General features: G+C 40.5%; 1 protein-coding gene across 1 annotated transcript; it reads right to left on the reverse strand.

Annotated features, from left to right (window-relative positions):
- Positions 1-14,380: 14,380 nt before the first annotated feature.
- LOC103723925 (protein disulfide isomerase-like 5-4) lies at positions 14,381-90,028 on the reverse strand. Its single transcript, XM_008815023.4, has 15 exons — positions 89,885-90,028; positions 83,119-83,209; positions 82,791-82,885; positions 75,995-76,052; positions 65,732-65,916; positions 43,759-43,816; positions 37,232-37,272; positions 37,047-37,121; positions 31,340-31,396; positions 30,491-30,557; positions 30,173-30,319; positions 17,884-18,105; positions 14,899-15,060; positions 14,743-14,820; positions 14,381-14,628 (listed from the first exon to the last, which is right to left on the reverse strand). Exons 1-15 carry the CDS (start codon positions 89,923-89,925, stop codon positions 14,551-14,553), a joined length of 1,455 nt encoding a protein of 484 aa, XP_008813245.1. The 5' UTR covers positions 89,926-90,028; the 3' UTR covers positions 14,381-14,550.
- Positions 90,029-144,179: the final 54,151 nt, after the last annotated feature.

The following is a 144,179-nucleotide window of genomic DNA, read 5'->3' on the forward strand; positions in this document are numbered from 1 at the left end:
GGTAATCAACCACAATCAATGGTACAAACAATCATCAAATGGCACATAATTGAAGATAAGATGTCTACTCATTGTATTGATATGAATTGAAGTAGATTTGAGCATACAATAAGTAAAGTAAAACAATACAAAACAGAACTCAAACACATCTATGTCCTCCTCGAGGATGAAGCTCCCCCTCTCGAGGATGCATCTCCTCCTCTGGAGGATGTGGCTCCTCCTCTCGAGGATGTGGCTCCTCCTCTCAATCGGCTCTGCTCCATGAGGAGGGTGACTGCATCTGTGACATGGCCAAGCTGTGTGATGATAGACGTGGTGGCTCTGCTATGTGTAGTGGAGAGCTCTGTCACCGACGCCTGAAGCCCAGTCACCGATGTCTGAAGTGCGTCCAGCTTGTCGATGAGTACATTCGCCAAGCGCTCGGCCCCCTCGGTGGTGGTGTGCATGTCACGACCTATCTCCTCTCGCATCTGTCGAGTGGAGCTCGTGACCTCACTCATGCTGTGGAACTGGGCCTGGACCAAACTCCGGACATTGTAGATCTCTTCCCGTACATGAGCCGTCATGTCAGTCACGGCCGTCAAGGAAGGGACCAACTGAGAAGATACGGGTGCAGGAGTGGGAGCAGGCACCGCACCTCGGAGCTCCCGAAGCAGCTCATCCCTCACCTCTCTGACTATCTCCTGTCGCAGCTCCCGGAGCTGCTCAGGATCAATCCGGACCGCCATAGAGGGTGGTGCCGAGGAGGAAGGTCCGGCGGAGGTGGTAGGAGCAGGAGGAGTGGATGGGAGGCCTGGATGGTCTGGAAGGTCTGGGTAGTCTGAATCGGGCTCAGGACTAGGTGAAGGTCTGGTGGTCTGAGCGGTGAGGGTAGACTTCCTAACCCAGATCCCTTCTCTCTTCCGAAACTCCATCCTGTGCATGGTCCCCGTACACAAGCGATCTGTCCATCGCAATGCACGAGAGGGTTCCCTCTCAGGAATGGGAATCTCGTACTCCCTAAAGAGAAGAGTAAAAATCATGCCGTATGGGAGGGTGAGCCTAGGTCTATCTAGGGGCTCACACATATACCTATAGACGAGTTTGGGGAAGTTGACCGGGGTGTCCTGAAGAATGTAAGACATAACAGCTAGGTCCCTCTCATTTACAAAATCAAATCTTCCTGTCTTAGGGAAGATGGATCTGGACAGAATACTCAAAAGGATTCTCACTTCAATAGGAAGTGAGCTAGCAGATACCTCGTCTAGGGGGGACTGAGGTGGATGCCCTAAGACGACCGTAAGGGCCTCAACTCTATCCTCAGGGTGTGCGGGAGCCATCCCAATCACTCCACAAGTGCTGTCCCATTCTGGAGTCGACTCGGCCAAACTTGGAGTCGACTCGCCAATATTCGGAGACGACTCTGCCTTCTGGTGACGACTCATTTTCAGGGATCAAAAGATCTTTCTTTCGGGTTTACTTCCTCGAGTCGACTCGGATTCTCTTGGAGTCGACTCGGCTCTCAGGGCCTGAAAACTGGTCTTCTGTCTTTGGAGTTGAACTGCCTCGGAGTCGACTCGGACTTTGCGGGAGTCGACTCGGCTCTCAGAGACCAAAAAACTGCTCTTCTGTCATTGGTGTTGAACTGCCTCGGAGTCGACTCGGAATTTGCGGGAGTCGACTCGGCTCTCAGAGACCGAAGTTGGCTCTCTGACTTTTAGTCTTGCATTCCTCTGAGAGTCGACTCTTGCTTTCTTTGGATCGACTCGCCAACCGTTGGAGTCGACTTGAGTTCTTCTGGAGTCGACTCGGTTCTCAGAGTCCAAAACAACTTCTCTGTCTTTCTGTCTGTTACTCCATGGAGTCGACTCGTACTTTGTTGGAGTCGACTCGGCAAGCATCGGAGTCGACTCTAATTCTTCAGGAGTCGACTCGGTGACAGGGTCTGAGATTCATCTTTCTGTCCTGCTGTCTGTTCTCAGTCGGAGTCGACTCGCAATGTGTCGGAGTCGACTCGAGCTTGTGCCAGTGCTTCTAATACACTTGGAGTCGACTCGTAATCTTCCGGAGTCGACTCGAGCTTCAGACTTTAGTTCAAATTGATTTCCATACTTAGCCAAAATGTATTGAACCAAAGCTAGAGACACTTAAACATAAATTCACAAATATTTGGCTGAAATACTAGATTGAATTCATTAGTATAAGATATACTCAAATGCTTTGAGCTCATCAAAATCAAATAGGGTTATAATCAATCACTCCACACAAATTCTCCACCATATCATTTGTCACAACGTTTTCACAGCTTCCTCTATCGATAATAACTTTCCAAACTTTGTCATGAGAAGTACATCTCGTGTAAAAAATGTTGATGCGGAGCCACTCATCTTCATCTTTATGGTCAACGCTCAAACTTCGCTGAACAATAAGTGTGAGACCCTGGAACTGGGCCCGGTCCATTTGACCAGCCCAGTCCCAAACCTTGGCCTCACGTGCAACGCACGTGAGGCAACGGGATGGAATTCCTTCCATCCCGAAGAAGAAGAAAGCCTTGTTTTTAGGGCTTCCTCTCCTTCTTTCCGCGGAGGCCACCGAGGAGAGCCGCCACACCAAGAAGAGGGAGAAGGGGGGATTCTTCTTCGTGTTGCCCAAGAGAGAGAGAGACACAGAGAGAGAGAGAGAGCCGAGAAGCCACGGCACGGGTCTTCCTCTTTCTCCATTGCCGCCGGAAAGGAGCCGCCGAATCTTCGCCAGGGCTGAGGTAAGGGTTTCTACCCTTCATTTCTCTATTAAACTATTTGGAAAGAAAGAAAGAAAGAAAGAAAGAAAGAAGAAGAGAGGGAAGAGGGGACTTATCCGTGTGCGGCCGCGAGCACCGCCGATGCTGCGGGTCCCCGCCGCGGGCTCTTCCTCTCTTGAGCTCTCTTTCTCCTCCATGGGAAGAAGGAGAGAGCCAGCGGACGTCTCCCGAGCTCGCCGACCTCCCTTCGTGGGATAAGAAAGAAGAAGAGAGAAAGGGGGGGGGGAGGAGAAGAAGTCGGGAGAAGAGGAGGAGAAAGAAAAAGAAAGAAGAAAGAAAGGGGAGAAGGAAGAAAAGAGTCAGAGGAAGCTTCGGAAGAAGATGGAGAAAAGAAAAAGAAAAGGGAAGGGAAGGAAAGAAAAGAAAAGAAAAGCAAGAAAAAGAAAAGAAAAAAAAAATAAATAAATAAATAAAGGGAGAGGGTGGTTTACGGGTATGAACCCGAAACCGAACCCGACCCGAACTCGGGGCGCTAGACACTTCTGCAGGGTCGGCCCTGGGAGAATGTTAAAATTTAAGTTTTATAAATATATATTGTGATGAATTTTAAAAGAAAAATATGATTTTTGGATATTAGGTTCTGCGAAAAAATTGTGAGATTAATTGGATTTACTGTGGATCGCGTTCAAAGTAAGTAATGAACTGCCTTCTCTAGACTCTTCATTTATATAATATTATTTTTACATCGAGTAAATTGTTAATGAATTTATATATGATTTATGAATTTTACGAGATGATGCTTTGAATGAAAAATAGATATGTGAATTGGAATAATATTTTTTCGGACTATTGTTATATTACTGTTCTTGCATCGTATATGCATATTTAGATCGGATTATGATATATCTATTATGTTACAAAAGAATTTTGATGTGCATCAGATTTAGAACTCTCAACCTGGCTATGTTCTGGACCCTGCCAATAGGAGGTTATGCATTGGCAATTCTGGCCCCACCACATGGTATAAGTGTGGTATTCTGGCCCACTCCACATGGTATAAGTACGGTATTCTAGCCCACTCCGCAGGGTATAAGTGCGGTTCTGTTTCTGGCCTAGCCATAGGGTATAAGTGTTGTCGTAGCTAAAGGCTGATGAGATGAATGTGATTTGTTTCGAATCAGATTTATGATTATGTATGTGGATATTTGAAAGATACGGATTTCAATGAATTTGTGCTTGAAAAGGAATTGATTATGTTATTATGTTGATTCATCGTAATTTGTATTTATATTTTATGTTATTATATGAATTGACTGTTGGGAACCCGCCCATGCCGCTGAAATTCAAAAATTTCAGATGCAGCGGAAGTGGCATGTGCGGGATCAACCGTTCATCGCATGAACGTTATTTAAAAACCGTTCGTAGATAGATAAGGATTAAAAATTTTTAAATAACATTAGAAGATCAGATCTTCACCTTTGTGCGGGTAGATGATCACCGCAAACTGATGATCGTGGTCTAGGATGAAGGTTCGCTTGAAGCCGTTCAAGTGCCCGGCCTCTACGGGTATCCACACGAAGCAGAAAACCGATCCAAGCTTTCTATCTCCCCGGGGTGCTAGCTCCCTTGCAGAGATAACTTTGATGGCTGATATCCTCCCTTTCAATCAATCCTTGATTGTGCTTGGGAGGAGGAAGAAGAAGGATGAAGAGAAGAAGAGGAACGAAGCCCTACAGCCTTCTTTTTCTTCCTTGCGTTGGAACCAAACGGTGGAGGAAGAAGGAGGCCACCAAGATCCTTTTCTTCCCTTTGTTGTTGGTGGCTGAAAAGAGAGGAGAGGAGGGTGGCCACGTGATGGAGAGGAGGAGGGCTTCACTTATCATTAGGGCACCTCCTTTCAAAGCCTTATAAAGGCATCTAGGGCTCCTATTTGGTTTAGTCCAAATTATGAATCAATTGGGTTCAATCTATGCTAGTCCTAATCCAATTAGAACTTGAATGAACCATGACTCAATTGAACTCTTCAATCCTAATCCAATTAGGAGTCATGTTGATTCATTAGATTAATAATTAATTAGGACTTAAGAAATCCTAATCCAATTAGGACTTGTTTAATTCTATTCCTAATCCAATTAGGATTCTAATTTGAATTCGAAGTCCTAATCCAATTAGGACTCTAGGAATCCTACTCCAAGTAGGAATCCAAATTTAATTCAAAACTCCTAATCTAATTAGGATTGTAGGAATCCTACTCCAAGTAGGAATCCCAGTCCTACTCCAAATAGGATTTCCAGTCCAAGTAGGAATCCCAGTCCAAGTAGGAATCTCAGTCCAAGTAGGATTCCTAATCCTAATCTAATTAGGACTCTAGGAATCCTACTCCAAGTAGGACTCTTGTTTTAAGTCCAATTAATTAATTCTCTTTGTTCCTTCTTCAGCTTATTATCAATCGAATTGATTACTTGTGATTCCTAATCACGATTCAACCATCGGATCGGTCAATGCCTCTAGTGTGTGTGACCCCATAGGTTCTACTCTGACTGGTAGTGAGATATATTGTGATCTCTATCACAATATTATTGAAAACTCCTTTCAATGGGTCGGAACGATTCCAACTCTACTCATTAGGGCTTATCGATCATCGAGATAATCCCTATGAGTCCCACCATCCACCAGTGACACTTAGCAGCATGTAGTGGCTACCCAGCAGAATAGAATGATGAACCTCTAGGTACAGTTATCATGTGATACAGTCCTTCTATCGTGGATCCCTACAGGACGGAGGTCATGGATAACTCGTCAACCCCTTCGTCTGTCATATGTCAAGATTTATTTGACTCGAGTTCGATAGTGGAAAACTCTTTCTCCACTTTATATTACTGCCCTGGCCAAGGTCTTAGAACTCAGTCTAACAAATCACATAGGATCACTCCTCTTCTATCAAGGTCGATAGATTCCATGTAAGTGCATACCCTACTCCTACAGTGAACTTACTGCAGCCAATCTACACTACAAGGACCCATATGACTAGAGACCATGTATACGTGTAGTCAAACTACAATAACCTCACTGTGAGTAGCCGAAGCACCGCAGGTCAAAGGACCAGTCATACTACTGCAACATCAAGCAAGTCACTGACGAGTGGATAGACATCCAAGTAACTTCTTGTCTTGGTCACGCTTAGTACCCTTGTTCTCTAACAAGCACCTGCACTATCACTTCAGTGTCCCTACACTGTGGACTCAAGTCTCGTCCATCCAGAAGGAAAGTGATCTGTGCACTGATCGGATCGATCACCGTCCTCGTGATGATCCATTGATCAGGAGCATTTAGAAATTAATCACCAATGATACATGGCTCAAATTCTCAACTCTTGAGAATATGCATCATCATCTTATTAATTTTTTGGACGATTCATAGACACATAAATAATATGAATGAAAAGATGCCTTTTATTTATTCAATAATAAATAGTCAAGTACAAAATTATGTCCCTAGAATTAACAATGTGTCAGCCAGATTGGCTTCTAGGGCATACATCTAACATTGACTAGTTAAGGTGTTTATTACTTACTGGGCTGTCTAGCTCATTATACGATTTCTTACTGTTTTTACAGATCCGAAGAATTAGCTCGATCCGAGGTTTTACAATATGGGAGAGCGAATACAAGAATTATGACACAAGTTATCTTAGATTAGGTTTTATTTAAGTTAATGTTCTATCTTTATTGTTTCGCTGCGCATTGAGAACTGTGAAACTTTATAATTTGTGTCAGTCAATGAATTATTTTAGTTATATATTTGAGATATTTGGTTTAGATGCCTTGCATGCTCGTAGGGAGAGTTCCCTACGGGTGTGCGGCGGTTGGCGCGACCCCCGGCTCGCAATCTTGGGCCGGGGGCATGACAACTTTTATGGTATCAGAGCATGAATGGATAAATTCTAAGATAAGAAAATCTGACATGACATGAGTGTAGGTGGGTAGACACTAGGGACATTGGAACGTTAGTTTATGATGATTGTAACAACCATTCTATGTACTTGTAATGAACTGATAAGCTTATTATTGGTATGCTGCTATCTGATAGACATAGATCAAGATGCCTCCACGTCGGACGAGAAAGACTACTCGCAGAGCTACTAATAAGGCACCCAACCCGCAAAATGACAGCACACCCCAACAAGTTGGTAACACCCCTCAGCAGGAGAGAGTCGTCAATCCTGCTAGTGATACTCAGACAGGACAACAAGAGCCGGGCCTAGGCCAGGTTATGCAGACCATAGTGGGCCTTATGCAGATGCAACAGCAGTTGCTCCAACAACAAGCGCAGTTGCCCCAGACACAACCACAGCAAGGACGAGAGGAACAGTGTGAACAGCGTGGTAGTATAGCTGAATTTAAGAGGCTGGCTGCTCCAGCTTTCAAGGGGACTACAGAACCGTTGGAAGCAGACAATTGGCTTACAGAGATGGAAAAAGCATTTGCTGTCTTGAGATGCCAGGATGATGAAAAGATTTTGTTTGCATCATACATGATGCAAGGTGAGGCATTCAACTGGTGGCGGATGTTGGAACATAAATATGAGCAGGATAGGGAGCCACTCACTTGGGAAAAATTTCGAGGAGCATTTTATGATAAGTATTTTCCTCGGAGTGTAAGGACGCAGAAAGAGCAGGAGTTTATTCATCTAAAGCAAAGAAATATGACTATTGCAGAATATGAAGCTAAATTTACCAAGCTAGCCAAATTTGTTCCAAAGTTAGTCGAAGATGAACTAGATCGAACGCTTAAATTTGAGATGGGACTAAAGTCTGAAATTAGAAAATAAGTGGTACCTTATGAATTGATTACCTATGCAGCTGTGGTAAATAAGGCTTTAATAATTGAAAGGGAAGTTAATGATGAACGGTTGGAAAGGGAAAGAAATCAAAAGAAGAGGAACAGATCGAATGAATTTCAGGGGCAGAGCAATGAAAACGCCGAAAGTTCAAACAAAAAATCAACGAGTGACAACCCTAAGCAGATGAATATCAATAAATGTTCTAGATGTGGTAAGGCTCATGCTGACAAGGATTGCCATTGGAACACCGGTGCCTGGTTTAGATGCGGTAAGATAGGTCATAAAATTGCAGACTGCCCACAAAGAAACGAGAATAGATCTACTCAGGCAATGGAAGAAAACCAGGGGCCAAAGACTCAAGGAAGAGTATTTGCACTTATACAGCAAGATGCACAGGCTTCTGATGTGTTGACGACAGGTATTAATCTAGTCTCAATATTTATTTCTATTTATTGTTTTGCCATGCCCACTGCTCTTCGTTAGACAACTCATTATGCCGCTAGAAAAGATTAAATGGTTACATAACATTTTTTTTGATTTATTGTCAAAAGAAGAATATAAACTTTTAAATTTCGAAAGTGTTCATACGGATTAAGACATAATAATGAATGTACCAATAAGTAAGTAATACTAGAAAAAAAAAATGTAGACTTGACACGGGTATGTTGAGGTTTAAATCAAAGTGTGCAGAGGAAGTGTGGTGAATGTTATAACATCGATCGGACAAGACGACTTTGATTTGAAGAGTGTTATGACTTAATTTGGAAGAAGTATTCTCTACTCTTGAATCTGCATGTATGAAAATTTCGTGGACGAAATTTTTTTTAGGAGGGGAGAATGTGAGACCTTGGAACTGGGCCCGGTCCATTTGACCGGCCCAGTCCCAAACCTTGGCCTCACGTGCAACGCACGTGAGGCAACGGGATGGAATTCCTTCCACCCCGAAGAAGAAGGAAGCCCTATTTTTAGGGCTTCCTCTCCTTCTTTCCGCGGAGGCCACCGAGGAGAGCCGCCACACCAAGAAGAGGGAGAAGGGGGGGATTCTTCTTTGTGTTGCCCAAGAGAGAGAGAGACACACACAGAGAGAGAGAAAGCCGAGAAGCCACGGCACAAGTCTTCCTCTTTCTCCGTTGCCGCTGGAAAGGAGCCGCCGGATCTTCGCCGGGGCTGAGGTAAGGGTTTCTACCCTTCATTTCTCTGTTAAACTATTTGAAAAAGAAAGAAAGAAAGAAAGAAAGAAAGAAAGAAGAAGAGAGGGAAGAGGGGACTTACCCGTGTGCGGCCGCGAGCACCGCCGATGCTGCGGGTCCCCGCCGCAGGCTCTTCCTCTCTTAAGCTCTCTTTCTCCTCCATGAGAAGAAGGAGAGAGCCAGCGGACGTCTCCCGAGCTCGCCGACCTCCCTTCGTGGGAGAAGAAAGAAGAAGAGAGAAAGGGGGGGGAGGAGAAGAAGTCGGGAGAAGAGGAGGAGAAAGAAAAAAAAGAAGAAAGAAAGGGGAGAAGGAAGAAAAGAGTCGGAGGAAGCTTCGGGAGAAGAAGGAGAAAAGAAAAAGAAAAGGGAAGGGAAGGAAAGAAAAGAAAAGAAAAAAAAAAGCAAGAAAAAAAAAATAAATAAATAAATAAAGGGAGAGGGTGGTTTACGGGTATGAACCCGAAACCGAACCCGACCCGAACCCGGAGCGCTAGACACTTCTGCAGGGTCGGCCCTGGGAGAATGTTAAAATTTAAGTTTTATAAATATATATTGTGATGAATTTTAAAAGAAAAATATGATTTTTGGATATAAGGTTCTGCGAGAAATTTGTGAGATTAATTGGATTTACTGTGGATCGCGTTCAAAGTAAGTAATGAACTGCCTTATCTAGACTCTTCATTTATATAATATTATTTTTGCATCGAGTAAATTGTTAATGAATTTATATATGATGTATGAATTTTACGAGATGATGCTTTGAATGAAAAATAGATATGTGAATTGGAATAATATTTTTTCGGACTATTGTTATATTACTGTTCTTGCATCGTATATGCATATTTAGATCGGATTATGATATATCTATTATGTTACAAAAGAATTTTGATGTGCATCAGATTTAGAACTCTCAGCCTGGCTATGTTCTGGACCCTGCCAATAGGAGGTTATGCATTGGCAATTCTGGCCCCACCACAGGGTATAAGTGTGGTATTCTAGCCCACTCCGCAGGGTATAAGTATGATATTCTGGCCCACTCCGCAGGGTATAAGTGCGGTTCTGTTTCTGGCCTAGCCACAGGGTATAAGTGTGGTCGTAGCTAAAGGCTGATTAGATGAATGTGATTTGTTTCGAATCAGATTTATGATTATGTATGTGTATATTTGAAAGATACGGATTTCAATGAATTTGTGCTTGAAAAGGAATGATTATGTTATTATGTTGATTCATCGTAATTTGTATTTATATTTTATGTTATTATATGAATTGACTAGTTAAGGTGTTTATTACTTACTGGGCTGTCTAGCTCATTATACGATTTCTTACTAGTTTTACAGATCCGAAGAATTAGCTCGATCCGGGGGTTTTACAATATGGGAGAGCGAATACAAGAATTATGACACAAGTTATCTTAGATTAGGTTTTATTTAAGTTAATGTTCTATCTTTATTGTTCCGCTGCGCATTGAGAACTGTGAAACTTTATAATTTGTGTCAATCAATGGAATAAGATTGCATTTATTTCAGCTGAATTATTTTAGTTATATATTTGAGATATTTGGTTTAGATGCCTTGCATGCTCGTAGGGAGAGTTCCCTACGGGTGTGCGGCGGTTGGCGCGACCCCCGGCTCGCGATCTCGGGCCGGGAGCGTGACAATAAGTGATTCTCTATTATCAGCGTAAGTGACTCCTTTCTTTTCTTCAACAATAGTCACAATTCTGCAATTTGGACGATCAGAGGCAATATGGCCAATTTTTTGGCACTTGAAACATTTGCGAGCATCGGCAATTGGACGATTTGAACTAGTTCCCACTCCTTTCTTTCAGAACTTAGAATTTCTAGCCTTACCTCTAGAAATTTGTTTAGAGGTTGCAGAACTCCCTCAGTTGGAAGTTCCCTCTTTCGTCATAAACTGTTGGCTTCTTCCACAAGCCTCCTTAAGTTGCTTCTCCACCTTTAGTGCTAACTTGACAACATCAGCATAAGTCCAATATGGTTGTAGTTGGACAACATTCTCGATTTTCGTTCGCAATCGACCAAGATAGTGAGCGATTGTCTACTCCTCTAGCTCGGCAACATCACATTTCATCATTAGATGATCAAACTCTATGGTGTACTCCTCCACATAACTCTCTTTTTGCTTAAAATTGTAGAACTTAAGGAAAACATCTTGTCGGTAGTCTTTTAGCAGAAATTTTCTCTTAAGCTCTTTCCTCATCTTCTCCCATGTAACAATACAACTTCTACCTTCGCGAGCTTGCTGCTTCTTCAAATTCTCCAACCATAAAGAAGCATACTTCTTCAATTTGATGGAAACTAGCTTCACATTGCGATTATCCCAACATCCTTATAATCAAAGATCCGATCAACCGAGTAAAGCCAATCGATGAACTCCTTGGGTTACATTCTTCCTTCAAACTCTGGAATATCAACTTTCACATCAAGTTGATCTTGCTAAAATCTTTGTTTTAGTGGAGCGCGTCGACGAGGAATAAACTCATTTGAACATGCTTCACTTCTAGAATGATAGCACGGATTTTCTTCTTTGTCTCTCCCTAAAGAATCTCCATCTGAATCATGATGAGGACCATCACGATCAAAAGGTTCATATCGCTTAAGACGCTGTTGCAGTTGTTCTACTTGTTTCCTCAACTCATCTACTTCAGCATCACATAGATTTCTTTTATGGGTAGGAGGTGATTCAACATTTGGTTCACGACAATGACCAGCCGTAACAACCAAAAGCACTGATACCAACTGATACTGGGTAACAAAGTAATTGGGTAGGAATAATACTTAGCAACAATGATACCAAGATAATACCGAGCGAGAAAAGTAAATAAAAGGATAGAGAAAAAGGACTCTAATGGGATACAGCTATCATCACCCAAAAAAAAATAAGCTCACCAACCGAGTAAGAATGCTAAAGGGATACAGAAATTACCACCCAAAGAAATCTCACAAGGGATACAGAGTAAGATCTGGCCATCTATCGGAATCTACCGAAGGATAAGAGTTTAAGAAGAAGATCTTTTTCACAAGCCAAAGGTTCAATTTGATAATCAACTCGAGTCTAAAAATTCCATTAGCATGAAGGGGTTTAAATAGGGAAACTTGGAACAACCCTCCAAGCATGGGTAATTAAAATTTGGAATAGAGCAGCGGCAGGGTCCTTTGGACCCAAAAGTCTACCTGTCATCGGACTCCCACAGGGAGTCAAAGAAGAAGATGACTCCCATCAGGAGTTCATCTCCTCTTCATGTGCGGTGCACATGTGTAGAGCATGTGCCAAGATTAAATATTTCTATTTGTTTTCTATTTCTAAGCCAAGTAGATTTGTTTCTTTGGCTATTTTGGGTTGATTCATATATACTAGGCCGATTTTGGGTCTTTTTCGGCTGATCGAAACTCTCTAGACCGGTGTAATGAACCAAACATGTAATCAAGCTAGACCGGCCTATGGGCCAGGTCTTAAATACTCTCTCTCTTTAAAATATTTCATCCTCAAAATTTCTTTCATGCACTTTCAAAAAGTTGGGGTATATAGTACTGATCTCATCCTCAAGCTTCTAAGTATCCTACTTATCGATGTGTTGATTCAAAGGATTGATTTTGATGATCATAAAATATTTGAGTATGATACTAATGATTATGTATTTTGGAGAAGTTAGATTTAATTCTAGAGGAAGCCTGCATCACTTAGATGTATGGAGTAGCATAGAGAAGCATAGAAAAGCATGGAGAAACAAATTTCAAAGTTTGGAGATGCTTTTGAAGTGTTTCAATAGTTTGGAGAGAAAACCCACACGCATACGCACCCACATGCACACGCACATGCACATGCACGTGCACACGCACGCACCCACGCGCGTGCACGCAGGCAAAGAGAGAGAGAGAGAGAGAGAGAGAGAGAGAGAGAGAGAATTTAAATATTTTGAATGAGCCAGTGCTAGTGATCATAAAATTGCTACCAAGTAGATAATGCCATGGCACAATTAATGAAGACATTAACCATATCAAAACTAATCAAAGCCACTCTGATTTGTCACGCTTTCTTATATGTTGCAGTGTTTGTGTACCTACCTGACCAAGATTTTGTTGTCCAAGTTGACAAAGCTGCCTATGAGACGTGCAACACAACAATGTACATGCAAAAGTTTGATGATGGGAACACCATGTTCATGTTCAACCGATCAGGTGCATTCTACTTCATTAGTAGAAAGGAAGCCAATTGCCTAAAGAACGAGTCATTGGTGGTCATCGTCTTGGCTGGCTGGAGCAACGGAAACTCGAGTGCAAACCAGCCGATCTTGCCACCTTCGCCTTCTCCAATCTCTTCATCGTCTCCTCCTTCGCCGTCTCCTCCTTCGCCACCTCCATCCCCAGCTTCCTCCGCTCTTCCTTCGCCACCTCTATCCCGAGCTCCTTCCTCTCCTCCTGCGCCACCTTCTCCGAGCTCGACAGAAATGGTCCCCTCAACGGCCCCAGCTGGAGCCCCCTCCTCCGAACGGGATTTCTTCGAAGGTGATCGGTTTTATGGGCTCATTTGGAGCTCTCCTTGGGTGGGTCCTCTTCATGTTGTAAGCTGTTGAGAAAGGGGTTGTGGTGTGTTTTGTTTGGTTTGAGTGTTAATCTGGGGTATAACCTTGATGGGTCCATGAGAAGTCTTGTTTTAACATGACTTTCTTTTATTCTTCCTTATTTCCATTTTGTTCTGTACAATAATTGATTTCCAAAAGTGTAAGACCACAGGCACATAGCTGGAGCTACTGTGACTTTTGAATTATTTTTGGACTTTGGGCAAATAATTATGAAATAAATGGGAGATGGTTGTGAAGCTTAATTTGCTGTTACTTTGTCTAATAGCTATAATCCCAGAGAGAAAGAGAATATCAATACATTTGTAATTGAATGGGTATAGATTTGATGCTTCATGAGTTCAGATACAAATTCTATTTTATTTTATTTTAGATTTAAAAATATAGACATTTAGTATAATTAATTATTTTGAAAAAAATATAAATCTAATGATGGTGATCGAGGTGATGGTAATAGCAAGAAGACAATATGACAGATGTGACTGCTTAACTGTTTCTTCTTTCCTCTATGAGTGTGCACTCTGTTTCTTCTTTTCCTCACTGTTTGCTGTCAAACCTTAAGGCAGCATCTGGTCAACTGTTTTTTTATCTTGCTCCTTTTAATAAAAGCCGGGGGGGGTGGTTTAATACTCCTTTTAACTAAAAAAAAAGAAAAAAGACGGGTGACCAAGATGGCAAGTGTACTGTCGTGGAGGAAGGGGACGGGGGAAGGATGATGGTGGCAGGGTGTGGCTATGCGGTGAAGATTGCAATGATAGTGGTAGGGATGCATGCAGATGCAACAATAGTGATGGTGGGTGCGCCCGTCAATATGATACGCACAATAATGACAGGGATGGTAATGATAAAAAGTAGTGCTGGAAATAGTAGTAGCAGCGATGGTGACGGCAGAGATGATAAATCTCTACCAAATATGATAGTATTGGAGGTGACAATGGTGGTGATGGAGATGGTGTTGATAGTAGTGATACAACATAAGTTTCCAGAAGCAATGAAAGTTATTATTGCAAAATAGAAAATAAGAACAATAGTACCAAAAATATTATTTAACGCTATTTCTTTGATTTTATTTTAAAAAATAGAAGGTATGAAATAAAAGCAATGCCAAAAATGTTCATGATTTGCACTATCCAGCATGATCTCTGACCACAGGAACAAGAAAAATTCGGACTGCCAAAATCTTATTCGTGCCTAAGCTCATCAATTTTGTTTGCCTAATTCAACCTTTCTAATAAACTGGATTGTGTTGTCCAAAATTGAGTGTAGTAGCCCCGCAACCTGAAGAAAATTAGTAACTAAATTCAAATGAAAAATATAAAAAAAAACACAACCAGAACATAAAACAGCAAAACAATCATGACCGGGAAGTTCTAAGCAGAGGCAAGTGCCAACCGTGAAAACACCTCCAATGATGGCACAAATATTTGTGATGAAATGTGAAAGGGATTTTGGAAGTTCAGTTACTAAGACCTGCAATTCAGAATGACAACAGAAAAATACTCAAAAATTTTGAATATTCACATTGGAACCTAATTGTCAGAAACAAACCTGCATTGGAGATGGCACATAATGAAAGTTGGCAACAGGAATGTGTAAACTGTGCGCCAAACTGCTGTGTGCTGTGTACTCATACTCCACCAGCAATTTAGGTTCCCAAGAATACCTTCTTGATATTAGCTCAGTCTTTACTATTTGAAGGTAATGTTCAATCTACACATTCAAGATAGAATTTAATCATGTACAGTTTTTATTTTGTCCAGCAGACAGTTGAGAAACAAAAGATTTTGGAAATATAATCAGCTTATAATTGACACCTACAGCCAGTCTATTTTTGATGGAAACATGTAATGAATATAGCATAGGCATGACAGAATGACTAATGTTAAGTAGTCCAGTAAGCACAATTTTAATCCTTTCTGCTGCACCGTGATAGATGAGCAGGAGAAGAATGACAATGTCACGAAATAAAACAGCACGTGATGGTCTATTTTCCTCATCTGCAATGGTTACTGGTTAGCGGATGTTTGACCATGTAATATTTCGCTACTTAAGACCATGAAACCATTAATATCCCCCTCAATCATCCATAATTCTTGAGCTATTAGAAAGATCTCTATCCATAAAAGTTTGGCAGTTTCAACTACAACAAATGGTTGATATATACCCTGGAAACGACCACAGCCGACATGGTAAACCAACTAATAGGGGTTCGCCACAAGGCCGACTGCTCAAAATTTGCCAATGTGGCCGACTCAGAGGGCATGCAGAGAGTCCTTTACATTTTAAACTCTCCCCCCAAGCTGGCAACAGCTCAACCGTCGTCGCAAATTGTTTCCAAACAAGCGTGATGTGCAAACAATCCATGCAGCCAAGAAGTGTGGAAGCATGATTCATGGGCAAGATACATAGGTTATTACCATAATGGCCAGCGCATGCACCCGAATTGCTCGGCCATGGGCTCTGGCCCTCGCCTATATATTGCATTCCCAAGGGCCCTCCAGGTAACTGTTCTTTCAACTCTTCTATGCTGCCACTCTTAACACTCTCAGGATACCCTCTGTGTTCCGAGACTTGTGTTTGACTTGGGCATCAAAGAGTTTCCTGTCTGACACTCTGGTTGGTGCACATCCTTGTCTTTGCTGTTTTAGGTCCAATCCAGTGTCGGAGCAACAGTCCAAGCATAGGCCTCCACCATCCATCACCACCTCGGGGACGCGCGACATCGGAGCAATCGCCGGCCGAGCACACTAGCCGGACCGACATCACGGATGACTCCTAGCCAACCATCCCAATCTAGATGGCAGACGAGTCAAAAACTCAGTGACCTAATCAGCTCGGCACCTTGGTCGGGCCAATTTCTAGCGATAATATTGGTCATTCAATTTAGATACTCTATGCCAAAAATAGAAAAACAGCTATATGCCAAAAATAGAAAAACAAAAAAGAGTCCATTCTTCTTTCAAAATGTTAGTACATTGGATCACTTCATGAATGCATTTTAGTATGGAGAGTAAAATTCGCTGAACCGACCGTACCGACGTACCGGTGAGCACCGGTACCGGTATGGTACCAGTTCGGTACCGGTTGGAATCGGTACTGAACCGAAGACGCGCGTGCGGACGTGACCTCGTGCGGACGTCAAAAATAAAAAGCAAAAAAAAAAAAAAACAATGCGTCCGCGGACACGTTAAATGCCACTCTGTGGCTTTAAATGGCCTACGCGGGCTGGCAGCCCGCGTGGGTGCGCTGCCCCGCGCGGGGAACCGCATGCGGGCGCGATTCTCTGTTGGGGAATCAGCCATGGGCGTGGTTCCTGCGCGGGGAATCGTGTGCGGGCGCACGATTCTTCGCTCGCGCGCGATTCCCAAAAAAAATCACTAAGCATCAGCGTGCGTCCGTTAACACGCGCGGACGCGTTAAATGCCATTCTGTGGCATTAAGTGGCTCATGCGGGTTGAGGGCGATCTTCCCCGCGCGTGGGCGCACGGAAAAAATACGTTTGGGCCGGTGCGAACCGGGCCGGTTCGCACCGGTCGGTTCAGCATACCTTGATGGAGACATTATCATGGTAATGCAGATACTTAGCAATACTCTTGCTGATACTTTGTACACTTGTACCCCCTTTAAAGAGTGGAGCATCTTACAAAGTCATTATCAAAAGTACAAGACTGCCAATGCCAAACTGTGCGCTGATTCATGTACTTTAATAAAATACCGTAAGTTCGTTTTCTTATAGATTCCAACTACTTCCCCTCCTTTGGCCTGATTTGGAAAATTTCAGAAATTTCTGCCCTTGGCCCCAGGACAAACTCCAGCCACTCCATGTGAAAATATGAATATCCAGCACTTCACAACTATGTGCACCCAATACTAGAATTATGTGCGTTCAGTCTAAAAAATATGAGCATTCACTATAAGAAATATGCATTTACTATAGAACATATGTTAATTTAAGTCCATTTAGACATGCAACTGGAGTGTATCAGCTAGGCCAGGATCAAAAGCATCTGAAAATTTTAAAATTGGGCCATTTCTACAAAAAATAGAAGTGGCTTGGATCTGCAAACCATAACCATAACCATAATGATCAAGCCTTATCCCAACTGTTTGGGTTGGTTTTATGAATCCTCATTCACCAAGAATTCTTATCATTTACCATAGATGTAATTTTGAATTCTTCCATATTTTTCTTACAATCTCCATCCATGTTACCTTAGATCTGTCCCTCTTACATCTTTCAACATAATTTAAAGTACCTCTTCTTATTGGGGCCTCCTTAAATCATTAAAGTCCATACCTATACATCTCAATGTTTCCATCACTTCGTTCTTTATTTTTCTTTTCGCTCCAACGACTCTGATATACTTATTTCTCAATTCATATTTTCTACTTTTAACATGGATCCATCTTAACATTCTTATTTCTACTTCAATCAAATTTTTTTGGTTTGAAGGAAAATAAAGCTGGTTGGTTTGGCAAAATTCACAATAAAATGGAAATGATGTAGTTTACCTAGAAAGTTCTAAAACTTACAGTAACATTTGCATTATCATGATGGTTGATGATGTATGATCGGCCTGTCAATGGATCATGACTTCCACCAAGGTATGGTACTAGCTTCTTTACTGCCGCCAGTATGCTTGGTGAGAGACTTTTTCCGAAAGAAAAATGTGAAATGACATGTGACACATTAATTAGAGATGCATCAAAAGAATGTGCTCCTGAACGAGCTGAAATGATAAGTGTTCCTGGAACCTGTAGAAGGAAAGCTCAAATATTAAAAACCACAGAAAATTAACAAGATTAGCATGTATTTCAACTTACGCTAAAGTTTTAACAGATAGTTTGACAGAAAAATTATCCAAAAAACTTTTATCCTTCTGTAGGACCAGCTTTTGAAAATCCCACATCATCAGTAACTCCTACACTTCAAGATACTTTCATTAATATTTTACTGCCATGACATGCATCCTCAATTCTTGCATCCAGGACCATCTAGATTCTCCTCCTTCCAATAACCTTTTACTTAATTTTTCCTACCACACAAAAATAACATATGCCAGAAGAATCTCATTTGTTTCTCAACTGACAATGTTAAAATAAAGCAGATTCCAAATTACAAGATGTTTATGCATATTCTTTTTGAAATGGGATTGGAAGTGCTACATAAAGTTGCTATGCCTTGCATGTATCTTAAAAGGGCCTAGGATCTCATGTAGCTTTGAGCAATGTTCAACTTTGAATTATTTAGCTCATAAAAAAACAACATTGAATTATTTAAAGGTGGTCTTCTTCCCCTCTCTTTTCTTCCCCGCAAGGTGCTCGGAAGGAAGAAAGAGGCCCGGTAACGTAAGAGAGGTCTTCTTCCCCTCTCTTCTCCTCTCTTTCCCCCTTCTTTTCCGCGAGTACCAGTGCGAACTGGTGCGGACTGACTTCTATGGCTCTACCGTATCGGTGGAGGCCGGTACCGGTATGGTACAGGTTGAACGGTCGGTTCCGACCGATTCAGCAGACCTTGCTCTACCCTAACTAGACTGGGTACCGTGCTTAACTCTTCTTAGCATCTCTCGATCAAATTGCTGGAAGTCAAGGGACATGGAACCCTACGATGATCAACTCTCCTTAACCCATATGGCTAGTCAGCTAGATATAAGCATGACATATGTCATTACGCCTGCTGTTCTGCATCCATCCTAGCCTCCATGGCTATGAAACTAGCTCTAGCTACTGCAGGTGGTTGTTGAGCCAACAAATTATCGGATCCTTATCATTATACACAAAGTCATTATTAAGTGGATCATTATACTTTAACTCCACTACCTCTTCGATACACTTCAAACTTAGACACAGAACGTAATGGACGTATACGAGATCATTCAGGAACTTATGCATGAGTAGTATGAGACTGCTCAACCATTTACTGTGGATGAGGGCGAAGGTAGACAAGTTGTAGTCGCAATCACTAGAGGAGATTGTTTGTGATACGATTCAGATTGCGAGCCGCTCAAAGCTCCTAGATGGCCCGCCAAAGTACAACCATCATTCAGCTGCAAATGCATTCAAGAAAATTACATACGGATACTACTAATCACAAACATCCAAGGCAAGGTTCGCCGTCTCGATACCGGATCCCGTATATATTTATTAGATGATAAAATATGACAAAAGTTGTACCAAGAATTGGTTCTACGTATCTTACTCATGAAACTTAATATTTGAAATTCAACAGAACCCTTGTTTTTTTCTTTTTTTTCTTGTGAAATAATTGAGATGAATGAATTTTTGAACTTATTGTCAGCTTCTTTCAGATATGAATCTATCTGATTTAGAAAGGAAGAACTTGTATCAGTATCTCAGTTTCAATTCAAACATGGGTTTGATTCACACTCCATAGTGTCGGTATAGTATGGTACGAAATTTTTTCGGTTTCGGCGTACCAAGTATCAGTATGCCACTGGTACCGCATCGGTACAGTACGGTATGCTCCGTACCATCCGATTTGGACCGATATGGCATACCTTGATCGAAGGAGTAGTTGTAGTTGATATCTCAAAACTTGCTCACCGCAGCTAGCCTCTCACCAAAGTTGTGGATCCCTCCCCAAATATTTTTGTCTATAGAAAAGATATAGAAAATGATGTCAATTTGGCATTTTCAATGATTTACACGGGCTGACAAAGTAATGATCCCGCATGCTACTCAAGTTAACTTACCTCTTCTAAGTACTAGGTAGTAACTTCCATATCAGGCTCCATCTTACAAATGACATTGTGCAAGCAGACCAGAAATTCCTTATCCATACCTATTCTATGGACATCGTATTGTATCTTCAGGTTCAGGTGGGTCGACCCCCGGTATGATCTCGAACCGGTGCGAACCGAGCCGGTTCGCACCGGTTCGGTGCTGAAATTGGATTGCCAGCGCTGTGGCACTTTGAAAGTGCCACAGCGCTGGCCAGAGGCACTTTCAAAGTGTCACACTCAAAGTGCCACAGTGTGGCACTTTCCAAGTGCCCCTTTGTGCGGCACTTCGAAGGTGCCGGTGCGGCACTTCGAAGGTGCCGGTGCGGCTCTTTGTGCGGCACTTCGAAGTGCCGTGCTGTGGCAAAATCCGAAGTGCACAGTGGCTCAACGGTTGGCTACAAAAGCCGACCGAATGCTAAAAACAAATCCATCAGCTTAGGTGAAGGAAAGGCAGAGAGAGAGGAGAAAAAGAAGAGAAAGGCAAAGACAAAGGCGTAAAAAAAATTAGAAGAGTCAAAAACTAAATAAGGTAAAATTTCTTTCCCTTACATTGGTTTTTTAATATTTCATTTAAATTGCTTAAAAAAATTAAGTCAAAAATTGCCAAAAAATAGAAAATGATTCAATGATTCCATTTCGTCTTGAATTTTTTATATGTTGTCGATATATGGACAATGTTAATGGTGACTTTAACTTTTATTTTTACAGAATTTTTATAATTCATAATTTATTAAAAAATTTTAAAAATAATTTTTAATTACAAAAAATAGAAATTGCAAAAAATTAATGTGGTCGTAGGAATGGAGCCATCAAGGAGAGGGCAACCCCAAGAGCGTAATATTGGTTGGGAGCATGGGAAGATGCTCGGTGAACGGCACCAGTTTCAGTGCAATTATTGCCACAAGTGCTTCAAAGGAGGAGGGGTAACCAGATTAAAGCAGCACTTAGCCGGTAATTCTCATGAGATATCTGCATGCTCGAAGTGCCCACCGAGCACCCGTCAGCTGATGAGGAAAAACCTCGCTGAGATTAAAGCAGCCAAGGAGAGGGCTGCCAAGCAGAAAGCGGAGGTGGAACGCCAAGCTGCAGAAGCACCTTCCTATCACTTGATGGAGTCACAAGAGGTCGAGGATCCAGATGAGGAGGAAGCACAGATCCAGGCTGCCATGCGGGCGAGTCTGGATGATCGGTGGCAGCAGGAGGAGGTGGCGAGGCATCGGGCTCGATTTGGGCCCTCGTTTTTCGAGTCGGGCGCCGGTTCTGGTGGAAGCAGACAAGATCCAGAGTTTCAAAGGACAACCTTAGTCAGGGAGGGCGACGGCAGAGGACGTAGCCGGATTGCATCTATCCTGGGTGGTTTTAGTGGCCGAAAGAAGTCTTCCGGAGGGATTCCACCAGGTGCGTCAATCCATGATGTAGATCTGCATGCCTTCCCAGGAGAGATTCGAATCAGCAAAGGGTAGACATAATGTGGAAGGAGAAGAAGAAGGATATGTGGCGAGCTATTGGATCCTGGTTCCACTTCAGCCACATTCCAGCGAATGCTGCAGATAATACATACTACAAGTCTGCCATTTCTGCCATACAGTCTGCCGGTCCCGGTGTCGATCCTCCAGGCCCGAGGGACATCTACGGTGAGCTTCTTGACAACAATAAGGAGCTAGAGAATTGGATTGGCTCATATAAGAGAAAGTGGCCCACATATGGGCTCACTCTGATATGTGATGGTTGGACCGGTCCGACAAAGTGGGCCATCATCAACTTTCTGACATACTGTGATACGAAGACCTTCCACAAGTCAGTTGATGCTTCGGATAAAGTGCACAACACCAATTACATCCTCAGACTTATGGAGGTGATTGATCAGATTGGAGAGGAGAATATCGTGCAGGTCGTCACTGATAACGGGCCGCAATATAAGTTGGCCGGGCAGGTCTTGATGGAGCAGCGACCACAAATTTTCTGGACCCCATGTGCTGCACATTGCATCGACCTCATCCTGATGGACATTGGAAAGATCCGTAGGGTGCAACATACGGTGGAGATAGCCCAACGCATCACCAGGTATATTTATAGCCATACTTGGGTTCTTTCATTAATGAGAAAGTATGCAGGGGGAGAAATTCTTAGACCAGGAGTCACACGGTTTGCTACGAATTACATTGCACTTGATAGCCTTATCGAGAAGAAAGGAGCCCTACGTCAGATGTTTGTCAGTCCCGAGTGGCAGGAAAGTAGATATGCCCAGGCCGACACTGAAGGAAGCAGAATGGAAGACTTGGTAAACAGGCAGTCATTCTGGCAGCGGGCCAATGCGATAGTCAAGGCTATCAAACCATTATATCAAGTACTGCGGGCCGTGAATAGCGAGAGGTACCCCTAGATGGGCTTTTTGTATCACATGATGGAGAAGGCAAAGGCTCAGATCATGGAGGCAGATGTAGCCCATGCCCAGGAGTACATCGACATCATTGAGCAGCGGTGGGGAGGCCAAATGGGTAGAGAATTGCATCTAGCAGATAAGCGATAATATTGATAATTATACTGATTGATATATTTGTATAATTATACTAAGATGGTGTCATCTATGTGCAGCATACTATCTGAATCCCCGGTTTCAGTACGAGAGTGGAATTGGTATGGATGATGAACTTCTTCATGCTCTGCGTATTGTTATTTATAAGATGAAGCCTGATCCAGAAGTCGCCGCGTCATGTATAGAAGAGGTAACTATGATTTAGTAACATATGTAAATATATCGGATCTTATATTATTGACATACTACAACAAGCTTCTTTCCACAGACCAAATTATTTAGAGAGGGCAGCCATAGCTTTGGACAGCGACCAGCTGTCGTGAGCAAGACAACTATGAATCCAGGTACAATACAAATCTGCAAGACACCTCTGCATCTGAATTATCTTCAACAATGAGGCCATCATATATGTAAAATGTAATTATATTCAATATTTTTGCAGCTGAATGGTGGATTCATTTTGGTGGATCCGCAAAAAATCTTAAGCGGATAGCTATCCGGATCCTCTCCCAAACGGTCTCCTCGAGTGGCTGTGAGCGTAACTGGTCCACCTTCGGCCTCATCCACAGCAAACAGAGGAACCGTTTGATACAAAAGCGCCTCAACGACCTAGTTTATGTGCACTACAATCTGCGGTTGAGGCTAAAATGCATTCAGAAGGAAGTGGAGCTCAAGTATGCAGATCCCATTTATAGAACTTTTACAAATGATGATGATAATCCTATGCTTGACTGGCTTGCGGCCCAACAGCACGAGCCCGAGCTTGATGAGCCAGGATCGCCTCGACGACTAGCCAGCATCATAGCCACCGAGGCTATGGTCGATCTACAGCAATGGGCTGAGCGCAACATTCTCCGCACTCCTACAGCTGATATGACGTGGCTAGAGGAGAGCCAATCACCGCATGACTGGTATGATGCTCCCGTTCAAAGAGATGATCCTCTCATGCGAGGACGAGGACGCTCTAGTACCCAGTCGACTCGATCAGGAGGGCGTCAATCCCAGCAAAGAAGAAAAGGAAAGGAAAGGGCCCCAATGGAGAGTGTCGAGGAGGAGACTTGGACCAGCAGCGATGAAGGTTCTAGTGGTGATGGATCTACTAGCCATGGAGGAAGTGGAGGACAGTATGGTACTACTTATAAGACAGCCGGAGGGAGGTTTTCGATACACCGGTGAGTCTCAGTTTATGCATACTACACAAGATACGGAACACGGTAGGCAGTCTGATATAGGCCGGTCGAATACCATTGCATATCGAAGAAGAGCTCCTCGAGGTCGTTCAAGAGGCCAGGATGCAGCTGCAGATGACCTCCCATGTGGAGTCGGATCCATTGATGTATCAAGTTTCGAGTCTTCCTATTATCCGCGGCCTCAGCCAGCCTATGGATATGGTGCATCGGAGTCATCTTCCGGTGGGTACTACCCTGCGCAGCCCGAAGGGCCTTACAGGTCGGATTTTGGTGCCGGCATATTCGGATGGGCCTCTTATCAAGACACCTCTCAGAGCCAGAGCTTCAGCGAGAGATCCGAAAGTTCTTATGACCCGACACGCATTCCTCGAGGATTGAGCATACAAGACTACAATGCCGCTTGGTTAGAGGGATGGGTTGATCTGCCTCCATATTATGCTGATGATCCAGATATTGACGAGAAGCATCGCCACTCGATCCGATTTCAGATATCCGAGAGTGCTTTAAATGTATGTAATAATTGATTGTATCTTAATTTGAAAATATTTTATGTTCTTCATCTCATTATTTGAATCATTTGGAAGTAATAAGTTGCATCATCTAGTTTTAACCTTAAACCTAAACATAAAAACATCAAAAAATATCCAAAAGTGAAAGAACTCCAAAAAAAAAAAAAACCGACGATGGGGTCGAAACCAGGCCGAATGTGCCCTATCGGTACGGTATCGGTTCAGCTCGGTTCGGCACCGGTACCGTACCGTTACCGAAGCCGACTGGTACGTCGGTACCATTGGTACCGCGAACCTTGGGTGGTAGGCTATCAATACATTTTGAAATTGATTTAGTGCAACATTTATACAAGTATATGATTAACAAGTATATGGATGAACATTACCTGCTAGATGTAAATTTCTACCCATCTGATAATCTCACCTTTGCTCAATGATGTCAATAGACTCCCATTCATGCTTCGAGTTTGCATGCCTAATTTGGATCTTAGTAGTAGAGGAAGCCCATATGGGGGTATCTCTTGTTATCCACAGCTATCTACACTCTATACAATGGTTTGATAGCCTTCACAATTCTCTCGAGCCACTGCCAAATTACTAGCTTGTGACCAAGCCCTCCATGTGACTTCTTTCGGCACTGACCCGGCATTGACGAGAATCTGATGCAAGTTGGCTTTCTACTCAATGATGCTATCAAATTCAAAGTAATTCATAGCAAAATGAGTGATTGCTAGCCTCAATATCTAACTGCTTATGTACTTTCGCATCATCTAACTGCTGGTTGTATATGAATCTGGTCATTGATTGGGTTGTCTCAATGACCTGCTTTACTCTACAAATCTTTCCGATGTCCACCAACATAAGATCAATGCAGTATGCAGCACATGAGATCCGAAAAATGTGGCTGCACGTCCATAAGAATCTCCCCGGTGGCCCTATAATGTGGCCAATTATCTGTAATTGCTTGCATGACATTCTGCTCCTCTATTTGGTTTGTAACCTCCTCTGTCAATTTAAGGACATAATGAGCATCGTGTACCTAATCGAAAGCATCCATTAACTTATGGAAAAATATCCTTATGTCATAGTATGTTAGAAAATTGATGATGTTTCGCCTATTGGGACCCGATCAACCATCATATATCAGAGTCAAACTATAGATGTCTCACTTACTCCGGTAGGAGGCTATCCACCTTTTTTACTTTGTATTATCTAGGTAGTTCACCATATATATTTTTTGACCCTAGAGATTCTATACCTTGACCAACATCTAGATGGTGGAAATGGTAGACAAATAGTATATGTTGTCCGCCATAGATGCAGGGATATGACTGAAGTGGAACTATGATGCAATAGCTCTTCACGTGTCTTTCATCCTATCCTTGACCATCATAGTGTCAATTCTTTACTGTTTCGAAGCTCTGCTAGAAAAGCCACTGGATATATATCATGATTTGTGGCTCGTCAATATATCATTGAACTTCTTCCATTTCTTGCTGTCAAAGGCTCCAAGCATAGAAGCTATATGGCTATTGACAATGCTAACAATTTCATTGACCAAGGAGATCCTCCTGAAGCTTCGATCTATCAGAGCCTGACTGATACTATGAGGGTCCAAACCATGATACGCCGAACCGCTATTGGTAGGCGTACTGGTGGCCTACCGAACCAGTTCGTACCGATGTTGAACCAGTCTGAGCTGCCCACAGCATGCGCGGGCGGGCTGCCGCACGGTTCCCAGCGCGTGCGGGCTCGCTTCCTCGTGGTTTCTAGCATGCATGGGCGCACTTCCCAACAGCCGGACCGGTACGGTACGGGTGGCAGCATACCATGGTCCAAAGTCCAAACTATATCTTGTGCCTAGCAAGCTTGTCCATTTGCCACTGGTCATTCAGTATTGCCTAGGTGGCAGCATGAAGTTGCACCTCCTCATCATCTAGATCGAATAACTCAAAGCCTTACGAATCCCTAGGATAGCATGATGGAGGCTCGGCTGCCCGACATTCAACCTCTGCCCCAAGGTCTAACGAACTGGCCCAGCCTGTAACCGATACGGGCCGGTTCTGTGCCAGAGATGAAGAAGATGAAGAGAAAGAAAGTGCAGGGAAGAGAGGGAGGGAAGAGACCTGTGGCCGCTATCGGAGAGCTGCGGAGGGGCGTTGGAGGACGGGAGGCGGCGGAGCCCGCGGGGGGCGGGAGAACCCGCGGGGGCACGGTGGAGGCCGAGGCCGCATCCCCTATTTCTTTCGAAATAGAGGACCTAGCCGCGGATTTTTAATTTGAGAATTTTCAGTGAAGTCGGCAAATCGGGTACCGACTTCACTTAAAATCCTCCAATTTTAATTTGGAGGTTCCCCCATCCCCCCGCGGGTTCCGCCGCCCTTCCGACCTCCGGCGCCCCTCCGCGGCTCTCCGATAGCGGCCACAGGTCTCCTCCCTCCGTCCCTGCGCTCTCTCTCATTCTCTTCTTCTCCGACTCCAGCGGGGAAGAGCTGGCCGGTTTGTACCGGCCGGTTCTTGTACGAATCGGAACCATACCGGTCTAGTAAGCGACCGGTACACCTATCGGACCTGGTACGGCGAACCTTGCTCTGCCCTCTTCTCAATTGTTCTTTATTTGGCCGTCTTGAAATCAAAAAAAGTGCTTCATAAGTTGCCAAACCTCCTGTGAGCATTTTCGGCAGAAAAATACATTGAGGTAAGCACTAGGCAGATGTTGCTTTTATCGAGTTAGCCCTCCCTCTTGAATTGTCACACCATTTGCACCACCAGTGGTGCTAATATGAGAGCGACCCCATGATGGCAACCAATGTCATACTCTAGCTTCTACCTTACAGCATTCATTCTTGCAAGTTTACTTAATTAATTATTTAAAAATTAGAGAAATTATATTATAATTAAAAAATGATCAAATTTGTCCAAAAAATAATTCCATATTATCTATATGTAATACACATTTTAATAATTCTTAGACTTCATTAAATATATTTAATTAATTGTATATAACAAATTGATATTTAATTAGAAAATATCAAAAAAAATTTAATTAAAAATAATATAGAACTCTAACAGGGATGCTAGATATAATTTCATCACATATTATCGTTATTTAAAAATAATGAATTTTCATTATAATGCAAAAAAATTAGTTTTCCACTTTAAATATACTTCTGAATTTTATACGTACCTAGTACTAATTTTTCATATTTAAATTATATTTAAATATATAAATAGCACTAGGTATGCAAAAAATTAGTACTAGGTAATTTTATTTAAATATATTTAAATATAATATATTTTCAATATTTTTAATTAAAAATAATATTTAAATATAAAATATCGGAAAATTTGTGTTCAGATTTGTGGAGCATCCTGTCAAGCAAAGTTTGCTATACCGATCGGTACCATACCTTATCCAATGTACCATATTGTACTAGTATCGAACTGGTATGCATTCTCATACCGTATCGACACTTACTATGCCTCGCCGTCTCGTACCGTACCACACATCGATAATGTAATAGAATGGTACCGGTATGGAATCTGCTGCTAAGATGGTGAACCTTGCTATTAGAAATGCAATATATATTTTTCTTAGTCCGTGATATTCACAAAAGGCTACTTATTTTTCAACTTTATTTAAATTTGGACTTATATCTTCTCATGCATGATTATGCCCAAACTTAAATCAATTGATACCAAATTTTGATAGAGAGTAGCATGCACAGCCTTAAACATGCTACTAATTTTGCATAATTTTTTGATCATTATTTATTTTTTATAAATTTTAAACCAAAAACATATTTTTAATTTTAAAAATTATAAAGTTCATGAAAAATTATGATTTCGGTGGCATTGCATAGATCACCATAGATCTACAGCATATCATGAAATCATGCCAAAGTCTAAAATTTTGATATGATGTCCGCCCATTTTTTTCTATTTTTTGCCAATTTTCAGTGTTAAAAAAATGAAAGATAGGAAAAGGGCCCTTATTGATTTCTATGGTTGATTTGGGCTGAGATCCGCAAAAAGTCAGCATTTCTTGATTTTCTGCATCTAAAGAAAAATAGAGAGTTGACACTAAGAAGGCATGGGGAGGCCTTCTCAGCCTCCCACCTCTATTATTAAAGGGGGAAACTAGCTCAAAATGGCCGAATCGAGACGAACCACTTGGCTCAAATTGGATTGGGACTGAACTGAGCAGTTCAGCCTATTTTTCGAGCTGACAGGCTGAACTGTTTCGGTATCCCATTAGTTTAGTTTGGTGCGCCCCAAACCTGGAAGTTTAGGGTGGTATGGCCAACCATGATCTACACCATTGATCATGATTTAAGATGCCTAAATTTGCTAAAACAAAAAGCCATGCATTTTGAGTGTTTTATGCATGCATCAAATCAATAAAGGAAAAATTGTATCATGTCTTGGTTTGATCTATAGTCTACATGTATCCAGATTAACCAAAATTTGATCTAAATATGTTTTAGATCAAGCTCAATGGTTTATATTTTCAAATTATAGTTTATAATTTCAAGAAAAGGGAAGAGAGAGAGAGACAGAAACTTAAAAATCATTCTCTCATAATTATGTGGGGCCTACTCTATATTTATGTAGGGCCATTGCTTTTTGGGATTCTAGTTTCAATATGTCCCAACTTGAGAGTTTTCCCTATATGCATGCAATTATGCATTCATATAAGCACACATGTACATAAATATGTATGTATATATGTATGTGTGTACGTATATGGATGGATGGATGGATACAAAGTGAAACAAAGTTTGAAGAGGTGGTGTTATGGGCACTAGAAAATGAGACAAAATGGAACAAAGTTTGAAGGAGTAGGAGTGGAGAGGGCTTAGAGCAAGGATCGCCGAACCGGTACCGGTAGGCATACCGGTCGGCCACCGGACCGGTTCGGTACCGGTTCAGGCCAGTACAAACTGGTACCAAACCGGTACCACTAGTTTGGCCTGGTTCACGTATCCAAAAGCCCAAAAAAATTTGGAACCGGTACGGTCTAGTTCGGGCCGATACCATCTAGTACCGTTTTTTAATGCTGAACCGGATCGGTCAGAGACTAGACCGGTTTGATACGGGCCGGTTCAGCATTCTTTGGCTTGGAGTGTTACGGAGACCACAATTAAGGGTCCGTTTGGGAGAATCCTGCCAAATCTGCCTAGATACAGCAGGATGGGCTGGAGAGAGGGAAAGAAGGAAGAGAGCCAGAGAGCAGCAGGACAGTAGTAAGTGGTTGCAAGGATTGATCCTCACGTTCTCTCCTAGTCTCTCTTCATTCTCCAACTCTTCTTCCCCCTCTCCTGCTCTTACCTTCTTCTCCAGCACCATGTTGCCAAATCCTACCGGATCCAGCGGGATATTCCCAAACAGGCCCAAAATCAGATAGAAAACAAGAGGACTCGCTTAGGCGAATGTAACTAGAAAAATGCAAAAAAGCAAAAGTTAGTTGCTTGAAAGGCTGGCATGAGGGAGAGAATTCAGAAAAAAAAGTCCTACCCTAATATGAGTCTGGCTACAAAATGGTATTTCTGTTACAAAAATAAAATTCTGAATTCTGATCATGGGAAGCTCCTCCCACTAAAATAGTGGAGATGATTAAAAAGAGAGAGCGATCATGAAGATGATGGGATAAAAATTGAAGAGTAACCAATGAAACATCTCAAGTCAAGAGCTGTGATGATAATGAATTAATGATAATAGTTACATGTTGAATTCATAAAAGATTCTTAGTTCTTCAATCCCATGCAACCAATTCCTTTCCTTGCACTGGAATGGTCATTTGAGATTGTAAAACTGGAATAGTAAAAGTGAGAATTGATTTACCTTCTTAACATGCACATAACCTTCAATCCTGCAGCCACCAGTTAATGGTGCAGGGAGCTTAGTTATATCCATCGGCAGAACAGATTTATGTTCCAATGCTGGCATAAGAGACTCTCTTGGAACAGGTGCAACCAAAGCTTCCATTGCCTAGAAAGGGAAGTCCAATTTACACAGCTTGTTCAAGCTTTATGATTAGCCAAGATGACTAGAATACAAAAGCCTAAAATTAGGGTACATGTAAAATGACTATAGGCATCAGTTCCAAATATCAAAGAAGAACGAGCTTTCTGCTAATGCAAATATTAACTACAAACATACCGCAACCAAACTTTCTGTATCACGCTCGCCATAGTAAGTTACATGGTCATGGTGTCCATGGTTGTCCCTGTGTCAGATGCTGTTGTAATGGCATCTAATTGAAACTAAACAAATAGCAAAGAAGTCAACTAAAATGCAGTGAAGTTCAGTTTGTGAATAGGCAACTTTGGAGACAAAAAAAAAAACTAAAATCATTGGGGTTGCTGGTGATCAGACTTTTTCAACCTACAGGAAATTCTGGTGGCAGAAGAATTATACACAACTTGTCATATTTACGGACAATGTTTAGGTCATAATAAAATACTTAAAGAGTTTAGATCATATACCCAAAGAAATGTCACAATTATGCAACAGATGTTAGCCAATGATGTTACATAGTGAGCTCTAATCACTCAGGACAAAACGTGCAAATTACAGCAGCAAATAGCTTATATAAGTGCCTTGATTCTTGGTTCTCATTAATGATTCCTTTAATAAATTCAATGTCTATAACTATTAGTAGCAATAGAATAAAACTATGGAAATAAGAGAAGTGAGATCTCCTCAATGATGTATAGCAAAATATAATTTTGGTTCCCAACATATTTTTTGCTGTGTAATCTTTCAAAGTTTACATGTTACTACTTGGGGAAGTATGTAGTGCACAAAAAAGGCCTATCAAAATGAAAAACAGTGAGAAAAATGCCTATCATAGTTTTAGTCTTTTAGATGGCATGTTAGAAAGTTTAAAACGAGAGACATCTAAATGTACAGTATAGGTTTCACCAACTAGTGGACCATACAAGGAAAAAATAATGGTGTTAAGATTCAACTTATAAAGGGGGAGAAATAGTAAAGCATGGTTCTTACATAATATCGGTCCCTTTGCGAAAAATGCGGATAGAAGGGTAGCCTTGGATATGATGCCTGTACAAATGTAATATCAAATAAGATGTTTAACCTTCAAAACACAAAGTAGTATAACCATTAAAAGCAGACAATTAATAAACTATGGGGAAAAGTAAACATGTCAATCAGGCTTCAATTTTTAATATACATTAGTGGCCTTGCGAACTGTAAATTATCAATTAAGATATGAAATATACAAGATTAGGACATGTAGTATGTAAAAGGTCATTCAAGGGCTCACCGACTACCTTAATTGACAAATCCTTGACATATAACCACTAAATTTACAATCACCAGAGGAATAAGATAACATACCAATTAGGCTTCAAATTTGAATCTACATATACTGCCATGCAAATTATGTAATTGTCAATTGGGAAAAGAACTACATGAGTAGAACACCAAGTTCATTCAAGGGTTTTCGCACTATTTACATGACCAATCATTGAGATATAGCTTAACATGTTGTATTGGGTGTAGAGATGCAAATTGGTTGTGTAAGACCCAGCTCGTAAGCTGGCCTAACCTCACAAAACCCTGGTCCATTAACCGGCTTTGAGGTGCTTGGACATGGCCCACCTACAGAAAAGAAAAAAATGGGGCAAAGCAAGGTTCACCATCTTGGTACCGGACCCCATATAAGTACCATCATATTACTATGTCGATACGATCAGTATGGAAGCTAGTTCAGTGTATCGACACTTAGTATGCTCCCCATACTATATACCAATTTAGTACCGGTATAATACGGTACGGTCAGTATGTACTGATACTGATCGGTATGGCAAACCATGAGTCAAATCCCTTTTCGAGTTTAAGGATGCGGACTCCTCCTCAAACACCAACGAGGCTAGAAAATATAGCCTTCATCATTAAAACCACCCTCACCATCCTATGAGAGGCACCACACCATCAGTCGCTCTTCCTCCTCTTCCTCTTCTCCTCCTTGTTCTTCTTTGGATTTCTGTGAGGACCCGTGCGGGCGTGTTTAGTCCCACATCGGTTATTCGCTGGGTAGATCTTGGGTACTTAATATAGGATCAAGGAACCCAAATAATACATTCCGGTTAGTCATTTTGGGTGAGGTCCTGGGTTGTTACAAATGGTATCAGAGCGGACCCGACCCATAACCTATGTGAACTAGGGGACACTGCAGCACGGATCCATTGGGGCTGACCACGGGCCGATCGTGGTATTTGTGATTAGATTTGAATAGATTTGAACCCTTAGCCTGATGAGGACGTCAGGACTTAAATGGGGGGAGTATGTGAGGACCCGTACGGGCGTGTGTTTAGTCCCACATCGGTTATTTGCTGGATAGATCTTGGGTACTTATATAGGATCAAGGATCCAAATAATACCTTCCGGCTAGCCATTTTGGGTGAGGTCCTGGGTTATTACAGTTTCCACCACAATCCGCCATCATTGTTGTCGCCACGGCAAATCCTTGCCAAAGATGAGGTGAGAAGCCACCAACCCTACCTATTCTTCTTCCCCTTCTAGATTGAGCCTTCATCAGCTGGATTCCCTTGAGGAACTATAGGGAATCACCTAAGAAAGACACCTTGTGACATCCCATGTTCCGCCTGTTTTCTTTTGTTTTCTCTCTTTTCTTGCCACCTGTGCCACCACCTCTAGTTGGTAAACCTTCGGCTGAATCTCTTGGGCCTTCTGCATGACCACCCGATGGAACGATGACCGTTGGTGAGCAGGCAAGCACCTGAACTAAAGCTGAGATTATCCCTTGTTTTACTCTGTTCTTGTTCTTTTCTTCGCCAGCCGTTGTCATTGTCGGTTGCTTGCTGCCGCCAGTAGTTGCCACAAACCGTGGCCCTCTAGCCGCCACCACCCACTAGTCGAAAGTCCTCCCCTATTCCCTTGTTTTGAGGAGGCCATGAAGCTCCTCTTTCCATTTGAAAAAAGAGGGAGGAATCCCCTATTTCTCTCTCCACTTTCTTGCTCTCTCTTATCTTACTTTCTATCTCTCTACATGAATCTATGGACTCATTTTATACCCTAGTAAAAAGATCTTGAACCACCTTGGTGGCCATGCCGCATGTCCAACCCCACCTCGGTACTTGCTAGGCACCCTTGGACTCCATCATCAACAATCCTTGTGTTAAATGTTCCCCAGCTTAACTATTGTTCTGTGATTTAACTAGTTAGATTGAAGCAACCTGAGGCACTGTCGCTCCATCTTTTTTCACCCATGCCTTGGTTTCGATCATAATATTCTCTAATTATTGAGCTTGAATTCTTGATCTTCTATAGAGGTGCTGAGACTTGGGGTTTTTATTTTAAAGTTATTTATGGTTAAATTTTGATGCGATATAATTTTGGATAGGAGAATTTCAGAATTAGTTGGATTTACGTGCTAGTTGTTCTCATAAGGTATGTGATGATCCACCTTCTCTAGTTTTTCCAATTAAAAAAATAAGTGTTTAACATTAAACAAATTATAAGTTGATTATATGTGTTTATAAATTTTATGGATCCATGTTTTGAATAAGAAATTTGTATTTATGATTTGAAAGCAACGTTCTATACCAAATATTTTGCATGTCGCTTATAAATAATTATGAATGTTTTCTATTCTATACGTCTTATATGGAATAAGCATATTTTGATCGAAATATGACTTATATTCTTGTGCAAAAAAAAAACTTTGATAAAATTTAGATTTGGGCTTACAGCCGAACTATATTTTGATACCTTGGCAATAAGGGTTACATGTTGACACTTCGTTACCTTGCCAATGAGGGTTACATCTTGACACTACGATACCCTTTCCGTGGAGGTTTTATGTTGGCACTTTAATACCCTGCTAGTAGAGCTTGTATGTTGGTACTTGGATACCCTACCAAAGAAGATTAATTATTGGCACTTTAATACCCTGCCAGTGGAGATTATACGTTGGTATTTCGATACCCTACCAGTGAGAGTTATGCATTGGCAATGTGACTATTTCTAAGCTCACTATTCTAGCTCAGTCATAGGCAAGGTCCGTCGGACTGACTGAACTGACATAGGTACCGGTACGATACCGCATGCCCGCGCGTGCGGACGCGAAAAAAAACGCATCCGTGCGTGGATGCATTAAATGCCACAGAGTAGCATTAAATGGCCCACATGAGCTGCCAACTCGCGCGTGGGAAAGTACACCGGTCAAGGTTCGTTGTACCGACCGTACCGACGTAACAGTGGGCACCGGTATCGGTACCATACCGAACCGAACCGGTACCGTACTAGTTCGGCTGGTTCGGGCCAAAAGTCAAAAAAATTGAGATCAATACGGGCTGGTCGGTACGGGCCGGTACCGGTTCGGTACGAGTCGGTACCAGCCAGTACCGACCGGTATGGGTTGCAAATAGTCGGAACCGAAAAATATAGTTGTACCGTACCGGTTCCATCCGGTATCGGTACGTACCAGCCCGTACCGACCTGTACCAATCGGTACGGCAGACTATGACACCAGTACACAGCGAAAAATGGCCGGTTCTAGCCTCTACAGTGTTGGAACCATTTTTAGCAGCCGAACCGTACCAGTTGGGGCCGGTACCGGTATGGTACGCGCTGAACAGATCGGTTCGAACCGGTTTAGTAGACCTTGGTCATAGGATACAAGTGTAGTCATAGAAAGGCTATTGAATTGGATTATAATATTTTTTGAATTATTTTATGGATAAGAATATGAATATGGACATGATATTTTAAATTGTTTTTATGAGAATGAATTGAGTATTTGAGAAATTGAGGGTACACTTATTTTGTCTTATTTAATTGTATATTGAATTTGTCTGTATACCTATTATATAAGAAAAATTATTGAATTATTTTGTTGAAGTGCTCATTACTTACTAGGTTGTTGAGTTCATTATTTACTCTCTTCTTTCTTTACAAATTAATAGAATTAGTCTTGGATGAGGGAACTGCCATGGGAATGAGAATAAAAGTGAGATCTGACCATACTAACGTAGTTTAGATTTAGTATTACTATTATAAACTTTCTATAGGCCTATTATTAAATTAATATTTGAAATATAACCGATGTAAGACTCTTGGATATTGATTACTATTTGTTAGTTTGGATATATTAATTATTAAATTTTGAATTTTAATTATTTAAATTTATTCCACTGCATTGCATGTGATATCATGATGGAATGCCTTGCATGCTTCTTGGAAGAGTTCCATGAGTATACAACGGTTGCCACACCTCTGGTTCACGATTTTAGGTCGAAGGCATGACAAGTTGGGCTCAACTTCAACAACCAGGTTAGTCTTGAGATTAAAAGTCCTAAGCAACCAGGTTTGGTTCGGTTAGGTTTAAGTTCAAGCTCAACCCAAAAATAACCTTGCAACACCTTCCACAATTCAACTTGAACCCATGCCAAGGTACGCTTGTATTTACTGAATGCTTATTTTTGATGGTGCCAACCAGTTGAGTTGGTAAAGTCTCTTGCATTGACCCATGAGACTTGGTTCAAACTTGCCCTCACCCTAGCATTCGCATGGCTTCCACACTACTAGTTCTCATAAACATATATATATATATATAATATTTATATTTATGCTTATTTTTATGAATTAATATATTTGTGCTTATGTTTATGTGTAATGCATATCTTTGTTTTCAAACAATACAAGAAAGAGACTATCTGAAATCAAGCCCACCAAGGCCTGGTTTCATGTATATGATAATTTAACAGTGATTATCATGATGACCATTTTCTTGTTTTGTGAAAAGAGGGTGTAAGTCAAGTTAGAATGATATATCTATAGTTATTTTTTTCTTTTGGCAATTGGGAGAGCATGGAGGGTCCATAGCTTGGCATGAGTTTGGCTGGCATTGGTATCACTCTAAATGTGTATGGTGACCATAATATAGTGCCGATTTTCTTAGTTTCTAGAGTAGTTATTTCATATCACTACTTGGGTATGCAATAACAGATTAGCTCATTGATCTAAGAGCGTACATGGTTGAGAACCATGCTATCATGATAGATTTATTCTCATTAATCTTCTCATATCCATACTTAAGGAATGTATCTACACTAGTCTGAGTCATCGATACTATGATGATCGTACTAAGTAGACCAAGTAACAGGTTCACATTTAATGGTCCATTGATCTACATGTTTGTTATTGACATATATATGCAAGACTTTGATTAGAGAGAGTGATTGATTCATTTCTTTTGCAATACCTTCTTTTACACTCATATTGATTATGATCACTGTCATATCTCTATACAAAACATCTCTAATTTAACTCAATTAACCTGATTAGGACAAACCAAGCCAAGCCAAATTGTCATCTGGAACCATCAAAACCTCCCTATCTGGTTGGATTGGTTTGTGTTGGATCACTATTTGCTAAAGAATTCCCCAGCACAATGTTGATTTGTGTTGGATGATATAGATGTTGGGTTGTCCTAGGGTTGGTATCGAGTAAAGACCAGCCCTTCCAAATCACAACCCTAACTAGGTGGATATAGGATGAGTAGAAACAACATTAATAGTAGCTAAAGGAGAAAAAAAAGACTTTTTTTAGAAACAACTAAAGATTGCACATCATTACAAGCTGAAAAGCAAATAAAAAATGATATATCATGTATGGTTCCATTTACAAAATCCATATCAAGGAGTAACTACAGACATGGAGATACCTCTTGCATAGTTCATTTTGTTCTTTGCAATCAACCTTTCCTAGGAGAATTCGTCCATCCATTTCAGGATCATATCTAGAGAACAGAAAGGATGGAAAAGGAAAAGAATAATTATCTAAGTATGGACCAATAAACTTCATTTTAAACAGCAAAATATGAGTGCAAGAGTGAAAATTCTGATGTACCTTTTCTTAATTATTCTGGCTGCCTTTTCCCATGATGGTTTCTAATGTCAAAACATACACGCTTAATATTGAAAATAAATACTATATTGGCAAATGTTCAATTTCAAAAAGATATTTCAAGCCAACAATTTAGTTTATCAGGACGAACGAGACAAAAAGCAACAACCCTCGGGATGAACACGATTTAGTTATGCCTTGGGTAATGAGTTCGAAGTAATGCACCTAAATAATGTTAACTTATTAAATTTCAATGAGTATTATTAAACTTGAATCAAATTGATTTCTACTTTAAAAGGAAGATGGGGATGTAGATAAATGTTCCATTCATACTGACACAAGGTTGTAAGTCCTAAGCTATTGGACATGCTGTGTTGTGCCAGGCTGGTGTTAGTATAGGTCATGCATGCTTGCTAAAGTGTCTACATATCATAGGTTATCAACCCATGTTGGTGTGCATCAACTTATTTTGATTTGCAAAAGTAGATGAGGCCTGATATTGCTAGAACCAATGCAAGGGTCGTCTTATAATTTTAAACTTAACATGGCACAGCAAGTTCAGACATAGCATGTGGTAGCTATTGGTTGGCAAACACCACTGCATGCAACAATTAAATTATGTGCAGTCCAAAAATGGACAACCAAAACAGTTTTATGAAGTAATGCCTCATGTCAGGGTGATTGTGACTTGTGACCTATATCAACTACAGGTTTTTTTTCCAAGAAAGGGCTTCAACAAAGTTATCATGTTTTTAACCATTATTTGAGCCGTAAGAATATATGTGCTAGAATACTATTTGCAAGGAGCAGATATTACTAAAAAGTTATCTTGATAACTATGAAACTTCAAGCAAGGAACTTTGAAAGAGAGAAGAAGAAGAAGAAAAGGAAAGAAGAAAGAAAAGGAAAGAAAGAAAGGAACGAGTAGAAGAAAAGGAAAGGAAAGAAGGAAGAAAGAAAGGAAAGAAAGAAAAAGAAAAAGGGAAGAAAGGAAAGAATGAAGACAGAAAGAATAAAAGGAAACAAATACAGAGAGAGAGAAAGAAAGGAAAGGAAAGAAGAATGGAAGAGAGCAGTCGCAGGGATGGGGGGGGTGGGACATTGATGCATCCCACGAGGCTTACAACCTTTGCTTTGAGGACATATGTGAGCTAATTGGGCAAACTATATTATTTTTTATATGACTAACTTTAGATAGTGTAATAATCATTGATCCTATAAATTCAATGGTTTGACTACAAGAGAGCTATTTCTCCTCAATGTTGGCAGAACTTTACTATGAACACTAAGAGCTAAAGATTCGATCGGGACGAAGGAATAATTTCCTCAACTTACTCAACATGAATCTCCCGAAAGAAATTTAGAATAAAAATAGAAAAAATGGTAAAAGTAGGGTTAACGTCTCCTTTTCTTTCATTGATGATGGATATAAACGGCGATATATAGCCTCTATTTATAATGGTTAATGGTGAGGTCCACCCTGACACAATTTAGGTTGGATTTCTCTTCTAGTTTGAATAAAACTAGCTTTCCAAAAATAAACAGGACTAGTATAAATAAACACCAAAAAACTAAAATTCTATAGGAGGTAGATCTCGACACCTATATTGACTTTACCTTCTATCGCTTTGCCTAATTCTTCTCGAATTGGGAGATACACCCAGTCAAAGTCTTCCCCAAAAAGAAAATTCTCGATTTGAGTGACCCTCAAGACCCAAATAATCAAATTTTGGCCTATTCAAACCTCCTGGAGGGTTGGTGCTACATCATTGATCTTGAAAAGTAATCCAATTTGAAAAACAAAAAGTTCATCTCAAGCGGATGTTGTATGACCAAGTTAGGCCTCTGAAAGTTTGGCATGAGATTCGACTTTCCAATGCGGCTGATCTCACTCTTGGACCCTATCCAGTCCTATTCGTAGTGGTTAAAGTGATCCACATCAAGTTTGGTGATCCTTCTGGATTAGGGATCCTCCTATTTAGGAGATTTAATTCCTACTAAATCAGAACTGAAGATAGAAAAATGATTGCTTCCCTCCCTCATGGCTGAACCATCTGACTTTGCTTATAAATGGTTTCTGACCTTGGCCTTCCATGCTAAATGGTCGATCCTCATCTCCAGATATTGGAGACAGCTCCGTATCAAGGCGTCGCCAAACACAATCTCGGTGGGTTGAGCAATATTGTCCTCTAGTTGTGTGATACGTTCCTCCCTCTCATCATTCATCAAGATAAATTAGCAGCCATACTCACCTTTGTCCTCCAATATACTTCAAGTATGGATAGCCCTTCTCCTGTCTGCTTGTATTAGTTGCACGTCTGGACCATAAACTAAGACCCCTATAGATGTAGAGGACCAAAGCTCTAATACGAACTAAGGCCCCCACTGGTATCCCTTTAACTTAGCTTGCATATGAGGGAATTGCTGGAGCCTCATACATATTTTGGGCAGAGGAACCAAGCTCTTTGCTACAGGAAGGCTCTGCTTAGCTCGGGTTGGAGGCTGAGCTAAATGGTTGCTAGGCCGAGATGATAGACCTCAACTTTGGAGGTCAACTACTTTTGGTCTGCTCATCCTAGTCTTTTAAGATGACTCAGGGTTCCGACTAGAATGTCTTGGATAATTTCTAAGCGTGTCTGGGTCGTCTCATATGTCATAAGTGTGAGGACCCGTGTGGGCGTGTGTTTAGTCCCACATCGGTTATTCGCTGGGTAGATCTTGGGTACTTATACAGGATCAAGAAATCCAAATAATACCTTCCAGCTAGCCATTTTGGATGAGGTCCTAGGTTGTTACAAATGGTATCAGAGCCAGGTTTCGATCCTGGGACCTATGGGTTATGGGCCCACCATGCTTCCGCAGCACCACTCTGATCAATATTCTCCAAATTTCTTAATGATCCCAAATCCTCATCATTTTTTTTATAAAATCCAAAAAAAAAATTTATTCTTACTTCCCAAGCATACTAGAACACGATTAACCCTCGAGATAATTGCCATATTTGCACCAAGTATGATCAAGTAATCATATTCTAGATCCAATTTGAGCTTAAACAACTCTAGATTCCCTTGACAATTCCATTATACAATTTGATATTTATTTTTCTTTTAAGAATATTAATTCAAGTAGATGATTCCAAGTCAACTACTACAAGTAAAAACATCCAGGAGAATTTTCTTATTGCTCCACCAAATTAAAAGACCTTAAATCAACACAAATGAGTAAAACCCACTCAATCATCTCTCCTAGAGTTTTCTTCACCGAGATCTTTAACATTTATCAAAAATCTTCCATCATAACTATGTATGTCTCTAAAATTCAAATTCTTCATGCAAATCTAGATTTCATCAGCAACCTCAACAATATTGAACAAAAACCCTAGATCAACTTATAAATCCAAACTTTGAATTGAAGTTTCATATACATCACATAATCTCCGATAGACATGAATAAGATCTATTATTTGGATCCAAGGATGATAATTAAAATTATTAATTCCACCCAGATGAATATTTTACAATCTCCAATAAAATCAATTTTCAAGATTGATATTTATTCTTGAATTCTTTCAAAAGCATAAACTACAAATCTAAGAGAAAAGAGATCTATACTAAAACATTTCAAATATAAGATCAGCTAATGCAGAAACCATTAATCCTACACTTAAGATGCCAGATTTCTCTCTCTCTCTCTCTTTTTCTTTTTTTGCACAGCAGATAGAAGAACCTACTAATGACACCATGATATCTATATCAGTCAAAATCAAAAACACTAAACTAATCTTTGACAACAAAATTCTCCTTAACAAGGAAAAACTATTAGAAAATATTTCTAAATCAAAGAGTTAATCATCGACCAGCTTAAAATAATTTAAACCTACATTATTCTCAAAATTTTACTAAATGATTTCCAATCAAAAGAGCAATCTGCATTGTAAATTGAAAAGATCTAAAATTTCAAATTCTAGGTAAAGACAGAAATTCTAGAGTCTCATCCCAAATATATTTTTCTTCTACATAAGAGTTCCATGCATAATCCACATAAGGATTTCAATCCTCGAAAAATATTTTAAAATCTTTCCTAGTTCAAACATTAGACAACTTCTTATGAACAAATCTTAACTAGCCATCAAAATAATTAACTTCAAACTAGAAGTAACATCACAGTACCCCATATAAAATTGAACTTCCAAATTCACTTATATAACAAATAAGCTAATAATTTACAATGCACGATAATATTCCATGGTTAATACTCCACTTAATTTTAGTCAAAATCCTATTTAATCATAACCTGAAATACAAATTACTCCATCAAGAAAACTCCCAGAATAGTTTATTCACACTTTGGCTATGAGCACAGTTAACTAGCATTCTGTTTTTAATATGCATCTCAAATAAAATTCAGATAAAATAACAAAAATTTATCAATATCAAAAGCAAACAAAAATTTGTCTCTTTGCCTAATTTCTACCCATCTCTCAAACTTTCTAACGAATCCTAAGGATCCTAAAACTTAGGCTCAATTATGACTATTTCAATTACAATCCCTAGTGACCTAAGCTCTGATACTATATGTGAGGATCCGTGTGAGCGTTTGTTTAGTCCCACATTGGTTATTCGCTGGGTAGATCTTGGGTACTTATACAGGAACAAGGAACCCAAATCATACCTTCCGGCTAGCCATTTTGGGTGAGATCCTGAGGTGTTACAAATGGTATCAGAGCGGACTCAGCCCATAACTTATGTGGACTAGGGGACACTGCAGCACGGATCCATTAGGGTTGACCACGGGCTGATCATGGTATTTGTGATTAGATTTAAATGGATTTGAACCCTTAGCCTGACGAGGACGTCAAGGCTTGTGTTTAGTTCCACATCGATTATTCGTTGGATAGATCTTGGATACTCATACAGAATCAAAGAACCCAAATAATACCTTTCGGCAAGCCTTTTTGGGTGAGATCCTGCGTTGTTACAATAAGCTAGACAAATCTAATTGCTCCAAATCTCCTTGGTTATTTATTGCCACAAGATTTGCCCTCCCATTTCCGACTTCTGAGTCTAAAGTGTCTTACTTAGTTCGGGCAAAAAAAGTGGCCCTTTTCATCAAACTCACACCATTTTGAGGGAATTAACATGTAGGTGATCCCTGGGAGGACGAGTCCTGACTCTTGGTCTCCCGAGGGGATGTTAACTATCTGAAATGAGGATGATGCGGTAAGGATTTGCTGATCTGGTTGGAAGGATTGATGCATACCATCCAAAATTCTACAAAAAGAGGGAGATAGAATCTGGAAATCCACTACTTCTGGAGGGGCTCTAAGCATCCTTTCTGTCGCTCTAAGAGATACCTGCAGAACCAGCTCGCTAAATCATTTTGAATCGTCCTTGGTTGGTGGTTCTGTAGCTTCTCCTTCCTTTCTTCTAGGGGGATTAGCCCCTTTTGCTGATATTGTTTTCTCATATTTGCAAGATGGACTCTCCATGGGAAAGACGTCTTTAGCATTACATCGAGATGCTTTAGTTGGCCTTGCAAGAGGCCAAGGAAAAGGCAGCCAAGGCAGAGGCCAAACTAGAATCCCTCAAGAGTGGGCTAGCAGTCAAGAAGGATCGGACTAGAACGGACTTGCTCCGGGCAGGTGCAACAAAGAAAGAACTGAAGGTCGCCAAGTTCAGGGTCACCCAAGCTCAGAAGAGCATGATATGTCATACCGTATCGTACCGGACGGTATCAGACATATCGTACAATACCAGTTCGGTACCAATACCGGTATCGATGACGTTCCGACACTCGGTAGGCCAAAAAAATTCCGTATCGTACTATAACTACCGGCACTATGCTAGTGTGGCACCGAAAAGTATGCTGTACCGGTAACGAGGTACAAACTTTTAAGGTACAAAACTTTTAATCCAAATCTTTATTATTATTATTCTTATAATTGTAGGTTAAGTTCTAATCAAGCTCTTTTAGATTTAGTAGAACAATATCATTTGGTTTGAAAATTTCAAAGTCCTCAGCAATGATACAGCAGAATCTCACAGTCGAGAGCCAGATTTGTCAAGTAATCCGATTGACCAATTAATAAAGATAGTTACTCATTGACTATCACTAGTTCACTAAATTAGAAAATTGAAGTAACAACTTAATGCATGAGACCTATTTTAACCAACATCCTTTGTTTACAAAGTGTGCTAGTGTGATTCTAGGATAAGCGTAGGTTGATGTGTTTGAGTGGCTCAGATGGATAACACTAAGGCCTAAATTGATACCCTTTGGATCAGTTTGGAGTGTCAAGAATCCCTCACTCAGATTACGTTCTATAATTATGACATGCAAGGATAAATTCTGGTCCACTCCAACCAATACTAATATCAAGAATAAGTAACAAATTAACATTAAGTATGTTGTTAATACATTCATTTAGTGAAACAGTGAAAGTGCACAAACCTCATGGTAACATATCATAAAGGTGCTTAATGATGATAATAAATGTATTTCACATGCATAAGAAAAGATTGAAATGTTACCAATCGATTGCTCCAGCAACACCATGGTGCATAAAAATTGACAACAAAAATGGCATGCCTATAATGAAGATGTATTTGAGAATGTTAGAGGAAATATTGAATTGACAATCATCCTGTAAGTATTGCAATTTGCAAGACATCTGTTTATGAATGTCTGATCCAAGCAACAAATATGCAAAAAATATGATGAACAAATTTACATCTTTAATAGTGTGCAACTACATGATGCAGGAAGAAGTATCTAATATATATGATGCAGAAAGAAGTATCTAATATATACGTTTCTTATTATTTGTAAAGTATCTAATTAGTTAAAAAAATCAATAAATGAGTAAGCAATAAATGATCTTTTGTCAATAAGGGTATCTAGGCCACATCAGTTATCAATAAGAGAATCCATATTGCATCTTATTTAAAAAAAAATAGAATGTGATGCAGAGAAAATTAAGATCATGAGGTTTGTATAAGCTGAACAAATACTAGTCAGAGAAAAGGTACCTAATGTAATCTCTCAAAACAACAGAACTTTAGGATAAACGAAAAACATATAATACACAATTGAATCAATAAAGAATAGCGGAAGTAAGAATCAATCGAATCATGTGCATGATTCTTTATAAAGGCATCCTAGTGCATAAGGCTCCCACCACTGTACGGTCTAGAAGGGTCGCATATACGCAGCCTTAGCCTCGCACAAGGCGAGGCTATTTTCATGTTTCAAATTTATGATACTTAGGTCACAATGGAGCAAGCTTTCGTAGTTCGCCATATTGCCCCAAACTACTCAATTCGGGGTGTACCGAGCCGTACCAAGGGTGGATCAGCACAATTTCACCCCTCGGTTTGAGAAACCAGCAAGGGAGGGGAGAGAGGGAGAAGAGTGGGAAGAGGAGAAGAAGAGGAAATAGGGAAGAATGTGGGCAAAAGGCTTAGGAATTTTCATTAGCATTTTATGGTAGGTGATCTTTCCATATTCTTCTAAATTTAAGTAATATTCTATGAGCTGTTAATCTCTTTTCAGTCTAGATGTGTTCCAATATTGTCAAGTTCTTGATTTTAGGGTTTCTTTTAAGTGATATAATCTTTAAGTCAAGCTATATTTTGTCCTTGTAATCTTGTATTCTATTTCATAGAAACCTGGATTTCCCTTTGAAACCCTAAAGCTCGGCAAATTTTGAAAAGCTTCCCAGAAATCCTAGAGACCAAGTATCTTTTTGCCTAAGAACATAGAGAAGGATTATGTTTTGCATGTTTTGAACTAAATGTTATCTTGAAATACTAAAACATCAGAAAATTTTAAAGGTTAAGGTTTCTTTTCATTGTTGCAGTCTGGAATTTGTTGGACTTTCAAGTTATTCTACATTCTAAACTTACGATTAGAAGTTTGATACTTGATCTGAAATTTTGATTTGGTCCTCCAAATTAATGTTTTTTTTTAACTCATATCTGTGCTTATGGAATTGAGAATATGTTTTCCCTTCTAAATTTGTGGCTTTTGCTTGGAACTTTGGGAAAAATATTCTATGTCATATTGTTAAATCCTTTCCAGAACTGAATATTAATATCAAGCATGAAAAATAAGGAGGAAGATCCCTTTCTAGGAGTATTTCAGCGCCATTTGAATCTTTAGACCCCTGGTTACGGGGTATATGTGTTCTTATTCATGTTCTGGATAAGGATCTATATGGACCCTTGGCCAAGTGGTATATGTGGACCTCGAGGATTACGTGGCCTCACTTAGAATAGCAGTTCACCAGTGAGGATTTATGTGGCCTCATCTAGTTTACTAATGAGGATTTTGAGTGAACTATTTTACAATAGTAAGGAGGGTTTGTGTTGCCTGGAGGTTAAAAAGAATAAAATATGCTTCCCTTATAAGAAAATGTGATTTATGGGAACCAAGTTAAGGTCCTCCTTTAATGCCTTTTGATCACTTTCCAATAAATGAATCTTTATTCAGAAGACCTTATTTTCAATACGTTGTTTTAATGGTTTCATGGAACCTCTACCTGAACAATTTTCTACAAATGGTCTATGGGGTACATGCTAAATATTATTTGATTTCCATTTAGACTTAAATTCCTTATGCTATGGTGAAGGTACTTATTGAGTTGTGCTGCTCACACCCATCTTTATCATTAGAACTTTTCAGAGTGATTGAGAGTGGACTAGATTTGGAATAAAGAGGAACTGAATTTGGAATAAAGAGGGATCAACAAAAAAATAGTTTTGGGAGGTGCATTTTGGGGATCCGGTAATCTTTAAAGTAGCACAAACTAAGGAATGCCAAACCAGGCCATATCGCCCGGTTCAGGCCAAACCGAGCCAACTCAGTCTCAGACCGGTCGGTTCACTATAAAAAAATGGTTCCAGCCCCATAATTGCCAAAACCGGTAATTTTTTGCTGGAACCAACCGGAACCCCAATAATACGGGCCGGAACTAGCCGGAACCGGCCGAAATCGGCCCGTAAACCAGCTCGGACTTGGTGCGAACCAATCGGCTATTGCCATAGCGGGCGCTGTGGCAATAATTGCCATGCCACAGCGTCCGCTGTAGCTGTGGCCCAGCATTCGGCTTTTTTTGATTTGGGCTTAATTTTTTTCTATGTTGTAGATCTAGAGACGATGTATATGCTGGAATAAATTTTTTTAATTTTTGAATTATATATAGTTTTTAAAAATTATAAATATATTTTTGGATAAAAAATAATTTTTTAAAAAATAAAAAAATGTAAAATCAGAAACGTATTTAGGAGCATGCAGGATACTCTATATAAAAATTTGGTGTTCATTCATTCAAGTTTTGATGCGATCATGCGCACAGTAGCCTAGCCTAATTTGAAAAAAATAGAGAAATAAATAACCTTTTATGGATATTCGAAGGCCTAGAAAAATATATGTAGCATCTATTATTGAGTTCTACATCGGTCTGAATTGAAATTAATTTTTTAAAATATTATTATTTAAAAATTATTTTCAAATATAAAAAGTAATTTAAAATATATAATTAATGCCCAAAATTATGAAAAATTAGTAGTATATATTACATAATTCAGAAGTAATTTCTGAGGTAGAGATCATATTTTTTTGAATTTATGATATATAAACATTTTTTTAAACTAGAAATTATTAAAAATATGTAAATAATTAAAAAAGTAAGAAAAAGGGTTATATATTAGATAAGCCAAATGTATTTTTTGAGATAAAAAAATTATCATCCTCGTATTAATAATTTGCTAATTTTAAATAACTGATAAACTGGCATCATGCTTTGCTCGTCGTGGGAAAATTGGAACGTGCTTCTGAGTTCCAAGCTTTGTAAAATGCATGAGAGGTTTTCGAGCAGTATGAGACTCTGAACCCGTACTGTTGGAAAAACAAAGAATAAGCCCATGAACTAAGCTTCCTCCCTCTTCCCACTCAGCGACGACGCTGATGCATCAATAGAGAAAATAGCTAAGTCTTTCCTCTCAGGGACAAGCCAAAGGCCGAGCCATCATCCAAAAAAAAACGAGGGCACGTCCTGATAAAGAAGGCTGTCTCGGGGCGTGACCCGACCAAGATGAAGGCGGGGCAGCTAGAAAGAGGGACGAAAGTCAATTTTGGGGTCCCGCACCCGTCCCACATGCCGTGATCTCACTGAAACGAGATGGGACAGCTGGGACGGCACCCATCCCACCAAGACTTCAATCCTTCTTTCAAATTTTGAATTGAAATCGACACATCCTTTACCACCTTTAGTTCAAAATCAGAAAATTAAAAAAGGCCAAAATGCCCCCATCATGGTACAGCACGAATCAATACCGTAATGTACCAATCGCCAACTGGCACAGGTCTCGGTACCAATTCCAGAAATCTTGCCAAGTACTCACATGGAGGCAGTAAGTACCATGCCAATGCTAATTGCTGATAAGGCACTGGCATTGTTCATATCATGTTCTGCCAACCAGAACTCAAATCCTTACACAAAAAAGATCATCTATGATAAGGTACCTTATATGTTAGAGTAGAACTCTAAAAGTTAATTACAATAATGCCTATAAATACTCTTGTTGATAATTAGATTAAATTCCCATGACCTAAATAAAATCTTCCTCTACTCTAATTTAGCATCTATAACCAGAAAAGTTGTGTAAAATCCATTCAGATACAAAACTGTAGCTTCTTTCCATGAAAAATCCATCTTGGTGAAGTAATCAACATTGCAAAAGGGGCATAAGTTCAGATTTAATTTTTATCTAGGTGTTTTTTATTAAATTTTCTTAAATTAAAATGATTTTAGAGAAGCTATATTTTCTATTTAAATTAGTGTTACAATCATAAAGCAATTAAAAGTAATCAGATCCACAATGTAAAATATTATTATTCTTAAATTAGGATCCATAGAATTGTTAGGAGGAGAGCAGAAGTCAGATTGGATTATCTAAATTTTATCAGAATTTGTCTTAATGAATCAAACAAGTCCTCGTCACAGCCAAAGGTTTTTTAAGATGAGTGCTGTCACCCATCTGATTATGTTGATTAAATTTTCCCTGAAACTATAAGTGCAAGCTTCTCTTCTTATTTTTCCACTTCTTTTAATGCACAAGTCCACCATTCGCTCTAATTGGCAGGATGAACTTGAGCAATCTGCTTAATCATCTACATCAGTTTATTTAAAGTACTAAAGCATCTTATTCTGAGGCTGCTCCAATAGAACACTTTGTTTTCCATGGTTCCTTTCATCTGAAACCCCAAACCCTTGATCTAATAGCCTCCCTAAAATCCATGGCTTCCTACTTCTTCCTATCAAACTACATCAATTTACCAGAACAACCTGAAAACAGATCTAAAAGACAGATCATCATTCTTTTCTTCAGGCCCTATTACAATACAACTTATGATCACATCAGTTTGTCAGTAGAGCCAAGAATCACTCATATTCATTACGTCATTGCTTCCAGGATACATGCCAAAAGAGCAATAATGGATGTCCGCAACATCTTGGAGTACTCACAAGTTTGAGGGCTGTTGAACCAAGGCAAGGCAGGTCTGCAATGCGTCAACAATCTACTATTGATATACTTGGAGATCCATCAAACCAAGGAAAGAAAGTTTACAGGCCCAATCAAATTATCTTGGATCCGACAGCTAAGGACTGGAGTCACTGGACTGTTCATACTCAACCAACGAGTGTCAGGCCATTCAAGATCTACAAGAGTAGCAAAAAGATCAACATAGTGATATATCTCACCGTTGAAGAGTAAAATGATCAATGGTAATGATGGCCTACCAACTGTTGATATATCCATGAAGTGCCTGGCAACGTCATCATTCTTCATAGAACAGCTAATGAAACACATCAAGATCAATAAGAAGAGTCACTGAAGCCAATCTGATGGATTCATTACAAGATGAAGCTGACAGGACAAGCTTCAACTTTAAGGGATACCATGGCGAAATTTAAATCTTGAATTTTGATCAAGCTCAAATAGATATAAACTCAGCTTAAGCGATATGGTACGATCATAATGTTAAACAAGCATAGATTTAGATTCTTTTATTTAGCTGCTTTTAGCAAGTCTTGTTAAATTGATACATTTTTCTGAGAAGACTATATCCTTCACAAAGTAAGAACAGAATAGATGCAACCTTTAAGATTCCAAATCAGGCTAGAGGTCCTATGCTGTGTGATAATCCTCTTAGATGGTCTGTTATGAACCTACACAATGTTAAACACTAGTCTCAGCCAAATTTGTTTTTAGACATTTTTCCTGTACCTTGTACTAATGAGACCACCAAGAAATTTATATATAACTGAAATTGTGAAATTTGTTTCCGATATTTGGACAACGAGAAGCCATAATTTGGCAACTTCACCAGCCACCATGAAATTCTGATTTTCATCATACCTTCCATCTTAAACCCTTACATGTTCACACCTTGAAACCCAAATTCATCAACCTACTCCTATCAAATAGAGAAAAATCACCCAACAATTCTCCTGAAATACAGATTTTGACAGCAAGTTTTTCCATTAAGACCACACTAATAATCTGTTCTTCGATCACATGATCTGGCTTCTCTGCCACATTCATCAACCTCAGAAACCTTGGTTTTTCATTTTTACTTTCAATCTATTTTTTAATTCATTTTTCAAATTCTAATGAGATTGTATTCATCAAAGTTGGCAGTACGATATCATAATCCGAGCCAGTTAGATACCAGGTTAGCATGATACCAAATCAAGACACAGTACACAGCACCATGCCGGTAACCCCAAATGCTTCATACTAACTGGCTCCACCTTGGACATCGATATCCCCATCAAATCCTTGGAGCCAATGGAGATTGAGACATCGATATCCCCATCAAAACCTTGGAGCCCCACCTTGACCTTGAAATACAAGGCTGCTAGTGGCAATTAAGGGGTAGATGCAAGCAGCAACTAGGTAGGGGACACCGATGGAGATGGTGGCGGCAAAGGTGTAAGGATCGAGGATGTCCTTGGGGGAAGAAGTTGATCCTAGAAAGAGGCTTAAGGGTCTAAGAGTTTCTAGAGTCGAAGACATCAAGGGTAAGGAGGAGCAACAATCGAGGGAGAGAGGGAGGGCACGGTGCTTGGTCAAGGAAGATTGGTTAGGGAAGTCGAGGAAGATTGAATAAAGAGAGAGAGAAATGCGAGATAGAAGAGAAATTGGGATCAAGAATGAGGGTTGGAGAATGGCGGGTTTTTCTTATAAGAAGGGTCAGTTCAACCCAAGCAAACCTGGTTAATACTGCCTATACCTGAGAAGAATAGGTTGGTTCAACCTAGCTTAGGCCTTGCCCCATTTTGGGGGCCTAAACCATTCAGTTCTAGGCCAATTTGATCATGAGTTGCCGATTGGGGACAGCTTGCCAATCCTTGGAAGTTGGAACTAATAATTCTCAAGCAAGCTAAGGCCCTATTTGGATTGCAGTTAATAATAGATCTTTTGTCAGTAGAGCTTTTTTTTCTTAATAGAGCTTTTTTTAGAAGTAGAGCTTTGCTAATAGAGCTTTTAACAATAAACTATTTACCATTTGATAACTATATTTCTAAAGTGCTTTGAAACTTTACATCTGTTTAATAACCAAACTAAGAAAGTGCTTTTAGTATGAGAAGATGACATAAAGGACATTACATAGCGCTTCCAATTTTTTAATTCTTTGTACTATCAAAAACTATTATTATAAAGTATTCTTAATTCATAAATTATTTATTTTGAATAGTATAATATTATGATAGTATAATATTATAGGAATATAATGATGCTATACTATTGTAATTGACTATTATGATATAATATAATATACTATAATATAATATGATATGATACGGTATAGTATGATATAATGTAATGTATCTATTTTTAGTTAATAATTATAATACAATATTTTGATATAAAGTATTACAACTATTATTATTATTAAATATTAACATATTATTACACAGTATAATATTATTGTTATATATGAATGAAATATTATGATATTAGTATAATATTATAATAGTATTAAACTATAATATTATTTTCATATTAATATAATATAGTGTAAAGTACTATTAACCTAAAATTTTTATATTATATTTCAATCTAAAATATTATAATAAACTATGTAATAACTATAAAGTTTAGGGGTAATTTGATCACAAAACAACTTCCCAGTGGGCTTCAGAAAGCCTTTTTGGGGAAAAGATCCAAATTGGAGCTTTTGCCAATTAGAGATTTTTTAGCTTCTGGGAAGACTAGAAAGCTATTTCAATTTTCAAGTTTTATACGAGACACCTATATATCAGTCAGAAGTGCTTTTGGCTCCAAAAAATGTTTTTGACCCCTCTAAAAGCAATCCCAAATAGGGCCTATGTTTAAAGCACTGCGATAAAATTTCCAATACTTAGTTATAGGTTTGAACAAGCACAATCTAAGATCCCTTAATCTAAGAACATTGACATTTCTTTCACTGTCTAGGTTTGTTTGGAGTTTTTATTCAAAATTTTGCTTTGTTTGATTCTAGGTTTGTTCTATATCTCCATTACAAAGTCAATTAAACTATATTGTCCTACAAAGTTCAACCTAACTCTCCACAAGTCTCTACTATATATAGGCTCATATACTCAATGATTTTAGACTATAATTGGTCGACCCAGTCCACATGCCCAATATGTCACCACCAACAAATTCAGGTTGTCACGTTTAGGACCTGAAGCAGAAAAAGAAAGCATCTGAACCATGACTTGGATGGTTAAATTATTTAAGCTGCTTGGGCTAGCAACTTGTTTCAACTGGCCCAATACTGAAGTGAAAAAGAAAAAGAAGAAGAAATAGTAAGTTTCCAACCTAGAAAGCATGAGCTTCTTACCATGCCACCAAATCCTAGAAATTGTTGCTGGAGGGTGAGGCAGCGATTTTTGAGGTATTTTCAGTTCCGGATTTTCAAAAAAAATAAGGCCCCGTTCCGTACTTCGAAATGAAATAGGGGCAACCCCCTGCCAATAGGATGAGGGCTTTTGAGCCTTCTCTCTCACTCTCAGCCTCTCTCCCCCTCCCTCTCCCTCTCTCCCCCTCACTTCCTCTCCCTCTCCCCTCTCTATCTCTTTTCCTCTCTCTCCCTCTCCCTCTCCCTCTGCTGACCCAAAGATTGATTTTGATGATCACAAAATCTTGAAGTATATTTACTAATGTTTGTGTTGCAAGAAAAAAGATAATTTGTTTTGCAAGGAACATAGCAAGTTGGAAAAATACAAGAAGGCCTCAAAAGCTCTCAAGAAAAGTTGGAGGAAAGCCACACCTCATTGGCCCACGGTTCAAGTTCAAAGGATTCAAGTTGAAGAAGCAAACTCCAAGAAAAATTCAAAAGAACAGTCCTCGAGTCGACTCCTGGAAGTTTAGAGTCGACTCTGGCACTTTAGAATTTCAAGGAACAATGCTCGAGTCGACTCCTACTGTTCACGAGCCAACTCCCGCAGAGAACAGACAGAAAGACAGAACGATGGATTTTAGACCCTGTTAGCGAGTCGACTCCAAAAAGTTGCGAGTCGACTCCGATGCTTGGTGAGTCGACTCCAGATGGTCCTGAGTCGACTCCAAAGGGAAGTAGACAAAAAGACAGAATCAGTTTCGGAAATTCTGTGAACGAGTCGACTCCAAGTGTTCCAGAGTCGACCCCCCTAGTTAGCCAAGTCAACTCCATCAAGGCCCGAGTCGACTCCGAGACAGATCAGTTCAAAAGACAGAGAATCAGTTTTTCGGTCTCTGAGAGCGAGATGTCTCTCAAAGATCTCGAGTCGCCTCTCAAGTCATCCGAGTCGACTCCAAGTAAATCCGAGTCGACTCGAGGAAGAAAAATAGAAACTTGGATTTTTAGAACCCTGAGAACAAGCCGACCCCTAAGTGCCCGAGTCGTCTCCAGTTGTTGGCGAGTCGACTCCAGTTTGGTCCGAGTCGACCCCAGGACGAGACATGCACTTTAATTCAAATCTGGAACAGTGGGCGAGTCGTCTCCAGTAAAGCGCGAGTCGACTCCAGTAACAGCCGAGTCGACTCCAGATCGCGCGAGTCACTCCGATCCCAACGGATACATTGTCAGAATATGCAACGGGTTATAACGGCTCTATTTTTGTCTCTAACGGCTAGATCTTTGTTCCCACGCCATCCAAAGCTATAAAATCAAGGAAAGAGCTAGGGGAGAAGTTAAGGAAGTGGAAGAGAACACATAGGGAAGAGATTTCAAAGAGATTTCAAGAGAAACCTCCCAAAAGCACAAAAGGGCCATTCAAAGTAAAAGAGAGAGAAGAAGAGCATCCGAGTGAATCCCAAAGCTTCCTCTCCAACTGAGTGCTGCCTCAGTGATCCTCTACCTCGTGCGAAATCAGAAGAGGGTCAAGTAAAGAAGAAGCCGAGTTCCTTCATCTACAAAACTTGTTTGAGGGCTTCTTCTCTTTACACTATTTGTTTATATTGTTATATCTGCTTGTTTAAGAAGCTTGTATTTGTTTTAAACTCTTGTTCTAATATCTTGTAACTTGATTCAATCAAGGAATTGAATCAAGGGGTTAAGGTTTGTTGGTGAGCCAAAGGAAAAACCATCGGTGTAAGGTTGTGGTTGGTGAGCCGAAAAAAACCAACTGGTTTTGATTGTGAACCCGGAAAAACAATCGAGTGGTTCTAGTCGGTGAGCCTGTGAAAACCGACCGAGTTCGTTGTGATCTCGTGAAAACAACAAGTTAGGTTGTGAGCTTGTAAAACAACCGACTGTAATCTGAGGAATTATAGTGAAATTCCCAAGAGGTCTTGGAGAGTGGATGTAGGTGCTGGGGTGCACCGAACCACTATATGTTTGTTGTGTTTGTGATGCTTTCTTTCATTATTTAATTACCTCACTTACTTAGATAAATACCTAATTGAATTGCTTGCTTAGCTCTTATCCGCGCATCCTTTAGTTGCAAGTATATTCAAATTGTTTAATCAAGTTTCATTTAATAAAACTGCATTAAGATACATTGTATTGAAATGCTTGCTTGGGAAATCTAGACTAATTGTTTATTGAGTCCGCTGCTTAATAGTTTCAATTTTGATCAGACTAGAATCAAACTGTTGCTAAGTTTAAATTCCACTGTGCATCCATACAACTTAGCTTAATTAATTGAAAAGTTTAGAAGTAGTTGAAAAGTTTTTAAAAGGCCCAATTCACCCCCCCTCTTGGGCTGTATCTACTGGGCAACAAGTGGTATCAGAGCGGGTGCTCTAAGGTTAATTGCTGATCTCACGATCAGGAGCCAAAGATCATGACAACTCAAATAGATAGTTTTCTAAGATAGGGACAATTAATTGATAGACCTCCACTATTTAATGGCATAAACTACACACATTGGAAAGCACGCATGCGCATTTTCATTCAAGCACATAACTATGATTTATGGAGTATTATAGTCAATGGGCCACACACAAGCACTAATTATGATAAGAAAATGGCTCAACAAAATTCAAAAGCCATGAAACTGTTATATTGTGCATTAGATGAGAATGAGTTTAATTGCATATCTTCTTGCACGACTGCTAAAGACATATGGAATATGCTAGAAGCTAAATATGAAAGCACTAACATTTTTAGTGAATCTAAAACTAGTTCTGAAGAAGAAGAACAGCAAACTGAAATTGAAAATCTTTGCTTTGTGGGACATGAAGATGAGGTATGTACTAGAACTCAAGTGATTACTCATTCAAAGATGAAGTACATGCCGAAACTCAATCTGATTTTACATTTGATGAACTTCATGATGCCTTTTCTGATTTGTATTTAGAATATAAGAAACTTATTTATAAGAACAAGAACTTGAATGAAAATCAAATCTTAATAGATGAAAAACTGAAACTAACTAATAAAACTGAAATCTTAATCGAGAAAAATAAAGAACTAAATCAGAAAAGCCAACTTTTCACTGAAAGCCATGATGAACTTAAGAAAAACAATGAATTGCTTTCAGAAGATAACAGAAGATTAACTAAAGAAGTTGACAAATTAAAATATGTTATTGAAAGATTTACCTTGAGCTCTGAAAAGTTGAACCTAATGATAAATAATCAAAGAGCTGAATTTGATAAAGTTGGATTGGGATATCAACCTTGGTACACCCAAAAATCTTTCAAGAATATGTTTGTTAAAACAGTTTCTAATTATTTTAAAATAGATTCTTATAATGCTGATCAACAGGAACAAAAGTTATGCAAAATCTCTTCTGTTGTTCCTAAATCTGTACATTACAAATTTGATAAACTTAAAAGGCAAAAATAGAAAACTGAAGGTTTATCTACTACTCATGTTAAATCTATATTTGTTAAATTTAATAAGAAGATGCAGAAATACATGCCTTGTAATCCTAAAATCTGCAAGCCTATGGACAAAATAGCTATTAAGAAAATATGGGTTCCAAAAGGAACAATAATAGCTAACCTGCAAGAACCCAAAAGATCTTGGGTTCTTAAGTTGAAAACCTGAATATTTTCTGCAGGTATGTCTAGCACTCAAGGCTCCAACAAAAGATGTTAATTTGGACATTGGATGCTCTAGACATATATTAAAGAATGAAACTTAAAATATACTTAAGAAAAGTAATTGAAATGAAAAGAATAATGAAATTAGTAATCCTTGCATCTCATCATTCTCTTTGCCTTAGTATCTGATTAAAACATGAATTGCAGGTATTAATCAATTTTGTGATATAGGTAATATTTTTAAAAATATAATCAAATCACTTCATTTTATAGTATGATTTACTTACTGATTGTATAAGTTGCTAAATGATTAATCAATTTATTAAGAATAACTCAATGAATTCTCTATATGCTTGATTGAGAGTTTTTATCCATGGCATTATCTTTTATTGGTCATGGACATGAGAATGTATACTTGGTATGCCTTTGAATATATGCACTATGAATACCAAGACTAAAAAAACCACTTTTGGCATATAAAATCAACTCATGCTAGTATGTACTTAACCTCAAAAGACCTTGTCATTGGCTTACTTAGATTAATTTCTATAAGGTCAAAGTTTGCTATGCATGTCATCTAGAGAAACAAACTAGAATCATTTCTAAATCTGAAAAACATTATTTCCACCTCATAGCCCTTGAAAATTCTCCACAAGAACTTATTTCTTGATTTTGTAATTGTGGATGATTTCTCAAAGCTAACGTTGGTTTTATTCTTGGCACTTAAATTGAAATATTTTCTGCTTTGGCACAAACTTACAAAAGGTTTCAAATGAAAAAGGTTTGCAAACTGTGAAAATTCATGGCACAGCTTTGAAAACCAATTTGTTGATAAGTTTTGTACAAAAAATGGTATTGAATACAATTATTCTTGCACCAAAAACACCATTGAATATAGGAGTTATAAAAACATAAAAATAGAACCCTTAAAAAATTTGTGTAATAACAATGCTTTGTGATAGTAACTTGCTTAATTGATTTTAATTAATGCTATCATCACAGCTTGTCATATTATAAGGTTTCTATTAGATCTATTTTTGAAGAAAACCCCTTATGAACTCAAAAAAGAAAAAAATCAAATGTTGCACACTTTCATGTTTTTTAGTTGTACATATTATGTTCTCAACAATAAAAGATATGCCAAATCTGATAAAACAAGTGTTTTCTTTGAAACATGTTTTATCAATAACAAATTGATATTAATAACTTGGAATATGTTTTGACTTTGCATACAAGTCTTTGCTTCACTCTTGCCTTAAAATAACTTGTATTCCAAAGCTTAATGAAAATTATTTTCAGGTGCATTTGAATTCATCTTGTGTTCTTCTGATCAAAATTTTCTTCATTAAATCAGTTCCAATGCTTGAATGTTTGAAATACTACATAAAATTTTGATAAGTAATATTAAAAAGAAATTTCAGATTTATCGTTCACAATTGTCTTTGAAATCTGAAAGTTAAATAGATTTATAAAAATGAGAAGAGATGGATATTTCTATTTAGGCAAAATGAATTGATCTTGATCTATCTTTCTACTTGCCTAACTTTGGTACATAATGTCATAATACTTGTTAAAATATCCTCCATCTTGTACCGAAACTCAATATTAAATACAAAGATTCTGAATGTGCTCTAATGTATTTGAAATATGTCTTTTCAATCGTAATGATTTAAGATGAGCTACAATGTGGAAGATATATATCTCAATTTATAATTTTGAAAGCCTTCTTGAAAATTTTTATGAAATTCAGAGTGTGATTTTGCATAAAAGCTTAAACTTAATTTAAAAATGCTTATATCGTTACATCTTTGTAACCTTAGTTATATGCTTCAATGATCGCATCATTTAGGATAATAACTCAATATGATTCCTAAATGAAAATTTTAACTTAAGAAAAATAGAATTAATTTGGATGCCTTGGTTGATTGCTCCGATACGCATCTGAAACATATCATTTCTTATCTTTAACGTGTACTAAAATTGGCCTAAATGATGTATTTTTCAATGATCTTGATTGCGAACAAATGTTTCTAAATATATGATTTTATTTTGATATTAAAAAGATTCATTGTGTTTCATGTATACATTGCTGTGAATCTGTGAGTAAGAAATTAAATTCTATAAACATTCACTTGAATGATCTTCTATATTCCTTTTTGCATGATTGTTTACCTCCATCACTAAAAGAAAAAGCTATCTTTAAAAGAGAGTGAATGCTCCTAAAGCTAGAAATATTTTAACTCACTCAAATGACTCTTAAAAGAAAGAAAATGTAATTGCTTTCGAAAGAAATTGAGCTTCAAAAGAAGTATTTTCTGGTTAATATTTCAGTACATTTTCTCAAAGATTAAGAGGAAGCATAACTTGTTCTTGAAAGATGAAAAAAAGTGATTGCTATAAATTTTGAAAAACTCTAGATCACTTTACATTCTTGATATCATAGAATTTCAGTTTTATTCACGCTTATTATTAAAATCTGAAATTCAACAAAAAGAAAAGAATGATTAAAGAAGAATGCATCTTTTGAGGAGGAGCTTTAGACATATCAATCTCTCTAGATTTTGCATCTTATTCAAAGTCACCATCATATCATGCATACCTTGAATATTTTATGAATTGATTTTGATGAACCTCTTTGTGTTGCCATTATTTATCTTAGTTATATATAGCCTATACTTTGAGTTTAATTCTAATAGGGCGTTTATTATCTCAAATGAATATGATTTGATACTTACAAATATGCTCTCAATAGGTTAAGATTGAAAATATGCTAAAATTTGTAGAAAACATATTTCAAGATTAACAATTTGAATGTTTTATTGAAAATTATCTTCAAATTCTAAACTCTTAAATAGAATGCTCAATTAAGGGGGAGAAAGAAAATTTCAGGAGGAGAGATCATATGGAACTTAATCGCATAAATTCATAACTAAAGGAGAGAGAACGAATACTAAATGAGAAGTGATCCTAATACTCTCCAATATGTATCATCTGAAATTTAAATCTGAAAATCTTTATGATATACCTTGAGGCTTGTTATTTGGTTAGTATATCTTATGCATCAACCATGAACCAAATTGCAACTCAAACAGTTGATCTTAAGTGCCTCTAATTTAATAAAAAAGGGGGAGAAAAATAAAAGTAAAAAAAAAAAACAGCTTGGTATCAATTTAAGCAGATTTTTGGTATCAAACTTTGTGCTTCATTGAATATCTTTTCAAGTTGAATTTTCATCTGTACTTAATTGGTAAATCATTTGTTGTGAAGGATTTCACCTGTCTTAGTACCAGAAATTTCCATTAGAATCTACTAATGAGTTCTTATTGGCTTGCACTGTAGAGTTTTAATCCCGTGCCAATTCATTTTAATTGATTTTGATGGTATTCTCTTTAACGGAGTAAAAGAAAGTCTTTAAAAGAGCTCCAAAAGAACCTTCAAAGCTTTGAATTTTATGTATGCTCTAAGATATATCATAAATTGCATGAATTCATATTTTGGTACTTGTGCCCCAATGCTTTTATTATCATAAAGGAACTTTGGAGTTATTAAGAATTGATGATCCAACATGATGGTATATTTTTCAAGTATATAAGTTTTGATCTTATACTCTGAAAATTAATTAGATTGCACTCATATTGTTAAATACTTAATATATTGGGCAAAAGATCTTAAATGACCAAACTTTCATACTTGTTATTAAAGATCTTTCAAAAAAAAAGGGTTAGATTTCCATTCGTGCTTTCTTTGAAGATCATTCTTGATACTCCTTGAATTAACTTAAAAAAAAAGTTCCATCTACACTTGATTTGAAAACTATCTTTGGAATCACATTCGATGTGCTTTCATTATAATTTGCTCTGAAATCATCTTAATTGGCTCTGATCTATGCTCATTAATCTTATTCTGACATTACTGCCTTGAGTTATATGATTCATATTCTTGCAATAATTCGACATGCATTGACTGAAAATCAGAGTATAATAAGGAAAAGGAATATTTGAGTATCATTTGCTGCTTCGTGCTTAATGTTTCATTATCTTGCAACCTTTTTGATGTTGTCAAAAAGGGGGAGAAATATCTGAGTATATGCTCATAATGTTTTATGTGTTGATTATGTTAAGTTGATTAAATCTAAAATATTATCATGAAGGATGTTTTAAATATGCATGTTTTCTACTTCATGCAACTTAGCTATGCATTAGTTCTAGAACACAATCTATTTTATATTACATATACTCCAAGTTTTGTCATTATTAAAAAGGGAGAGATTGCTGACCCAAAGATTGATTTTGATGATCACAAAATCTTGAAGTATAGAAAAAAGATAATTTGTTTTGCAATGAACATAGCAAGTTGGAAAAATACAAGAAGGCCTCAAAAGCTCTCAAGAAAAGTTGGAGGAAAGCCACACCTCATTGGCCCACGGTTCAAGTTCAAAGGATTCAAGTTGAAGAAGCAAACTCCAAAAAAAATTCAAAAGAACAGTCCTCGAGTCGACTCCTGAAAGTTTAGAGTCGACTCTGGCACTTTAGAATTTCAAGGAACAATGCTCGAGTCGACTCCTACTGTTCACGAGCCAACTCCTGCAGAGAACAGACAGAAAGACAGAACGATGGATTTTAGACCCTGTTAGCGAGTCGACTCCAAAAAGTTACGAGTCGACTCCGATGCTTGGCGAGTCGACTCCAGATGGTCCTGAGTCGACTCCAAAAGGAAGCAGACAAAAAGACAGAATCAGTTTCGGAAATTCTGTGAACGAGTCGACTCCAAGTGTTCCAGAGTCGACCCCCCTAGTTAGCCGAGTCGACTCCATCAAGGCCCGAGTCGACTCCGAGACAGATCAGTTCAAAAGACAGAGAATCAGTTTTTCGGTCTCTGAAAGCGAGACGTCTCTCAAAGATCTCGAGTCACCTCTCAAGTCATCCGAGTCGACTCTATGTAAATCCGAGTCGACTCGAGGAAGAAAAACAGAAAGTTGGATTTCTGGAACCCTGAGAATGAGCCGACCCCTAAGTGCCCGAGTCGTCTCCAGCTATTGGCGAGTTAACACCAGTTTGGTCCGAGTCGACCCCAGGACGAGGCATGCACTTTAATTCAAATCTGGAACAGTGGGCGAGTCGTCACCAGTAAAGCGCGAGTCGACTCCAGTAACAGCCGAGTCAACTCCAGATCGCGCGAGTCGACTTCGGTCCCAACAGATACATTATCAGAATGTGCAGACTGGTCATAACGGCTCTATTTTTGTTTCTAACGGCTAGATCTTTATTTCCACGCCATCCAAAGCTATAAAATCAAGGAGAGAGCTAGGGGAGAAGTTAAGGAAGTGGGAGAGAACACATAGGAAAGAGATTTCAAAGAGATTTCAAGAGAAACCTCTTAAAAGCACAAAAGGACCATTCAAAGCAAAAGAGAGAGAAGAAGAGCATCCGAGTGAATCCCAAAGCTTCCTCTCCAACTGAGTGCTGCCTCAGTGATCCTCTACCTCGTGCGAAATCAGAAGAGGGTCAAGTAAAGAAGAAGCCAAGTTCCTTCATCTACAAAACTTGTTTGAGGGCTTCTTCTCTTTACTCTATTTGTTTATATTGTTATATCTGCTTGTTTAAGAAGCTTGTATTTGTTTTAAACTCTTGTTCTAATATCTTGTAACCTAATTCAATCAAGGGATTGAATCAATTTGTTGGTGAGCCAAAGGAAAAACCAACTGTGTAAGGTTGTGGTTGGTAAGCCGGGAAAAACCAACTGGATTTGATTGTGAACCCGAAAAAACAATCAAGTGGTTCTAGTCGGTGAGCCTGTGAAAACCGACCGAGTTCGTTGTGATCTCGTGAAAACAACAAGTTAGATTGTGAGCTTGTAAAACAACCGACTGTAATCTGAGAGATTATAGTGAAATTTTCAAGAGATCTTGGGGAGTGGATGTAGGTGCTGGGGTGCACCGAACCACTATATGTTTGTTGTGTTTGTGATGCTTTCTTTCATTGTTTAATTACCTCACTTACTTAGATAAATACCTAATTGAATTGCTTGCTTAGCTCTTATCCGCGCATCCTTTAGTTGCAAGTATATTCAAATTGTTTAATCAAGCTTCATTTAATAAAACTGCATTAAGATACATTGTATTGAAATGCTTGCTTGGGAAATCTAGACTAATTGTTTATTGAGTCCGCTGCTTAATAGTTTCAATTTTGATCAAACTAGAATCAAACTGTTGCTAAGTTTAAATTCCACTGTGCATCCATACAACTTAGCTTAATTAATTGAAAAGTTTAGAAGTAGTTGAAAAGTTTTTAAAAGACCCAATTCACCCCCCCTCTTGGGCTGTATCTACTGGGCAACACCCTCTCCCTCCGTTTCGAACCAATTTACTGAACTATACCAGTAAGTGGCCGGTCTGGTCAGTACGCCCCGAACCTAGTTCAGTAAACCTTGTTTACATGGTCTGCCATACCGAACCAGACCATACTTATAACCTGGCGCGCGTTCCTTCTGATTGGGTTGATCTGCCTCCTCCTGACTATACTTATGATCCGGATATCTACAAGAGCCATCGGTACTCGTCCTAATTTTAGATATCCGAGAGTGCTTCAAATGTATGTAAATGATTGTATCTTAATTTGAAGATATTTTGTGTCATTTTATTATTTGGAACGGAAGTAATAACATGCATCATCTATGTTTCAACCCTAAATTTAAACATAGAAACATCAAAAATCATGAAAAAAACAATAAAAAAACATCAAACTTTACTTAATTTAAGATCCAATAGAGACAACACTTAAAAAAAGAATGGAACCCAAAACCCAGCTCACCGTACCGGTCGGTACGGTACCGGTACCGGCCGGTACGGCGAACCTTGCCTTGTTATATGCATACATTGACCATTATTCAAGTTTAATTATGCCTAAGGCTTAAATTGTGTTTTCTTCAGGGATTTGAAAAACTTATCATTATCTCAAATTTAAACCAAAACTATCCCCAATCACATGCGGGAGAACAAGATTAAAAGGAGAAAAGGAGATGGTTGCAGCAGTGTTCTGCAGTAATCCTTTATGCTTCTAATTCAACACCTTCAACCTGCCACCAACTGTTGGTTCCCTCTCCAATAATCTTCAAATTATTATGAAATACAAATGCAAACTCAATGCCAACAAGTAGTGCACCATCATCTATCTTTCTTCCCCGTCTTCCCTGTTTTGTCAAATATTCTTAGAACTATGGTGGGAGATTTTGTTATAGGATTACTCATTCTTTCTTCTGCCAACGTATTAGAATAGGATTATCTTGTGAAACTAAAACTTGTTTTGTATGACATATATCCCTCAATTATATTGATTTAGTATTTTTTGTAAATTTAATTGGGTACTATAATAGAGGCCTCATTTGGTTCGTGGGAAGAATTTTTCCTTACTGGACTGGGTGAGTATATGATGCTTGGAAAAGTGGTTTTTGCATGTTTGGTTGACCATGGAAAAGTAGCACATTCCAAAGTGGCTTATGTTTGATTGAGCATCTATTTTCCTGCGAAAATTGTGTAAAATATCTGTTATGCCCTTAATAAAGAGAAAGACCTTAACCCATTATATCTAAAAGCTTAAAGGCACTTTTGGAAAAAAAATTATCCCAATTCCTAAAAGGTGGGGATTAGAAACCATGTCCCATATGGATTTTTTTTTCTATGAAATATGGGAATCTTATTCCCATGGGAAAGCTACTTTTCCATCTCTCTTTTTTGAAAACTCCAACCAAACATGAAACATTTCTCCATTTTCCTATTGTCCCCACTTCCCCCCTCCTTTTCCCACAAACCAAATGAGTCCAGATTGCTAGTCATTATCATCAAGGATTTAGGTCTTGGCAAGACGGTGGGACATCTACTATCCCAAATGGCGGAAAGTACACATCCTTTTCCATGCGAAAATCATGGTTGTCCTACAAGATTTGAAATTTGAATCATTGATAATTCGCCCTCTTAGTTAAAATCCAAGATCTGCAACTACCCGTGAAAAAGATTAGATGGAACTTTAAGCTTGAAACTAGAAACCCCACCAATATAGCCATGAAGAAGGAGAGACCAAGACATTATTGATTGTCAACCATCATAATACCAAATAATAAGAGGCCCCTCCAACTTAGCTAAAATACAAGACAACCATTAGCCACAAGGATAGCGACCCTTCTACACCTCCCATCACTAAGTGGTGAAGAGGTCAAAGGATAATGAGTTGGTTCAAGGTTTGATAAAGAGGAGGATTCTAGAGAAAGGAGTTAGTGTGATTTTAGATGCATTTTTAAGGACAACATAAGCCATTCAGTCTATGGTTGAACCGAGAACCCATAACCACCACAGTTGTTTGGTTTGGGTCACCTAGTTCACAACATTACTAATACTGAAATATCAACACTAACAACCTAAACTACAACTTTGGGAGACATTAACCTTGTACATGTTATAGCATCCTTAATTTGCAACATTGTACTCCCATATATACCTCAACACGAGCATCTATCAGCCTATAGTTCCATCTGAAACATGGTTTGCCATACCGGCCTAGACCGAGCAGTACCGAGCATACCATACCACACCAGTTCGGTACCGGTACCCAGAATGGGTGGCATACCAACACTCGGTATGCCAAAAAAATTTCATACCGTACTGACAGTGCTAATGTGGCACCGATACGAGGTCCACTACCAAGAAGGCGAACCTTGATCTGAAAGGTCCACTAAGTCATTTAGACAATTGCTTGAGGCTTTCAATCAGAGTTGGAAAATCACGTGATCAACATCTACTAGGAGAGCTACACCATCATCATTGATTGTTCCAAAAACAGCACTGAAATGACCCTCATCTTTGATGCCTCACTTTAAGATTCATTTGAGATCATCCAACAGATCTAGTACCTAATTTATTCTTAAATATGTTTTGCTAATAGCCTAATATGTTCCGTGTTATACTATCAATACTAAAAAATTTCTATTGCTCATATGTTCTGTTTTATGCTATCTATTATAAAAAATTTCCATGACGAAGTACTATGGTTCAATGCACCTTGAATTAGGGAACATGTATTATTGACAATTGATCTCATTTACCTATCCAGTTGTATATGCATTTACTACATATATGTTCGTTAGTGTGTTATCACCATATCAATTTTGTCAGCCTTTGTAAATTTGTATGATCATCCAATTTCTATATTCGAAACTGTACACTCATTTGAACATTTTCCCAAATTTCAGAAAGCTTACCATTGCAACTCAATTTAGCTGTTCTTTTCCTCTAGTTTTCCAATATTAAAACAACTGCTCCTTTACCATGTTTATCCTGAAAAAAATCCTGATGACGATTGGAGAATATTATACACACGCGTGCGCACACACACACAAATACATACATACATGCACACATTTTCATGTATATATATATATCAAGGAATACTGAACTGGCCCATACCGGCCGGTTCAGTACGGCTTTAACCGGTCCAGTTCGGTGTTAAAAATTAGTACCGGCCCATACCGGTCGGTACCGGCTAACCGTACCATCCCGTACTAGTTCCAAATTTTTTTGGAGCTTTTGGATGCGTGAACCAAACCAAACCAAATCTTAACATCTATGTTTTACAATTTATCAAAAAGAAATCTCTAATAAGAAAAAATGGTTTCCTATTCTTGAGCCAGTGAAGGTAGTTCCACATGGTATTTCTGCAGCAATGACATTAGCATCCAGTAAAAATTAATGATCAGTTACTTATAAACCATGAAGCACATGATGCCTCCAAAACCAACATTAGTTGAGGATATGTAGGAGTCAGATGAGAAAAATGAAAAATCCTATAACCACATGTAACATTCCAAAGTATCTAAGAGTTAAGAGGCAATAACAACAGCCATAGCATTAGAGAAACTGAAATGTCACCCAAATCAAGAGCAGGAACAGTGAAGTTTCAACAGTCAGGAGCTGAACCTGCCAACTTACTTGAGGGAATGTGTCTCAAAATTGTCTATAGTCAGTGGAATAGCACCATCACCATGTTCTTCTTCAATTTCATCTCCATGATTTTTCAGATTTGGAATAGGGCCTGAGTAGACCTCATATCCAGTAGGCTTTAAATTTGAATCTATTGAAAACTTTCGGACAGTTTTTGTTATGTTCAACCTGTACTGGAAATTACAAAATGTTGAATTGTATTACCAATTTACCATTCATGCTAAAGAGTGAAAATATCCAGACAAAGGACATTAAAATTTATAATATATGGAAATAATTGATAAGAATGAACAAACATGTTTTATGCATTTTGATGATCAAGTTTGTAATTTCAAAATAAAGACTTACCAGCAAGGCTCGCCGTCTTGGTACCGGACCCTGTACTAGTGCCACACTAGCACAGTGTCAGTACAGTATGGTATAGAGTTTTTCGGCATACCGAGTGTCGGTACGCCATCCATACCGGGTACCGATATTGAACTATGCTTATCAGTGCACAACATTAAATTATAACTTTAGAACAACAATTTTTAAAAGTCATCCGCTAGCTTATTGGTGGATCTTAAAATACCACTTCGTTCACAGACGGTCACACTTGCAACATCCATAAGCCTAAGCAATGAAAACACAAGGATCACCTCCCATGGTGATGTACAAGTAACATATTTTTCATTTTCAACATCCAAGAACAATTTTATTGATGAACCGTAGCATGGCTTCAAGAAGAAAATGAAAACCGAGTTTAGAAAACAAGCATATGAGGGCATAGACCAAGGAATGCTAACCTGACCCGTACAGGCCGGTTCAGCCCGTACTCTGACCGGTCCAATTTGGCGTTAAAAAACGGTATCGACCCGTACTGATCTGAACCGGCCCCCGCACCAGTCTGTACCAGCCCATACCAGCTAGGCCAAATTTTTTTTGGACTTTTGGAGGCCAAAATAGTGGTATCGGTTTGGTACCAGTTCGAACTAATCCGAACCAGTACCGAATCGGTCCGATGGCCAATCTATATACCTACCGGTACCAATTTAGCGATCCTTGGCATGGACACAAATGGAATCGACACTATATAGTGGTGAAACCAAGGTCTGCTATGCTAGAACTGGGGGTCGGACCAGTTGCCCAATGGCACGGGTCAATACTGTGAGATACGGGCTGAAGTCGGCAGCCCCAGCCGACTTCAGCCCCGTTCTTTTCGAGAAGAGCCGGAATAGAGGATCGCGAACGCGATCCTCTCGGCTCCTTCGGGGGCAATCGGGGCGACGGCGTCGCGGGCATCCCGCGGCACCCCTTCCTCCAGCTAATCCGCAGCCAATCTGGCTGCGGATTTCGTTCGACCGCCGTGATTCACGTGGCGGAGAGCCGTTATCGTAGGGCTATAAAGCCCTTTTCTTTTCCCCTCCTCCCAGATCACCTCTGAGCCTCCTCCTCTCCCTCTCCTTCCTATCCTCTCCCTCTCCTTCCTCTGCTTCCGCTTCCCAAGTGGCCGGCGAGTCGCTTCGGCCAACCACCATCACCACCCGAGCCTCCCCTATTTTGAGATCTTCTTCATCTTCGGAAAGCACTGCCGCCGCCGCTGCTTGACCACCGGATCGAGCCGCTCCTCTGCTGAGATTCCTCCTCTCCACCGCCTCCACGGTGAGCCTCCCTTCCCTCTGTTCTTCTAACTTTAACTAAACCAAAGCCAATCCCTTTCTTTGTTCTGGACACAACCGAGATCTCTCGGTTTTCCTTTGACGTCGGCCGCCGCAGCGGCCGGCTGGCCGTCGACCGGGAGATGGCCCCCGGCCATCCAGGCCGGCCACCCCGCCAGCGCCCTTCCTCTCCCGTCTTTCCTTCTTCCCCTGTCCGTGGGGGTTTGGGGAAGGAGGCCCATCACGGGCCAAACCGGGTCCGTTGGGCCCTGTCCATTTTAGGCCCAACTTGGGACCAGTGTAGTCTGGTTGGGCCCAGTTGGGCAGTACACTTGTGGGCCCAACTTGGGCCCAGTGCAGATCCCGGAACCCGGAACCCGAAACCCGAAATCCGAAACCCGAACCCGGAACCCGGAACCCGAAACCCGAAACCCAGTTCAACTCCAAACTCGAACCCGAAACCCGAACCCGAACCCGAGCCCATTTGGCCAGTAAAGGAAAATTTTGCAGAAAAGCCCTTGATAGTAATTATTTCATAAAAGAGTCTTCTGCAATTTAGGTTTGATCCCTCTAAGAAAGTTGTATTACATAAAGATCCTCAAATATGTTATTTAGTCCCTTTACTCAAGTTTTATTATAGAACAGTACCCTGTAATTAAGTATTAGTCCTTGCAATGAATTTTATTGCATAAATAATCCATTAGAGACCAACTTTGGGGGCCTTATTGGGCTGGATCTATGCGGGCCCATTGGGTCGTGTCCGATGTGGGCCCTATCGAGTCATGCCCATTATAGGCCAACTTTGAGCCCTGTTGGACTGTGTCCAATAGTATTATTTTTGGTTTTGCTTAGCTCTAAAATTAACACAGAGATTAATTAAATTTAAACAGGTGAACTTGATCCGCTTATCTGAAGTAGGAGTTAAGCGAGAAGAAGTAACTTAATACTTCAAGTGTGATTTCCAAATTATTTGATAAACTGATTAAGTTTTGACATATATTTTGTATTCAGTAAAATGGATCAGGCATGTTAAAATTTTATTTGAAAATCATGTTATATGCTCTGAAATCCGTAAAATATGACTGGACAGTTTATGAAATCTATTTTTGTATATATGCAATCTCAGCATGGCTATGACCTGTCCTGTTCTGTTCCAGCCCCGCCAATGGGGATTATATGTTGGACCTGTCGACTTGTAATCTGCGAGGAACCGGTTTCGACACCGCGCCACCGATGATTAGAATAGTGGTTTTTGGATACCGTTGCCACCGGTGACTAACAATAGTGGTTTCTGGCACTCCGTGCAACCCATGCCACTGGGTTACGTGGCCGTAGTCTTTTATGTTGAGATTCTGGTATCAAAGTTTTTGGAAAAAGGATAATAAATTTTGAAAACAGTAAAACGATGTTATTTATGATTTATTCCAGACATTATCATGTATTTCGATCTGATATGCTCTGACCCCACTATAGGGTATTTTGTTGCTTACTGGGCTAGTGTAGCTCATTATTCTTTTTTCTATTTTTCAGGTCCAGAGACTTGATCGTACGGGATTGGGGGAGTGCGTTAGATTTTCCGATGATTCCTTCAGTTATTGGCATTTTAGTTAGATTAGCTTGGACATTTGAATTATGTTGGCATATGCTATTTTGAAATTTTGTAAGACTGCTTTTGACTGACTTAAATAATTACGTCATTTTAAGCATTTGTATTTGCTTTGATATGATCTGCTGCCTGTGCGGTCCACCGTGCGGGCGTGCGGCGTCTGCCGCGCCTCGGGCTCGGGGCGTGACAAATACTCCCCCATACCGTTCCATGCCAGGCCCCTACCGTTTCATGCCACCAACACAGTAAAGGAGGTTGGGGAGAGAGAACGGCAGAGAGGAAAAGAGGGAGAGAAGGGAGAAAGAGGGAGGGAGAGAGGAGGGTGGCGGAGGCCGACGGAGGGCTAGCGGTGCCCCTCCTCCGCCTCCTCTGCGCGTTGTCATGCCCCGGATCCGGATCCGTGACACGGCCGTGCTACTGCCGACTACCGCCTAGAATAGCACGAAGCCTCATACATGGGTAACAGGTAGCCAAAACAATTAAACTTTCATATATTAAAGTATTTTCGGTACAACCTGCTGATTAATACAAAATACAGAGCTTCTACACAGTTTATGTATACAAAAGTATATTTGTTTAATTCCAAAAGAAAGAAGCCCTGATATAAAAGAAAAATGTCTCTAACTGCGATCACTGGTGAAAATCTGAAAGAAAATATAAATGAACGGGTAGAGCTACACGGCTCAGTAAGTAATCCTGCATAATCTTATCGGATCAACTATAATGCAAAACATGTTTAAACAGGATTTGAGAAGCTGACATGTACATTACCTAACAATTCATCATGATAAAACATTTATACTGAGTAAACAAATCCATGTTTTATATCAACAAAAATTTTCATAAAAATACATATATCGTAAAAATCGTACCCTCGGCATACCATGGTTTATACTTTATACTCTCGGATGCTACTGCGAAGTCATTATCGGCCACTGGCGGGGCCCCCTCAGTTTTTTATCAGCCACTGGCGGGGCCGGCTCAGTCATTCTCGGCCACTGGCAAGGCCGGCTCAGTTGCATTCGGTCAGTAGCATCTAAGAGCCCATTAACAGTACCTCTTGCAAGTAGTACCTCTTGGATGCTACGGCGAATTCATTAACGGTCACTAGCGGGACCAGCTTAGTTTTTTATCAGCCACTGGCGGGGCCAGCCCAGTTTTTTATCAGCCACTGGCGGGGCCGGCCCAGTTGCATTCAGCCCATAGCATCAAGAGCCTATAGTACCTCTTGCAAGCAGTACACTTAGCTAGATGCAATTGCTATATCAACTTGCATGCATGATACTTTAATATCAGCATAAACATGATGCATGCATCGCCATAAATTATGAAATCACGCATGTTACTTTTTCATAGTATGCTATACATGAAGTATGTATATGAACAATACTTAGAAAATCTTAATCAACATGATGCTCACATGATCCTTATTAAGATTAAAGAATAAGCTACTTGCATACACATAACTTATACATTGATAATTCATGTAACATAACATGATCCATAAAAGATTAAGGCAAGTTACTTACATACGTGATCCATAGAAGATAGGATAGGTTACTTACAGTAGTTCGTTATCCGAATTTCTTAAGTCCAGATGATAGATCTTTAATCATCTAAAACCACATCATAAGAGTCATATTGTTCTCTATTTATTTATTATAGAATTTAGTTCATCTTACTATGGACTTGCTTGGATCCCATCCAAGGATCTTAGCCCAATCCAATTTACCCAATTTGAAGCCTTTGGGGTTCAATTAAAGCCAAATTGGGTCCTCATGGATTAATTGGGCTTTTAATAAAAGGGTTGGGCCTGATTTATGATTAAGTTCAGCCTTTTCTAGCCAATTTGGCCTTTTAATTTGGTCAATAGACTTAGTCCCAAGCTTAATTGGGCTTAAATTTTGGTTTAGGGTCAATGTGGCTCATTTGGGCCTGAGTCTGGGTCAGCCCGAGATCAATTTGGCCTTCTGTTAGTTTAATTGGACTTGAACTGGGCCTAATTTCAAATTAATTGGGTCTGTCAGTTCAATTGGGCTTGATTGGGTTCGGATTTAACCCAATTTGCTCAATTAGGTTCGTTTAGACTCAGTTAGGTTCAGACCCGACATCATTTGGGCTTGAATTTAACCCATTTTATTCAATTGGGTTCAGTTCAATTCTTATTGGGTTTACTAAACCCGTTTTTCTTTATTTGGGCCTAACGGTTTTTGGACCCGAACCTGGATCCGACCCGTTAGGCAGACCCGCTTAAGGGGTCTTTCTCGGGTCTTCCAGAGGCTTCGCCTCTTCGTCTCCCGCTCCCCTCTCTCTTCCGGTCTCTCCCTCTCTCTCCGTCTCTCTCTCTCTCCCTCGTCTCCACCGAAACCCTAGCCACTCCGACCGAAACCTTCAGCCTTCTCCTCCTCCGGCCTCTTCCTCTTCCCCACTGCCCTCCGTCTCCTCCCCTTCCTCTTGCTAGCAACCTGGGGAGGGGTGAGACTCCCTCGACCCACCAGCCGAGGCGGTGCTTCCACCTCGGAGCAGTAGCGGGCGGGAGGCCGGCCCTTCCTCTTCTCCGAAGTGATGCCGGAGAAGAGGAGGGCCGGGAGGTGGGGCCGAGGCCCGATCTCCTCCAGGAGGTCCTCACCTGCTCCGACTACGGCAAGGTAAAGCCGCCGACCGAGGATGAAGCCTCAAGGGTCCAGTAAGCCCCCCCTTTTTTTTGTTTGTTTGTTTATTTACCTTCTTCCTCTTCCTTTTCCCTTTTTCCATTTTTTTTTTATAACGGCGCCACCACCTCTTCACCGGAGAAGAGGTGGGGGCTCGGCTGGGGCTGGCGGCCTTGTGGCCGCGTCTGATGCCGGCTCGGCCAGACCTGGCGGCCCGTGGCCGCCCCTGTGCCCTAGGGCAGCCGCAGCTAAGGCTGCGGTGCCCTATTCACAAGCAGGCCGAGTCCAGTTGGGCTCGGCCCAGATGCACACCGAGCCTAGGCCTGGGCCGGACCTGGGTCATTCTCAGGCCGGCCCGCGGCCTGTAAGTCCAGCCCGTGGTGGAGTCCGGCGGTCTTTCCCCTGTGCCAGGGTCTTCTCCTCTCTGTTTCACTGTTGACACCGGGGGGAGAAGTACTTCACAGAGCAATGCCCACCCCTCTTACCTCATTTGAACCCTATCTACTTAAGGGAAATACATCTTACCTTGCTTCGGTTGGTTGCAGCCGAGCAGTATCACCTTCACGCAACCCCTCCTTCCTCTCCTAGGGCTTTAGAGCTCCTTTAGCCTCCAACTCCAAAGGTCCGGCTTCTCTGGTGCAGTACTCCAGAGGGCTAGAGGTTAAGAGGGTATAGTAAAACGTGGGTTAGCAAGCTGAGGGTTTATATAATATAGCCTAAAAAATGACCCCTTGGAGAGGTGGCATCCTCTCCTTCCCCCTTGCTCCGGGAGCCTCCAGCTGCCCACCTTCCTTAGGCCAGCTAAGTCCTCCATTAACCGAGGATGAGAGGTGGGGGGCTCCTAATTTGCATGGTTAAGGGCCAATAGCTGGCCTTCTCTCTACTGGCCAGTTGGGGCCTGTCATTTCTGCCCTCAGGCGTGAGGTGGCAGCCATTCATGGGCTGCCATCCATGGGTCCAATACGGCCCACAATACCTGGCCCAAATACCCTCAAACTGGGCCTCAAAAGTATTGGGCCCAGTTAGTATTGGGCCCGGACATTACATTCTTCTCCCCTTAAATAAATTTCGTCCTCGAAATTAAACATACCTCAATTCTCGAAGAGCTGGGGGTAACTCTGACGCATCTCTTCTTCCAGTTCCCAGGTAGCTTCCCTTTCAGTGTGATTGGTCCACTGGACTTTAACGTAGGAAATGGTGTGCCTTCGGAGAATCTGTTCTTTTCTATCAACGATGCATAGGGGAACCTCTTCATATGTCAAATCTTCATTTATTTGCAGAGGTTCATATGGCACCACATGGCTAGGATCCGGAATGTACCTTCATAGCAGAGAGACATGAAAGACATCGTGTGTGCCTGATAGCTCTGGAAGCAAGGCCAACTTGTAGGCAACCTTGCCTACTCTGGAAATAACCTCGAATGAACCGATATAGCGAGGACTTAACTTGCCGTGTCTCCCAAATCGAGTAACACCCTTCGACGGAGAAATTTTTAGGAAGACAAAGTTCCCCTCCAAAAATTCCAATGCCCTTCTCCATTTGTCAGCCCCTCTTTTCTGTCTGTCCTGGGCAGCCTGAAGCCTTCGCTTAATTAGAAGCACTTTATCTCTAGTATGCTGAACCAGTTCAGGACCCAGTAACTTCCGCTCCCCGACACCATCCCAATGTAGAGAAGATCGGCATTTTCTTCCATAGAGCTCTTCATATGGAGCCATCTAAATGCTGGAATGGTAACTATTGTTGTAAGCAAACTCTACTAGAGGTATATGATTATCGCAGTTTCCACCTAGATCCATAGTACAAGCTCTCAACATGTCCTCCAGAGTTTGGATTATCCCAGTTTCCACCTAGATCCACAGTAGCCCAGGAATCAACTTTTGGGAAGAAGGAACCCACGGACAGGGAAGGCACGGGAAGGAAGAGGCTTCTTTCCGTAACCTACTCTGGTACCAAAGCTGATATCGGATAGCAGGGAAAGAAGGAAAGAAAGGAGAGAGGAGGGAGGAAGAGGAAGAACTAAGTTTCGCACCTAGCCCCGCTCGGTTTCAAACGCCAGAGCTAAAGAAAGGAATTCAGAATTTTTTTATTCATAGCATAATCCTAAACGATGTACGGTCCAAGATATTTATAAGATCCAGAAAATGCAAAAGACCCTTAAAAGGAAACCAATCTCACAAAAGATCTTCAAAATAACGAAATACCAAAATAAGTCCTAAAGGTTGTCAAATAACAAAATACCCTAATAAGCCTAAATAAAATAAAATCACTCCAACCATAACAAAACTGGCTGAACCATTCTCCTGCGGCGACTGTAGACTCGAGTGAGGGACGATCTGGCACTGGTGTCCGTACCAAAAAGGCTGACCAAACATCACTAAAAACATTGATTGTTGTGATCTTCAAACCTGTAAAGTGTATTTAATTATGTGAAAATTAGAGATTTGACGCATGCTGGTTTCATGGTGAAAAGCTGGATGTGAACTTAAAGCATGTCCTCATATCAGTGTTCCTTTTCTCTTTCACACATTAACCAATTCTTTTTCCCAACATCCTTCGATGAGCTCATTATTCATTTGTGTGTTTGTAAGGCTTTTTCCAATTAATTAATTGAGGTCTTCTCCCTTTTCCATGGCCTGGATAATGCAAGTTAGGAAATAAAAGGCAAATACCCATTATTTGGCTATTTATATTTCATATCTTCATCCATTACAAAGCATACAAGGAATGCATAAACTAATCGAGCCAATAGTCAAGCGAGCTGGAACCAAGTTCATAAGGTAGAACATAATTGTTAATAGTAGGAGAATGTAATTCCTTAGGACCTGTTTGGATGATTGGGCTGAAAATCCCATTAGATTCTTAGATTAGGCCAGTACAACCAGCAAAATCATCCAAACAGGCCCCTAGTTGAGCAGCACCCCACTTCTTAACTATTCACCTCTATTTAAAGGTCATAGGTCACAAATCCAACATATTCTGGTAAACATAATCTTTGCAAGTTAATATGAAGAACAGAAAAGAATGCTCATCAATGAATGTGACAGTGTGGACTGCAGAGATTTACAATTTTGATGTCCGTTGGTCATTTAGTTTATCTAGCATAACCAAAGATGCTTACATTTCTAACTAAACTTTCTACATAACTAAGAGCTAACATCATCCAGTTATAACAAAGAATCACATTTGACATTTACAATTGAGAAATAAAATAAAATAGATAGTAATATGGAAAAATAATCAATGAATTTAAGGGAAAAGCATGCAAATAATATGATATGAAATGCAACACAATATAACATAACAAAACATCATGTAATATGTTAAATTGTATGTAATATCACATATATAAAAACAGGGAGATGTGAGCTAATAATTAAACCAAAACCTATCAGTGCAAGAAAAATATATGTTTAATGATCTATAACTAAGAATCCACACCAATAGTCATGATCTAGTTATGATGACAAGAATTATAGTTTCCTACTTTCCTCTATTTATGGTTTAACGATAAAATATCCAATCTGTACTTGTGGCTTTTAAAATCAGTAGAATATGATGAAATGTGTGGCTATGAACTTGCATGACCAATATGACCTCCAACATGGTGGACCATAATGATCTCATACATTTCCACGAATATATTAGGCCTTTTAACTAGCAGCACAAAACGCAAGGTCTGCCATAATGATCTGCAACATTTTCAAATGCCTAACAACAGAATTCTATGACTCATTCACGAGTTCTCTGATTATTACCAATGTTTTCATCAAAGTTTATGATAGAATTAATATTGAAATCATGTTGTTATGAACCCCTAGTACTTCTGCAAACAATTTAATATTTTTGTGTGAATGTGTCAAATATTATTCAAAAAGCTTTTAGTCATTGAAATTAAAATTTTATCCTCTGAGATAATATGAAATTCAAGAATGGGATAATAATTTTTATCCTTGGAAAAGTTATCCCAGATCCCAAATTTTTAAGTTTGATTAAGTGCGTGAAGCTAAAAATCAGTCATTTTGGAAGTCCTATTGCAATGGATCGAGTGGACATAAAATACATAGTATCGTAGGGATAGGATGTGAAATTGCACAGTGGGCCACAAAAATAAAGAAAAAGGTGGGTCGTCTGATATCAGATTTATGGATATTTATTACCTACATAGTGGTATAAATATGATGACAATAGTCCAATAAAATAAAATATGCATTCAATAAAATAAGATATTGTACTATACCACACTAATACAAAAATTCAGTTGTTACTTATGATCCTGCCGGACAATTCAACTAGAGAACAAGAGACAGGATAGAAAAGGAAGCAGCAACAAACACAAAAACAAATCACAAAAACTTACTGTTCCCAATACATCGCTCACATCAACTGATGCAAATTCACATGATAATGAAGGAAAACTACAATAAACATTGAAAAAAATCAGATATTAAAACAGCAAAGTCATAAAATGTACAAGGGATATTTATATAACTTACTACAGAAGCAAAAAATGTGCACAATTAGGTTACGTCAATCAAAGTATAGTGATCTGCAGATTAACTCTAACTAGCAACCTAATTTAAAATATGTCAAAAAAAAAAACAGAACTCATGCACATGAATGCTAGCACACAAGCAGGCACAAGCACAAAATTAAAGTTTAAAACTGTAAATCATGAAAATAGTAACCCATGGACCGCAACTGTTTTGTGCATGTTCTGAAGACAGAACAAGTAACCCTGCAATCAAAAAATGCCTCGAGTACCTTTATTGACCGTGATTGACCACGGTCAATAAAGGTACTCGAGGCGTCAAATGATCTCTAAAACCAGTACTGAAACCAGGCAACCCAAACCTGCAACATATTTAGAGTCACTAAGTTCATATGACTGATTTGGCAGCTGATCTGAATATGCACCATTAGAGGGGCCTGATTTTGGTTGGCTAAGTCAATATCATAACAGATAGCATGTACAGAATGTTAGTATTATTAGCCACTTATTATAGATGTTACGATGAAATTGTGAGGACTTATGCGTACGGGCGGCAAATGATCTGAACAGCTCGAACTAGGCCCAGTTTCAGCTCAGAAAAGCTTGGTTTAGGCTTGATTCCAAAATAAACAAACCAAGCTTGAACCAGCAAACTAAGCTCAAAAGTATTTTCAAGCCCACGGCCAAAAATAGACCGAGCTCCATTAGGATTGGCTCAAGTAGGCTCGAAAATATATGATATATAATACAAGGTCTTAAAAATAGGTACCAAATCCCATATCATTTTTCCATCAGAACAATATGGTACCAGTATGGTACCTATACCAATGGTACGTACTCAAACTAACAAATTCAAAAAAATGGAAAATACCGATATGCACCAGTATCATACCACTTGGATGCATTGGTACGGACCGATGCATACTAGCATCAAAGGTTTCGACATCTCGGCACCCATACTTCCTCCCTCTCCCTCCCTCCCTCCCTCTCTCTTCCTCTATCCCCTTCTCCCTCTCCCCTGCCCTCACCGGTTTCTCGGATCAAGGGGTAGAATCGTGCCAATTAGCCCCAGTATGGCTCAATACGCTCCGAACCAGATGGTTTGGTATGCCCAGAACCAGATGGTTCAAGATAGTGCAATACAGTGAACCTTGGGCAATAGTTTCGCCGATCACCTTTGAAATTAAATTTGGATTAAGGGCTAGATTATCAGCTACTCAAGCCATGAATGCTATATGACGTTATCTAAGCTGGTAATACCCAATCCACCATTAGCCTTGTGTTCACACACAATATCCCAAGACAGCAAGTGAAGCTTCCTTTGATTAGTTGTATGACCCCATAAAAAGGATCGAATTATCTTTTCCATCTTTTTCTAAGGATTGAAGAGGTACAGCTAAATTAGAAAGAACATTGAGAGGTGTGGAGCAGGGGATAGACTTGAACAAAGTATTCCTACCAGCAAAGGATAGTTCATGACATTTCTCTCTCTCCAGTCCGAAACAGCATTCTGAAGTTGTCGAGGGAGCATTTCAAATCACAAGATAAACATATAGGGGAGAGTGGGCATCCTTGTTGAAGCCCAAGAAAAGATGTAAGAATCACCATAAACAATGACAGAGAAGCTATGATTTATAATTCATCCCAATATCCTTTTAATAAATTGACTAAAATTTTTAACTGATGCAAGAATCACCATAATCGGTTTTAACTGATTGACTAAAATTTTTGCTACCAATTTATAGGCCATGTTGCACAAACTTATCGGTCTATAGTCCTTTGGCTCCCAAGGGTTGCTTATTATAGGGATCAAGGTGATAAAGGTAAATTTCCAAGTCTTTGTCATTTGACCCAAAGTGAAAACTTTCTTGATAGCAGCAACCACATCAGCTTTGACAATATCCCAGAAACTCTTAAAGAAAAGAGGCTGGAAACCATCGAGACATGGAGCCCTCTCAAAAGGGAATTCTCTCAGTGTTCTCAATCTCTCCTTCTGTAATTGGAGCAATCAATGAGTTATTCTCCTTTGCAGTAAGCACATTTAGGATTGATGGGAGCTCTAACTGCACCAGAGACATTGAAGATTCCATTTTTCCAAGAATGGGTTCACAGAATATCCCTGATTTCAGAATCAACTTCACAAACCACACCATCAGTCCAAGCCAGTCAGGTGAATTGTCTCCTCCTTATGATAGTAGACCTGTGGAAAAAACTAGTATCCACATCCCTTCTCTGAGCCCTCTAATTCAAGATTACTGTCTCCATAAAACTTCTAGCTGACGAAGCACTTTATGATAATCCGGCAGAGTCTCGACTCTCGAGCATACATTGGTTCATTCTGGAGTAGACCACCATCCAAAAGTTCCTTAGTTTAAAGATGAAGCAAGTGTTGTTCTAATTGCTCAGTTTTCCTGAATATATTTCCAGTAATAGTGCTGTTCCACCTCCTTAGAGCTTTCTTGGTCATTCGAAGAATATAAACCTTAACAGCATTAGAGTGGTGACATTGATAGTGCCACACTTGCCTTACAACGTCCCAAATACCCTCACAAGACAACCAAAATTTTTCAAAATGAAAAGGATTAGGCCTTCGAGTTATGATAGAAATTGTTTTATTTAAAATAGCACAATGGTTAGAACTAGCTCTAAGGGAATGACAGACCTATGCCTCAAGATATAGGTTGATCCAGCAAGTTGTGGCAATGGCACAATCAAGCCATTTCCAAACTCTGGCCGGGCCATGACGATTGTTACACCATGCAAAGACAGGCCCTGGATGTCCAAGATCAACTAATCCATTGTTGCATAATGACTCTTGAAATTCCCTAATGTTCTCAATCCTCCTCGCCCCCCCCCCCCCCCCCCCCCCAACCCCTCTTCTCAGTGCTACCCAGGATACAATTGAAGTCTCCAACTATTAATATAGGCAAGCCCAGGGACATGACACCTTCAGACATCTGCCATACAGCTCTACATTCAGTCTTGTTAGTCCTAGAATATGTCTTTCCAAATATCCACAACTAGGAGTTAAGTAAAGAAATCATACCATAAGCTTCTTTCTTATTGCTACTAGAAAACAATCTCAATAAGATTGCTTCCAGACTACAAGACTACCACCTGAAAGGCCTTCCAAGGAAATTGCAAACATTTCCCATTGATTTCCTAGAAATCTACAAACTCTAAGGATAGAATCCCCTGAAATTCTAGTTTTAACATATATCTAGATCATGGTTCCTAATTAACTGCTTAACTAAATTAAAAAAGCAAGGTTTGGTCATGGCTCTAGTCAAGGTTAGCCGAACAGTGCCGAATTGGCTGGTTCTAAGCGTGCTAAACCGGAACAGTCAATTAGCGGCACAGTTCATGGCTTCGGTTTGGTTTATCAAAGCTCGCCTCAGTCCCTACTTCGCTTCGCCCCTTTCAACACTCCCTTATGTCAAAACTGTAACAACCCAAGACCTCACCCAAAATGGCTAGCCGAAAGATATTATTTGGATTTTTTGATCCTATATAAGTACTCAAGATCTACCCAGCGAATAACCGATGTAGGACTAAACACACGCCCGCACGAGTCCTCACATACTCCCACCATTCAAACCCTAACGTCCTCGTCGGGCTAGGGGTTCAAATCCATTCAAATCTAATCACAAACACTGCGATCGGCCCGTGGTCAGCCCCAATGGATCCGTGTTGTAGTGCCCCCTAGTCTACATAGGTTATGGGCTAGGTCCGCTCTGATACCATTTGTAACAACCTAGGACCTCACTCAAAATGGCTAGCCGGAAGGTATTATTTGAGTTTTTTGATCCTATATATGTACCCAAGATCTACCCAACGAATAACCGATGTGCGACTAAACACGCACCCGCACGGATCCTTACACTCTCCCCATTCAAGCTCTGATGTCCTTGTTAGGCTAAAGGTTCAAATTCATTCATAATCTAATCACAAACACCACGATCGGTCCGTGGTCAGCTCCAATTGATCAGTGCTGCAGTGTCCCCTAGCCCACATAGGTTATGGGTCGGATCTGCTTTAATACCATTTGTAACTCAGGACCTCACCCAAAATGGCTAGCCGGAAGGTATTATTTGGATTTCTTAATTCTGTATAAGTACCCAAGATCTGCCCAGCAAATAACTGATGTGCGACTAAACACACGCCCGCATGGATACTCACATACTTTTTTCGTTTAAGCCCTGACGTACTCGTCAGGCTAAGAGTTCAAATCAATTCAAATTTAATCACAAACACCACGATCGGCTCGTGGTCAGCTCCAATAGATTCGTACTGCAGTGTCTCCTAGTCCACATAGGCCATAGGCCGGATCCGCTCTGATACCATTTGTAACAACTCAGGACCTCACCCAAAATGGCTAACCAGAAGGTATTATTTGGGTTTCTTGATCCTATATAAGTACCCAAGATCTACCCAGCGAATAACCGATGTGAGACTAAACACACACCCGCATGGGTCCTAATCCTGAAGCCCTCTGTCCCCAACTAGTTCAACGACGATGTCGTACAATAATGAAAATGATGTACAACAATGATGATGACAAGGTCCCCGGCCAAGTAAGTCTCTCGCTCCCTCTCTCTCTCCCTCTCTTTCCCTTAATCGATGATGACGATGATGGTTGTTCAAGCTCTCCCTCTCTCTCAACCTCTCTCTCGCCCATTCCTTCATCCCTCTCTCTCCCTCTCCCTCTCTCCCCTTCTCTCCCCCCTCAACGATGACGACAAGAGCTATTCAAGCCCCCTCTCTTTCTTGGACACTCTCCCTCTCCCTCTCCCTCTTTCTTCCTCTCTCTCTCTCTTCCTCTCCCCCTCCCTCTCTAACTCTCCCTATTTCGATACACTCCGGTACAAACCCATACCGTACCAAATCAGTCACTGGCTAGTACGACTTTGGTACCTGTTCGGCAAACCTTGGTTCTAAGATCTCAAAATATAGCTTTTAGTTAACCTTTTTGGGTAAAAGTCCTAGGTCATTACAAAGTCTTGATTCCACGTTGCCGTAGACAAAACAACCCTTTTTCTTTTCCCTACATTTTTTATCCTTCTCTCTTATTTCTCATATCTTCCTTTTGTTGAAGATTGATACCTTGACAATTGATATGGTGTCAGGGCATGTTTGAAGGAATCATGCGTTCAAAGAATAATCTCTGGATCCCCAATTTATTTAGTGCTTCCTAGGAAAAGAAATTCTGTTGTGCCCAAACAAAACTCGTCTTTTGTATTATGTGGGATCTCTATGAGTCCCACTAAAGGTCATTTGTGTTTCCGATAACCCTCTTTCTTGATGGAAGAACATGATGATCTCAAGAGAGTGCTACTTGGTGAATTGATGATTGTTGTTCGTCGGACCTTATATGTGAGATGAAGCTAATGAAGCTAGTTGTCTTTGAACTATAGGATAATTAGATTGATTCATCTGTTACTACAGATGTGGTGGAAATATTCTAGCCGTTGTCTTTTTACTGTAGAAATAAGCAACTAATGTGTTCTTTTGGTTAGTTTTTCATTATTATCCCTAGTGAAATATTTTCTTGCAAATATCTTGCTGCATTTTATAATTTCTATTGGATGTTGCTATCATGGAAGAAAGATCATCCCACGATTCCAGCAATGATAACAATTTGAGCAATGATGCATCTAGTGGCCAAGGAGATAGTTGTGGATATGGCATGACGGTTTATGACTCAACCCCAAGGAAATCTTTGATTCACTGTTGAGTCCTAATTCATTCATGTTACATAGGATAGGGACCAACTAGTATGAGTCTCAGTACCGGTTCGACGAATCTTGATTGAATATATATTCATATATAAATACTATAATTTTTCTACAATTCAATTTAGTTATCAAAAAGACATCAAAACAATGTCAAACTTACAAATTAAACAACCAAAATCATCAAAATCATAGCTTGGAATAAAAAAAAAAAGAGGACAAAAAATTGAAAAAAATAAAGAAAATGATATACCAGTCATCTGACCAATATGCCAGTCTGTACCGTATGTTAGTACGATACCGAACTGTACCCTATCAATAGCCGATCGATATGAGTCACAGTACCGGTTCAACAAACCTTGATTATGGGAATTATAAAGAAGACTAACCACCTTGAAATACACAAGGAGTTGCAATAATTTATGGAATCCCAAAATTTAGTGTAACACATAAAGCCATCCTAAAGACCAAAAATAGGAGAAAAAACTGCTCGAAATCATTAACTTTTGTGCAACATGGAATTACGGTATGGACAAAGAATTAATAATTAAAATAACTGAAGAATATATGCAGATAAAATAAAAGCTAGAACTTGATTTAGAATGTAAAAGGAAAGGAAGATGATAAAACAAATCTGATAAGACGAAAACTAGCAGTGTTTGCTTTATAAGAACCACCAAATGTTTCTCAACTTCACAGACAAAAAGGTTACAACACTAGATGAAGGCAACAAAGGGAATGCTTGCATCAATATCCCAGAACTCAAAACATGTCCCATCTTGGAAAATACATTGACATTGGAGACCAGGAATGTCCATCGAGAATAGGGTATCGCATAGAACCATGAGGCAGAAACTAGAAAGTTACAAAACATGAAATATTATGTAAGTAATAAGACATACTTTAATTGCAATTTTCAGATATGTTTCTACCTTATATTAAAATCAATACGTAATAATTCCCCATCTGCACTCTTGTCAACGACAACAGATGTTGATGTGTTCACTGATAAATAATTGCTCATCGCCTGAAAATCAAAAATTCCATAAGTCCCTCTGAAACTCGTCATAGCAAGATCAATTATATTGTTGAAGGAATTTCCAGTTGAGTTTAAAAAAATAATGAAAATAGTTATAATATATATTGCAACCAATATGCATTAACTACGAGAAGAATCATAAGCAAAATTACACTACATTAATATCCTAATTATCTAAAAGGAAGAAAAAAAAAAGGAAGAAAGGAAGGAAAATGACCCACCATTCCAAATAGAAACATCATAGAGAATGCTGCTATGATAGATAATCCTGCACCAGCAAGTGATGCCTCTGTCAAATCTCTAGGTATTTTCCTGTAGTTAACAAATGGATGTGAATGTTTTTGCAAATTTGCATAGAAAACAAAGAATCAGCTGCAGGGGATATAACTTCATATAACTGCAACACATAAGCTTATAGAATATAGCATTATATATCATTTTTTGAAATAATACGATATTGAACAAAGATATAAAAAGTATGTGTTTATACACATATAGATGCAAGCACATGGGCATGCAGGCACAGACATAAAGATGTATGTGTGTACATATCAATACAGATACAAACACATGCACATATATGCATACAGGCACACTTATTGATGCACAAGCATACATCTATATGTATGTATGTTTCTATATTCTGCAGAATTATGATCCATCATATCTGGAATCGCATCCAACTTTGCATGCTAAAAAAAACTTAAGCATCTGCTTATCTGCAAGTTGGCAAGCAGAAGAGAAGCGTAAGCATTTGCTATGCCTGATGGGAGAAAAACTACAAGCAGAAAGACTTTGAACGAAAATTCGCATGTTTAGATCTGATGGACATCGCTTACTGTTCTATCAGTTATTTTTTCAACTTATGATTAAATGATAATATTCCAATTAAAATTTATTTAAAGACCTGTTTTATGTTAGAATAATATAATATTTTTGTGTGACCATTTCATATGATATAAGCACTAGGCATCAAATTGTACAAATTGCACCTTCTGTCTTTATAAAAACTTTATGATTTTCCATATATCATGTTGTGTCTTTATTTTAATTGTTGGACTTGACAAACCTTTACATCGTTTTCTTACAGAAAGCAATCTCATTCTATTATATAAACTTATAAAGAAAGAACACATAGTTAGAAAGCCCAAAATTGGGGTTGATCAGCATGATGTGTAAGGTCCCTTGAACTTTGAAATTCCACATTGTAACTTAGCCAGAAATTTTTCATAGCTTGTCCGTTATGCTGCACCTTGAACACCAGCCAAGCAATCCTTGAGACAACTCAAGGTGCCTAAACTCCTAGATATGCCTTCAGCCCTTTTCGGAGCCCAATATATGCTTAATAATCACATCAAACAAGCCTTCCTTTCTCCATCAAGACAAGGTTTGCTATAGAGCACGTATCTAACTCAAGCAAGCTCCACAAAAGCATTGAGCATAAATTCATAATAAGTTATCAACCAAATGTCAGTAATATGTGAACAAATATCAAATTCCTGGTGAAGGCAATAGGTAACAGAGTTTCCTCCAAGAAACAAACATCGTTTATTGGTTATCCAAGAGGTTGGAAGTCTCGAACAATAAGGAGGTGGCTTTGTTCTTTGTAGAATATTTTAGAATATCTTTGGTACATGTGACAATACTTCAATAGATGTTATTTAGGAGGATAGTTATGATAATTTGATTTGCAACATCCTTTTCTCTTGATTCCAGGATTCAATGTTATGTGGCAAGGTTGGATACTTTCTTTGATCTACTCAAACAAAGAGATTGTTCTTCTTAAGAAGAAAACTGAAAATTGGATTCCTTTTTTATGAGATCTTGCAAGGTGATCCACTCTCTCCTTGTCTCATATCTGGGCTATCGACCACCTAAACAGGATTTCAGATCTTGCAACTATGAGAATTCAACTAAAAGTTTAGAAGGCCATTTAGGTGGAATTATAAAACCTCAGTGTCAATGATAATTTACTGTTCTGCTCAAAGGAACAGGCTCAAGACAAAATTTCAAGTTTGTCTGATGTGGCTTTGAGATCCAATCTAGTCTCGAGATAAACTTATGTAAAGGCTTGATTATTTATTTCCAAAATAATGAAAAGTAAGGATATTTCGTTTTCAATCTGCTCCATTATATATGGGAATCTTTGTCGACCACATGTCTAAGACTTTCACACTCCATCTAATTTGTAGAGTGGATAGGAGACCTCTTATCAACAAAATTGACACTTAGCTCAAGGATTGGAAGGATGAGTTGTTAAATTTTGAAGGAAGACTCTTTTTGTCAACACTATGTTGCAAGCACTCCTCACCTGTCCTCTCAGTTTTTACCATCCCCAATTGATATTGCGAAGTATAAAGATACTACGTAATATTCCTTTGGAAAGAAGATTTCTGCCTCCAAATTCATGTCTTGTCAACAAGAAAGTTGTCCCTAAGACCAAGAAAGAAGGGGAACTAGGAGTAAGGAATCTTAATGATTTCGGCTAGGCATTGCCCACTGTATGGAGTTGGAGACTTGTACTTACCTAGAAGGCCAGAAGCTTGTAGTTCTTTGACATTACTACAGAAGACAAGGTTTGTTAGAGTCCTACAAGGGTGGGAGGCTCGAGCATCACTAATCTGTTGTGGAATTGTAAAAGCTACAGTCACACACCATTCTAGTCGAGGATAAGAAGAATATCAGTGTCAATGATAATTTACTGTTCTGCTCAAAGGAACAGGCTCAAGACAAAATTTAAAGTTTGTCTGATGTGGCTTTGAGATCCAATCTAGTCTCAAGATAAACTTATGTAAAGGCTTGATTATTTATTTCCAAAATAATGAAAAGTAAGGATATTTCGTTTTCAATCTGCTCCATTATATATGGGAATCTTTGTCGACCACATGTCTAAGACTTTCACACTCCATCTAATTTGTAGAGTGGATAGGAGACCTCTTATCAACAAAATTGACACTTAGCTCAAGGATTGGAAGGATGAGTTGTTATATTTTGAAGGAAGATTCTTTTTGTCAACACTATGTTGCAAGCACTCCTCACCTGTCCTCTCAATTTTTACCATCCCCAATTGATATTGCGAAGTATATAGATACTACGTAATATTCCTTTGGAAAGAAGATTTCTGCCTCCAAATTCATGTCTTGTCAACAAGAAAGTTGTCCCTAAGACCAAGAAAGAAGGGGAACTAGGAGTAAGGAATCTTAAGGATTTCGGCTAGGCATTGCCCACTGTATGGAGTTGGAGACTTGTACTTACCTAGAAGGCCAGAAGCTTGTAGTTCTTTGACATTACTACAGAAGACAAGGTTTGTTAGAGTCCTACAAGGGTGGGAGGCTCGAGCATCACTAATCTGTTGTGGAATTGTAAAAGCTACAGTCACACACCATTCTAGTCGAGGATAAGAAGAATATCAAATAATCTCAAAAGAGTGGAGAGATGCCACTTCCCCCTTGGGATTGTTCGCTAGTTCTGCCAACACAAAGGTGACTCTACTGCAATGAATAGGACACCCTGTCTAATGAATAGAAAATGAGGAGTTCTCTTCCTTCTAATGGACATCTTGCCTCAGAGCTTCTATCGTCCTCCAATACGCTTCAGAATATTTTCTTGTATTCCTTGCATGATCATCCAAAGTAGAGACAAGATGCCCCTAGAGACTTCTCCTTAAACTATTTTACAAGCACCTAAATGGTGGTAGACTAGTCTATCCCGTAGTCCCTACCACCCAAAGGTGTTCAATCCCATATATTTGCTCACCGATATCAGTAAGAAAAAGTTTAATAGTGGAAGGTTTTGAGCAAGGAGGTTTCAGTTTAATAGTGGAAGGTTTTGAGCAAGGAGGTTTCTCATGTTACCCCTTAAGCCCTTCCCCATAAAACTCATTGATCATACTCTTTGTACTGTTGCTTCACTCATCAAATTTGGAAGTGAATACTTAAAGATATCTTGGTTGCAAAGTGAATTGGAAATGTTATACCGATATGGATGGATTAGAGGATAAGAAAAATCTCAAATAATCTTGGAGGACCTAGAACTACTTGGCCAGAAACTTGGGTAACTTGAAAATGCCAAAACTCCAGAACCTTCACCAAGAAGTCTAGTTTCTTTCTTTAGTTCTTCCTCATGATTTAGTGTTAATCATTAACAGGGAGGTGCTAGTCTCGAAGAAAAGAATGGATGTTAACACCTAACTAAAGGCAATGTTCTTTAATCACTTGCCTTTTGTTATTTTTTTATTTCTTTTTCTTCTTCTTTCCTTCCTTCATCTCTAATCCCTACAGGGATCTCTTTCTATTCGTTTTTTTATTTATTATCTTAACAAATTGCATAGGTTCCCCCTCTTTCTTCAAATTATTTAGGGGAAAAAAAAGAAAACTTCTTGGTCATAGTTTAAACTCATGAAATCAAGTAACAACCCTCAAAAATACCTCTAAACCAACACCTTTTAGCTTAACCACACTACTTCAAGGTCCAATCATAAATATTGGCTCCTGAAGCCAGTAAGCAATATACCTCTTGGATGCCTAATCTACTATTTAGGACTACACACTACATCAAATACTTCATTTTACCAACCATCACTTCATGACATCATTACACTTACACACACCATTTGCTCGTGCTTAGTAAATCTTATAACCAATCTTTGCCTATAAAGTCACCCTCTTATACACCCATCCTCCACATCATTCCATGTATACAACTCTTATCAAGCGCATGATAGATGTAAAAAGATTATGTTAGTCCTTTGACTCTTACATGTTCCATTTGCCCTAACAATCTGATTTCCACTAAATAGCAATTTTGTTCCTTTCCAAAATCTTTTAATCCCTCACATCTACCAGCAGGCTCAAAGAACTTACAGTTCTAGGGAAAAAGTTTCTAGCCTTTAATGAACGAATCTCTGCACCACAGTTCCAGCTCACCCAAGGAAATCTTTGATATTTAAACTCATCTAGTTAAAGCACTACAAGTGGCTACATAGGAACCATTGAAGATCAACAATGCTCTTCCTCAGCACCTGGACCAATATGTGGTCAAATCTCTACATATCTGAATCATTTTTCCGAGAAAAACCAACTCATAGCCATTAGTTAAACCCATTATAAAGGATTCCAAGATAATTTTGGTCAAGTTGACATTATAAACTGAACCATGTCTTTGTACAAGAGAAAAAAAAGGTGGTCTTTCTAACATCTTCATCCATAATCATGAAAATAAACCTATTGAATGTGCAAATCCAAGGCAACCTTCAGACCTTAAAAGACTAATACTCAACTTAAAGACCTTTCCTATCTAAACCTATTATAACATCATAATTAACTATAATCATCAACCCATCTTTTACCTTTATTGTTAGGACAATACCTTAAGCTAAACCTCCTTTAAATCCACAACAAGGCCAGTGAAGCAACATAAGCTTTAACCTGACGTTCTAGAAGATTTACCATTTTACCACTTGTTCTACAAAACAAATTTCTCTCAATGCTATTTGGAAAAGAACACAGAAACCACATTCGAGCACTCTGCATCTCCCTCCGAACAATGTACAAGGTCCTATTGCTTTTCTTCTTTGGCTAGAAATTTACCTTTGCCACTCCAGCTTTGAACTGTTAGTTTATCAGAAATCATTAGCTTAAATCATAAGTCCACATAGAAATACCAGGAAAAAGCAGAAAAATTATAAACAAAAATACTACAAGTTCACTAAAATACATTATCAACAGAAAGAATTACAAATTCGTACCAAAAAATTTTTGTAAAATACCCACTCAAAATCATAGTTCTCTGAGACTCATCAAACCAAGCAGGTCAAGAAAAACCGAACATTATACTTTTTTTTATTCTCTAGAATGTTTAAGAAGTATGTGTTTAATCTGGTGAGTACACTGATTACTTCATCACTAACAACATTCTACATAGTGGATTTTCAAAAGTCAGGCATGCCCACAGTTTCCTTCCTTGAACGGATGGATGTCAATTCAGCATCATACAGAAAGACTTGAACATCAATGTAATATTGAAATCATGTTCCCCTCACCTTTGACAAAGAACATGAAGAAAGTTTCTAGCAGAAAACTGTTAAACAAACACATAATATTAATGCTATATATCTAAAGAAAGTTTATTTTTATTCTTTCATTCTGTTTCCATAGTTATGGAAGGTACAACCATTGCCACAGAATTTGTGCATGCGAAATATCTTGAGTTTGAAATTTACAACTATCGTACAACTGTTGGATGAAGTCATGAATTACCTTCTTAGTTCTTTCAGGAGAACATTTTCCGTTGCAAGAGAAGTAGCCACAAGAAAATGCTTTGTGGTGCCCGTTATGCATATGAAAGTTCATTAGGCCCACAATCATTAACTTGGCAAATCTACAATCAACTGATCTGCCATACTTGGCAACAAATCCACAAGTTGCACTAATTCCATATTGCCACATGGCAAGAGAATTGTTAGTGTGCACTAACGGGAGCCGCACAGCATTACTCTAGCCACAATCTACTAAAAAACTAATTCAAAATGTGAAATGACATGAAAATGGAATCGCTTTTGACCACTCCCAACCAATTCCTCTTTGCCTACCTCTATTATTTTCAAACCCCTTAACTTGAATCCAAAACTGGTTCTCCTTCGCATATTCACAGCTTCATACATTCCCAACTGGAATTCAACCAAGCGGACTGCTTTCTAGATTCATAAATTCCAAACTGAAAACCTTAATATCGTCGAGTCCAAACTTTAATCCAACCAGACAGATCAGACGAAACTCTAATTCTCTCCGTTCGCAACCATAATTTCCCAACCTCAAGACAAACACCAACATTAACAAAAAAAATAATCACGAGATCCGCGCAGAGCCCATCGCAACATCATTTCAACCCAAACCCATCGATAGTCCACGAGAAACCGAGGAAGAAGTGAGACCTTTCAGATAAGCGAGAGAACTGGTACAATATTTGGAAGAAAAACAGAGATCTGACCTATAAAAGTCGACCGATTTGAGCTTGCTCGGGGAGATCATTGTTCCAAATTGCGACGAGAGAGAAAGAGGCGGACCGAGAGAGAGAGAGTCTGTTGGGGTGGATGCATGGCAAATTGGAAGTGAGATTCGGTGCTTATATAGCTCTCCTTGAATGGATGAATATAGTGAGATACGTTCCCTTAAAATCCTAGGTTTTCAACGCCCAAAAAATACACTCTTGAAAGAGACTAGCATGACTTGCCCCCCATTGAGTGTGAGGTACAAAGAGGTGCCACATAGGAAAGGGTTCCTGCTTGTGTAATTTGTTAGTAATTGAGCATTCTATCTTAGAAGTTCATATGGTGTATTTATTTGCATGGTAGTACTTGTTGCTTTTGTTTGCATGTCCAGTGCGGTATACAACATGTTATCGATATGGTGCAAGTTGGGCTAGGTTCGGTGGTTTGATATATATCTAAGGCCTTCTATTTTTATGATTAGCTCCCAAAAACAAATGGAAACTTAAACCGGATTACATTGTGGGCTTGTAAGTTGTGATAAACTAACATAGATGTCGATCCAGCTTAAGCCTATCTGGCTTTTCTTTCTTTTTCTTTTTTTTTGCTTTGAATCTGGCTTTTCTTTTGGGTTAAAATCATCCCTGCTGGGGTTGGGTTCAGATTTGGGGGGCCGAGATGATTCCTCGATTGAGTTGGGTTAGTGTTGGGCGTGTTGTTGGTCACGTTGGTTCGAGTTGCTTCTCGGTCCAACCCAAGCCACCCAAGTTTCCTCCCTCTAATAGAAGGATCGCATGCATTTGACCTACAGTAAAACATGATACGGGCTAGGTTAAGCTTCACCTAGCTTTTTGCAACTGTAACCTAAGCTCAAGAACACTTATAACCTGGCACAACCGGCCTTATGTATCCCTGTTTGTAGCATTTGGTTGGCCAAACGTTTGTGCTCCACTCTGTTGTACCAATGGTGATGAGATTTATACTTTAAGAATGGAGCTACTATGTATCATGAGCACTACGTATCCTACAGGTTTCAATTTTCCAATCGGTCTCTATCCCATCTGCTGAGCTTCCTGGGGATTGGGAAGGCCTGAAAACTGCTCTAAAGCAATTGAATCTCACTGCTAGATGGTTGGAACAAAGCTCTTCTGATAGAAATAAGACGCATTCCGTACCCTGTCATCCAAGCTTAACATGAATCGACTTCAATTTTTCCAGCCCACTTATATTCACGGGAAAGGAGACAAGTTTGGCCAATTGGCTAGTAGTCCACGCCACATGCGGAGTTAGCGCTGTTACTACAATTTGATTGTACGTCGTTTTCTTATAAATGCTCTCGTTGAAATCGCCTAAAGGTGTTTTTCCGTTTTACCAAATAATAATAATTAAAAAAAGGCAGACCAGTTTGGAATTGCTTCGTAAGGAGGAACCTAACTCCTTTCTTCTGTATGACAACAACAAAAAAAAAAGGAAAGAAAGAAAGAAAAGAAAACAAAAGAGATCCACAATATATTTACAAAAAAGTTGCCACAATGCATTTGACCCAAGGTCAACTAGAAATGCAACTTGAGACAAGGTTGGGTTGCAAGTTTTGGGCGTTTGTGAACATTTTGGGACTGCATCTTGGACACAAGTTTTGCGCACGTCTTTCTCTACGTCTCACGTGTGAATTATTTTCCATATTTTCAATAGGGGGGCCACTTTTGCCATGGTCCTCTTTACCCAACTCAATCCACCAAACTAGCCCAATGTTTTCATGGGTTGGGTACGTATCACGCATCTTCAAAGCACCAGTTAGGTCGTATACCGATTTGAGACTGTTAACCCATTGAAAACAACAAATCAAGGGAATATGAGCTATTGGTTCGTTGCTTGATGGTTTTCTTCGTTATCGGAATTGATGGGAAGAGAATATTGAGAACCATTCGGAGGACCACCTATGAGAAAAAGAGACGGAGTTGCCTATATCTCTTCATGATATACTGTTTTTTAATTTTTTTAGTTATATTCGTACACGTTATGTATGAAACTTCCATTTTCAGCATAAAAAAAAACATGATGAACAGCTTGTGTTGGCAAAAAAAAAAAGTAGTCCAAAGTATCGGCTTCTTGTTCCTTCAACGCAAAATACAGACAATTTGCAAGAATATTTCTTCATGTAGTTATTTACCCTGCACGCTCTCTTTTCAGGACAAACGGATGATTCTTGTGAAATGAAAGAAGTAATTTGACATTATTTACTTCTTTACCTCCCTTTGCAAAAAAAGTTATGGTATGATTTTTTAAAAAATTGGAATCTTATAGTTTCTGTCAGTAAGGTGATGACTGCTATGAGGAAATGGATTGATAATCTTCACACAGAAGTAAAGTTAGCGTAATTTGCCAGCTTGAAACAATTCATGGATTAAGAATATACAACTGAGTCCCCATTTGGCATTGCTATAGGTAGGAGTGCTTTTTATGTAGAGAACTTTGGACAGTAGGACTTCAGCTAGTTGAGCTTTTAACAAAATGCTATTTGGTGTTCGGTGGCTATATTTCTAAAGTGTTATAAAACTTTAACATATATTTGATAATCAAATTAAGAAAGTGATTTTTATATCGACGAATGATAATAAAGGATATTACATAGTACTTTCAGTTGCCTAAATGCTATTAAGTTTGCTATTACAAAGTATTCTTAATTTAAAAGTTGTTTATTTTGATATTGAATCTAAATAATATGATAAATAATATTTTTTTAAAAAAATATTATAAAAATAAAATATTTTATATTTTATAATATTATTTTGATATAATAGTATGATATTATTATTTCAAAGCACTCTATGATAATATTATTATAGTATAGTGATATTATATTATTGTAACATTATTATTTTAAAAAACAGAATATTATTTAATCTAAATTTAATTTAATTTATATTATTATTATTATTATATAATTGTTTTTATATTGTACTATCAAAAGTTACTATGAAGTACTATTATTTTATAAATTATTTTTTATTAATATAAAAAATTTATTCCTGAGACTCAAATCCAGACCTCTTATCTAAGAAAAATTGCTTTACAATGCATCTCAAATAGAGTTTTTGCTTAAAAGCTTCAAATTGCAGATTTTTTCCAACTTTTGGAGAAATTAGAAAGTTATTTCAAAAATTTTACCAAACACGTTAAATTTATCCTAAAAAGCTTTTGGCCCTCTAAAAAGTACTTTTTGGCCCTCCGCAAAGAGTACCAAATGGTACCTTAATATGCTAGAAATAGACTCATAGTATTTACTATTGAACTATTCAACAATTTGTTCATGTTTCTAGAAGAAATTTAATTGAGTTCCTTTACCTAACAAATTTACCCCCAACACACAAAAGTTAAGCATGCAAAACGTTTTTCTAATGGCCATGATAATAATGCACTGTACCATATATGAAGTTATGTAATATGATGATTTTATAGAATAGAAAATGATTAATTTGTCTTTTATGCTTGAACTCTTTCTTCAAAATATTCTCTATGCATTTTTTCTCTTAGCACATAAGTTATGGCGCCCGTTAGGAACCCGCCCATGCCGCAGAAAAATTTCAAAAATTTCAGATGCAGCGGAAGAGGCATGCGCGGGATCAACCGTTCATCGCATGAACGTTGTTTAAAACCGTTCGTAGATAGATAAGGATTAAAAACTTTTTAAAAACATTAGAAGATCAGATCTTCACCTTGTGCGGGTAGATGATCACCGCAAACTGATGATCGTGGTTTTGGATGAAGGTTCGCTTGAAGCCGTTCAAGTGCCCGGCCTCTACGGGTATCCACACGAAGCAGGAACCGATCCAAGTTTTCTATCTCCCCGGGGTGCTAGCTCCCTTGTAGAGATAACTTTTGATGGCTGATGTCCTCCCTCTTAATCAACCCTTGATTGTGCTTGGGAGGAGGAAGAAGAAGGATGAAGAGATGAAGAGGATCAAAGCCCTTGGCAGCCTTCTTCTCTTCTCATGCGTTGAAGCCAAGGAAGAAGCCCAAGAGGAGGGAGACGCCTCCTCTTCTTTTCTCTTGCTGTTGGCGGCTGAAACAAAGGGAAAAAGGGTGGCCACGGCTAGAGAGGAGAGGGCTTTCACATAATTAGGTCAGCCCCCAAAAGCCTCCTTTAAATAACATGTGGAGCTCCTAACTTTTAGGAGCTCCCTTGAAATTATTCCAAGAGGGGCGCCGGCCCCTCTTGTTTGCCGCACCAAGGAATCAAAGGAGGAGGGGCGTGATCCCCTCCTTTTTGTGATGCCCTAATCCTACTCAAAGGAGGATTAGGTGTCCCTCTTATGGCTTAGTCCTAATCCAATTAGGTCTTAACCAAATCATGAATCAATTGGGTTCAATCTATGCTTGTCCTAATCCAATTAGAACTTGAATGGACCATGACTCAATTGAACTCTTCAATCCTAACCCAATTAGGAGTCATTTTGATTCATTAGATTAATAATTAATTAGGACTTAAGAAAACCTAATCCAATTAGGACTTATTTAATTTTAGTCCTAATCCAATTAGGACTTTAATTTGAATCCGAAGTCCTAATCTGATTAGGACTCTAGGAATCCTACTCCAAGTAGGAATCCAATTTTAATTCAAAACTCCTAATCTAATTAGGATTGTAGGAATCCTACTCCAAGTAGGAATCCCAGTCCTACTCCAATTAGGATTTTCAGTCCTAATCCAATTAGGACTCTAGAAATCCTACTCGAAGTAGGATTTGTATTTAAGTCCAATTAATTAATTTCATTGTTCCTTCTTCAACTGAATATCAATCGAATTGATTACTTGTGATTCCTAATCACGATTCAACCATCGAATCGGTCAATACTTCTAGTGTGTGTGACCCCATAGGTTCTATTCTGACTGGTAGTGAGATATATTGTGATCTCTATCACAATATCATTGAAAACTCCTTTCAATGGATTGGAACGATTCCAACTCTACTCATTAGGGTTAATCGATCATCGAGATAATCCCTGTGAGTCCCACCATCCACTAGTGACACCTAGCAGCATGTAGTGGCTACCCAGCAGAATAGAATGATGAACCTCTAGGTGCAGTTATCATGTGATACAGTCCTTCTATCGTGGATCCCTACAGGACGGAGGTCATGGATAACTCGTCAAACCCCTTCGTCTGTCATATGTCAAGATTTATTCGACTTAAGTTCGAGAGCGGAGAACTCTTTCTCTACTGTGCAATCTGCCCCGGCCGAGGTCTTACGAACTCAGTCTTATAAATCACATAGGATCTCTCCTTATCTATCAAGGTCGATAGATTCCTTATAGGTGCATACCCTACTCTTACAGTGAACCTATTGCAGCCAATCTACACTGCATGGATCCATATGGCTAGAGATCATGTATATGTGCAGTCAAACTACAATAACCTCACTGTGAGTAGCCGAAGCAACGCAGGTCAAAGGATCAGTCACACTACTGCAACATCAAGCAAGTCACTGACGAGTGGATAGACATCCAAGTGACTTCTTATCTTGGTCACGCTCAGTACCCTTGTTCTTAACAAGCACCTGCACTATTACTTCAGTGTCGCCACACTGTGGACTCGAGTCTCGTCCATCCATAAGGAAAGCAATGTGTGCACTGATCTCATCGGATCGATCACCGTCCTCGTGATGATCCATCGATCAGGAGCGTTTAGAAATTAATCACTAATGATACATGGCTCAAATTCTCAACTCTTGAGAATGTGCATCATCATCTTATTAATTCCTTGGACGATTCATAGACACAATAACAATATGAATGAAAAAGATGCCTTTCATTTATTCAATAATAAATAGTCAAGTACAAATTATGTCCCTAGAATTAACAATGTGTCAGCCAGATTGGCTTCTAGGGCATACATGTAACAGCGCCTTGGTGTTTTTTCTTATCATTCTCTTCAAAGATACAATAGCTTTTGAAAGGTCACGATTTTCTTATTGTTCTGACTCAAGAATAAACTGCACATAAACAAAGTGTTAACCAAGCTAGAATTCTTGGCTAAGAAATGAGGTCAATCTCTTGTCAAAAATCAAACTAAAATAGTAAAGCCTTTTTTTTCTCATTGCCCTTTCTCAAGAACTATCTAGTTTAGACCAGATCTAAGCATTAACTAGATAGGTCAGGGCAATTTATGAAGTATCAAAGACCCTGAACCGAGTTTGGATCCACCCAACCTTGGGCCTAAAATAGTCAACTTTACTCTTGCCTAGTCCTTTTTCCACTAAGGATGTAGAAAACAAGTGGCCTCTTGCATCAACTTGAAGAAAATGAGCTAAGGCGGATGAGGGAATTGTGATGTCTAGCTAATCTCACCTTGAGGAGAGATCGCCAATTTTGCAAGGTGGTTGTGAGGACCCGTGCAGGCGTGTGTTTAGTCCAATATCGGTTATTTGCTGGGTAGATCTTGGATACTTATACAGGATTAAGGAACCCAAATAATACCTTCCGGCTAGCCATGTTGGATAAGGTCCTAGGTTGTTACAAATGGTATCAGAGCGAACCCGGCCTATAACCTATGTGGACTAGGGGACACTGCAGCACGAATCCATTGGGGCTGAATATGGGCCAATCGTGGTGTTTGTGATTAGATTTGAATGGATTTGAACCCTTAGCCTGACGAGGACGTCAGGGCTTGAACTGGGGGGAGTATGTGAGGACCCGTGCGAGCGTGTGTTTAGTCCACATCGGTTATTCGCTAGGTAGATCTTGGGTATTTATACAGGATCAAGAAACCCAAAAAGTAACTTCCGGCTAGCCATTTTGGGTGAGATCCTGAAGTTGTTACAAATGGTATCAGAGCGGACCCGACCCATAATCTATGTGGACTAGGGGACACTGCAGCACGGATCTATTGGGGCTGACCACGAACCGATCGTGCAGTTTGTGATTAGATTTCAATGGATTTGAACCCTTAGCCTGACGAGGACGTCAGGGCTTGAATGGGGGGAGTATGTGAGGATCCGTGCGGGCGTGTGTTTAGTCCCATATCAATTATTTGCTGGGTAGATCTTGGGTACTTATACAGAATTAAGGAATCCAAATAATACCTTCCGGCTAGCCATTTCGGGTAAGGTGTTGGGTTATTACAAATGGTATCAAGTGGACCCGGCCTATAACTTATGTGGATTAGGAAACACTGCAGCACGGATCCATTGGGGCTGATCACGGGCCAATCGTGGTATTTGTGATTAGATTTGAATGGATTTAAACCCTTAGCCTGACGAGGACGTCAGGGCCTTGAACAGGGGTGGTATGTAGGACCCGTGCGGACGTGTGTTTAGTCCCACATCGGTTATTCGCTGGGTAAATCTTGGGTATTTATACAGGATCAAGGAACCCAAAAAGTAACTTTCTGGCTAGCCATTTTGGTTAGCTTGGATGATGGTATTTTAGACCGCTCACCTGATCTTTGGTATCGATCGTCATGGATGACACATCCTAATATTTAATATGTGAGGACCCGTGCGGGCGTGTGTTTAGTCCCATATCGGTTATTTGCTCGGTAGATCTTGGGTACTTATACAGAATTAAGAAAATCCAAATAATACCTTCCGGCTAGCCATTTTGGGGTAAGGTCTTGGGCTGTTACAAATGGTATCAGAGCGAATCCGGCCTATAACCTATGTGGACTAGGGGACACTGCAGCACGGATCCATTGGGGCTGATCACGGGCCAATCGTGGTGTTTGTGATTAGATTTGAATAGATTTAAACCCTTAGCCTGACAAGGACGTCAGAGCTTGAACGAGGGGAGCATGTGAGGATTCGTGCGAGCATGTGTTTAGTCCCATATCGGTTATTCGCTGGGTAGATCTTGGGTACATATACAGGATCAGAAAACTTAAATAATACCTTCCGGCTAAACCATTTGGGTGAGGTCCTGGGTTGTTACAGTGGTCTACTACTTGACTGGCTTCATTGTAGACATTGAACACATGCGAAGTATGTATAGTAGATCATAATGATCTGATGCTAAAATAACCCAGCCACCAAGAGCTTCCAGATTAATATTAATTATGGAAAAATGTCATCACAATGAAATCATTGGCAATATATAGATCAAATGTTAATTATTGGGGATCTTTTTCTAGAATGTTATAAATCTCTTAATAAAAATTTATTATTTTATCTTTAATATTTTAATTAATGGCTTTCTTCATACATTGAATAAATAAATTATGTTTGGATCTTACCCAATTCAAGGCATGCTATGGAAGGTGCTTCCTTTAGAGTAGAATTCGTTCGGCCCAAAGTGCAAATAGTTGATGGCAGTGTAGTCCCAAGATATAGTGGCTCACCTCGTGTTCTCCTTGAAGTGCCTAACAAAGGAGAATCAAGGCTTGAACCCCAAACTAGTTAAATCTAGATGCACTAAAAATCAGCAAAATAAGTTGAAAAAAAAATCTCTCTCTCAATCCTCTTTTTAAGTTGTTGCCCAAAGAGACAACCCAAGAGGAAGGATGAATTAGGTTTTAATTAATTATTGACAAATTAAAACTTAATGAGTAATTAATTAAACTTATTACAAACCGATTAAATAGATTACTAGATGTAGTGAATGGAGAGAGTGGAAGAGACAATCAATCAATGCAAACACAAGAGATTTTATTGTGGTTCGGAGCCAACTCTTGCTCCTACGTCCACTCTCCAAGTCGTACTTGGGAGTTCACTATAATCCCTAGGATTACAGCCGGTTGTTTTACAAGTTCACAAACCAACTTGTTATTTTTGCGAGATCACAACGAACTCGGTCGGTTTTCACAGGCTCACCCACTAGAACCACCCGATTGTTTTTTCGAGATCACAATCAAACCCTTATACCGTTGGTTTACTTTGGCTCACCAACTAACCTTAACAACCCTTGATTCAATCCCCTGATTGAACCAAGTAAGAAACACAGTTTGGGAAAGGATACAAGGAAAGCTTCTTAAAAAAACAAATATGAATCAATATGAATAGAGTAGAGTTAGAAGCCCTCAAACAGATTTCAAAAGAGAAAGAAGGAGCTTCTCGAACTCCGAGTCTCCTCTTTGAGTGCACTCAGAAGAAGAGCTTTGAATGCGAAGAAAGAGCTTCTAGGAATGAATTGAATGCGTTTCTTCCTTCTTTTTGCTTGTCTTTTCTCTCAATGGACTCTTGGTAGTTGGAAATCCCTTAATGCACAGATGGAGTAACTCTCTTGTTGTCTACTACTGTTTACTCTGGCTATTTAAACAGTCCCTTTTGAAAAATAGCTGTTAGACCACTGATTTGTGGCCGTTCTGCACAGTCTGCACCTTCTAACAATGTATCCGTTGGGGTTGGAGTCGACTCGCTCGATCTGAAGTCGACTCGGCTGTTGCTGGAGTCGACTCATGCTTTAGTGGAGACGACTCGCTCACTGTTCAGGATTCAAATTAAAGTGTCGTTCCAACCTGGAGTCGACTCGATCCAAGCTGGAGTTGTCTCGCTAAGATCTGAAGATGACTCGGCATTTTGGAGACGGCTCGTTCTCAGGATTTCAGAGATCTATTTTCTGCATTCTCTCTTGAGTCGACTCGGATCCTCTTGAAGTCGACTCGGCTCTCAGAGCCCGAAAAAACCGATCCTTTGTCTGTTGATCTGAGCTGCCTCGGAGTCGACTCGCACTTTGTTGGGGTCGACTCGGCTGACTTGGGGTCGACTCTGGAATTCTCGGAGTCGACTCGTTCTCAGGGTCACTGAGTTTGGTTCTCTGCCTTTCAGTCCGCTTTTCTCTGAGAGTCGACTCTGGCATGATTAGGAGTCGACTCGCCAAACGTTGGAGTCGACTCGCATCCTTCTGGAGTCGACTCGATGACAGAGTCCAGAAAACACCTCTCTGTCTTTCTGTCTGTGACTCCTTGGAGTCGACTCGTGGCCATCGGGAGTCGACTCGGCAAGCATAGGAGTCGACTCGAAACCATTTGGAGTCGACTCGCTGACCGGATCTGAAAACCATCTTTCTGTCTTTCTTTCTGTTCTCAGTTAAAGTCGACCTCGTAGAGTATCGAAGTCGACTCGAGTTGGTGCTGGAAACTCTGAACCATTTGGAGTCGACTCGGCTCTTTCGGAGTCGACTCGAGAATCAGCCCTTGGTTCAAATAGGATTCAATACTTGTCCAACTTATTTTGAAACCTAAGCTTGAGGCACTTAATTGAAAATATACAAATATATGCCTGAAGTACTAGATTGAATTCATAAGTATAACATAAGATATACTCAAATGCTTTGAGCTCATCAAAATCAAATAGGGGTTTAATCAATCACTCTACAATCTCCCCCTTTTTGATGATGACAAACATTGAGTATTGTAAAGTGAATTGCTCAGACATGAATTGACTTGTAGTAGAGTTTCAAAATGAATTCAAATGTCTAATCATTTAGCGTATCCAAAATTGAAAGGTATGAGTCAGTAAACTTTGAAATTAAGGCTCTCTCTTTCATTTGGAATTATATAAGCCTTCAAAGCATACACTCAATTGTTTGGCTTATATTTTTTCAATTTAAATTGTTTATTATTTTGATTCTCCCCCTCAATATTTGCATTCTCTTTTGTTCGAACTTTGTTCAGATTTTTTATTAAATTTCTTTTGATTAGAGAGGAAAAAATCTGACAAATTGTTCTTTAATATGATTCAACTAATCTCCGAATATTTCTTGAATAAATTCTGGAGATTACTCCTTGAGGAGCCCCAACAGAGAAATAATTAGCCTCGAGATATTGAATCTACTAAGAACAAATTACATTGAACAAATTACATTTTTGCTTAAGAATGTTTCATTTAAACATTTGTTTATATCCTTTTACATTTTTCTTCCCCTTTTTGTCATCACATCAAAAAGCACATAAAGAGATAATAAGTCAAATTGCACAGATATTTGAAGGAAAATCTCTATTCATTATAGTAAGTACAAAAATGAATACAATCAAGGGACTGTACATCACAAAAAAAGTGAAATACACTAGGGTTTCTTAGTAGTGGAGGATGTGGCTCCCGTACTCAGTCTAGTATGTCGCATGACCAAGCTAATCCCTCATATACATTTTCTAGTTGTTCGATGATCTCCGAGGTGGCCCTAAATTGTATCTGAGTGAGCTGGGTCATATTCTCCTGAATAGTGTCAAGCTTGAAGAATAAGGCATTTGCAAGCCTTTCCGCACCTTGACTCTGGCTGCCCATTTCTTTTCTGATGCTGTCTCGCATCTTCCTCGTGACTTCTTTTATGACGCTAAGGCTCCAATATTGACCTTGGACTAAGCTCCTTATGTTGGACATTTCCTCCTTAAGGTCTGCTATCATCATGGCTACTGCTGCTGTGGAGGAAATAATGTCAGTGGAGGGTGTGCTGTGTGAACCTCTCAGCTTCCTCACTATGTCACCTCTCAGCTTCCTCACTATGTCATCTCTCATCTCCCGGAGCTGCTCAGTGCTGATCCTGACTTCTAGGGGCTGCTGAGGTGGTGGACCTGTAGATGGTCCAGCTGAAGTGGATGGTTTAGTTGGGAATGAGGGACCAGAAGTGGATGGGAAGGTAGAAGGATCTGTGAAGTGGTCCTGATCATGATCAGAGCTAGGGAAATGATGAGTAGTGGGGTCAGATGGTGTGGATGCGGATGTTTTCCTAACCCAGACACCCTCCACCTTGTGGAAACCCATTCGGTGGAGAGTTCCCTCACCCAAGTGGTCAGTGTATCGGAGGGAGCGATGGTGTTCTCCCTCAGGGATAGGGACTTCTAACTCCCTAAAGATGAGTGTAAATAGCACACCGTAGGGAAGACTCAACCTATATTTGTCTAGGGGTTCATAGATATATCTATAGATGAGTTTGGGAAAGTTCAGGGGGATGTCCTGTAGAATGTGGAACATCAAGCCTAGGTCTCTCTCAGAAATGAAGTCAAACCTCCCAGTCTTAGGAAAGAGAGTCCTAGATAAGATACTTAGGAGGAGTCGCATTTCAGCTAAAAGCTGATTTGCAAACACCTCCTCTATAGAGAATTGAGGTGGGCTCCCTAAGATGGTCGTAAGGGCCTCAGTCCTATCAGATGGATGTGTGGGAGCAATCCCCTCTTGGGAGAGATGGAGGATTCGAGCAATGAAGTCCTCCAAAAAAAAAATAGGGACACCTGCTACAGTCCCTTGGATACCACCGCCACCCCCGTGTGACGGTCTCGTAAAATTTTCTAACTAACCCTGGGTATGTAGGGAGGTCAAGTGAACAAAAGTACTCTAAGCCCTGGCCCTAAGACGATGCCCTAAGGTGAACCCTTCCCGGGAGAGGAAGTTAAAGTTGACTTTTCTTCCGGTAAAGACAGCCCTCCCGGCGTATGGACGCGAGGGAACCGGCCTAGGCGGAGAAAAATCGGAGGTGTTGGCCTCACGGGTTCGTTCCATGCCTTGGACCATCTGTCGGCGCCGCTCGCGGTGAGAGATCTCTTCCGGCTCGGGACAACGGCTTTCTTAGGCATTTTGACCTAAAACCGAGGGAAGGACAAGAGAAAATGGAAGAAAATGCGAGAGAAAGGGCCAAAAATGGGTCGGGATGATGTAGGAGACGACTCTAGGGCTTTTGAACAGTGGCAGCTGAAAATAGAAGTGGAGAAAAGGACATTTCACTTAGGGTTAAAAGTCGGATTTCCGATATCGAGTCGACTCCGGTAAGTCGCGAGTCGACTCGACCTCGAGTCGACTCCTAAATATGCGCGAGTCGACTCCTCCACGAGCCGACTCTAAAATCTATTCGAGTCGACTCGAACTCTGGCACACGCTTAGAGTCTTAATCAATTCTGCTCAAAATGTAAGAAATGTAGAAATCCTTAGAATTTATGCAATGATTTGATGATCACTGACGTGAAATCCAATATCAAAATATAGACTAATCATCAAAATTAATGAATTATAGGGGAGTATCAGTCGAATGGATCAATCACTCCTAATCCTCTTCTAAGAATACAAAAACGATCTTCACTTAATGGTTTTGTGAAGATGTCAGCAAGTTGATCATCAGTACAAACAAATTCAAGCATCACATCACCATTTAACACATGATCTCTTATGAAGTGATGTCTTATCTCAATATGTTAAATTCTTGAGTGTTGAATTGGATTTTAATTAGATTTATGGCACTTGTATTATCACAATTTATGGGAATCTTATCTTGTTTAATGCCATAATCTTCAAGTTGTTGCTTGATCCACAAAATTTGTGCACAACAACTCCCGGCAGCAACATATTTGGCTTCCGCCGTAGATAGTGCAACCAAGTTTTGTTTCTTGCTAATCCATGAGATTAAGCCGCTGGTGCTTTTTCTATCAAGTTTACAACCAGCGAAGTCAAAATCAGTGTACCCTATTAAGTTTATGCTTGATTCTTTAGAGTACCATAAACCTATGTTTTTTGTTCCTATTAGATATTTAAAGATTCTTTTTACTGCAATTAGGTGTGATTCCTTAGGATTAGATTGATATCTAACACACATGCATACACTAAATATGATATCAGGTCTACTTGTTGTAAGATATAATAATGAACCTATCATACCTCTATACAGCTTTTGATCTACTGACTTACCTGATTCATCTTTGTCTAATTTGCATGATGAGCTCATGGGTGTGCTGATTGGTTTGTTTCCATCCATATCAAACTTCTTTAGCATCTTCTTGATGTATTTAGCTTGATTGATGAAGATCCCTTCCTTAGATTGTTTGATTTGGAGCCCGAGAAAATAATTCAGCTCTCCCATCATGCTCATTTCAAATTCACTCTGCATTAAAACAGCAAATTCTTCGCATAGGCGATTGTTAGTAGCACCGAAAATAATGCACTACTAACATATCTTTATTTTTCCTTTTTAAAAACAGTGTTGTATCAACGTTCCCTCTAGAAAATTCATGGTCTAACAGAAATTTGCTAAGTCTTTCATACCATGCTCTAGGGGCTTGTTTTAGACCATAAAGTGCTTTTTCTAGTTTGTAAACATGATTGGGGTATTGATGATTTTCAAAACCAGGAGGCTGTTCTACATAAACCTCCTCATTAATATATCCATTCAAGAAAGCACTTTTTACGTCCATTTGAAATAATTTGAAGTCTTTAGAACATGCAAATGCTAATAACAACCTAATTGCCTCAAGTCTAGCCACAGGAGTAAAGGTCTCATCAAAATTTTTACCTTCTTCTTGATTATAATCCTTTGCTACTAGTCTAGCCTTGTTCCTAACTACAACTTCATTTTCATCAAGTTTATTTTTGTTTATCCATTTAGTTCCAATTATCGGATATTCAGTAGGTCTTTCTACTAAATTCCATACTTTGTTCCTTGTAAATTGGTTTAGTTCCTCTTACATAGCATTTATCCAATTTACAACACTTTCAGCTTCATCAAGGCTTTTAGGTTCTTGATGTGAAATAAAAGCAAGATGATTATTTAAGTTTCTAAGTAAGGCTCTAGTTCTAATAGGCTGAGATGGATCATCTAGGATTAACTCTTTAGGATGACCGTGAGCATACCTCCAAGCCTTAGTAAGTCCATGTTCAGCCATTACCTCTTGATTTGTTGAGCCCTCCTCAATTTGCTTTGGTTCACCTTCTTGTATGATCATGTCATCCATCTTTTCTTCAATTATTCCTACATCATCATCAAGTGCTACTCTCTTGCTGGAGGAAGCATCATTAGAGTCATCAAAAACAACATGAATGGATTCTTCAATAATAAGGATTCTTTTGTTGAAGACTCTATAAGCCTTACTTGATGTAGAGTATCCCAAAAATATATCTTCATCAGATTTGGAATCAAATTTACCTAAATTATTTTTGCCATTATTGTTAATGAAACATCTACACCCAACACATGAAAGTAGTTTACTTTGGGCTTTCTATCTCTCCAAAGTTCGTAAGGTGTTTTCTTTATAATTGGTCTTAATAGAACTTTATTTAATATATGACATGATGTGTTAATGGCTTCTTCCCAAAAATATTTTGGAAGATTACTTTCACATAACATGGTCCTAGCCATTTCCTCTAAGGTTCTATTCTTTCTTTCCACCACTCCATTTTGTTGTGGAGTCCTAGGTGCAGAAAGATTATGAGTTATCCCCTTCTTACTACAAAATTTTTTCAAATAGATGATTTTCAAATTCGATTCCATGATCACTTTTAATAGCTATAACTGAAGTATTTCTTGTGTTAGTTACTTCCTTATAGAATTTCTTAAATACTGAAAATGCTTCATCTTTATGAGCTAAAAACATGACCCATGTGTATCTAGAGAAATCATCTACAATGACGAGACCATACTTGTTTCCACCAAGGCTTGTGGTTCTAGTTGGTCCAAATAGATCCATGTGAAGTAGTTCAAGGGGTTTAGTAGTAGAGATACAATTTATGGATTTAAAAGAACTTCTAGATTGTTTGCCATATTGATAAGTGTTGGTGGAAAAATGGACCACCCCACAAATGCAATTATAGCACCCAAATCCGTCCGCTCTCGAGCTCATCCAAGTGATCGGGCTCTTCCGCTCTCGAGCTCATCCAAGTGATCGAGCTCTTCCGCTCTCGAGCTCATCAAGTGATCGGGCTCTTCTAAGTGATCGAGCTCATAGGCCGAGCCGAGCACAGCAGGCCGAGCACAGAAGGCTGCCGAGCACAGAAGGCCGAGCACAGAAGGCCGAGCACAGAGAGCCGAGACCAGAGAGCCGAGACCAGAAGGCCGAGACCAGAGAGCGCCGACCAGAAAGGCAACCCCGCCGAGCCCATGCCTTGGCCAAATATCCAATCTCCGCCTAACCCTCCAAAGGATCTGACAACTAAATATATGACTCCACTTCAATCTGCCACCATCCCCAAGTCATTAAGGCACAAGATCTCCGCAGGCATTCGGCACACCCTATCATTAATGCATGAGACCCCCTCAGACCTCCGATGCACTCAGTCATTAAATGAACACGGCTTAAGATGATCTTCGGATCACTGAACCATCAAAGCGTACGGCTCTTTCTGACCACCGGTTCACTCAGCAATCAATGCGCTTGTCATCTACGGACCCCAGGCCCACCACGGCCGGCGGTTCAACCACCCCAACGGGTCCAATCAATCGTGACAGCTCCCTGACAGTGACGGTAACCCATTAATTCGCCCAGTCACATCACAGGTAATCCTGCCACTCTCCCTATAAAAGGGGAGCTTCTCCCTCTAAGATGGGGGAGGCCTCTTCCTCCCAAGGGGATTTTTTCGGACTTCTACATACAATCCCTCTCTCTTCTTCAAAGTGAAGCCCCCCTCTGACTTAAGCATCGGAGGGCCGGCGCCGGGGAGCCCGGCCACCGGTTTTCTTGCAGGACTCTCCAGGAGGACGCCAGCCGTCGGCGCACCGCCACCCACCGTCCCGGCAGCGGAGGCTTCTCCCCCTTCTCGGTTCGCGGCGGCCCCCGGGTCCGGAATTTCCAGCAACAGTTGGCGCTAGAGGAAGGGCCCGAGTTGCTGCCATGAAACTAAGAAGCAAAGGGGCTTCCAACGCCTCTCGACGTCCTCCACTTAGTCCTGGACACTCTGTCCAGAACTCGCCACCTCCGGCCGAGTCAACCCCTCAAGTTCGGCCGGAGCAGTTTCATGCTCTGGTGCAACAGGTGCAGGCCTTGGCTACCGCTGTCCAAGGCTTGCAACCTAGGGGCGCCCCGACGGTACCGCCCCCTCTGGCCCCAGTTCAACCAGAGCCTCCTACAAGCGGACTTCCCTTTCGAGGTCAGGACTCTCAAGTCCAGGCCTCCCTCTGGAGAGAACACCCAGCTAGAGGCCCTGGTGGCTGGCCCCAACCCTCAGAGGCCGAGTCAGTTTCAGGGCAACTTGCACCAGAACGGACCGCTGCAGCGATCCCCCAGAATGATGAGCTCGACAAGAAGGTCGAGGAGCTGGAGCGCCAGATCCAGGCACTCCATGGAAGGAAACCGGGACGTGATGGTGACTTTGAGTTCACCACAAAGTCCCCCTTCTCCCAGCAAATTGATGACGAACCAGTCCCGCCGCGGTTCAAGATGCCCCAGGTGGAGCCTTACAACGGCAGGGCCGACCCCCTCGACCACCTGGAGAGTTATCGGGTCTTAATGGCCCTACAAAGAGCCTCGGAGGCCATGATGTGCAAAGCCTTTCTAGCAACGCTCCGAGGACCGACCCGGCTTTGGTTCACCGGGCTGAAGCCGAGTACTGTCTCCTCCTTTGAGCAGCTCGGCAGGCAGTTTGCCAGTAATTTTGCCGCTAGCCAGCCCCAGCGGCGGACGTCGGACTCCCTCCTTGACATCAAACAAAAGGAGGGAGAGTCCTTCAAGGAGTACTTGGACCGGTTCACCGCCGCAACATGGGAAGTCCGAGAGCTGGACCAGTCAATCGCCATGTCGGCACTAAAGACTGGAGCCCGGTCTTACAGGTTCCTCTTCTCTATCGAGAAGAACTTCCCTGCGGACCTCACCGAAATGTTGGCCCGAGCTCGCAAGTACGCCAAGGCTGAGGAAGCCATGGCCTCTCGGCGGGAGGAAGCCGAACAACCTGCCAAGATGCAGAAGAAGCACCAGGAGCACTCCCAACCAAGTAGCAGATTCCCCTGGCATGAGAAAGAGCCTCCTTGGCCCAAGAGCCTAGCTCGCCCGGGGTCTCCCCTCCAAAAATTTTAGACGTACACTCCTCTCACATCCACCCGAGCAGAAATCCTCATGGAGATTGAGGGTCGGGGCTACCTCCGACCTCCGTTGAGAATGCGTCCGACAGAGTCGCGGAAGCACTCGAAAAAGTACTGCCGCTTCCACCGAGATCACGGCCATGATACGGAGGATTGCTACGAGCTTCGTGATGAGATCGAGGCACTTGTCCGCCGAGGTCGGTTGAGTTATTTTGTCCGTGATCATGCCTACAGGAGAGAGCCCGAGGAACAAAATCCAGTGCCGCATAAGGAGCAGAATGACAACTGACCTCTCACGGGCATCATCAATACCATCAGAGGGCGGGCAACAAGAGGCACCAGAAGCTCCGAGCTCGAAAAAAAGAGCTTCCTCAAAGCATCCGTGCTCTGTGAAAGTCACATCTCCTTTTCTGATGAAGACCAAAAGGGTGTTGAGCCCTCTTTATGACGACGCTGTAGCTATTTCCCTCATCATTGTAAGGTTTTAAAAAAGGATTTTAGTACATAATGAAAGCTCGGCTGATGCCTTATTTTGTATGCCTTCCAAAGGATGAGCGCTCCTCTGGCTAGATTCATAGGAGATTCTACCCCAAGAAAGTACTATGAAGCTAAATCCTTTCATGGTCCAGAAGGCTGCCGAGCTCAGAAGGCCGCCGAGCTCAGAAGGCCGAGCTCCGAAGGCCGCCGAGCTCAGAAGGCCGAGCACCAAAGGCCGCCGAGCTCAGAAGGCTGCCAAGCTCCGAAGCCCGAGCTCAGAAGCGCGAATGCAGAACACCTCCCCCAGAAAATCGAGCCAAAGAAAGCTAGTGCCAAGCTAAGTCCTAAGGGACTTCGAAGCTCGGAAACCATCAAAATATCTCCAAAAGGTACAGGACGCCACTTTGGCTTCAAATAATTTCAATATTTTATCTATTTCCAGGTCGGAGAATCCAAAAAACGACCAACGTCGCCCCGAATAGGGCGCATGATCGCCAACGGACGAAGTCCGTCTCCTGTATGCGTCTCCAATGATGCTCTAGCTAAGCTTGGGACGCCGACTCGACGACACTCGACTCCATTCGACGCCATTCGACGCCATTCGACGACATTCGACGCCATTCGACGCCATTCGACGACATTCGACGCCATTCGACGCCATTCGACGCCATTCGACGACATTCGACGCCATTCGACGACATTGTTAGATGTATGCCCTAGAAGCCAATTTGGCTGACACATTGTTGATTCTAGGGACATAATTTTGTACTTGACTATTTATTATTGAATAAATAAAAGGCATCTTTTCATTCATATTGTTTAGGTGTCTATGAATTGTCCAAGAAATTAATAAGATGATGATACATATTCTCAAGAGTTGAGAATTTGAGCCATGTATCATTGGTGATTAATTTCTAAATGCTCCTGATCAATGGATCATCACGAGGACGGTGATCGATCCGATCAGTGCACAGATCACTTTCCTTCTGGATGGACGAGACTTCAGTCCACAGTGTAGGAACACTGAAGTGATAGTGCAGGTGCTTGTTAGAGAACAAGGGTACTGAGCGTGACCAAGACAAGAAGTCACTTGGATGTCTATCCACTCGTCAGTGACTTGCTTGATGTTGCAGTAGTGTGACTGGTCCTTTGACCTGCGGTGCTTCGGCTACTCACAGTGAGGTTATTGTAGTTTGACTGCACACATACATGGTCTCTAGCCATATGGGTCCATGCAGTGTAGATTGGCTGCAGTAGGTTCACTGTAGGAGTAGGGTATGCACCTATAAGGAATCTATCGACCTTGATAGAAGAGGAGTGATCCTATGTGATTTGTTAGACTGAGTTCTAAGACCTTGGCCAGGGCAGTAATATAAAGTGGAAAAAGAGTTTTCCACTATCGAACTCGAGTCGAATAAATCTTGACATATGACAGACGATGGGGTTTGACGAGTTGTCCATGACCTCCGTCCTGTAGGGATCCACGATAGTAGGACTGTATCACATGTTAACTGCACCTAGAGGTTCATCATTCCATTCTGCTGGGTAGCCACTACATGCTGCTAGGTGTCACTGGTGGATGGTGGGACTCATAGGGATTATCTTGATGATCGATAAATCCTAATGAGTAGAGTTGGAATCGTTCCAACCCATTGAAAGGAGTTTTCAATGATATAGTGATAGAGATCACAATATATCTCACTACCAGTCAGAATAGAACCTATGGGGTCACACACACTAGAAGTATTGACCGATCCGATGGTTGAAATCGTGATTAGGAATCACAAGTAATCAATTTGATTGATAAGAAGTTGAAGAAAGGAACAAAGGGAATTAATTAATTGGACTTGAAACAAGAGTCCTACTTCGGGTAGGATTCCTAGAGTCCTAATTGGATTAGGACTGGGAATCCTAGTTGGAGTAGGACTGGAATTCCTACTTGGAATAGGATTCCCACAATCCTAATGAGATTAGGAATTTTGAATTAAAATTGGATTCCTACTTGGAGTAGGATTCCTAGAAATCCTAATTGGATTAGGACTTCGAATTCAAATAAAGTCCTAATTGGATTAGGACTAAAATTAAACAAATCCTAATTGGATTAGGATTCCTTAAGTCTAAATTAATTATTAATCTAATGAATCAACATGACTCCTAATTGGATTAGGATTGAAGAGTTCAATTAAGTCATGATTCATTCAAGTCCTAATTGGATTAGGACTAGCGTAGATTGAACCCAAATTTGGCTAATCCTAATTAGATTAGGATTAAACCATGAGAGAGGCACCTAATCCTTTTTGGAAGAGGATTGGGTTAACCAAGTAAGAGGGGCATCAGCCCCTCTTCACTTAGTTGGTGCGACATGAAGAGAGAAGGGGGGCCGGCGCCCCCTCTTGGAAAGTAGTCAAGGGCTCCTAACTTGTAGGAGCCCTTCATCCTTATTAAAGGAGGACTAGGGCCGGCGCCCTAGATGGACCTTTCTCCTCTTCATCACGTGGCCACCCCCTCTCCATCTCTCCTTGGTTCAGCCGCCATCAGCAAAGGGAAAAGAAGAGGAGGCGTCTCCCTCCTCTTGGTCTTCTTCCTTGGCTCCAACGCATGGAAAAAGAAGAAGGCTGCAGGGGCTTTTGATCTTCTTCCCATCTTCATCCTTCTTCTTCCTCCTCTCAAGCACAATCAAGGGTTGATTGAAAGAGAGGAGATCAGCCATCAAAAGCTATCTCTGCAAGGGAGCTAGCACCCCGGTGAGATTTAGAGCTTGGATCGGATCCTGCTTCGTGTGGATACCCGTAGAGGCCGGACGTTTGAACGGCTTCAAGCGAACCCTCTTCCAAAATCACGAATTCAGATTTGCGGTGATCATCTACCCGCACAAGGTGAAGATTTGATCTTCCTAATAGTTTTAAAAGTTTTAATTCTTACCTATTACGAAAGGTCTCGAAACAACGTTCATGCGATGAACGTCGAACCCGCACATGCCGATTCCGCTGCCATCTGAAAAAATTTTGAAATATCAGCGGCATGGGCGGGTTCCCAACAGTGGTATCAGAGCCTAGGCTTCATAGATTAAGGTAAGAATTAAATATCTAAAGACTTATTAGATCTGAAAATTGAATGATCATGCATGCTGAAAAATTCTGCATGCAGATTTTTCAGGGGTGCTGATTTTTTGCATGCTGATTTTTATGTGATAAAATGATGATTCTAATTGCGTTGTTAATGAGATTACAAAGTTTAGAATCATGATTAGCATGATCAGCGACCTATGTCATGATATAATCAGTTAGTTTTCAGATCTGAAAATTATAATTGTTGCATACGGTGATGATCATAGGATTCAAACCCTTTTGGTATCAAATGTAATGACCTGCGATGTGATCTGCGATGTCATGTAATTTTTCAGATGCTTGCATGCATCTTGTTTGATGTTTTGAGAGGCCTGCGTGCCTCCTAAAAGGAGATGTAATTTATTTTTATTTTTATTTTACATCTGGTTGTATTTCTGTGATGTGATGTACATCAACGATCAAGTTGAAGCAAAGGCATGAGATAAAAGGTGATCTAAGCGGTTGATGGCGATGGGATCAAGAGTTGATCAAGGATCGAATCAAGGAGGCTTAGAACCAATTCAAGAGTTGAAGACCACTTGATCGATTGATGTGCATGTGCTTGTAATACGACCTAATTAGAATCCATGATCATCACCTATTTAAAGTTTAACTTTATTTGATGCTGCGATTATAACTGCCTGTGATGTACCGTTTGCATGAGATGTGAATGCGAGTCGGGTAGATAGGTTTACATGTGATGTAGCAAACCCAATTGAGACCTAAATCAAAACCTCCTCAATCAAGTCGAGAGTGAACCGACATGAGCAAGTCATATTAGATTAATTGATCTAATTGGTGTCTAGGAAAGCATGAAAGGTGGTTACTTAATTAGGACCTTACTCTCTGAGTAAGGGGAGCCTCCCACCTGCTTACCTGGCCAATTGTTCGATTACCTCTTATGAAGGGCTCAAGTTGCAAACACTAAGACCTGATTAACCAATATTAAGTCAATAGGTCTTCCACTGTAGTAGAGCTGCTAAGGCCTTTCTGATGTTGATTTGTCTCGGCTGGACACAGTGGTCAAGTTGCATCGGAGGGCTGGACCTCTCTATAGACATGAGATGTTGTAGGGTAAAGGTGGGGTTGGGCACCAATAACTGTTAGGTGAGGACCCAATGACGACTTTATTCCTACGGTTATACGGTGGGTCTGACTTAACTAAGAAATGGGACCAATAACTGTTAGGTGAGGTCTTCATGGCTTAGAGACCAAGTTGCACTGCAACATGCTTGAGAAGCATTGTACAAGAGTTGTACACTCATCCATCTATGTGTCACCAATAACTGTTAGGTGAGGTGGCATATAAATCGGTGGGACCGCAGTACCCACTAGAAACCCTAGTCGTGTGGGATTTCCGTTTTCCTACCAGGGGAGTGTGAGGGATTCGAGAAAATAGTGGGAGTCACATTTGTTCTAAAAGACCTTAGAACAGATTAGGATCAAGTACAAAAGTCTAACTAGAATCTTTACTCTCTGCAGATACAATGTCAGCTTCAAACCCTTTGACCCGTATTCTTGAGACCAACCGACTGACCGGAACCAATTACAAAGACTGGCTTAGAAATCTCAAAATTGTTTTGAACTGTGAGAAAATAGGCTATATACTCGATTCAGATATCCCCACACTACCAGCACGTCCTACTGATGTTCAGCGTGAGATGCATAAAAAGTGGTTGGATGATGACATTAGAGTAAAATGCTATATGATGGCATCCATGTCTAATGAACTCCAATGCCAGCATGAAAATATGAAGACTGCTAGGGACATACTGGCACACCTGCAAGAGTTGTATGGTGAGCAGAGTCGCACAGCTCGTTTTGAAGTGTCCAAGAGGCTTTTCAAAGCGAAGATGCACGAGGGGCAGTCTGTCCATGATCACGGTCTGACCATGATCAAGGACCTAGAGGAGCTTGAGAAGCTCGGTATGGACATGCACAAGGAATTGCAAGTAGATCTGATCCTTCAATCCCTTCCTGATTCATTTGGTCAGTTTATAGTAAACTACCACATGAATAAGATTGAATGCACTAAGACTGAACTAATCAACATGTTGGTAACTGCTGAGGGAGCCTTGAAAGGTTCAAGGGGCAATGTCCTTGCTGCTGAGTTGACTTCTGGTTCCAAGAGAAAGTCTACTTGGAAGAAAAAGAAGCCTGCAAAGAAGCAGAAGAAAGACAAGAAGCCAAAGAAGGAAGTTCAAAAGAAAAAGGCTAACGACAAAAGAAAATGTTTCCACTGCAATGTCGAAGGCCACTGGAAGAGAAACTGTCCTTCATACCTCGAGAGCCTGAAGAACAAAAAAAGGTGACACACCTTCAGAAGGTATAGACTTGCTCATAATTGAGACTAATCTAACGGTTTCTTCTACTTCTAGTTGGGTTATAGATTCTGGTTCTAGTGCTCATTTGTGCACTACCATGCAGGGTCTAAAGGAAAGTAGAAGGCTGGCGGAAGGTGCGGTAACCCTTCGGGTTGGCAACGGGGCAAAAGTTGCTGCTGTGGCTGTGGGCACCTACCATCTGCGACTACCGTCTGGATTTAGTTTAGTACTTAGAGACTGTTATTATGTTTCTGCTGCTAGCAGAAATTTGATTTCTGTTTCATGTCTAGCACAGGAAGGTCATGTTTTTACATTTGACAAAGACTGCTGTTCTATTTATTTAAGAAATAAAATAGTCGCACGCGGTTTCATGATTGACAGTCTCTATCATTTACATATGGATGTATCTGTGAATGTTACCGAGCAAGAAGTGAGTGCCAAAGGATCCAAAAGATCCAGAGATGAGATAAACCAAAGGTATTTGTGGCACCTCAGGCTTGGCCATATTGGAGAGGACAGAATGAACAAAATGGATAAAGATGGGCTTTTAGGCTCATTGACTTCCGAGTCATATCCAGTTTGCGAGTCCTGTCTTCAAGAAAAAATGGCTAGACTGCCCTTTGTAGGACATGAGGAGAGGACCACTGAAATACTTACCCTAATACATACAGATGTATGTGGCCCATTCGATGTGCTAGCCAGGGGACGTTATTCTTACTTCATTACCTTTACCGATGATTATTCACGGTATGGGTATGTGTATCTTATGAGACACAAGTCTGAGTCTTTTGAAAAGTTCAAAGAGTTCAAGAATGAAGTAGAAAAACAAACTGGAAAACCTCTTAAGGCTCTTCGATCAGATCGAGGAGGAGAATACCTTAGTGGGGAATTCCGGGACTATCTCAAAGAAAATGGCATAGTCTCACAATGGACACCTCCGGGCACACCTCAACTCAACGGGGTGTCAGAGAGGAGGAATCGGACCCTATTGGACATGGTCAGGTCCATGATGAGCTTCACTGATTTACCTATGTTCCTTTGGGGAGATGCCTTACTCACAGCGATTTATTTATTGAATAGAGTTCCCTCTAAATCCGTTCCTACCACACCGTATGAGATATGGCATGGTAAGAAACCAAGTCTGGGTCATCTCAAGATTTGGGGATGTCCGGCCCACGTCAAGCGACTACAGGCGGACAAGTTAGAGGCTAGGACCATAAGTGCTCGTTTTATAGGATATCCTAAAGAGTCATTAGGATACAATTTTTACGTCTCAGAGGATCACAATGTGTTTGTGAGCCGTCATGCCATCTTCTTGGAAAATCAGTTTATCCTTGATAGAGGCAGTGGGAGGAAAATTGAGCTTGAAGAGAAAGTCTCTGAAAAGCAACGAGTCATGGATCCTATAGAACCCATTCATAAAGAGCCAGTACACGATGTCCCTCGACCACCTCGTAGATCTAGTAGGGTCTCCCATCCTCCCGATAGATACTTAGGTATACTAAAAGAGGATACCGAGGAAGTGTTCCTAGTGGGAGATAGGGATCACATATAGGATCCCAAAAACCTACAACGAGGCGATATCTGATATCGATTCCGAGAAATGGCTGGAAGCTATGAAGTCAGAGTTAGACTCCATGCATTCCAATCAAGTCTGGACCTTAGTAGATCCACCAGAAGGTATTGTACCTATTGGATGCAAATGGATCTACAAAAGGAAGATAGGTTCGGATGGAGAGGTAGAGACCTATAAGGCAAGGCTTGTGGCGAAAGGGTATAGTCAGCGCGAAGGCATTGACTATCAGGAGACCTTTTCACCTGTAGCCATGCTAAAATCCATCCGAACATTGCTTGCCATTGCAGCATTTCATGATTATGAAATTTGGCAGATGGATGTGAAAACTGCTTTCCTGAATGGATATCTTGATGAAGATATCTATATGGAACAGCCTTTGGGTTTCACTACCAGTGATGGAGATCACAAGGTCTGCAAGCTGCAAAGGTCCATCTATGGACTAAAGCAAGCATCTCGGAGTTGGAACACTCGTTTCGATGACGCAATCAAAACGTTTGATTTCATCAAAAATGAAGAGGAACCGTGTGTTTACAAAAAGGTTAGTGGGAGTGCGGTCGTTTTTCTCGTACTGTACGTAGATGACATTCTCCTGATTGGGAATGATATTCCCATGCTAACCTCGGTCAAGGTCTGGTTGTCAAAAGAATTCTCCATGAAAGACCTTGGGGAAGCATCCTATATTTTGAGAATAAAGGTCTATAGAGATAGATCTAAAAGGATGCTTGGCCTTTCACAGAAGATGTACATAGAGGAGGTGCTGAAGAGGTTCAGCATGGAAAACTCCAAGAGGGGTCTCTTACCCCTAAGACATGGAATTCATCTCTCCAAGAAGATGTGCCCCAACACATCTGAAGAGATTCAACGCATGAGCAAGATTCCCTATGCATCGGCAATAGGGAGCCTCATGTATGCCATGCTATGTACACGACCTGATATAGCTCTTGCTATGAGTGTCACAAGCAGATATCAGTCGGATCCAGGCAAGAAGCACTGGATAGCTGTGAAGAACAGTCTTAAGTACTTGAGAAGAACTAAGGACATGTTCTTGATCTTTGGGAGAAGATCAGAGTTGAAGGTAGAAGGATGCACACATATTGATGATAGAAAGTCTACATCAGAATATGTGCAATTGTGGTTCAGTAAATTGGAAGAGTTCCAAACACCCGATCATTATAGATCTACCTTAGAAGCTGAATGTTAAGCCGTATCTAAGGGTGCAGTGGAAATCTTCTGATTAAAAGTTAATTGCAGAGTTAGGTGTAATGTCATTAGATGCCATAACACTTTACTGCGATAACATTGGCACCATAGCACTAGCTATGGAGCCATGGTCTCATCAGAAGTCCAAGCACATAGAGCGGCGCTTCCATTTCATACGCGACTATGATGTAGAGGTGCAGAGAGTAGACTCCGCGGATAACGTGGCAGACCCGTTTACTAAGCAGCTGAGTCAGCAAAAGACTGAAGCCCACCTTGAGAAGATGGGCCTAAGATATATGACCAATTGGCTTTAGTGCAAGTGGGAGATTGTTAGATGTATGCCCTAGAAGCCAATTTGGCTGACACATTGTTGATTCTAGGGACATAATTTTGTACTTGACTATTTATTATTGAATAAATAAAAGGCATCTTTTCATTCATATTGTTTATGTGTCTATGAATCGTCCAAGAAATTAATAAGATGATGATACATATTCTCAAGAGTTGAGAATTTGAGCCATGTATCATTGGTGATTAATTTCTAAATGCTCCTGATCAATGGATCATCACGAGGACGGTGATCGATCCGATCAGTGCACAGATCACTTTCCTTCTGGATGGACGAGACTTGAGTCCACAGTGTAGGGACACTGAAGTGATAGTGCAGGTGCTTGTTAGAGAACAAGGGTACTAAGCGTGACCAAGACAAGAAGTCACTTGGATGTCTATCCACTCGTCAGTGACTTGCTTGATGTTGCAGTAGTGTGACTGGTCCTTTGACCTGCGGTGCTTCGGCTACTCACAGTGAGGTTATTGTAGTTTGACTGCACACATACATGGTCTCTAGCCATATGGATCCATGCAGTGTAGATTGGCTGCAGTAGGTTCACTGTAGGAGTAGGGTATGCACCTATAAGGAATCTATTGACCTTGATAGAAGAGGAGTGATCCTATGTGATTTGTTAGACTGAGTTCTAAGACCTTGGCCAGGGCAGTAATATAAAGTGAAAAAAGAGTTTTCCACTATCGAACTCGAGTCGAATAAATCTTGACATATGACAGACGATGGGGTTTGACGAGTTGTCCATGACCTCCGTCCTGTAGGGATCCACGATAGTAGGACTGTATCACATGTTAACTGCACCTAGAGGTTCATCATTCCATTCTGCTGGGTAGCCACTACATGCTGCTAGGTGTCACTGGTGGATGGTGGGACTCATAGGGATTATCTTGATGATCGATAAATCCTAATGAGTAGAGTTGGAATCGTTCCAACCCATTGAAAGGAGTTTTCAATGATATAGTGATAGAGATCACAATATATCTCACTACCAGTCAGAATAGAACCTATGGGGTCACACACACTAGAAGTATTGACCGATCCGATGGTTGAAATCGTGATTAGGAATCACAAGTAATCAATTTGATTGATAAGAAGTTGAAGAAAGGAACAAAGGGAATTAATTAATTGGACTTGAAACAAGAGTCCTACTTCGGGTAGGATTCCTAGAGTCCTAATTGGATTAGGACTGGGAATCCTAGTTGGAGTAGGACTGGAATTCCTACTTGGAATAGGATTCCCACAATCCTAATGAGATTAGGAATTTTGAATTAAAATTGGATTCCTACTTGGAGTAGGATTCCTAGAAATCCTAATTGGATTAGGACTTCGAATTCAAATAAAGTCCTAATTGGATTAGGACTAAAATTAAACAAATCCTAATTGGATTAGGATTCCTTAAGTCTAAATTAATTATTAATCTAATGAATCAACATGACTCCTAATTGGATTAGGATTGAAGAGTTCAATTAAGTCATGATTCATTCAAGTCCTAATTGGATTAGGACTAGCGTAGATTGAACCCAAATTTGGCTAATCCTAATTAGATTAGGATTAAACCATGAGAGAGGCACCTAATCCTTTTTGGAAGAGGATTGGGTTAACCAAGTAAGAGGGGCATCAGCCCCTCTTCACTTAGTTGGTGCGACATGAAGAGAGAAGGGGGGCCGGCGCCCCCTCTTGGAAAGTAGTCAAGGGCTCCTAACTTGTAGGAGCCCTTCATCCTTATTAAAGGAGGACTAGGGCCGGCGCCCTAGATGGACCTTTCTCCTCTTCATCACGTGGCCACCCCCTCTCCATCTCTCCTTGGTTCAGCCGCCATCAGCAAAGGGAAAAGAAGAGGAGGCGTCTCCCTCCTCTTGGTCTTCTTCCTTGGCTCCAACGCATGGAAAAAGAAGAAGGCTGCAGGGGCTTTTGATCTTCTTCCCATCTTCATCCTTCTTCTTCCTCCTCTCAAGCACAATCAAGGGTTGATTGAAAGAGAGGAGATCAGTCATCAAAAGCTATCTCTGCAAGGGAGCTAGCACCCCGGTGAGATTTAGAGCTTGGATCGGATCCTGCTTCGTGTGGATACCCGTAGAGGCCGGACGTTTGAACGGCTTCAAGCGAACCCTCTTCCAAAACCACGAATTCAGATTTGCGGTGATCATCTACCCGCACAAGGTGAAGATTTGATCTTCCTAATAGTTTTAAAAGTTTTAATTCTTACCTATTACGAAAGATCTCGAAACAACGTTCATGCGATGAACGTCGAACCCGCACATGCCGATTCCGCTGCCATCTGAAAAAATTTTGAAATATCAGCGGCATGGGCGGGTTCCCAACAGACATTCGACGCCATTCGACACCATTCGACGCCATTCGACGACACTTCGACGCCATTCGACGACATTTCGACGCCATTCGACGACATTCAACGCCATTCGACGCCTTTCAACGCCATTCGACGCCTCCTACGACAACACGCCCTGATCTGAGTGGGGGCACCCTGCTGAGTTGACCACAAGCCAAAGAAGGCCGCTGAGTCGACCTAAAGCACTATAACTCTAACTGCATGAAAGGTACATCCTACTTGGTACGCACATCTCCATATATATTTGGCTATATTACAGGATGATCGACGACTGGACTACTTCCTTCGTCCGAGCCAAAAGGCAGCTCGAACTCGGAAGTCGGGGGGTAGTGTTGGTGGAAAAATGGACAACCCCACAAATACAATTATAGCACCCAAATCCGTCCGCTCTCGAGCTCATCCAAGTGATCGGGCTCTTCCGCTCTCGAGCTCATCCAAGTGATCGAGCTCTTCCGCTCTCGAGCTCATCCAAGTGATCGAGCTCTTCTGCTCTCGAGCTCATCCAAGTGATCGAGCTCTTCCGCTCTCGAGCTCATCAAGTGATCGGGCTCTTCTAAGTGATCGACCTCATAGGCCGAGCCGAGCACAGCAGGCCGAGCACAGAAGGCTGCCGAGCACAGAAGGCCGAGCACAGAAGGCCGAGCACAGAAGGCCGAGACCAGAGAGCCGAGACCAGAAGGCCGAGACCAGAGAGCGCCAACCAGAAAGGCAACCCCGCCGAGCCCATGCCTTGGCCAAATATCCAATCTCCGCCTAACCCTCCAAAGGATCTGACAACTAAATATATGACTCCACTTCAATCTGTCACCATCCCCAAGTCATTAAGGCACAAGATCTCTGCAGGCATTCGGCACACCCTATCATTAATGCATGAGACCCCCTCAGGCCTCCGATGCACTCAGTCATTAAATGAACACGGCTCAAGATGATCTCCGGATCACTGAACCATCAAAGCGTACGGCTCTTTCTGACCACCGGTTCACTCAGCAATCAATGCGCTTGTCATCTACGGACCCCAGGCCCACCACGGCTGGCGGTTCAACCACCCCAACGGGTCCGATCAATCGTGACAGCTCCCTGACAGTGACGGTAACCCATTAATTCGCCCAGTCATATCACAGGTAATCCTGCCACTCTCCCTATAAAAGGGAAGCTTCTCCCTCTAAGATGGGGGAGGCCTCTTACTCCCAAGGGGATTTTTTCGGACTTCTACATACAATCCCTCTCTCTTCTTCAAAGTGAAGCCCCCCTCTGACTTAAACATCGGAGGGCCGGCGCCGGGGAGCCCGGCCACCGGTTTTCTTGCAGGACTCTCCAGGAGGACGCCAGTGTTGGGAACCCGCCCATGCCGCTGATATTTCAAAAATTAAATCAGATGGCAGCGGAATCGGCATGCACGGGTTCGACGTTCATCGCATGAACGTTGTTTCGAGACCTTTCGTAATTAGGTAAGAATTAAAACTTTTAAAACTATTAGGAAGATCAAATCTTCACCTTGCGCGGGTAGATGATCACCGCAAATCTGAATTCGTGGTTTTGGAAGAGGGTTCGCTTGAAGCCGTTCAAACGTCCGGCCTCTACGGGTATCCACACGAAGCAGGATCCGATCCAAGCTCTCTATCTCACCGGGGTGCTAGCTCCCTTGCAGAGATAGCTTTGATGGCTGATGTCCTCCTTCTCAATCAACTCTTGATTGTGCTTAGAAGGAGGAAGAAGAAGGATGAAGAAGAGGAAGAAGATGATCCCCTACGCAGCCTTCTTTTGTTCCTTGCGTTGGATGAAGGAAGGGAAGGGAAGGAGGCCGCCAACACTTGGAGATCTTTTCCCTTGCTTGCGGCTGAAAACACCAAGGAAAAGAGAGGGCCACGGCTTGGAGGAAGAGAGGTTTCAATACATAAGGGGGGCCGGCCCTAGTCCTCCTTTTAAAGGGAGTGGAGCTCCTAACAATTAGGAGCTCCATGACAACTTACCAAAGAAGAGGGCGCCGGCCCTAGCTCTTCATGTCGCCCTAGCCAAGTGAGAGGGGCTGATGTCCCTCTTACTTGGTTAACCTAATCCTCTTCCAAAGAGGATTAGGTGCCTCTCTCATGGTTTAATCCCAATCCAATTAGGATTAGCCAATTGGGTTCAATCTATGCTAGTCCTAATCCAATTAGGACTTGGATGAATCATGACTCAATTGAACTCTTCAATCCTAATCCAATTAGGAGTCATGTTGATTCATTAGATTATTAATTAATTAGGACTTAAGGAATCCTAATCCAATTAGGATTTGTTTAATTTTAGTCCTAATCCAATTAGGACTCTATTTGAATCCGAAATCCTAATTCGATTAGGACTCTAGGAATCCTACTCCAAGTAGGAATCCAATTTTAATTCAAAACTTCTAATCTCATTAGGATTTTAGGAATCCTATCCCAAATAGGAATCCCAGTCCTACTCCAACTAGGATTCCCAGTCCTAATCCAATTAGGACTCTAGGTATCCTACCCGAAGTAGGATTCTTGTTTCAAGTCCAATTAATTAATTCCCTTTGTTCCTTCTTCAACTTCTTATCAATCAAATTGATTACTCGTGATTCATGATCACTTTTCAACCATCGGATCGGTCAATACTTCTAGTGTATGTGACCCCATAGGTTCTATTCTGACTGGTAGTGAGATATATTGTGATCTCTATCTCAATATCATTGAAAACTCCTTTCAATGGGTTGGAACGATTCCAACTCTACTCATTAGGGTTTATCGATCATCAAGATAATCCCTATGAGTCCCACCATCCACCAGTGACACCTAGCAGCATGTAGTGGCTACCCAGTAGAATGGAATGATGAACCTCTAGGTGCAGTTAACATGTGATACAGTCCTACTATCGTGGATCCCTACAGGACGGAGGTCATGGACAACTCGTCAAACCCCATCGTCTGTCATATGTCAAGATTTATTCGACTCGAGTTCGATAGTGGAAAACTCTTTCTCCACTTTATATGCCCTGGCCAAGGTCTTAGAACTCAGTCTAACAAATCACATAGGATCTCTCCTCTTCTATCAAGGTCGATAGATTCCTTGTAGGTGCATACCCTACTCCTACAGTGAACTTATTGCAGCCAATCTACACTGCATGGACCCATATGGCTAGAGACCATGTATGTGTGCAGTCAAACTATAATAACCTCACTGTGAGTTGCCGAAGCACCGCAGGTCAAAGGACCAGTCACACTACTGCAACATCAAGCAAGTCACTGACGAGTGGATAGACATCCAAGTGACTTCTTGTCTTGGTCACGCTCAGTACCCTTGTTCTCTAACAAGCACCTGCACTATCACTTCAGTGTCACTACACTGTGGACTCAAGTCTCGTCCATCCAGAGGGAAAGTGATCTGTGCACTGATCGGATCGATCACCGTCCTCGTGATGATCCATTGATCAGGAGCATTTAGAAATTAATCACCAATGATACATGGCTCAAATTCTCAACTCTTGAGAATATGTATCATCATCTTATTAATTCCTTGGACGATTCATAGACACATAAACAATATGAATGAAAAGATGCCTTTTATTTATTCAATAATAAATAGTCAAGTACAAAATTATGTCCCTAGAATTAATAATGTGTCAGCCAGATTGGCTTCTAGGGCATACATCTAACAATCTCCCACTTGCACTAAAGCCAATTGGTCATATATCTTAGGCCCATCTCCTCAAGGTGGGCTTCAGTCTTTTGCTGACTCAGCTGCTTAGTGAACGGGTCCGCCACGTTATCCGCGGAGTCTACTCTCTGCACCTCTACATCATAGTCGCGTATGAAATGGAAGCGCCGCTCTATGTGCTTGGACTTCTGATGAGACCATGGCTCCATAGCTAGTGCTATGGTGCCAATGTTATTGCAGTAAAGTGTTATGGCATCTGATGACATTACACCTAACTCTGCAATTAACTTTTAATCAGAAGGTTTCTACTGCACCCTTAGATACGGCTTAACATTCAGCTTCTAAGGTAGAATCTATAATGATCGGTTGTTTGGAACTCTTCCAATTTACTGAATCACAATTGCACATATTCTGATGTAGACTTTCTATCATCAATATATGTGCATCCTTCTACCTTCAACTCTGATCTTCTCCCAAAGACCAAGAACATGTCCTTAGTTCTTCTCAAGTACTTAAGACTGTTCTTCACAGCTATCCAGTGTTCTTCACCTGGATTCGACTGATATCTGCTTGTGACACTCACAGCAAGAGCTATATCAGGTCGTGTACACAGCATGGCATACATGAGGCTTCCTATTGCCGATGCATAGGGAATCTTGCTCATGCGTTGAATCTCTTCAGATGTGTTGGGGCACATCTTCTTGGAGAGATGAATTCCATGCCTTAGGGGTAAGAGACCCCTCTTGGAGTTTTTCATGCTGAACCTCTTCAGCACCTCCTCTATGTACATCTTCTGTGATAGGCCAAGCATTCTTTTAGATCTATCTCTATAGACCTTTATTCCCAAAATATAGGATGCTTCTCCAAGGTCATTCATGGAGAATTCTTTTGACAACCAGACCTTGACCGAGGTTAGCATGGGAATATCATTCCCAATCAGGAGAATGTCATCTACGTACAATACGAGAAAAACGACAGCACTCCCACTAACCTTTTTGTAAACACACGATTCCTCTTCGTTTTTGATGAAATCAAACGTTTTGATTGCGTCATCGAAACGAGTGTTCCAACTCCGAGATGCTTGCTTTAGTCCATAGATGGACCTTTGTAGCTTGCAGACCTTGTGATCTCTATCACTGGAAGTGAAACCCAAAGGCTGTTCCATATAGATATCTTCATCAAGATATCCATTCAGGAAAGCAGTTTTCACATCCATCTGCCAGATTTCATAATCATGAAATGCTGCAATAGCAAGCAATGTTCGGATGGATTTTAGCATGGCTACAGGTAAAAAGGTCTCCTGATAGTCAATGCCTTCGCGCTGACTATACCCTTTCGCCACAAGCCTTGCCTTAAAGGTCTCTACCTTTCCATCCGAACCTATTTTCCTTTTGTAGATCCATTTGCATCCAATAGGTACAATACCTTCTGGTGGATCTACTAAGGTCCAAACTTGGTTGGAACGCATGGAGTCTAACTCTGACTTCATAGCTTCCAGCCATTTCTCGGAATCGATATCAGATATCGCCTCGTTGTAGGTTTTGGGATCCTGTATGTGATCCCTATCTCCCACTAGGAACATTTCCTCGGTATCCTCTTCTAGTATACCTAAGTATCTATCGGGAGGATGGGAGACCCTACTAGATCTACGAGGTGGTTGAGGGACATCGTGTACTGGCTCTTTATGAATGGGTTCTATAGGATCCATGACTCGTTGCTTTTCAGAGACTTTCTCTTCAAGCTCGATTTTCCTCCCTCTGCCTCTATCAAGGATAAACTGATTTTCCAAGAAGATGGCATGACGGCTCACAAACATATTGTGATCCTCTGAGACGTAAAAATTGTATCCTAATGACTCTTTAGGATATCCTATAAAACGAGCACTTATGGTCCTAGCCTCTAGTTTGTCCGCCTGTAGTCGCTTGACGTGGGCCGGACATCCCCAAATCTTGAGATGACCAAGACTTGGTTTCTTACCATGCCATATCTCATACGGTGTGGTAGGAACGGATTTAGAGGGAACTCTATTCAATAAATAAATCGCTGTGAGTAAGGCATCTCCCCAAAGGAACATAGGTAGATCAGTGAAGCTCATCATGGACCTGACCATATCCAATAGGGTCCGATTCCTCCTCTCTGACACTCCGTTGAGTTGAGGTGTACCCGGAGGTGTCCATTGTGAGGCTATGTCGTTTTCTTTGAGATAGTCCCGGAATTCTCCACTAAGGTATTCTCCTCCTCGATCTGATCGAAGAGCTTTAAGAGGTTTTCCAGTTTGTTTTTCTACTTCATTCTTGAACTCTTTGAACTTTTCAAAAGATTCAGACTTGTGTCTCATAAGATACACATACCCATACCGTGAATAATCATCGGTAAAGGTAATGAAGTAAGAATAACGTCCCCTGGCTAGCACATCGAATGGGCCACATACATCTGTATGTACTAGGGCAAGTATTTCAGTGGTCCTCTCCCCATGTCCTACAAAGGGCAGTCTAGCCATTTTTCCTTGAAGACAGGACTCGCAAACTGGATATGACTCGGAAGTCAATGAGCCTAAAAGCCCATCTTTATCCATTTTGTTCATTCTGTCCTCTCCAATATGGCCAAGCCTGAGGTGCCACAAAAATCTTTGGTTTATCTCATCTCTGGATCTTTTGGATCCTTTGGCACTCACTTCTTGCTCGGTAACATTCACAGATACATCCATATGTAAATGATAGAGACTGTCAATCATGAAACCACGTGCGACTATTTTATTTCTTAAATAAATAGAACAGCAGTCTTTGTCAAATGTAAAAACATGACCTTCCTGTGCTAGACATGAAACAGAAATCAAATTTCTGCTAGCAGCAGGTACATAATAGCAATCTCTAAGTAATAAACTAAATCCAGACGGTAGTCGCAGATGGTAGGTGCCCACAGCCACAGCAGCAACTTTTGCCCCGTTGCCAACCCGAAGGGTTACCGCACCTTCCGCCGACCTTCTACTTTCCTTTAGACCCTGCATGGTAGTGCACAAATGAGCACTAGAACCAGAATCTATAACCCAACTAGAAGTAGAAGAAACCGTTAGATTAGTTTCAATTATGAGCAAGTCTATACCTTCTGAAGGTGTGTCACCTTTCTTGTTCTTCAGGCTCTCGAGGTATGAAGGACAGTTCCTTTTCCAGTGGCCTTCGACATTGCAGTGGAAACATTTTCCTTTGTCGTTAGCCTTTTTCTTTTGAACTTCCTTCTTTGGCTTCTTGTCTTTCTTCTGCTTCTTAGCAGGCTTCTTTTTCTTCCAAGTAGACTTTCTCTTGGAACCAGAAGTCAACTCAGCAGCAAGGACATTGCCCCTTGAACCTTTCAAGGCTCCCTCAGCAGTTACCAACATGTTGATTAGTTCAGTCTTAGTGCATTCAATCTTATTCATGTGGTAGTTTACTATAAACTGACCAAATGAATCAGGAAGTGACTGTAGGATCAAATCCACTTGTAATTCCTCGTGCATGTCCATAACGAGCTTCTCAAGCTCCTCTAGGTCCTTGATCATGGTCAGACCGTGATCATGGACAGACTGCCCTTCGCGCATCTTCGCTTTGAAAAGCCTCTTGGACACTTCAAAACGAGCTGTGCGACTTTGCTCACCATACAACTCTTGCAGGTGTGCCAGTATTTCCCTAGCAGTCTTCATACTTTCATGCTGGCATTGGAGTTCATTAGACATGGATGCCATCATATAGCATTTTACTCTAATGTCATCATCCAACCACTTTTTATGCAACTCACGCTGAACATCAGTGGGACGTGCTGGTAGTGTGGGGATATCTGAATCGAGTATGTAGCCTATCTTCTCACAGTCCAAAACTATTTTGAGATTTCTAAGCCAGTCTTTGTAATTGGTTCCGGTCAGTCGGTTGGTCTCAAGAATACGGGTCAGAGGGTTTGAAGCCGACATTGTATCTGCAGAGAGTAAAGATTCTAGTTAGACTTTTGTACTTGATCTTAATCTGTTCTAAGGTCTTTTAGAACAAATGCAACTCCCACTATTTTCTCGAATCCCTCACACTCCCCTGGTAGGGAAACGGAAATCCCACACGACTAGGGTTTCTAGTGGGTACTGTGGTCCCACCAATTTACATGCCACCTCACCTAACAGTTATTGGTGACACATAGATGGATGAGTGTACAACTCTTGTACAATGCTTCTCAAGCATGTTGCAGTGTAACTTGGTCTCTAAGCCATGAAGACCTCACCTAACAGTTATTGGCCCCATCGCTTAGTTAAGTCAGACCCACCGTATAACCGTAGGAATAAAGTCGTCATTGGGTCCTCACCTAACAGTTATTGGTGCCCAACCCCACCTTTACCCTACAACATCTCATGTCTATAGAGAGGTCCAGCCCCCCGATGCAACTTGACCACTGTGTCCAGCCGAGACAAATCAACATCAGAAAGGCCTTAGCAGCTCTACTACAGTGGAAGACCTATTGACTTAATATTGGTTAATCAGGTCTTAGTGTTTGCAACTTGAGCCCTTCATAAGAGGTAATCGAACAATTGGCCAGGTAAGCAGGTGGGAGGCTCCCCTTACTCAGAGAGTAAGGTCCTAATTAAGTAACCACCTTTCATGCTTTCCTAGACACCAATTAGATCAATTAATCTAATATGACTTGCTCATGTCGGTTCACTCTCGACTTGATTGAGGAGGTTTTGATTTAGGTCTCAATTGGGTTTGCTACATCACATGTAAACCTATCTACCCGACTCGCATTCACATCACATGCAAACGGTACATCACAGGTAGTTATAATCGCAGCATCAAATTAAAGCTAAACTTTAACTAGGTGATGATCATGGATTCTAATTAGGTCGTATTACAAGCACATGCACATCAATCGATCAAGTGGTCTTCAACTCTTGAATTGGTTCCAAGCCTCCTTGATTCGATCCTTGATCAACCCTTGATCCCATCGCCATCAACCGCTTGGATCACCTTTCATCTCATGCTTTTGCTTCAGCTTGATCGTTGATGTACATCACATCACAGAAATACAACCAGATGTAAAATAAAAATAAAAATAAATTACATCTCCTTTTAGGAGGCACGCAGGCCTCTCAAAACATCAAATAAGATGCATGCAAGCATCTGAAAAATTACATGACATCGCAGATCACATCGTAGGTCATTACATTTGATACCAAAAGGGGTTGAATCCTATGATCATCACCGTATGCAACAATTATAATTTTCAGATCTGAAAACTAACTGATTATATCATGACATAGGTCGCTGATCATGCTAATCATGATTCTAAACTTTGTAATCCCATTAACAATGCAATTAGAATCATCTTTTTATCACATAAAAATCAGCATGTAAAAAATCAGCACCCCTGAAAAATCTGCATGCAGAATTTTTCAGCATGCATGATCAATCAATTTTCAGATCTAATAAGCCTTTAGATATTTAATTCTTACCTTAATCTACGAAGCCTAGGCTCTGATACCACTGTTGGGAACCTGCCCATGCCGCTGATATTTCAAAAATTAAATCAGATGGTAGCGGAATCGGCATGCACGGGTTCGACGTTCATCGCATGAACGTTGTTTCGAGACCTTTCGTAATTAGGTAAGAATTAAAACTTTTAAAACTATTAGGAAGATCAAATCTTCACCTTGCGCGAGTAGATGATCACCGCAAATCTGAATTCGTGGTTTTGGAAGAGGGTTCGCTTGAAGCCGTTCAAACGTCCGGCCTCTACGGGTATCCACACGAAGCAGGATCCGATCCAAGCTCTCTATCTCACCGGGGTGCTAGCTCCCTTGCAGAGATAGCTTTGATGGCTGATGTCCTCCTTCTCAATCAACTCTTGATTGTGCTTAGAAGGAGGAAGAAGAAGGATGAAGAAGAGGAAGAAGATGATCCCCTACGCAGCCTTCTTTTGTTCCTTGCGTTGGATGAAGGAAGGGAAGGGAAGGAGGCCGCCAACACTTGGAGATCTTTTCCCTTGCTTGCGGCTGAAAACACCAAGGAAAAGAGAGGGCCACGGCTTGGAGGAAGAGAGGTTTCAATACATAAGGGGGGCCGGCCCTAGTCCTCCTTTTAAAGGGAGTGGAGCTCCTAACAATTAGGAGCTCCATGACAACTTACCAAAGAAGAGGGCGCCGGCCCTAGCTCTTCATGTCGCCCTAGCCAAGTGAGAGGGGCTGATGTCCCTCTTACTTGGTTAACCTAATCCTCTTCCAAAGAGGATTAGGTGCCTCTCTCATGGTTTAATCCCAATCCAATTAGGATTAGCCAATTGGGTTCAATCTATGCTAGTCCTAATCCAATTAGGACTTGGATGAATCATGACTCAATTGAACTCTTCCATCCTAATCCAATTAGGAGTCATGTTGATTCATTAGATTATTAATTAATTAGGACTTAAGGAATCCTAATCCAATTAGGATTTGTTTAATTTTAGTCCTAATCCAATTAGGACTCTATTTGAATCCGAAATCCTAATTCGATTAGGACTCTAGGAATCCTACTCCAAGTAGGAATCCAATTTTAATTCAAAACTCCTAATCTCATTAGGATTTTAGGAATCTTATCCCAAGTAGGAATCCCAGTCCTACTCCAACTAGGATTCCCAGTCCTAATCCAATTAGGACTCTAGGTATCCTACCCGAAGTAGGATTCTTGTTTCAAGTCCAATTAATTAATTCCCTTTGTTCCTTCTTCAACTTCTTATCAATCAAATTGATTACTCGTGATTCATGATCACTTTTCAACCATCGGATCGGTCAATACTTCTAGTGTATGTGACCCCATAGGTTCTATTCTGACTGGTAGTGAGATATATTGTGATCTCTATCTCAATATCATTGAAAACTCCTTTCAATGGGTTGGAACGATTCCAACTCTATGTTGGGAACCCGCCCATGCCGCTGATATTTCAAAAATAAATCAGATGGCAGCGGAAAGGGGGCATGTGCGGGATCGACGTTCATCGCATGAACGTTGTTTCGAGACCTTTCGTAATTAGGTAGGAATTAAAACTTTTAAAATTATTAGGAAGATCAAATCTTCACCTTGCGCGGGTAGATGATCACCGCAAATCTGAATTCGTGGTTTTGGAAGAGGGTTCGCTTGAAGCCGTTCAAACGTCCGGCCTCTACGGGTATCCACACGAAGCAGGATCCGATCCAAGCTCTCTATCTCACCGGGGTGCTAGCTCCCTTGCAGAGATAGCTTTGATGGCTGATGTCCTCTCTTTCAATCAACTCTTGATTGCACTTGAGAGGAGGAAGAAGAAGGATGAAGAAGAGGAAGAAGATCAAATCCCTTCGCAGCTTTCTTCTCTTCACACGCGCTGAAGCCAAGGAAGAAGACCAAGAGGAGGGAGACGCCTCCTCTTCTTTTCCCCTTGCTGATGGCGGCTGAACCAAGGAGAGATGGAGAGGGGGTGGCCACGTGATGAAGAGGAGAAAGGGTCATCTAGGGCGCCGGCCCTAGTCCTCCTTTAATAAGGATGAAGGGCTCCTACAAGTTAGGAGCCTTGACAACTTTCCAAGAGGGGGCGCCGGCCCCCTCTCTCTTCATGTCGCACCTAATCAAGTGGAGAGGGGCTGATGCCCCTCTTACTTGGTTAGCCTAATCCTCTTCCAAAGAGGATTAGGTCCCTCTTTCATGGTTTAATCCTAATCTAATTAGGATTGGCCAAATTGGGTTTAATCTATGCTAGTCCTAATCCAATTAGGACTTGAATGAACCATGACTCAATTGAACTCTTCAATCCTAATCCAATTAGGAGTCATGTTGATTCATTAGATTAATAATTAATTTAGACTTAAGGAATCCTAATCTAATTAGGATGTATTTAATTTTAGTCCTAATCCAATTAGGACTCTATTTGAATCCGAAGTCCTAATCTAATTAGAATTTCTAGGAATCCTACTCCAAGTAGGAATCCTATTTTAATTCAAAATTCCTAATCTCATTAGGATTGTAGGAATCCTATTCCAAGTAGGAATTCCAATCCTACTCCAACTAGGATTCCCAGCCCTAATCCAATTAGGACTCTAGGAATCCTACCCGAAGTAGGATTTGTGTTTAAGTCTAATTAATTAATTCCCTTTGTTCCTTCTTCAACTTTTATCAATCAAATTGATTTCTTGTGATTCCTAATCACGATTTCAACCATCGGATCGGTCAATACTTCTAGTGTGTGTGACCCCATAGGTTCTATTCTGACTGGTAGTGAGATATATTGTGATCTCTATCACTATATCATTGAAAACTCCTTTCAATGGGTTGGAACGATTCCAACTCAACTCATTAGGGTTTATCGATCATCAAGATAATCCCTATGAGTCCCACCATCCACCAGTGACACCTAGCAGCATGTAGTGGCTACCCAGCAGAATGGAATGATGAACCTCTAGGTGCAGTTAACATGTGATACAGTCCTACTATCGTGGATCCCTACAGGACGGAGGTCATGGACAACTCGTCAAACCCCATCGTCTGTCATATGTCAAGATTTATTCGACTTGAGTTCGATAGTGGAAAACTCTTTCTCCACTTTACTGCCCTGGCCAAGGTCTTAGAACTCAGTCTAACAAATCACATAGGATCACTCCTCTTCTATCAAGGTCGACAGATTCCTTATAGGTGCATACCCTACTCCTACAGTGAACCTACTGCAGCCAATCTACACTGCATGGACCCATATGGCTAGAGACCATGTATGTGTGCAGTCAAACTACAATAACCTCACTGTGAGTAGCCGAAGCACCGCAGGTCAAAGGACCAGTCACACTACTGCAACATCAAGCAAGTCACTGACGAGTGGATAGACATCCAAGTGACTTCTTGTCTTGGTCACGCTCAGTACCCTTGTTCTCTAACAAGCACCTGCACTATCACTTCAGTGTCCCTACACTGTGGACTCAAGTCTCGTCCATCCAGAAGGAAAGTGATCTGTGCACTGATCGGATCAATCACCATCCTCGTGATGATCCATTGATCAGGAGCATTTAGAAATTAATCACCAATGATACATGGCTTAAATTCTCAACTCTTGAGAATATGTATCATCATCTTATTAATTTCTTGGACGATTCATAGACACATAAACAATATGAATGAAAAGACGCCTTTTATTTATTCAATAATAAATAGTCAAGTACAAAATTATGTCTCTAGAATCAACAATGTGTCAGCCAATTTGGCTTCTAGGGCATACATCTAACAATCTCCCACTTGCACTAAAGCCAATTGGTCATATATCTTAGGCCCATCTTCTCAAGGTGGGCTTCAGTCTTTTGCTGACTCAGCTGCTTAGTGAACGGGTCTGCCATGTTATCCGCGGAGTCTACTCTCTGCACCTCTACATCATAGTCGCGTATGAAATGGAAGCACCGCTCTATGTGCTTGGACTTCTGATGAGACCATGGCTCCATAGCTAGTGCTATGGTGCCAATGTTATCGCAGTAAAGTGTTATGGCATCTAATGACATTACACCTAACTCTGTAATTAACTTTTAATCAGAAGGTTTCCACTGCACCCTTAGATACGGCTTATCATTCAGCTTCTAAGGTAAAATCTATAATGATCAGTTGTTTGGAACTCTTCCAATTTACTGAACCACAATTGCACATATTCTGATGTAGACTCTCTATCATCAATATGTGTGCATCCTTCTACCTTCAACTCTGATCTTCTCCCAAAGACCAAGAACATGTCCTTAGTTCTTCTCAAGTACTTAAGACTGTTCTTCACAGCTATCCAGTGCTTCTTGCCTGGATCCGACTGATATCTGCTTGTGACACTCACAGCAAGGGCTATATCAGGTGGTGTACATAGCATGGCATACATGAGGCTCCCTATTGCCGATGCATAAGGAATCTTGCTCATGCGTTGAATCTCTTCAGATGTGTTGGGGCACATCTTCTTGGAGAGATGAATTCCATGCCTTAGGGGTAAGAGACCCCTCTTGGAGTTTTCCATGCTGAACCTCTTCAGCACCTCCTCTATGTACATCTTCTGTGAAAGGCCAAGCATCCTTTTAGATCTATCTCTATAGACCTTTATTCCCAAAATATAGGATGCTTCCCCAAGGTCTTTCATGGAGAATTCTTTTGACAACCAGACCTTGACCGAGGTTAGCATGGGAATATCATTCCCAATCAGGAGAATGTCATCTACGTACAGTACGAGAAAAACGACAGCACTCCCACTAACCTTTTTGTAAACACATGGTTCCTCTTCGTTTTTGATGAAATCAAACGTTTTGATTGCATCATCGAAACGAGTGTTCCAACTCCGAGAGGCTTGCTTTAGTCCATAGATGGACCTTTGCAGCTTGCAGACCTTGTGATCTCCATCACTGGAAGTGAAACCCAAAGGCTGTTCCATATAGATATCTTCATCAAGATATCCATTCAGGAAAGCAGTTTTCACATCCATCTGCCAGATTTCATAATCATGAAATGTTGCAATGGCAAGCAATGTTCGGATGGATTTTAGCATGGCTACAGGTAAAAAGGTCTCCTGATAGTCAATGCCTTCGCGCTGACTATACCCTTTCGCCACAAGCCTTGCCTTATAGGTCTCTACCTCTCCATCCGAACCTATCTTCCTTTTGTAGATCCATTTGCATCCAATAGGTACAATACCTTCTGGTGGATCTACTAAGGTCCAGACTTGGTTGGAATGCATGGAGTCTATCTCCGACTTCATAGCTTCCAGCCATTTCTCGGAATCGATATCAGATATCGCCTCGTTGTAGGTTTTGGGATCCTGTATGTGATCCCTATCTCCCACTAGGAACATTTCCTCGGTATCCTCTTCTAGTATACCTAAGTATCTATCAGGAGGATGGGAGACCCTACTAGATCTACGAGGTGGTTGAGGGACATCGTGTACTGGCTCTTTATGAATGGGTTCTATAGGATCCATGACTCGTTGCTTTTCAGAGACTTTCTCTTCAAGCTCAATTTTCCTCCCACTGCCTCTATCAAGGATAAACTGATTTTCCAAGAAGATGGCATGACGGCTCACAAACACATTGTGATCCTCTGAGATGTAAAAATTGTATCCTAATGACTCTTTAGGATATCCTATAAAACGAGCACTTATGGTCCTAGCCTCTAACTTGTCCGCCTGTAGTCGCTTGACATGGGCCGGACATCCCCAAATCTTGAGATGACCCAGACTTGGTTTCTTACCATGCCATATCTCATACGGTGTGGTAGGAACGGATTTAGAGGGAACTCTATTCAATAAATAAATCACTGTGAGTAAGGCATCTCCCCAAAGGAACATAGGTAAATCAGTGAAGCTCATCATGGACCTGACCATATCCAATAGGGTCCGATTCCTCCTCTCTGACACCCCGTTGAGTTGAGGTGTACCCGGAGGTGTCCATTGTGAGACTATGCCGTTTTCTTTGAGATAGTCCCGGAATTCCCCACTAAGGTATTCTCCTCCTCGATCTGATCGAAGAGCCTTAAGAGGTTTTCCAGTTTGTTTTTCTACTTCATTCTTGAACTCTTTGAACTTTTCAAAAGACTCAGACTTGTGTCTCATAAGATACACATACCCATACCGTGAATAATCATCGGTAAAGATAATGAAGTAAGAATAACGTCCCCTGGCTAGCACATCGAATGGGCCACATACATCTGTATGTACTAGGGTAAGTATTTCAGTGGTCCTTTCCCCATGTCCTACAAAGGGCAGTCTAGCCATTTTTCCTTGAAGACAGGACTCGCAAACTGGATATGACTCGGAAGTCAATGAGCCTAAAAGCCCATCTTTATCCATTTTGTTCATTCTGTCTTCTCCAATATGGCCAAGCTTGAGGTGCCACAAATATCTTTGGTTTATCTCATCTCTGGATCTTTTGGATCCTTTGGCACTCACATCTTGCTCAGTAACATTCACAGATACATCCATATGTAAATGATAGAGACTGTCAATCATAAAACCACGTGCTACTATTTTATTTCTTAAATAAATAGAACAGCAGTCTTTGTCAAATGTAAAAAAACATGACCTTCCTGTGCTAGACATGAAACAGAAATCAAATTTCTGCTAGCAACAGGTACATAATAACAGTCTCTAAGTATTAAACTAAATCCAGACGGTAGTCGCAGATGGTAGGTGCCTACAGCCACAGCAGCAACTTTTGCCCCGTTGCCAACCCGAAGGGTTACCGCACCTTCCGCCAGCCTTCTACTTTCCTTTAGACCCTGCATGGTAGTGCACAAATGAGCACTAGAACCAGAATCTATAACCCAACTAGAAGTAGAAGAGACCGTTAGATTAGTTTCAATTATGAGCAAGTCTATACCTTCCGAAGGTGTGTCACCTTTCTTGTTCTTCAGGCTCTCGAGGTATGAAGGACAGTTTCTCTTCCAGTGGCCTTCGACATTGCAGTGGAAACATTTTCCTTTGTCGTTAGCCTTTTTCTTTTGAACTTCCTTCTTTGGCTTCTTGTCTTTCTTCTGCTTCTTTGCAGGCTTCTTTTTCTTCCAAGTAGACTTTCTCTTGGAACCAGAAGTCAACTCAGCAGCAAGGACATTGCCCCTTGAACCTTTCAAGGCTCCCTCAGCAGTTACCAACATGTTGATTAGTTCAGTCTTAGTGCATTCAATCTTATTCATGTGGTAGTTTACTATAAACTGACCAAATGAATCAGGAAGTGACTGTAGGATCAAATCCACTTGCAATTCCTTGTGCATGTCCATACCGAGCTTCTCAAGCTCCTCTAGGTCTTTGATCATGGTCAGACCGTGATCATGGACAGACTGCCCTTCGCGCATCTTCGCTTTGAAAAGCCTCTTGGACACTTCAAAGCGAGCTGTGCGACTCTGCTCACCATACAACTCTTGCAGGTGTGCCAGTATGTCCCTAGCAGTCTTTATATTTTCATGCTGGCATTGGAGTTCATTAGACATGGATGCCATCATATAGCATTTTACTCTAATGTCATCATCCAACCACTTTTTATGCATCTCACGCTGAACATCAGTAGGACGTGCTGGTAGTGTGGGGATATCTGAATCGAGTATATAGCCTATTTTCTCACAGTCCAAAACAATTTTGATATTTCTAAGCCAGTCCTTGTAATTGGTTCCGGTCAGTCGGTTGGTCTCAAGAATACGGGTCAAAGGGTTTGAAGCTGACATTGTATCTGCAGAGAGTAAAGATTCTAGTTAGACTTTTGTACTTGATCCTAATCTGTTCTAAGGTCTTTTAGAACAAATGTAACTCCCACTATTTTCTCGAATTCCTCACACTCCCCTGGTAGGAAAACGGAAATCCCACACGACTAGGGTTTCTAATGGGTACTGCGGTCCCACCGATTTACATGCCACCTCACCTAACAGTTATTGGTGACACATAGATGGATGAGTGTACAACTCTTGTACAATGCTTCTCAAGCATGTTGCAGTGCAACTTGGTCTCTAAGCCATGAAGACCTCACCTAACAGTTATTGGTCCCATTTCTTAGTTAAGTCAGACCCACCGTATAACCGTAGGAATAAAGTCGTCATTGGGTCCTCACCTAACAGTTATTGGTGCCCAACCCCACCTTTACCCTACAACATCTCATGTCTATAGAGAGGTCCAGCCCCCCGATGCAACTTGACCACTGTGTCCAGCCGAGACAAATCAACATCAGAAAGGCCTTAGCAGCTCTACTACAGTGGAAGACCTATTGACTTAATATTGGTTAATCAGGTCTTAGTGTTTGCAACTTGAGCCCTTCATAAGAGGTAATCGAACAATTGGCCAGGTAAGCAGGTGGGAGGCTCCCCTTACTCAGAGAGTAAGGTCCTAATTAAGTAACCACCTTTCATGCTTTCCTAGACACCAATTAGATCAATTAATCTAATATGACTTGCTCATGTCGGTTCACTCTCGACTTGATTGAGGAGGTTTTGATTTAGGTCTCAATTTGGGTTTGCTACATCACATGTAAACCTATCTACCCGACTCTCATTCACATCACATGCAAACGGCGCATTGCAGGCAGTTATAATCGCGGCAATAATTAAAGCTAAACTTTAACTAGGTGATGATCATGGATTCTAATTAGGTCGTATTACAAGCACATGCACATCAATCGATCAAGTGGTCTTCAACTCTTGAATTGGTTCCAAGCTTCCTTGATTCGATCCTTGATCAACTCTTGATCCCATCGCCATCAACTGCTTAGATCACCTTTCATCTCATGCCTTTGCTTCAACTTGATCGTTGATGTACATCACATCACAGAAATACAACCAGATGTAAAATAAAAATAAAAATAAATTACATCTCCTTTTAGGAGGCACGCAGGCCTCTCAAAATATCAAATAAGATGCATGCAAGCATCTGAAAAATTACATGACATCGCAGATCACATCGCAGGTCATTACATTTGATACCAAAAGGGTTTGAATCCTATGATCATCACCGTATGCAACAATTATAATTTCAGATCTGAAAACTAACTGATTATATCATGACATAGGTCGCTGATCATGCTAATCATGATTCTAAACTTTGTAATCCCATTAACAATGCAATTAGAATCATCTTTTTATCACATAAAAATCAGCATGTAAAAAATCAGCACCCCTGAAAAATCTGCATGCAGAATTTTTCAGCATGCATGATCATTTAATTTTCAGATCTAATATGCCTTTAGATATTTAATTCTTACCTTAATCTACGAAGCCTAGGCTCTGATACCACTGTTGGGAACCCGCCCATGCCGCTGATATTTCAAAAATAAATCAGATGGCAGCGGAAAGGGGGCATGTGCGGGATCGACGTTCATCGCATGAACGTTGTTTCGAGACCTTTCGTAATTAGGTAGGAATTAAAACTTTTAAAATTATTAGGAAGATCAAATCTTCACCTTGCGCGGGTAGATGATCACCGCAAATCTGAATTCGTGGTTTTGGAAGAGGGTTCGCTTGAAGCCGTTCAAACGTCCGGCCTCTACGGGTATCCACACGAAGCAGGATCCGATCCAAGCTCTCTATCTCACCGGGGTGCTAGCTCCCTTGCAGAGATAGCTTTGATGGCTGATGTCCTCTCTTTCAATCAACTCTTGATTGCACTTGAGAGGAGGAAGAAGAAGGATGAAGAAGAGGAAGAAGATCAAATCCCTTCGCAGCTTTCTTCTCTTCACACGCGCTGAAGCCAAGGAAGAAGACCAAGAGGAGGGAGACGCCTCCTCTTCTTTTCCCCTTGCTGATGGCGGCTGAACCAAGGAGAGATGGAGAGGGGGTGGCCACGTGATGAAGAGGAGAAAGGGTCATCTAGGGCGCCGGCCCTAGTCCTCCTTTAATAAGGATGAAGGGCTCCTACAAGTTAGGAGCCTTGACAACTTTCCAAGAGGGGGCGCCGGCCCCCTCTCTCTTCATGTCGCACCTAATCAAGTGGAGAGGGGCTGATGCCCCTCTTACTTGGTTAGCCTAATCCTCTTCCAAAGAGGATTAGGTCCCTCTTTCATGGTTTAATCCTAATCTAATTAGGATTGGCCAAATTGGGTTTAATCTATGCTAGTCCTAATCCAATTAGGACTTGAATGAACCATGACTCAATTGAACTCTTCAATCCTAATCCAATTAGGAGTCATGTTGATTCATTAGATTAATAATTAATTTAGACTTAAGGAATCCTAATCTAATTAGGATGTATTTAATTTTAGTCCTAATCCAATTAGGACTCTATTTGAATCCGAAGTCCTAATCTAATTAGGATTTCTAGGAATCCTACTCCAAGTAGGAATCCTATTTTAATTCAAAATTCCTAATCTCATTAGGATTGTAGGAATCCTATTCCAAGTAGGAATTCCAATCCTACTCCAACTAGGATTCCCAGCCCTAATCCAATTAGGACTCTAGGAATCCTACCCGAAGTAGGATTTGTGTTTAAGTCTAATTAATTAATTCCCTTTGTTCCTTCTTCAACTTTTATCAATCAAATTGATTTCTTGTGATTCCTAATCACGATTTCAACCATCGGATCGGTCAATACTTCTAGTGTGTGTGACCCCATAGGTTCTATTCTGACTGGTAGTGAGATATATTGTGATCTCTATCACTATATCATTGAAAACTCCTTTCAATGGGTTGGAACGATTCCAACTCAACTCATTAGGGTTTATCGATCATCAAGATAATCCCTATGAGTCCCACCATCCACCAGTGACACCTAGCAGCATGTAGTGGCTACCCAGCAGAATGGAATGATGAACCTCTAGGTGCAGTTAACATGTGATACAGTCCTACTATCGTGGATCCCTACAGGACGGAGGTCATGGACAACTCGTCAAACCCCATCGTCTGTCATATGTCAAGATTTATTCGACTTGAGTTCGATAGTGGAAAACTCTTTCTCCACTTTACTGCCCTGGCCAAGGTCTTAGAACTCAGTCTAACAAATCACATAGGATCACTCCTCTTCTATCAAGGTCGATAGATTCCTTATAGGTGCATACCCTACTCCTACAGTGAACCTACTGCAGCCAATCTACACTGCATGGACCCATATGGCTAGAGACCATGTATGTGTGCAGTCAAACTACAATAACCTCACTGTGAGTAGCCGAAGCACCGCAGGTCAAAGGACCAGTCACACTACTGCAACATCAAGCAAGTCACTGACGAGTGGATAGACATCCAAGTGACTTCTTGTCTTGGTCACGCTCAGTACCCTTGTTCTCTAACAAGCACCTGCACTATCACTTCAGTGTCCCTACACTGTGGACTCAAGTCTCGTCCATCCAGAAGGAAAGTGATCTGTGCACTGATCGGATCAATCACCGTCCTCGTGATGATCCATTGATCAGGAGCATTTAGAAATTAATCACCAATGATACATGGCTTAAATTCTCAACTCTTGAGAATATGTATCATCATCTTATTAATTTCTTGGACGATTCATAGATACATAAACAATATGAATGAAAAGACGCCTTTTATTTATTCAATAATAAATAGTCAAGTACAAAATTATGTCTCTAGAATCAACAATGTGTCAGCCAATTTGGCTTCTAGGGCATACATCTAACACTCTACTCATTAGGGTTTATCGATCATCAAGATAATCCCTATGAGTCCCACCATCCACCAGTGACACCTAGCAGCATGTAGTGGCTACCCAGCAGAATGGAATGATGAACCTCTAGGTGCAGTTAACATGTGATACAGTCCTACTATCGTGGATCCCTACAGGACGGAGGTCATGGACAACTCGTCAAACCCCATCGTCTGTCATATGTCAAGATTTATTCGACTCGAGTTCGATAGTGGAAAACTCTTTCTCCACTTTATATGCCCTGGCCAAGGTCTTAGAACTCAGTCTAACAAATCACATAGGATCTCTCCTCTTCTATCAAGGTCGATAGATTCCTTGTAGGTGCATACCCTACTCCTACAGTGAACTTACTGCAGCCAATCTACACTGCATGGACCCATATGGCTAGAGACCATGTATGTGTGCAGTCAAACTACAATAACCTCACTGTGAGTAGCCGAAGCACCGCAGGTCAAAGGACCAGTCACACTACTGCAACATCAAGCAAGTCACTGACGAGTGGATAGACATCCAAGTGACTTCTTGTCTTGGTCACGCTCAGTACCCTTGTTCTCTAACAAGCACCTGCACTATCATTTCAGTGTCACTACACTGTGGACTCAAGTCTCGTCCATCCAGAGGGAAAGTGATCTGTGCACTGATCGGATCGATCACCGTCCTCGTGATGATCCATTGATCATGAGCATTTAGAAATTAATCACCAATGATACATGGCTCAAATTCTCAACTCTTGAGAATATGTATCATCATCTTATTAATTCCTTGGACGATTCATAGACACATAAACAATATGAATGAAAAGATGCCTTTTATTTATTCAATAATAAATAGTCAAGTACAAAATTATGTTCCTAGAATTAATAATGTGTCAGCCAGATTGGCTTCTAGGGCATACATCTAACAGCCAGCCGTCGGCGCACCGCCACCCACCGTCTCGGCAGCGGAGGCTCCTCCCCCTTGTCGGTTCGCGGCGGCCCCCGGGTCCGGAATTTCCAGAAACAATAAGCTTCATAAATTTTATTTTTCTCAAACTTTATCTTTGGCAAACCAATCACAGAATCTCTTTTAACTAATTTATATATTGTATCCATACTTGCATGACCTAATTTACGGTGCCATAACCAACTTGCATCATTGACCTTAGTATCACTAGCTACTAAGCAACGACTATTTTTGGCAAGATCTTCAAGATCTACTACATAAACATTGCCACGTCTTATTCCTTTGAATACTAAGCTATGGTCAATTGAGTTGGTTATGATGCATAAAGATGGCTTAAATAAAACATCAAAACCTCTATCACATAATTGACTAATGCTAAGTAAGTTATGCTTAAGACCATCTGCAAATCGTACATATCAACGTAGGTTGAAGGGGTGATTTGTACTTTACCTATTCCATCTCCAAAAGTCACCGCACTTTCCTTTTTTGGCTCTAGGGTGAAGAATTGCTCCTTGTCACCTGTCATATGTCTTGAGCAGCCACTATCCAAGTACCAACAGTGTTTGTTGACCTTGGCTGCAAGACACTCCTACACAAGGAAATCATAAAATTTTAGGTACCCAAGTTTTCTTGGGTCCTTCAAGGTTAGTAACGTTGGTTCCTTTTGGAACCCAAATCTTTTTAAGCTCCCTTTTAACTTCAGTTTTTTTGTGGTTACATATATTTGCTATAAGTCCTACTTTACCACAACAAAAACAAGTTATATTTTTGATTTTACTTTCTCCGGTTTTTACAAAAAAGTTTTTAAGAAATTTTTTTTTGTTGTTAGGCTTATACCCTAAACTGGCTTTATTAAAAACAGCTCTTTGACTATTAAGAATCATTTCTAATTTTTCAGAACTAAAAGTAAACTTCTCAACTATAGGTTTATATTTTTCAAGTTCTTTTGTTAAGTTCAGTTTTTCTATTTTTAGTAAATTTAGATCTTTAGTAAAGTTATCTTTTATAGTTCGGTTACTGTTTTTAAGTTCTAAAACTTTCTTAGTTAGTCTTTCGTTATCTTTAGTTAAGGTATTAGTTTTTTGAGTAAGCAATTGGTTGCTTGTTTTAAGTTCTAATTTTTCTTTGATGATAGAGTCCTTGTCCTTTATTAATTTATCGTATTTATGAATGTAAGATTGATTAGTTAGCTTCAATTCTTTATTTTTAAGATTTATTGACTTATATTCATTCATTAGTTCATTAAAAGCATCATACAATTCATCAAAAGTAAAATCTAAATGTGCTTCAGATATTACCTCATTCGCCATAAAACAGAAGTTGGCATTTTTCTCTTGTTCCTCTTCCGATGATGATGATGATTGATCGGAATCTGTCAAGGTGGAGACAAGAAGTTTCTTCTTCTTGAGTTTGGAGCTCTTTTTCAGCAAGGGACAGTCAACTCTGAAATGTCCCGGCTTCTTGCATTCATAGCAAACAATTCCCTCACTTTCCCTTTCTTTACCTTTATCCTTGTTGAAGGAACTTAAGGAACCTCTCCTCTGATGAAAGGACTTCTTCCGGTTGATGAATCTTCTGAACTTTTGCATGAGAAGAGCCTCTCCTTCATCTCCCTCATTGTCGTCTTCTACACTGCTGCCACTGCAAGATAGTCCCTTGTTAGAAGAAGTGGATTTGAGGGCAATTACCTTTTGCTTATGTGAGGATTTTTTTTCGTCGTGTTGTTTCATTATGATCTCATGCGTCATTAGGGATCCAAGAAGCTCCTCTAGTAGCATCTTGTTCAAGTCTTTTGCTTCTTGGATTGCCGTGACTTTGATTTCCCAAGACCTTGGTAACGAACGAAGAACTTTTCTGACAAGATCAGTGTTAGTATAACTTTTGCCAAGGCTTTTTAGGACGTTGACAATATCAGTAAAACGAGTAAACATGCAAGAGATGGTTTTATTTTGCTCCAGTTTAAATAGTTCATATTTATGAACTAACATGTTAATTTTAGTTTCTTTAACTTGATTTGTGCCCTCGTGGGTCACTTCAAGTCTATCCCATATCTCTTTTGCAGAAGTGCAAGTAGAGATTTTATTGAATTCATTAGGATCTAGGGCACAGTAAAGTACATTCATAGCTCCGGCATTTAGCTGTGCCTTCCTTTGATCATTGTCATCCCAGTCTTTGTCAAGCTTGGGTATAGCAATGTCATCAACATAGATGGAAGGAATATGTGGTCCATTGATTATGATGTTCCAAAGATTATAATTTTGGGCTTGGATGAATATTCTCATTCTAGCCTTCCAATAAGTATAATTAGTTCCATTAAACAATGGAGGCCTATGAGTAGATTGCCCCTCACTATATGAAGATCCAAAAGGGATTATCATTTTGATCTTTTGACTCTATTTAAAGATTGGAACACCAATCGATATGAGAGCACCGGCTCTGATACCACTTGTTTCCTAAAGAGACAACCCAAGAGGAGGGGGTGAATTGGGTTTTAATTAATTATTGACAAATTAAAACTTAATGAGTAATTAATTAAACCTATTACAAACCGATTAAATAGATTACTAGATATAGTGAATGGAGAGAGTGGAAGAGACAATCAATCAATACAAACACAAGAGATTTTATAGTAGTTCGGAGCCAACTCATGCTCCTACGTCCACTCCCCAAGCCGTACTTGGGAGTTCACTATAATTTCTAGGATTACAGCCGGTTGTTTTACAAGTTCATAACGCAACTTGTTGTTTTCGCAAGATCACAACAAACTCGGTCGATTTTCATAGGCTCACCGACTAGAACCACCCGATTGTTTTTTCGGGATCACAATCAAACTCTTACACCGTTGGTTTTACTTTGGCTCACCAACTAACCTTAACAACCCTTGATTCAATCCCCTGATTGAACCAAGTAAGAAACACAGTTTGGGAAAGGATACAAGAAAAGCTTCTTAAAAAAACAAATATGAATCAATATGAATAGAGTAGAGTTAGAAGCCCTCAAACAGATTTCGAAAGAGAAAGAAGGAGCTTCTCGAACTCCGAGTCTCCTCTTTAAGTGCACTCAGAAGAAGAGCTTTGAATGCGAAGAAAGAGCTTCTAGGAATGAATTGAATGCGTTTCTTCCTTCTTTTTGCTTGTCTTTTCTCTCAATGGACTCTTGATAGTTGGAAATCCCTTAATGCACACATAGAGTAACTCTCTTGTTGTCTACTACTATTTACTCTGGCTATTTAAACAGTTCCTTTTGAAAATAGCTGTTAGACACTGATTTGTGGCCGTTCTGCACAGTCTGCACCTTCTAACAATGTATCCGTTGGGGTTGGAGTCGACTCGCTCGATCTGGAGTCGATTCGGCTGTTGCTGGAGTCGACTCATGCTTTACTGGAGACGACTCGCTCACTGTTCAGGATTCAAATTAAAGTGTCGTCCCAACCTGGAGTCGACTCGATCCAAGCCTGGAGTTGACTCGCCAAGATCTGAAGATGACTCGGCATTTTGGAGACGGCTCGTTCTCAGAATTTCAGAGATCTATTTTTCTGCATTTCTCTCT

Source organism: Phoenix dactylifera, unplaced genomic scaffold (genome assembly GCF_009389715.1).
Source record: "Phoenix dactylifera cultivar Barhee BC4 unplaced genomic scaffold, palm_55x_up_171113_PBpolish2nd_filt_p 000100F, whole genome shotgun sequence".
Classification (NCBI taxonomy): domain Eukaryota; kingdom Viridiplantae; phylum Streptophyta; class Magnoliopsida; order Arecales; family Arecaceae; genus Phoenix; species Phoenix dactylifera.

Bases quoted from the DNA above. Each gene is read 5' to 3' on its own strand.
- LOC103723925 (XM_008815023.4), bottom strand. From the start codon at position 89,925: ATGATCTCCCCGAGCAAGCTCAAATCGGTCGACTTTTATAG. The intron at 83,210-89,884 runs GTCAGATCTCTG...TGTTAACTACAG, and splicing joins AAATCGGTCGACTTTTATAG to GAAAATACCTAGAGATTTGA. The intron at 18,106-30,172 runs GTAAATCAATTC...TTCCTTCTACAG, and splicing joins GTTATGTGCATGTTAAGAAG to GTTCCAGGAACACTTATCAT.